The 127457-nt window shown below is 38.2% G+C and overlaps 6 protein-coding genes and 2 long non-coding RNA genes across 28 annotated transcripts in view; 3 read left to right on the plus strand and 5 right to left on the minus strand.

Moving 5' to 3' along the window:
* Positions 1-7587: 7587 nt before the first annotated feature.
* On the minus strand, positions 7588-19578 carry LOC120284236. The gene is made up of 3 exons (XR_005543445.2): positions 19171-19578; positions 18880-19095; positions 7588-8056 (listed from the first exon to the last, which is right to left on the minus strand). It is a non-coding gene; the product is annotated as an uncharacterized LOC120284236 (long non-coding RNA).
* Positions 7763-31806, plus strand: LOC6733087 (adenylate cyclase type 3). Of its 6 annotated transcripts, none has more exons than XM_039291074.2 (17): positions 7763-8051; positions 8759-8948; positions 9070-9379; positions 9436-9554; positions 9958-10069; positions 13907-14034; positions 14211-14369; positions 14486-14624; positions 15860-16122; positions 16212-16575; positions 16973-17258; positions 17318-17390; positions 17479-17554; positions 17609-17834; positions 18979-19061; positions 19568-20023; positions 21351-31806. In XM_039291074.2, exons 1-17 carry the CDS (start codon positions 7763-7765, stop codon positions 21579-21581), a joined length of 3504 nt encoding a protein of 1167 aa, XP_039147008.1. In that variant the 3' UTR covers positions 21582-31806. The 6 variants fall into 6 exon arrangements, 5 of the variants coding, with proteins under 5 accessions (XP_039147008.1, XP_039147012.1, XP_039147014.1 ...); XM_039291078.2 differs by having other exon boundaries at positions 9184-9379; XM_039291080.2 differs by lacking the exons at positions 9958-10069; positions 13907-14034.
* Positions 31807-51997: 20191 nt separating this feature from the next.
* LOC123327039 lies at positions 51998-53338 on the minus strand. The gene is made up of 3 exons (XR_006541486.1): positions 53173-53338; positions 53025-53109; positions 51998-52969 (listed from the first exon to the last, which is right to left on the minus strand). It is a non-coding gene; the product is annotated as an uncharacterized LOC123327039 (long non-coding RNA).
* A 247-nt stretch (positions 53339-53585) lies between these two features.
* On the plus strand, positions 53586-58068 carry LOC6733088 (cullin-2). Of its 2 annotated transcripts, none has more exons than XM_016180506.3 (9): positions 53586-53744; positions 53976-54153; positions 54702-54926; positions 54985-56062; positions 56218-56335; positions 56400-56506; positions 56938-57306; positions 57363-57476; positions 57535-58068. In XM_016180506.3, exons 2-9 carry the CDS (start codon positions 54035-54037, stop codon positions 57664-57666), a joined length of 2262 nt encoding a protein of 753 aa, XP_016025796.1. In that variant the 5' UTR covers positions 53586-53744; positions 53976-54034; the 3' UTR covers positions 57667-58068. The 2 variants fall into 2 exon arrangements, with proteins under 2 accessions (XP_016025796.1, XP_016025797.1); XM_016180507.3 differs by having other exon boundaries at positions 53614-53842.
* Positions 58069-59706: 1638 nt separating this feature from the next.
* On the minus strand, positions 59707-71923 carry LOC6733089. 5 transcript variants are annotated; one of them, XM_039291019.2, is made up of 11 exons: positions 71797-71923; positions 69985-70405; positions 69409-69588; positions 68383-68545; positions 67689-68294; positions 66506-67040; positions 65459-66404; positions 65272-65402; positions 60872-61186; positions 60727-60813; positions 59707-60187 (listed from the first exon to the last, which is right to left on the minus strand). In XM_039291019.2, exons 2-11 carry the CDS (start codon positions 70182-70184, stop codon positions 60054-60056), a joined length of 3297 nt encoding a protein of 1098 aa, XP_039146953.1. In that variant the 5' UTR covers positions 70185-70405; positions 71797-71923; the 3' UTR covers positions 59707-60053. The 5 variants fall into 5 exon arrangements, with proteins under 5 accessions (XP_039146953.1, XP_039146949.1, XP_039146950.1 ...); XM_039291015.2 differs by having other exon boundaries at positions 59707-60199; XM_039291016.2 differs by having other exon boundaries at positions 59707-60199; positions 71437-71919.
* A 493-nt stretch (positions 71924-72416) lies between these two features.
* LOC6733091 (eukaryotic translation elongation factor 2) lies at positions 72417-76405 on the minus strand. The gene is made up of 5 exons (XM_002080132.4): positions 76244-76405; positions 75515-75729; positions 74928-75455; positions 73738-74434; positions 72417-73665 (listed from the first exon to the last, which is right to left on the minus strand). Exons 1-5 carry the CDS (start codon positions 76244-76246, stop codon positions 72574-72576), a joined length of 2535 nt encoding a protein of 844 aa, XP_002080168.1. The 5' UTR covers positions 76247-76405; the 3' UTR covers positions 72417-72573.
* A 1869-nt stretch (positions 76406-78274) lies between these two features.
* LOC27206568 (protein madd-4) lies at positions 78275-119390 on the plus strand. 11 transcript variants are annotated; one of them, XM_039294893.2, is made up of 20 exons: positions 78275-78342; positions 78693-79114; positions 82259-82346; positions 88144-88254; positions 88326-88651; positions 89152-89326; positions 90052-90196; positions 102064-102193; positions 102575-102677; positions 102754-102849; positions 103807-104004; positions 104067-104347; positions 107707-108875; positions 108943-109054; positions 110667-110796; positions 111600-111722; positions 116020-116391; positions 116898-117254; positions 117315-117465; positions 118115-119390. In XM_039294893.2, the coding sequence occupies exons 3-20, from the start codon at positions 82281-82283 to the stop codon at positions 118258-118260; spliced, it is 4191 nt and encodes a 1396-aa protein (XP_039150827.1). In that variant the 5' UTR covers positions 78275-78342; positions 78693-79114; positions 82259-82280; the 3' UTR covers positions 118261-119390. The 11 variants fall into 11 exon arrangements, with proteins under 11 accessions (XP_039150827.1, XP_016025808.1, XP_016025806.1 ...); XM_016180515.3 differs by having other exon boundaries at positions 78311-78446; XM_039294914.2 differs by having other exon boundaries at positions 78315-78342; positions 78984-79114.
* A 4372-nt stretch (positions 119391-123762) lies between these two features.
* Positions 123763-127457, minus strand: part of LOC123327126 — a 19762-nt gene continuing 16067 nt past the window's right edge. The window contains exon 4 of the mRNA XM_044922622.1: positions 123763-123809. Coding sequence (XP_044778557.1) covers positions 123763-123809 — 47 coding nt within the window. The remainder of the gene's footprint in view (positions 123810-127457) is intronic.

The following is a 127457-nucleotide window of genomic DNA, read 5'->3' on the forward strand; positions in this document are numbered from 1 at the left end:
TCTGGGATATGCCGTTTGTAAGTGTTTTTGAATAGGTGTCTTTCACCATGACGTTCGAAATATATGTGTTGGCCAGTTCTATGGTCAAATTTTGGTGTAGTTTTAATGGATGTTAATTCCAGTTTTTTTATGAACGTAGGGCATTTGCGGTCAATTGGGCTGTGTTGATGGTCAAGTTCTGGGTTGTTTCGGCAATTTAAGCAGTTTTTTTTCGTTTGTGAATTTTTCTCCGTCGTTTGTGTGTTTTGTTTCTGAGCAATTGGTGCAAGTTTCTACAGTTTTGCATATGGGTGTTGGATGACCAAAGCGGAGGTATTTTTTGCATCGTAGTGGGAGTGGGATATAGTCTCGTACTCGGACTGTTTCGTAACCGATTCGTACTATCTCGGGCAGCTTATGCGACTCAAAGGTTATAATTATTAATCCAGTTTCACCTAAGGTGATGTTGTTGGGGTTTTGCCGTTTCATTATTTTTTTTAACTTCAGTTACTTTTTGTGGTTTTAGTTCTTGTAGAATTGTGTCTTCGTCGATAACGTCTAAGGTCGTTACAATAAATAACTCCCTTAGAGAAGTTTAATGTTTTATTTTCAGTTGCTGTTACATCCACATTTGCTATTTTTGTTAGTTTTAGGAGTTTTCTGGCTTGTAATTAGTTTTTCGTTTTTATTAGCAGGTTGCCGTCTCTTGTTCGTTGGCATCCCTCAACTTCTCCTCCACAGGCAAAGTCCATTTTTTCGAAAGAGTTGTTGTCTTACCTTTTTATAATAATAAATTTATTCGCCTAATTCGGATTGGTATGTTTTTGGGGTAATTTTGTAAATGTTTGGTGGTTGTTGTTTTTGTTGTTGAGTTTTTTATTTTCTCTTTGGGGTTGATATTTGTTTATCAAGATTGTACTGATAAGGGTTTTACGCGAATCGAGGCTTTAAACTGAGTGGCAAGAATTATCTCTTCGGAGGTTGAAGTGGTACTGATAATATAATAATTATTCTAGTGTCTTTGCTCCCAGGCAGTCAGATGAAAATTTACGTCCATCCTGCTGTGTTCACTACCTTCTCGCTGTCTTTTTACCGGTCTATTACTATTCACGTTATTTGATGTTGGGGATTGAGAATTGAGAGGGTTATTTTGTCTACTTTGAATTAAGTCCGTACTAAAACTATAGCAATTTCCACTTTGATTAACAGGTATAGGACGAGTCGAGCACTGATTTGGATTATTCGTAACTTAATTAGAATTTTGATTTGTTGCTAGATAATAAGTACCACAATTGTGATGTCTGTTAGTAAAGTATCTTAGATTATTATTTTGATTGATATTTCCCTTTTTCCTTTGCCTTGTTCCTTATTGACCCAATAGTAGATTCAAATACATCTCAGAAAGTTGTTCACTGCCACGTTATACATAAGTTTTGGTATGTTTATTATTATTATTTTATTTTGTTTTATTAAAGTTCACAGAATTATAAAATATTATTTCCGACCGCACGGGATTTTTTTGTTATAGAAATCTTCTTGCTCATAGATTCTTTTGCGGGTCAATTTTTACTAGAAACAACTGATTTTATTTTGCTGATCAGAATTGTAAAACATATCATTTATCAGTACCGTACTAAAGGTTTCTTGATGATCCTACCGACTGCGTCAATTACAAGTTTGCAATTTTCATAAATCAAAAAAAAAAATTTTACTTAACTGAATAATTACAAATCTTTATTTTGAAGAACAGCGACCGAGTTTAGGTCTCAAACTTAACTCAACTTATTGATCTAGATTGATTGACGTTCAAGTCTCGGTCTCGAGAATTTTGAATATGGACTTTGAAGTTAGTTCTCCTGGATTCAAGCGCATTCGCTCTTGGTACAAGCGCTCTTAGATTTTTATGATTTTATTTATTGAAATTCAAACTTCTGCTTTCGAGCTTGTGAGTCTGGGCTTGAAGCGCGGAAACATGCTGATTTGATAAAATTGGGCAACAGATGTTTTGTTTCATTTGTTGGTCTTCATTTGTGGTGTGTTTTTGATTTCATCCTCTGGACAATTTTGGGTTTATTCCATTTAGCATTGCTTTGGTTTTTAACCATTATGTGACAGTTTTTCTTATCTAGTAAGTAGGCGTGTGCATGTTCTTAAGTTTAAGGGACTATACGTATGCATACGTAATTTTCCTTTTCTGAAAATTGCCTAGAATATTTATTCTAATAATAAAAAAAGATTATAGATATGTACTTGTTTCTAAAATATAGATGGACGCGTTATTGCGTATCCAAAACTTCGCGTCGAACGCTCTTTTGACCAAAAATCACGTCTCTATCTTGGCGACGGATTTTGAGCCTTCGATCGCGTGGGGATTCACGCCGTACTTTGCAGACTCGAGCGCTGGGGCATTGGTCCAAAGCTTTACAACCTAATTAAAGCCTTCATGACCAATCGGTCCTTCAGGGTTCGAATAAACAATGTCACATCGAACTCCCACATTTTACACAATAGAATCCCGCAGGGTTCGCTACTTTCGCTGGTTTTATTTATGATAGCTATCGAAGATATAAATGACATTGTAACTCGGCATAAAGATATTTACATCTCACTCACTCTGGGGCCTCTCTTGCCATTGAAAAAAGCCAAATTTTACATATCTGTCGGAAACAACGTTGCAACCTTTCCGACATTGTGTTTAACAGCCGCACAAAAAAAGATGTAAACTTCTTAAAAATCTTGGGGATAACCTTCTACTCCAAACTACAACTGGAAACTAGATTTAACATTATTAAATTCTATGATCTAAATATTCTTACATACATATTAAGACTCTCATAGATATTACGCGCGCATTAATGCTATCTTAAATGAACTACGGACTGCCAATCTTCGGTTGGTGTGCTAAATCACACTTAAAAAAGCTATAAGCCCCATATCACGGAGCGGTCCGTAGCGCCATTCACGCATTTCCCACATCTCCAGTAGCGTGCACATTGGCAGATTCGGGTCTTCCGAGTATCCAATCACGCGTAGAAGAAACTACATTTATGCTTATCCCGAAGCTGTACACCACGTCCAACTGCCTGCTAACCAACGACTTCGGAGCCATATTTAAACAAAAACGGAAATTTAAGTGCATATCCACTCTAAGACGTTGCGCCAACTACATCGACCTTCCCCTCCCTAAGCCCAGGAGACCCTTCAAATCGCCAGCACTTTAGGGTTCCAAACAGCCTGACATAAACCTTTAAATAAACAATGCTGCCAAAAAGGATACAGGTCGCATAGAATACCAAAAACGTGTTATGAGCGCATAAGAAGATCTTGGTGTGAAAAACTGGATCTACACCGATGGTTCTAAAGTCACCGGCGCAACCAATTTTGCGGTTGTTGACTGTAACCGTAAAATCGTTGCAGGAGGTAGGCTTCCGTCATACAAGTCCATATTCACAGCCGAAGCTTTCGCCATTCTCAAAGCATGCCAATTCGCTTCCAAAAACGCTGGTAATTCTGTTATCTGCACAGACAGCCTCTCCTCTCTCTCCGCTATACGCAACTGGAACCATAAAAATGAACCACAACACAAGAAGTTAGGCTCATCCTAAGTTCTCATCCAACGAAAATTACCTTACTCTGGGTTCCCAGTCATCAAGGTATCCATGGGAATGAACTTGCTGACAAAGCCGCCCAAGAGATGAGGCTTACACCATCAATCCTTTTCACTCCGTTTAACTCCAAGGATTTCAAAAGTCGAATCAAGCTATACCTCAAAGAAAAGAAACTCTCCGAATGGGCACTCTTCATCCACAGGTACCAGTCTATTAATCCGAATTGCATCATGTTCAAGCCACCAACGAACGTACATATACGGGAATGCGCGACCTTCATCCGTCTACGGATCCGGCACACCCAATCCACACATCAACACTTACTGAAGAGTACGGCGCTACCAACATGCCAACTATGCGGGGACGAGCTCACCGTTGACCATATTCTCGATGCCTGCAGTCAATTGCACTCAATTAGATCTCAATTATTTGGTACACATAGTCTTTCGAATTGTTTAAGTAACCCATCCTGTGAAAATATCTCAAAAATTTACAAATTTGTTCAAAAAGCTAAGTTTATTATATAAAGCAATTAACCCATAAGTCTCGAGTCGAAGGCCCCCGTAGCTAGTACTCATTAAATTTAATTAGGTTTAGTATAATATATTATATTTAATTTTGTTAATAAAATAGTTGTAGGAACAAGGCATTTTTTTGGGACAAGCACAAAAAGCCATAAAGATGTCGACATTATTTATGGGGGGAACTACCTGCTACAAAAGTAAATATTTAAATTTAACAAATTTTTTAATGACGATACTGACGATGTCGTAATGATGCTGGCCACAATTTTAATCAGAAATCAACAATACAATATTTTTTTCTTAGAGGTTTTTATCGTAGATGACGATTACCCCCTCTCGAACAGGGGTACAGTACTGATGCTTTTCTTAAAAATGTAATATTATATTACATTAAAAAAATGGGAATCATTTATTTTCAAGTAATCATATTAAAAAATTTATAAATTCGCACCCATCTTAGGTTTTAGAATTTATCCATAATTTAAATAGGTCATAGCGTCGCGCCTACACCACTAATAGCACACCCTTTATATGAAGAGTAATAATTAAGCATTGTAATTAATATATAGACGAATTGCATCGAATTACAATCAATTAGCGCATTTTCGTTTTTCTTCTTTAAACACTGATGTCTTCAAATACATCGATGTTTGATTTTCACTATCGATGTTTTCTGAAAATATTTATGTGGCTCGATTCTTCTCCCTTTCTACACTTGCCAGAATCGGTACACACATAACGCATAAATTTAATGGCAAAATAAGTATATTTATATTAATGATATCGACTTAATTTTTTTTATATTATAAACACATTTATTATTCATTTTTTTCGTAGGCTTTATTTTAAAAAATAAAAAGGCACAAATTCATAGGATATGGAACAAGAAAAAGTACGCGTACATATATTATTAATTCTGCATTAAATTCTCACCAAATTATTATGTTCAGTGGACATCAATAAAAGCAACAGGAGTCTACTTTGGAAAATTTACATACTTTTTCTGGCCAAAACCTATTCTCTGAATGTCGGTCGATTAAAATAAAATTAAATGCATGCATTCATAATACTTACCTTAGATCTGCATATCAGAAATAAATAAAGATGGTGCCCCAGCAAAGTAATCAGCTGTTGAAAACAGTTTTTCTCCCTTGCAAAATTTGTAATATTTTTGTTTCGTTATTCCCATTATGTAAAAGCCACTTAATGAGTGCATTATGTGTAAGTGACTGGCAAAATAAAAAAATGTTCTATCCAAGACTTAATAAAAATATAAGTTGCCCAAACTTATATAAAGGCCAGCAGAGACCATCAATGAAACGTACCTCAGGCTGTATATTATTTACTTCTTGTTTAGATAATTGTAATTAGAAATTGCACTCTTTACTATTTTGGGAGGAATTTTAGTTCTTAGGAGCAATCTCATGCTGAGAGGGAGTTAAACAAAGCGGCTGCTGAATTGTTCTATTTTTTATACCCGTTACCCGTTATACCCGTTATACTCGTACCCGCAGGGTAAAAGGGTATATTAGATTCGTTGAAAAGTATTTAACAGGCAGTAGGAAGCGTTTCCGACTATATAAAGTGTATATATTCTTGATAAGGATCAACAGCCTAGTCGATCTGGCCGTGACCGGTTGAGATCTGTCTGGTTGAGATTCGGCATATAGATTCTAGAGACAAAATGCGCAAACTTGTTGACCAAAGTTGCCACGCCCACTCTAACGCCCACAACCCGCACATAACTGCCACGCCCACACTTTTGGTATATGTGTTGTTTATTTTTCACATTTTTATTAGTCTTGTAAATTTCTATCGATTTGCAAAAAAACTTTTTGCCACGCCCACTCTAACGCCCTGAAAGCGCCCAAAACTATAAATAAATTGATATGCAATCACTATCACGAAATCAGTTGTTTTCGCTTTGACTAGAACATACATACGAAATGAGAGAAATACATCTATACATCTATAAATAAATATAATATAAATAAATAAATATATATTATAAATATAAATAAATATAAGATTTTAAATAAATATAAATATAAGAGGCGGTGCCTCTCCCACAGTTTTTGAGATTCTCATAGATATGGTCTATGCAAAAATACGAAACTAAATATCTTTTTCCGTTCTGGAGTTATTAACTAAAAAAATATATGGGGCGGTGCCACGCCCACAATTTTTGGTATCATATAAGTCACATTATCCTAATATCTTTCTCCGTTCTGAAGTTATTAATTTTGGTCAGAAAAAGTGGTTAAATTTCCCATAGTGCAGTCCACCCCTACACACACACAGACGCTGTCAAACAGCAGCTGCACCTATTTTAAGGCCAGCTGCATTCATGGCGTTTTCTTCTTCGGTCGATGGTTGCCTATTGGTGAGAGACCTTACCGAGATCTAATTAACTTTATGCTCTTCCGGTAATATTCTGAATATGCTATTGTGCAAAGCGGGTCTCTTATCAGGATAGTCCAGCTGTACCGTTATCAGTGCATTGCTCCGACCGCATGCGCAGAGACGAGCTTTCAGCCGAAAAAGCTTGCTCTCGTTCGACCTCTGAGCGGTTAAACATGAAATAACGGAGGTCCTTGCTGCTGAGGCTGAAATCGACAATCAGTCAAGTTTATCGGGCGGCTTAGTTTAGTCGAAGGATATTGCTCGGTGTCTTGCGTAAAAATTTACAAGCAGAAAAAATTGAACACAACGAAAAAGGAAATAACCAGAAAAGCAAACGTATGTTAAAGAAGCAATAAAGGCGGACGGTTATCAAAAACTTACAAATATCTTGGACTTAAAGAAGGGTCTTATATGCTGGAGGTGAAAGTTACTGGGATTAAAATTTAAAGCAAACGAGGGTTTGTTGCCATAAGCAGAGGGTACACACGTTCGTTAGCTGCTATAAAAAAATACAATCAAATAGCATTTAAACAAGCCTAACTCACATAACGAGGAGAAACACATGTACGCGCACACCTAGGCAAGACACAGATTTTCCACAAGAAGAAGGACAAGAGGTGTGTTACTTAGTTTGTCAGTCGAATATTCCTCAATGCGGAAATGAAAAGGTAGTCATATACAGAGAAATAAAAAGATTCAGCGGTGGGGTAGAGAGGAGAGAGAGAGCGGACGAAATTCTCTTATTTCAGTTACCGTGGTCTAATGCTGCAAATGTGTCGAATGCTGCAAAAAAGGATCACGTGTTGTAACAAAAAAATTTCAATACGATAACCAACTTATCTATAGTGGTTAGGCAACACTTTATATTTATAATGTTTATGTTTTTTATTTTGTGATTTAATTGATTGTACGCCAATCAATGTCCGGTAGACCCATAGGCAGGTAAACACAAACTTTCTTGCTCTAACAGTTGTAAATATGCGAATACTCACCGCTCTCGCTCAAGGGCGCTTCCGCAGTGCATTTAATTTGAGTGGGCGGAGGATGCACCGATAAGTGTCAAGATTGCTTGCTTATACTTTGTCCCTGTATTTGGTTTTGGCTTGCAGTGCTTTTATTCAGACAATTGAACGATTTTAGGTTCTTGTTACATCATAAACAAATAAACCACGAACATGGCTTCGCATTATTAGTAAACCACAAATACCAAATAAGGTCGAACAACGAATAACATCATAGACAAACGTGATGGAAGCAAATTTGGAGAACGGTCAGATGACGAACGCCTCGACAAGCAAATCGCATTCGCAGCGTCAAACAACATCTCGTCGGCGGCAAAACGACAGCGATGTGGCCGGAGGCGTGGGAATCACCGGTGGCGGAGTCGTCATTTTGCCGCAGCACGTGCTTAACGAACTCTATCACAACTACTCCATCAAACAACGCCGCAGTGGATTGAAGTGGTTTGTCTTTGCGGCCGCGTTGTTTAACATATGGACCATCGGGATTCCCTGGGATCAGTCGGCCCCTACGAGAGGTGAGCTATGAATAGAGATAAATTGTTTAAAGAAATTAGTATCGTACTAAAGACATTGTCGGATGATTGTAGAAGAATCCTTATAGCCCTTATCTGAGAATGTACATATATGTATAGGAATAACTTTTTAAATGTTTACAGTACAGTCGTGTAAAATTTGCTTTTGGAATCAATTAAATTATTATAGTCATTTTATATATGTCCAAAAAATAAATTTTCTTCAGCTTCATTTATAAGCTTGGATGGGCAGAGTACTTATTTATGTATAAAATGAAAAATCGTCAATCTGCCAGCATTGATATACTTTTTTAATTTTAATTTAAATATTGTTTCCGCCCAGAATGTTACTGCATACTTTCTTGTCTTTAGATTAAATTTTGAGTCCGGTCAGATTATTACTTTTACAAGAATGTACACACATATATAAATATAAGGTTGGTATGAAGTCGAACACTGAAACTGTTATTATTTATTCGATGAAAAAAAAAATTAATATACACGATACCATAGAACGTAAACTAAGGTTTTAAGTAAAAGAAGTTTATTTTTTAAAAGGATTAATCGATTAAGTCAGTCTCTCCGTCCGTATGAACATAGGGATCTCGGTAAATATAAGAACTAACAAGTTGGAACTAAGCATTAAAGATTTTTTTTACAATAATTTCAATATTTTATATCAAATATTTTCATATTATTCCGTATTCTAGTGATCAATTGTTGTATGCTGGTAGCGTACTTGGCATTGACAGCGCTCCTTCACATTGGACGCCGTTCTGGTAAACCGGCACTGAGGCGCTTCCACCAAATACTCCTGATTATTGTGCCAAGGGCACTGTGGCTATTAAGCATTCTTCATTTTACCGTCTATGTTATTTTGCAGCCTAGTTTTTCCCCAAGGTAAGCTAAATATAATGATAAATACTGGAGGACTGTACTCCACAAAGTGTATTTTGCAATTATACAAAGAACAAGAAGCAATTCATATGTGCATTCAATTTCTTCATCGATCATCTTTTAGGGACCTACTTGGCTGGGCCATCCTTCTAAATTTCTTGGTCTATGTGACGCTGCCATTACAGCTGATTTTTCTTGGTCTGTCGATTGGATGTATCACATATTTTATTTGTCTTAGTCTGCCTGTTGGTTATTCTCGCTGGGACTCGCTGCTCTCGAACCAGTTAGCGGCCAATGCAGTTTTAATAGCCACGGCAGCGCTGATAGGCCTTTTGTACTACTTTATGGGTGAGGCCAAACAGAAAAGAGCATTTCTCGAGGCCAAAAAGAGCCTTGAAGTTAAAATGGTCATAGAGGAACAGTCGGCCGAACAGGTTTGCATTCTCTTTTACTAACCGTGGATACGAGATATAATGTTTGCAACTATTAGGAGCGTCTGCTTTTGTCTGTGCTGCCTAAGCACGTGGCTATCAAGATGCGGGAAGATTTGGGATCATCCAGTTCCGAAGCCTTTAAAAAAATCTACATGAGTCGGCACGAGAATGTAAGGTAAGCATTAAATCGATTGACTCTTCAAGCTGTAAACATTAAAAATTCTTGGTTATTCGTTTTAATTTTTCTGATATACATACATATGTACAAAAAACAGAATTTTCTTTATTTGATAAAAAACTATAAAAACTAAAAATGAACAGTTACTAATATAAAACAATAAAATATGTTCTTTTCCAAATTTAATTTTAATCAAAAAAATCACAATGTTTTTATATTCTCTCAAAGCTCTTTCATCGAAAGTATTTCAGCCTCCTAATATTTTCTAATGTACAGTAAGCTCTGTTATATATAACAGCGTATTTATAAGTGCTAGTATTTTATTTAATCTATATTTTTCTTACACTTCATCTGCAAATAAATTTCAAAATACTTTTCCTATTTCTTTTGTGCAAACAAGCATTCTATATGCGGATATCGTTGGCTTTACCGCCATTTCCTCCACATATAGTGCGCAAGATTTGGTAAAAATGCTTAACGAGCTCTTTGCGCGTTTCGACAGACTTGCTGAGGTAAATTTGCAAAAAATAAAAAATTTTTGTCTGTTAATGATTTTGATCATTTTAATACCTTTATCCTTTATTTTTTGTATAATGATAGTTATATTTAATTTTTATTTCTAAACCACTGAAAATGTTTTTTATTCCTTTTTAACAATTTGCAGTCGCTTACATTTATTAAAAAGGGAACATACATATTGTCAATTTATAAATGATAAAAAAACTTCCATTCATTTAAAACAAGACAGAATGCTATAGTCGTGTACCTGGACTTCAGATACCCGTTAAAAATTAAAAATTTTTTAATAAGAAATGAGGGGCGTGGCCGCAGTGTTTTTGGTGTACCTATAAAAATTGCCAAGACAAACAATAAAAAGAGAAAAATAGAAACATTTTTCAAAAGGGCGGGCGTGGCAGTTTTTGAGCGTAAAAGTGGGAGTGGAAAAAAGTATTTGGCAAATCGGTAGAAATTTTTATATTATTATTATAAAATATGTTATTATATAATAAAATTATGAAAAAATATGTGGGCGTTAGAGTGGACGTCGCGCCTATGTTTATGCAGTCTGCATACTGAATCTCAACTTTCAAGCCAAACAATAATTTTTTTATAGTTCCTGAGATCTCGACGGACGGACGGGCAGTGCCAGATCGACTGGCTATTGATCCTGTTCATGAATATATATACTTTATATGGTCGGAAATACCTTCTACCGGTTACATACTTTTGAAAGAATCTAGTATACCCTTTTACTCTACGAGTAACGAGTATAAAGAATATTAGAGTTAATCAATAATTGTATTTATGTTTTTTTAAACATGGAAGCTTACCGAAATGATTGAGTGAATATAAATTTATGTAAAAATGAATTTATTTATATATTTATTATGATAGATAGAATAGTTTACAAAACTAGACTAATTTCAATTGACTATCCGTCAATCTCTAAACCTCCTTGGTTTAATAAAGAGTTGACAAACCTAAGAAATGTAAAGTCCAGACTCTATATGAAATTTAAAAATACCGGTTCTCAGTCCATCCTTTGTAAATATTTAAGCGCTCGGTTAAACTTTACCGCGCTTAATGCTCAGTGCTACAAAAATTATTTAAACCGTTGTAAGTCCCAGTTTGCACAGGATCCGAAACAGTTTTATAATTTCGTTAGCACTAAGCGAAAAACAAGTTCTTACCCTTCCTCGCTATTTTTTGAAAACACTACGGTTACATCGGATCAGGCAAAAACCGATCTATTCGTATAGTTTTTTCAAACAACATATTCAACTTTACCTCATTCCGAACAGCCATACTCTTATGCCGTATCTAAGTCGAATCTAATATTCTGTCCCACTATAAACGAAAGCTCACTGCTTAACGATCTTCAGTGTGTTAAACCGGTCTACTCGCCAGGTCCCGATGGAATCCCTGGCTGTGTGCTCAGATTCTGTGCGGAAGCCTTGTGCAAGCCTCTACTGAAACTGTTTACCTTATCTCTGGAATCTTCACAATTCCCTCATATATGGAAGGAGTCCTTTGTGATTCCTCTTCACAAAAAAGGTAGCAAACTGGATGCAAAAAATTACAAAGGAATCTCTAAATTATCGGCTATCCCAAAACTTTTCGAAAATGTTATCACTCCTGATTTGCAGCACCTTTGTAGATCAATCATATCACCGTGTCAACACGGTTTTATGAAACGCAGATCTACAACCACTAACCTCTTGGACCTAACTTCTTTCGTAATACAGGGTTTTAAAAATAATCTTCAAACAGATGTCATCTACACCGACTTTAGTAAAGCATTTGACTCTGTTAATCATTACCTTCTAATAAGAAAACTTGATCTTATAGGTTTCCCTGTGGATCTTCTAAATTGGATTTCAAGCTATCTGAATGGCAGGACGCAAAAAGTCCTCTTTAAAAATTCTCTATCTTGTATTCTCCGTGTCACATCCGGTGTCCCATATAAAACATTCGCGTGTTCTTATGTACGCAGACGATGTTAAATTATGCCTTCAGTACAAGGACATTTAGCGCCATTTGGACTTACAATCCGATCTAGACAGCTTTCAAATATGGTGCCGTGATAACGTATTAAACTTCAAGGGCTCCAAGTGTAATGTTATGACCTTTTGTCGTGCCAACCCAATACGCACGACTTACACTCTAAGTGGGTGCTTTCTGGACAGAATAACACGAGTTGATGATCTTGGTGTTCTTCTGGACCCAAAACTAAAATTTTCTGACCATATTTCGACTATTGTCAATAAGGCCAGGGGTGTGCTTGGTTTTATAAAAAGGTGGTCTAAGGAATTTGATGGTCCTTACTTGACTAAAACCTTATTTATTTCGTTAGTCCGTCCGATTCTCGAGTACGGATCACCTGTTTGTAGTCCACAATACGCAGTCCACTCGGACCGCATTGAATCGGTCCAAAAAAAATTATTACTTTTTGCCTTGCGGCGTCTAAGTTGGGATGCAAACCGTATATTACCTCCTTATTCCAGTAGACTACTTTTAATTAATTCACCGTCCCTAGCTAACCGTAGAACTATGCTTGGAACAGTCTTTATTTGTAAGCTTATTCGTGGGGATGTTGAGAGTCCCGACTTGATTAGTAGGCTTAACTTCTCGGTTTCAAGTAGATTAACTAGAAACTTTAAATCCCTTATCTTAAATCATTGTAGATCTAATTATGAGTTGCATGACCCTTACAGAGTTTTATGTTCTGACTATAATAGACTTTATCCGTAATTATTATTATTATTATAATAAAGACTATTATCTGTAATCTTGACTCTCTGCCGCTATTAAATCAATCGATTTTATCTTTCCTATTACATAATTAGATCCTACTAACACTAATATTTAACATAGTTATTTCACATTATATTCATTTCCTCGTTCCTGTTCTTTTTTTTTATATCGCGTCTATATCTTCTCGCGAATCGAGCCGTACGATACACGGCAGCGCCCCTCGGTCGGTTGGGTGGGAGGTGTGGCCGTGGGACCCGTGCGATTAAAAAAAAAAAAAAAAAAAATTTAAATAGTATAGCATTGGCTACGGGGCCTACAGCTATATTGATTTAAAATGCTATTATATCTTAATCAAGTTAATATATAATTTACTAATTAATTGCTGGCTTGTACATTTGCCTGTTTTGTTTTTAGATTTTGTGGTATAATTTGTTTTTTTTTTTTTGAGGTAAAGAATGAAAATTAATTAATTAAATAAAAATAATTCATTTTCATATTCATATTCATTTTATTTAATTTAATATTTTTCCACCGAGACACGAAACTCCCAAGTGTTTAATGGGAAACCCATGAGTGTTTTGCCGCTCATCCCTTTTAAGGCACTTGCCTTTTTCTTATTGCTTGCCTTCCCTATCCTCCGTTATGAGTGGTAAGTGTGATCGGCACCCAAAACGCAGAGTGCGCGTACTCCCGCGTGCTTGCCTGCACATGCAGATTTTGACTGGGTGTTTGTAAGTACCCGCGTGAGTGGTGAGTGGCACCACCAGCACTCAAAATTGTTGAGTGTGAGTCAAGTGGAAAAAAATGGCACCCTTGCAGTTCTCTAATGTGCACTTTCTGAAATAGTTGCATTGTCGCTTGCATATTTTCATCTCGTTGGCAAAAAGTGCGAGTAGCGGGAATATGATAATCAAGGTATTCGACTATAGCCTTCTTTTTATATTGTACTTGTTGTCCTTATGTCTGAAACTGTTTAAATTTTATTTAAGAATTTTAATTTCACTAAATTACAACTGTATATTATATGAAAATTAGCCATATTGCTTGTTAAATTGTGATCGAACCTAAACTAAACCACAATTGCCTTACTCTAGAAATATCAACAATTGCGCATTAAGATTCTTGGCGATTGCTATTATTGCATTAGCGGTGCCCCTGATGAGCGTCCAGATCACGCCGTCATGTGCGTGCACATGGGACTCTCCATGGTGAAGGCCATTAAGTAAGTAGAGGTTGTAGATATTCCCTGGGGAAAGTGGGGACAACTTGACAGGCGAAAGGTGACGACGAATCCACGCTTGTTCAATTATTAATAATTGCAGTTAACCACGCTCGCTCATTTTGCTAGTTGGGGCTTCTAAGAATCAACCACTTATTACGCTCTCCGTGTGCTTGCAGGTATGTGCAGCAGAAGGCCAACTCACCTGTTGACATGCGAGTAGGAATTCACACTGGAGCCGTGCTCGCCGGCATTCTTGGCCAGCGACAGTGGCAGTTTGATGTTTACTCTAAGGACGTAGAGCTGGCCAATAAAATGGAATCGAGCGGGAAGGCTGGGTAAGTCAGGAATACTTTCATAATGCATATTTGATAAAAGCCATCGTTGTGGCTCATTTGTTCACACCTGCATATTAACGTATGCTTACAAACTTAAATCGCATTTACCTTCTTAGACGCGTTCACATTTCGGACAAAACGCTTGCCTTCCTGAACGGCGAATTCGAAGTAGAGGCTGCCTTTGGGGAGAAACGAGAAGAGTTGTTGCGTATTGCTGGGCTAAAGACGTATTTTATCACCAAAGTAGTTAAAGCGGTGAGTTTGAGAAAAATGATATAACCTTCAATGAAGCATAGGATTTTAAGACAAAACTTTACAAAAGTGTAGGCTCGCTTATGCATGATATACCAAAGATTTTCCCAAAGTCTTTAATCTATTTTATTTGGAAAAAATAGTTAGAATATCCAAAAAGCATTAGGAACATATAGCACAAAATATAGCACTTGCGTCGATATATTTTCAACATTTAAATGGTTTCATTACCCGAAATGGCGTTAGATACTCTGATACAAACCATAACCACAAATAAGTTCAACGACATATAGCACAACCACAATGTTCGGAATGATGAGATTTAATAAATGTAGGTATTTTTAGTTGTTTTTGTGCTAAATTAGCGTTGTTTTTTAAAAGTGATGGTTAAAGTTACAAATTTTTTACAAAATATTTATTAAAAGAAAAAAATGTTAAAGGGATTTATTAACGGACTTTAATAACGTTTCGTTACAGACAAACAAGCGAACCAAAAAAATTTAAATTTTAAAAGAAAATGTATCACATTTTTGATTTTAATATCTTTTAAACGGATCATCGAGCTTTAACAAATTAGATGTCAATGCTTATTTTGGATACTCATTTTTCAATAACCGTTCCATCCCTTTACGCTACCTTGTGGTAAACCATTCAAGGATTCATTGAAAAAAGACCCTAAATTTGAACAAATTACCATTTGATTTATTTTTGACATAACATGCAATTCTTAACGGAGATATTTGTATTTTAGCATCTATTTAGCCATATTCGCCTATTCGTCCGTTTGTCTGTCCGTATGAACGTTGAAAACTTCGAAATTGCTAGGAAATTAAGATTACCCGTGTAGATTCTTGTGACCCAGCTCGCAACGCTCAATTGCTTTAGAACGTTGCCACGCCAATAAACCTTCAAAAACTATATTTATCATTTATCTTGTCAGTTCCTAATACTTCGGGCATTCCCACTCTAACGACCGCGCACCCACAAGTTTAATGAACGTTTTGATTTTTTTCAAAAGCCTTATAAATGATCTTTGAGTAACGGATATCTGATAGTCGAGGAACACGATTATAGCATTCTCTCTTTGCTGACCGATTATCCATTCGCCTACTATTAACATTCAGAAAAGGCAAAATAATTTGAATTATCTGTGAAATTTTTATGTAATTAATTTATATATAACACAGTTTTATAAATCAATGAAAGCCTATTAAAATTTATAATAATAATAATTCCAGTTTGCATCGCCGTGTGCCAAAAAAATAAATGAAACCCAGTCTGAAATTGCACACCCCAATCCTAATGGATCGACGACCGATATTGTATCAGATGAAGATGACAACGATGCCACATTGGACGACGAAGGGCTCCTTGCGCAGAATTCTGTATCTAATGGACACCAAAAAGTGATTGCAGTGACTGCAGACGAAGAGGAGCAGGTGAAATTGGAGAACTTTAAACAACGACTGAAAGATGAGCTGGTAACTCGCGATGGACATGAGTAAGCAAATATTTGCTATATATATTATAGTATATGAGACTACAGCATAGCATACTTTAGCACATCATGAAATTTAACTTTTTTTCTAGAAACCTAACTAAGGACACTAACATATTCTTGCGCTTCAAAAACCCGCAGCTGGAGCAACTGTATGCCGTATATAGAGAGCCGTACAGTTCACTTCCACTTCTTGCCGCCCTTCTTGTGCAGTGCATTGATGTGCTGTACTCTTACATAGTTCTCCCGAGATCTACCCTCCACTTCATTAATATAGCTGCTCCGTTGGTACCAATCGCAATGCTGGTAGTGATCAGCCTTGCCGAAAGCTTTAGTGGCATGCTGCCAAAGTTTTTCGTAGATGTCAGCAAGCGGTTCAATGACATAACTTTTGTTCGCGAGCTGGCCGCCATAATTATTGCACTCACCATTGGCTTCAGTAACGTTATCGACATGGTTAGTTTGTGCTTTTATCAAATAGGGCTATGCACTCAAATATTGCAATGCAAATACTTTAAATGTGTCAATATAATTTTCCAAAGCGTGCAACGCAATAAACACGATGTTTCAACCCCACAATGTATATATGTATGTACATATATACATGCATATACATATATTCTTGATCAATATCGTCAGCGGAGTTGTGTGTTTTAGTTTTCTTATTTTTATCAACGTCTTTTATATTTCGGGATGCAGCATATTCGGGATAAATATTTTTAAAGAAAATCACTTTGAAAAAACTAAAAGTCAATTGAAAATGATTTGCCTTAATTTTTTTTGCAAATGTTTAATTTCAAAGAGTTTTTGCCAGGACGTGCTGTCCATAAATTGATTTCCATTTTCTTTATAGTTCTTTTTCGTCACCTTCGTGCGTACCGAGCATATTGTGAGTGAAAGCGAGTTCAATGTAACGGCTAGCCTAGATAGCGATATAAACTTGGAGGTGGAGGGGATGGTCACCGCAGAGCACCTACTTCCCGCATCGTTTGTGGAACAAATGCGCGAAGCTGTGCCCCCGGAACGAGTTTTGTATCCGTCCTACTTAAGTAACTTTGGAGTACTTATATTAATTGCGATTGCCGTGATTGCCCAACTTACTCATCTCACAAAGATTTTGCTACTATTGTCCATTGCAGGTAATTGTAATTAAAGCGCACCAATTTTACATCGTAATAAATTACTCTTTTCTTAAAAGCTTTGCATTGCTATTTCAATATATTCATAATGCAGGATCTGTATGCTCTAGAGGATGATTTGGAACATCAACCGTAAGTTAAGTAAAGATACTTTCTTAAAAAGATGATTAAAAATTACTTCTTTTTCTTGTTTTCTTTTAAATTTATTAAACATAATTAGTATTATATCTACGCGATATACCGCTTCAGGACTTCTGCTAGTGGCTGCTCTGGCGTTAAGCACTTTGGCAAGACACGTAAGTGTAATATAAAGTAAGGGGCCTGATATATGAAATTATTGCAACTTCTAGATGGACCATGAGGATAGGGTAATATTCAAGTGGAAAACCGAGGTGGCCGAGCAAAAGGAGACCGCAAACGATATGAGGCAGCGCAATGAGGCTTTGGTCTACAATGTCTTACCTGTTCATGTGGCAGAGCACTTCATGAAGAACACTAAACGCTCTCATGATGATCTTTATTCCCAGAGCTATGCTGAAGTGGGCGTATTATTCGCCAGCATGCCGAACTTTTCTGGTAAGATTAAACTAATAGTCTACATACATATAAACAATTACACTTCAGCGATTATCTATCAACTTCGAGAGTTAGAAACACACAATGTCAAAACTCTTGCACCGCATTTGAACTGAGACATATTGTGGCGCGCGAGTCTCACTGCCACACCTCCCGCATAACCGACAAAGCGCTACCCTGTACCGGACGGTTCGATTCGCGAGAAGATAGACGCGAAATAGAAAAGAGCACAGAAGAGAGGAAATAAATATAATATAAAATAATTATAATAAATATAAATATTAGTAAGATCTAATTATGTATTAAGAGTTAGAATTGATAGCTTTAAGAGCGGCTAAGAGTCAAGGTTACAGATTACACTCTATTATAGTCAGAACATAAAACTCTTAAGGGTCATGCACTACAATGATTTAAGATTAGTGGTTTCTAAAGAATCTACTTGGAACAGAGAAGTTTAGTGTAACTTTACACTTAAAAGCTACACCATATTTGAAAGCTATCTAGATCGGATTGTAAATCCAAATGGCAAGAAATATTCTTATGCTGTGGGGGGATAATTTAACATAGTCTGCGTAAATAAATACACGAAGTTTAGTTTTATTGCTAAGATCGTTAATTTAAAAGCTTAATAAAAGGACCAAGGTGGCTTCTTATGGGACATCGAGTGTGTCTTGGAGAACATAAGAAAGATAACTTTTAAAGAGAACCCGTTACGTCCTGCCATTCAGAATTGTTCGCATCTTCGTCGCGTCAAATTGACAAAAGTTAACATCTTAACTTTGTGACTATAAAATGCAATCAAAGACGTTAGAATTTATTCTTACTTGTTAGAAATTATTGTAATGTCTTTGATATACTAAAGTAAAGATCTTTGGACAAGAATAATTAATTTTGCCATTGGACAGGAATCCTTTTCTGTAAAACAATAAATCTAAAGCTATAGACGGGATAACACAAGATATATATTCAAATGTTTATTTTACCAATCCCAGGTCCTTTTTGTTTTTTGTTTTAAATTATATGACTGCAAAAACTCACGGCATACATATTTATAAACGCATTCTCTGAATCTGGCAACACAAGCTGTGTGCACAACCGGCAGTTAATGACGAGGAAAATCACTATCGGCGCTCTTCTTTTTCAGATTTCTATTCCGAAGAAACAGTAAACAACCAGGGCTTGGAATGTTTACGTTTTCTCAATGAGGTCATCTCAGATTTTGATGCAGTAAGTAAATGCTTTCGTATTATTTCTTATACCCCTGCAGAGAAATATTAGTCAGAAGTCGATATAGCTATGTTCGTCTGTCCGTCTATCTATTTCTACGCAAACCAACCTCTTAATTGTAAAGCTTTGGAATGAGACTTTTTCGAAGGGAAGTACATATGTATGTATATGTAAGTCGGAACGGGTGGGATCGGATTATTATTTCGGCTTTAATTTGAAAAGCATCGAACGATTATATCATATACATAGCTGCCGAAGGAACAGTCGGAAAACTAATTTAAAATAATAATAGAAAATGAATTAGAGTTTCGTGGTTTTAACTCGGTATATGACACTGTTTTGATCTTATATTTTTTCGGTTTCAATTTGATGGGCGAATATATCATATAGTTGCAATAGGAGCAGTCGAAAAATTATTTGCTGCAAGGGTATATGAGCATGCCGAAGCAAGCATCCTTTCTTGTTAAATATGAGATCAAGAAATTAAGGGAATTCTTATTTATTAGTTGTTGGAGCTGCCCCAATTCCAAGACATCATCAAAATAAAAACTATTGGTTCGACATATATGGCTGCCAGTGGGATAAATCTGCAGAGGACTCTTCGAAATGACGCCCCAATTACAGAACGGTGGTCTCACCTAGCGATTTTGGTGGAGTTCGCAATGGAACTGAAGCACGCATTGCAAAGCATCAACGAGCAGTCCTTTAACCACTTCGTCCTTAAGATGGGGATCAATCATGGACCTATCACGGCTGGCGTTATTGGCGCACGCAAACCGCATTATGACATCTGGGGTAATACGGTGAATGTGGCATCTCGAATGGAGAGCACAGGAAAGGCGGGTGCTATTCAGGTCACAGAAGAGACGTGCAATATTTTACAGCCCTTTGGTTACAAATTCCTTCAGCGTGGTCTGGTAGCGGTCAAGGGAAAAGGACAGTTGATGACATTTTATCTGCAGGTAAGGGTTATGTATTTTCTTAAAGCCAGATTCCTTAAGCTTAAAGAAGCTAGGTTTGAAAATATCGAATTTTATACCCGTTACTCGTAGAGTAAAAGTACTAGATTCGTTGAAAAGTATGTAGCAGCCAGAGGGAAGCGTTTCCGACCATATAAAGTATATATATGTATATATTTCCGAAAGTATATTCTTGATCGGGATCAATTAAGCTTACATTTTCCAGAGACATAGTTGCAGCGAATTTTTGTTGATTCATATTGCCATGCCCGAAACTGCCACGCCCATACTTCTGAAAAATTCTTTAAAATATTTTTATTAGTTTGGTAAATTTCTATCCATTTGCCAAAAACCTTTTTTCCACGCCCACTCGTGCACAAACCGCACAAAACTCAGACTTTGGCAAAATGTCCGACATGTTGCCACGCCGACACTTTTAAACAATTTTTAAATTTGTTCTCATTTACAAATATCTATCGATAGCTGAGTAACGGGTCTCTAGATAGTCGTGGAAGTCGACTATAGCATTATCTGTTGTTGAAATTTGAAAGCTGGAGTCGTTTGGCCACCAATTAGTTTTGCTTTGACCACGTTTAGTTTTGACATTTCACTTAACTTCAGAATATTTTAAAGGTAATTTTTAAAATTTGAAAAAAATATGACACATTAAAGATAATTTCTGTCATATCAGACTATACCAGTATAGTAAATCGTTTGCCTATCTTCTAATAGTACATATTAGAAAATAAAACGTTTGGGAAACCAATTGTTACTTGTTTTAATTGCGTGTATAATTGTTTCAAAATTCGTTCTTATAATTTGCCCTTAAAACTAAAAATGTTTAATAGAAAAAGGGTAGGCATTTTTACATAACTGCTATTCCACTATCGTGGTTAATATAACATTTTGATATGTTAGTAAATGACTAACAAATTATAAATAAAATACATAAAACTCTAATTAATTGATAAGAAGTAGTCATAAACTCAAAAAGTTTTGTAAAAATTCGAACTTTCTACGTATTTTTTATCGCTGTGGACAACAGTCCACATGTGCATACACGCATACCCAAACAAATGAAGACATTCTGCGGTTGTCCAACGGTAGCGCTATTTCTAAACCAGGCTCGTTTGTTTCTATACAATCTGCATGCTTAATCTTACCTATTTTTGTTTCCGCCTTCCCTTTTTTGAAATTTCTTTCTTGCACCTCCATAAGCTAAGAACAGGGTTATCTGATAGTCGAGAAATTCGACTTAAGCCTTCTCCCTTTTTTAAATTGCGCGTAATATAAGATAATCGTAATACAAAATATTCTATTGTTCTTCAAGGGTAAGTCCCAGTCGAGTGCTGAACCGGTATTATCCGGCGCAGTCGAGCTCAATGGCCAGGATTCATCTGCTCTAGAATCCACAAGCGAACTGGAGACCTCAGACATTAAGATGCCCTTGCTGAAGATGAATGCCCCAGAGCAATCGTTGGAAATCGACCAAGATCAGAGCTTAAAAAATGACAGTGCTGGCCAAGAGAGGGTGGGAGAATTTCAGTCGTTGCTAGAATAGTAAGCTTGTCATACTTATGATTTTAATTCTTTGTGAACGTGCAGACAGAGTGGATGTGTATACGTGTGTGTGGCCGTGTTAAAAAACAAGAGTTTACTATTTTGAAGAAATTATTTTTGCAATAAGTTAGCTTTTGCCTCAGTGTTCGTGTGATATTCCATGCCAGATGATTAATGAAATAAATAAGCAAAATTCGAAATTAGTTATTATAACAGATTTTTCTTTCTAAAAGTTTGTAAACTGTGTACCTAAAACAAGAAATATATCTATCTTCTAAGTATATTTTTGTATGCCTAAGTATTTTCAGTTATTCCAAACCATACTTCGTTTAAAAAAAAGTCAAATTTTCTAAGCTCTGTAATATTTATGTGATCCACTTCGCTTTGCAGCTAATTGATGTGTAGATTTGCATCTCAATGTGTAAAATATATATATCCGCATTATAGTTAAAACCAAAATTACGATATAAGTAATATTGTAGCTATAGAAATATAGAATATATTAGTTGAGAGTCCAAATCCCACCATATACAACTAAAACCCACGTGTCAGTCCAAATTGAGAACAAAACGTACTATAATTAATTAGTTAAAAAGTATTAAATATAAAAATGGAAATGAAATCAAGGAACAAAAATATAATGCTTAGAATGCGTTCTTGGGCGTCGTCAACCAACATTATTCCTTCATATATATATAAATATTTAAATTAAAACAAACTTATTAGCATTGCATGCTTGTTAAATGCAACGAATTAGCAAAGCAACAATAAACGAACTTAATTATCAAAAGTTGCAAAATAATCAAGGAACATGACCTAAAATCTTTTAAATGCGTTTGTCCATCAGGTTTTTGTACTGCATTATCTAAATTTTTCTTTGATGGCTTAAGGCATGACAATCAAGATGAATAAAAACTATACAAATGATTGCTTTAGCTCGAAATTCAACTGCACTATGAACTATTTTTACAACATACTTTTTATTAAATAATTTTAGAAGATTGTGACGTTTATGTTGGTTTTTTCATGAAACCTTAATGTGAAATAAGGTTTTACTTCATTAAAGATAAATTAACTAAAATATAAATTAATTAAAACCTACCAAATATAGCAAATTATAGAGAAATAAATAAAATTATTTTAGCCAAAGACTCATAGGTTTTTTAACCCCTTGTTCACATTTAATACACATATTAAATATTTTCCGGTGTATAAAAAGTTAGGTAATTGGTATATTGTTCCTCGAACATTATTCTAATGTCGTGGGACCAACGTGGGTCATACCTGCCGAGGTGCGATACAAATTTGAGATAAAGTATATTATAAACCGAACATAATTCTCTGTGAGGAGTAATGCAACACATAGTTAGATTACAAAGATTTAAAATTTGAGTTGGCTAGAGCCGATATGTTAATTGAGATTAACAATACTAAGGAGGTAATATATGGTTTGCATCCCCCTTAATGTTTCTTAAGATACATAGTAAATGTTTTGTTTTGAATTTATTTAATTCAAGTGAACTCATTTTGCGGACTCGAAGCAGGTGACTAGCGAAACGAATAAGGCTTTAGTTATGTAAGGATCATTAAATTTCTTTGACCACATCTTATAAAACCAAGCACACCCGTGGCTATATTAACTATGGACTAAATATCATTAAAAAGTTAAGTTTTTGGTCTAGAAGATAAGTACCCGCTTAGAGTGTGAGTCGCGTGTATTAAGTTGGAGCGACACTTGGAGTTTATTAAGTTATCACCATTTAAGTTTATTAAGTTATCACATCACCTTTTTTAAAAGCTGTCTTGTTCGGATTGTAAGTCCGAAGGGCTGATCGTAGATCATGTATCGTAATTGGATACAATTTTAAGTTCGACATATATGCAGCATAAGAATAAATTGGGTAGCCTTTTTAAGCGGTATGGATGGCGGACAAAGAATTAAAATACTTTGGAAATTAAAATAAGCAAATATATCGAGAAACGACAGTTTAAAGTAATGTGATAGAAGGTCAAAACTTTTGCATTTTGTAGAAAAGTAGCAAGATGTTAATTATTTCGAGAACGAGGTATCTTTTTTGAAAAATTATTTCTATTATTAAATCTTAGCTTTAAACTCTTTCACCACCATACTATTCTTCCAGAAATCTCCAGAATATATGCTTGAAAATGGTGTTCGGGACCTTGACATTGCAAGGTAAAAGTTCCCAAGCGTAAAATAAGTTAAGCTTTTCCACTTTACATTAGACCAGTAGAAGCCGTAAAACTTTGTTTCTCTAGTGGAACCACCTAAAGGATTTTTGGCGGTGTCTCTGTATGGATTTTTAGCAAGCTGTAATAATTAATTATATTCTTTTTTTATTTTTAGTTTTATTTTCGAAAGGTATACGGGGAATTCCAACTCCCCCTTTGTGACCTTGGCAGCTATTAATTCAGCCCATTTGGGCGCGCCGGCTAACTAAAGTTAGCTGTATCTAAATTTTTAAATAATAATAGCATAAAAGGGGACAATATCATATAATAAATTTTTTTCTCTATTATTTATTGAATCTTCCCTTTGTTAGTCTACCAATAAATATTCAAATCTGAAGCTAGCTTAGTTAACTTAAGTAATGCCCTAATAAGTTTATTGCTGGACTGGGAGGTCGTTGCGGTGCAGTGCAGCTCGTTTTGACTGCATACTAGGATTAGTTTTCTTGCGAGGGGATTTGGATGGGTGGTCAACTTATTTAGGTTTTTCATTTTCTTATCAGTTACTACTTCTATTGCTAATTTGATTTTTAGGTCTCTGTGTATGTATACGTTCCGAAGGTACCAGAGCGCTCCAGTGAGAGCTCTCCGAATTGTAGACTGTGTTCGCTCAATAAAGTCTATGTTACTTCTGGATGCGTTGCCCCACAGCTCGGAGCCATAAGTCCAGATAGGTTTTAAGGTGGAGTTGTATAGGAGATCTTTGAACTCCAGAATAAGTGGAGAGCGAGTATTTCTGAGCCAGTGCTCCTTGCTATAAGTCGCCTGTCCAGATGAACATTGCCTCGTCGGCTTGTGGGATGCATATGTGATTCAGGACCAGTGGTGGGCATGTTTGCTTGTTTAAGGTGAAGGTAACCTGTTTGCATTTTTTTAAATTTATTGAGATTCTCCAGCCGGCAAGCCATCGTTCTACAGATGTTAAGTGTCGGGATAGGAGTGCCTTGGCTTTTGTTGGGCATTTGGAGCGACTGAGTATCGCGGTATCATCAGCGAACGTAGAGGTTGTAGATTGTAGTATGTGGGGAAATCCGCCGTATACAGGGTGCTTGTTAGTGGACCCAGAACATTGCCTTGTGGCACTTCAGCTTCGATTGCGCAATCGCGCGAGGTGCTTGTATTGCATCTTATTGCAAACACACTGTTGTATAGATACGACTTCAGTAGCTTATGTGTGTTTTGGGGCAACAGCTAGCTTATTTTAAACAAAAGTCCACCCAGCCACACTCTGTCAAATGCCTGCGCGACGAATAGAAAAATGGCTGTGCAATATTCTCGAAGCTCAAAAGCAGTACGTATTTCTGACGGGATTCGATTGGCCTGTGAGGGTTCCATGTTTTTTCCTGAAGACAAAATGATGTGTTGGATGTGTGTTGTTTATTTTAAGATGAGGGCTAATTCGCATCAGTATCATTTTTTCAAACAACTTTAAAATACAAGTTAGCATTTTTGGAGTTAATAAGTCGAAGCCAGTCGATTTTCTTGACTTCAGTTGGTCTTTGATAACCTTTTTTAATTCACATGGTCGGAATTCATTGGGTTTCTGAGGTTCTAAATTTGCTTCTATTAAAGGATGGAGAATAAATGAGTTTGTATCGGGATTTGGTCGAAATACATTTTCTAAATGGTCAGCGAAAGGACTGGCTCTTTCCTCATCACTGCGAAACCAGATGACTGAAGCTATTGGAGTCTTTATGCCTTGTAGTTGGTGATCTATTGGACTGCCACTCCCTTCGTAGGCGTCGTTTTTCTAATACCAGCCGTCGATCAGGTCTTGGATTTTTTCTGGGTCTGCTGGCCAGTATGTAGGCCTACCCGGGGATACATAGTCTAGCTTGTTTTTTTTTTTTTTTTTTTTTTTTGGGCAGTAGACTGCGGCTAGAGTCATTGAACCATTGCACACTGGGCAAGATTCCCTATTTTTTGGTGTAAAGACAAACAATTTTGTAAATTGTATTTTGAATTTAACTATATATTATGATAGAGCATACATTACATGGAACATAAAGTTCATGGTATGATTAATATAGATATAACTTACTGATTTAGAATTATGTGTTCCATGTTTTAATTGTTGTTGTCTTTGTTTACGTCTTAGTTTAGGCAAAATCTAACCAGAAATGATTTGTGACAACTTGTATCAAAAACTAATAACTAATGTGTTTACACAAAACTGTAATTAAATTGATGTTAGTAACGCCTTTTGCCTAAATTTGCCTATGCTCTTTATATTTTGACAGAAAAATAGTTGTCACTTTTTCCCTCCATTTCACATTAAATGACGGAAAGGTGTTGAATATAATAACTGGAACGAAATCTTGCCAGGTGTGTCCTATCTGTGGAGCCAGTCCAGTTTGTACTTAAAATTTTATACAAACTTAAATTGGAAAAGTGGCAACAAGGGATAAAGAAGAAAGAGACATGATAACATGCAGTAAACAAGAGTTACAACAAATATTTTTGACTCAGATGGGATTACATGTCAATAACCCAAAACAAAACAGAAGTGGAAATACGAATGACTTAAACACCACAAGAAGAGCATTCAAAAGCACAAGGCAACTTTCATCAATATTAAGATTAAATTATGATATTTTGCACAGGTTTTATATAATATTAGTTGCTATATTTTGTAAATTTCGTAAAAATATTTATAGATTCAAACAATTCTGCCAACGAACTGTATCAATGTATATGGATCACTATAAATGGTATCCGATGTCAGCAACTGTCCGTCCACAAAGTTTTGATTCACAGTCCGCAGATAATAGCATCCTCGGTTTTACCTATCGGCTGCTTTGGAGAGAACGCATCTGAAGCACGTAATACATTTTACAAGCGTGATAGACGGTCATATTCGAGACAAAAGATCGTCTCAAAATAAAAAAATCGCTTTGCCCAAAGAAGTCATTAATCTTTTAGATGCACCAAATGTAGAACATATTAATAATGAACATTTTTCGAGAAGCGATGATAACGACTCGGATTTGTATCACGATGATCAATTTTCTATGCATTTGTACTTAGAAAATTTTTGTTAATATATGAATAATTATAGTATATTAATAGTATAAATATGTGTAGATTAAATAGATACATAAAAAATATTCAGCTTAAATTTATTGTTAAAAATATAAAAGTCACACTTATGCAAGTGTATGTGGAGAGTGATGAAATTAAGAGGATCATGTAAGAGAGAACGCGCTCTATTATTGTTCTCTTTGTACTCTGTCATTGTTGCCTCTCGCATGCATGTTAGAGGGTAATCGTGCTATTTGCTTGCAGACAACGAGAGAGTGAAGTTCTATCGGTTGCTTAAGTAAAATTATTATTGAATAGTTAGAACAATGAAAGTATTTCACTATTTGGTTGATGGGCTGGCTTATAATATACATACTTAAACGTATTATATTTTATTAAATTCAATAGGTTATGGGCCCAGTCACATTTTCGGCCAAGTGGTGAAATATTTTAATTGTGCAAATAAGAATAATTAAAATAAATAAAAGTGAATTTTCTTATTTAAATATATGTATTTATTGAATACAAATACATATCGCAATACATTTGCGAAATACATACATATGTATGTACATATAACGATACACAAAAACGTTTGGTTGTATATACATAAGTGTAAAAGCAGTACAGCAACGAAAAGTGATTCTAAAAAGCGCAAGGCAAACGGAGAAACAAAGAAGAAAGAAGAAGAACAGTTAGTTTTATAATCGCAACGACGCGTGGTCAAAAGTCAAAAGAAAAAAAGACATGGATAAAGGAAAGAGGAATATAAAGCCGTTCAACGGTGAAAAATATTCAATTTGGAAGTTCCGAGTAAGGGCACTGTTAGATGAAAACGATTTGTTAAATGTAATTGAGAAAGAACAAACAGAAGTAAGCGAAGAAGTAAAACGGGCAGAAAGAAATGCAAAGGGGATCATAATAGAATATTTGAGTGATTCTTTTTTATGTTTTGCCAACAGTGGAAATTCGGCAAAGCAGGTTTTTGAAAAATTGGATACTATTTATGAGCGTAAACGCTTGGCATCTCAACTGTCACTACGCAAGCAATTATTCTCTTTAAAACTAAAAGGTGATACTCTGCTAGTAAACCATTTTCATTTATTTGAAGATTTGATAACTGAGTTAGTTGCGGCTGGAGCCAAGTTGGACGAAATGGACTCAAATTGCTCACCTACTTAATACACTTTCGACTAACTATGAAGTAGTAATAACAGCTATAGAAACTCTTACTGAGAGCAATTTGACATGACTCGATCATGAAATAAAGTTAAAAGGAATTAACAAAGACACAAGTGCTAAAGTGCTGCAAGCTATAGGCAATCGAGAGTCTAGGGACAATACATACAAAAACAAAGCTATGAAATTTATAAAGAAACCTTTTAAGAATAAGTCCAAACTAAAATGTTTTCATTGCAAGAAATTGGGTCATATAAAGAAAGATTGCTTTCTATTAAAAAAGCAGGCAAGAAACCAGAATGTTCCAGATGGAAATAATGTTAGAGAGAGACAGGCTCAAATAGCGACAGAAACAAAGCCAGAACGTGCGTTTGCATTTCTGATGAATGCAGTAGTTAGAGAAAGACAGACTCAGAAGGTAGAAACGCAGCAAAAATGCGCATTTGCGTTTATGGTGAAATTAGTAAATTACACTGAAAAGCCAAACGAAGTAAATTTTATATTAGATTCGGAGGCATCAGATCACCTAGTGAATAATATTAATTTATTTTCTGAGTATGAAAATTTAAATTTAACGTGTCTATTGAGATTGCAAAGCGTGGAGAATTTGTTTATGCTACTGAAAAAGGACAAGTTAAACTTAACTATTCTGGAAGCAACATTACATTACACAACGTGTTGTATTGTAAGGAAATCCCGCACAATTTGCTATCCGTAAAGAAGATGATAGATGATGGAATGTCCGTCGAGTTTAATAAGGATGGCATTAAAGTAATCAAGAACGGTAACTTGGTATTTGAAGGAGTATGTGACTATAATGTACCGACTGTTAAATTTACTTTAAATAGTAAAGTATATACATCTGCAATATCAAATGATGCAGAGTATCGCTTGTGGCATGAGATGTTGGACATATAAGTGTTGGAAAATTCTTAGAAATTAAACGAGATGGCTTGTTTGAAGATAGTGAACTTTCGTGTATTGACGGAAAGCAATCAAGACTAAAATTTGAAAAACACAAAAATAAAGAAAATATTGAACGCTCACTATTTGTAATTCATTCGGATTTATGCGGTCCGATTACACTCTCAACTATTGATAATAAAAACTACTATGTAGTATTTATTGATCAATATACACATTATTGTGACGTGTTCTTTGTATTTAAAGATTTTGTAGCAAAGAGTGAGGCTCATTTCTATTTAAAAATGGTTAATCTATATATCGATAATGGAAGAGAATATCTCTCTAATGAAATGCGTGAATTTTCTGTCGAAAAAGGTATCAGCTATCATTTAACGGTTCCTCATACCCCACAACTAAATGGTGTTGCAGAGCGGATGATTAGAACAATCACTGAAAAAGCTCGCTCTATGATTAGCTGTACTAAACTAAATAAAAGTTTTTGGGGTGAAGCTGTTTTGACAGCAACATATTTAATTAACAGGTCCCCAAGTAGAGCTTTAAGAAATATAAGAAAAACACCATTTGATATGTGGCATAAAAAGAAGCCAGTAATATCTAAAGATATTTGGCTCGACAGTATAAGCACTAAATAAAGTGCGAAAGCGAAAATTTGACGAGAAATCGATCAAAACTATACTTGTCGGATATGATCCAAATGGCTATAAGTTGTGGAATGAGAACCTGAGAAAATTTATGAAAATGGATGAAATAAACATGAAATCGGTGACTTCAAATGAAAATGACTCTATGGAAAAAAAATTATGTTTTTGATCAATACAGTGATTCTCTAATTGAAGAGAATGAAGAGTCGAATTTTCCATTGCAGGAAAATTGTGAATCTACGGATTCGAAGTCTGATGAAAATCCAAATTAAAATTCCACTTGTCTCGAGAATACCGATCCAGTGGCCGAAACTGGTGATAAAATAAAAGAAAATAAATATCAAGAACAAATTAGACGCAGTGAGAGAATTAAAGATAAACCAAAGTTATCATATAGATTTTTAGAAAAGTGTCTGATGAATACCCAAATGTGTTTAAATGATATACCCAATACATATGAAGAGATTAAAACTCGTGAAGACAGAACCTTGTGGGAGAATGCCATTAAAAACGAACTAAATTCTCATTTTGTAAATAATACATGGTGCTTAGTGCAAATGCCTAAGGATAAAAACATAGTAGATTGCAAGTGGGTTTTTAGTATAAAACAAGACGAAAATGGTAATTTACTTAAATATAAGGCAAGATTGGTAGCCATGGGATTCACCCAAGAATATATGATGGATTATGATGAGACTTTTGCACCAGTTGCACGAATTTCTAGTTTTAGATATCTTTTAGCTTTTTCGAATCAATATAATATATTGATCCATCAGATGGATGCCAAAACAGCTTAAATGGAGCACTAAAAGATGAAATTTATATGAAGATTCCAAAAGGTTTAATCATGATCATCATGATGAAAATAAAGTATGTAAACTTAATAAAGCCATTTATGGTCTAAAACAAGCTGCAAGATGCTGGTTTGAGATGTTTGAAACAGCACTACAAAATTTTGGATTTCGGAGTCCAGAAGTAGACAGATGTATAAATATTCTAGATGAAGGAGATATACATAAAAATATATGTATTCTTATATGTTGACGATATAATAATTTCTGATTCCGAAAGAATGTCTAAATTTAAAACATATCTCTTGAATAAATTTCAAATGACCGATCTAAATGAAATACTATATTTTAATGGCATAAAAATTTAAAGAAAAAATGATCAAATTTGTCTCAGTCAATCATATATTAAAAATGTTTTAAAAAAATTCAATATGGAAGATTGTAATCCAGTTGGGACTCCTCTTCCAAGCAAAATAAATTATGAGGCTTTGCAAGTAGAAGAGTCATATGAAGCACCATGTAGGAATTTGATTGGTTGTTTAATGTACGTTATGTTATGTACACGACCGGATTTAAATACATCGATAAGTATCTTATGTCGATATACTAACTACAATAATAGAGAATTATGGCAATGTCTTAAAAGAATTTTAAGATATCTAAAGGAAACTGTCAATTTAAAGTTATCATTTAAAAGGAATTTGAAAGTAAATAAAATTCTAATGGGGTATGTTGATTCTGATTGGGTCGGAAATGAGACTGACAGAAGAAGTACTACAGGGTATATATTTAAAATGTTTGAAAATTGTCCAATTTGCTGGAGTACTATGAAACAAAAATCTGTTGCTGCTTAATCTACCAAAGCTGAATATATAGTTAAATATATGGCCTTATTCGAAGGAGTAAGGGAAGCATTATGGCTAGAATCATTAACAAATGAAATGAAATTAGAATTAAATGGTCAAATAGTTATTTTCGAGGATAACCAAGGTTGTATAAGTATAGCCAATAATCCCACTTGCCACAAGAGAACTAAGCACATAGATATCAAATATCATTTTACCAGAGAACAAATTGAAAACAAACTAATTTGTGTTAAGTATCTTTCCACAGATTTACAATTGGCTGATATTTTGACAAAGCCACTACCAACTGCCAGGTACAGCACTACGAGACCAACTGGGGCTAACCGAATCTGAATGAGTAAAATGAATTTTTATCTGAAGTTTGAATCTTTTATATATATATAGTTAAATAGTTTTTTAATTGAGCCGAACAAATGATCCGTATTTAAACTAAGATCAACGCTGAAAGTTAAATAGTTTTTATTTTCCAAGTCGAACAAATGATCCGTATTTAAACTAGGATCAACTCCGAAATAAATGAAACACTGAATAAATTCGTTTTTGGGTTTATTGAATATCGGTTTAAGACTTATTGAACTTTACTGTATAACTTTCAACTTAAGACTGATTTCGAATGTGAGTGAGATTGAGGAGGGGCCTCTTTGGGTTACCGAAATAAAGAATAGGAAAAACGGAATATCTCTCAAGGTTGTGAAGTGAAGTAATAGACGATCGACACGTAGATAACGCAGAAAATAGCTTTAAACGGTAGATCAGCAACTGATAAAATCATGTTATGTTAGTTTAATCTTGGGAGATGTTCTTGGATGTTTACGTTGAGGAGAGCCTCAGAGAGAGCAGACGAAACTGCTAGGTCAGGTTTGGGAATCTGTTTACAAGAGCGACCCAGTTTGGGTGGCGCGAATATTCAATTAACTGAGCTGGCCAGCCTGCGTGGCATATATGTTTATCGTGATGAGTTGGCGTGAATACGTCACTATATAACCATAATCAAACCAAAACAATTACTAGTCTAACTATTACTATGTTTATTTAAGTGAATCTTGTTAAATTTTTATTTGATTGCACTAATTGGGTTTTACTGGGTTTCCCCAAAGACACTAGAATAACAAGATGCGTAACGGCCATACAAATTTTTGGCACGCGATTTTTTGGCCGTGGCTCTAGAGGTGGCTCCAGGCTCTCTTGAGTTTTTGTTCGAGAGAGAAAGAGCGGAGAGCGCTACAGCAAACAGCTCTTTTCTACGCATACAGTGATAGCATACAACTGTATGTGTGCACACTTATGCTCATGTATTGTAAATTTGACAAAATATGCCCTTCACCTTAGAAGTTCGTTGACTTTAAATCTATATTATTTTTTATCAATTGGCACCATGCGAAAAATTCTTGTTTTGCATTGCCTCAACGTTATTATTATTTAAATAAAGCTTAGAAATAGTAATAGACGAATCTGTGTACATCACAAAATAAATTTCGAAAATGACTTTATATTAGAATACTTGTCATTAGGGTATTCAGCTTGCGGCGTGAGAAAAATTAATAAGGCAATGATTGTTGAGTGCTTGTGTCCGCACTTCGTGCCTGACGATATGACTTTTGCAACGAACTATTTTCATATTTGTATTTATTTTATTAATTTTTATTTTCTACTACGTATTTTTATATATATTTATGAATTATTATTACGAAATATTATTTTTATTATTTATGAATAAAATTAATATTTTTTTATGAAATTAAAAAATAATTATTATTTTAATGAAATATTTATTTCATATAAATATAAATATGTAAACGGTAGCTAATTCGAGCGGCGATTTTAACAAACGAATTTAAAAACTTTAAAATTATAATAGTCAGGGAATTTTTATTTTATTTCATCATATTGCTACGAAATTGGCCACAACTCTAAATATGTAAATTCGTTTCTTCGATCAGAAATGATTTCGGCCCGAAAATCGTCTTCTAGCACAACACACACAAGCAAGCAAATTCTATTATTAGATTTCTTACGCTCTCAGCGTGAGCGAGCGGAAAGAGAGCAAATTTGGCCTTCACCAAAAAAGTGGCTGCATAGTGCCAAACGAATGTATGGCCGTTACGCATCTTGTTATTCTAGTGTCTTTGGTTTCCCCAATTCTTTGCAGCAAGTGCTGGTTCAATAAAAGTAGCCCCAGAGAGAGAAAAAAAAGAAAAGAATAAGAATACAACCATTAGAAAACACGCGCACTCGTCTGAAAGTAATTTTTAATTTAATTGGATTTTTAATCAATTTGTATCAGTGTGATTTTGAGGTGGCGTGTTGAAAATACAAAAGACACACTTATGCAAAGTTGCGTGTATGTGGAGAGTGATGAAATTAAGGGGATCATGTAAGAGAGAACGCGCTCTATTATTGTTATCTTTGTACTCTGTCATTGTAGCCTCTCACATGCATGTTAGAGGGTAATCGTGCTATTTGCTTGCAGACAACGAGAGAGTGAAGTTCTATCGGTTGCTTAAATAAAATTATTATTGAATAGTTAAAACAATGAAAGTGTTTCACTATTTGATTGATGGGCTGGCTTATAGTATACATACTTAAACGTATTATATTATATTAAATTCAATATTTATTATATTAATTAATAAAAAGAAATAATCATGCCAAATGTACTCCTTAACTTTATATCCAAATATGGGCGGTATGGGTGGGCGTGGTCCGATTTACTTGAAATTTCACGTACGTATTTTAAATGTCAAATGTACCAATTCCACAAAAATGCTCTCTAGCTTTATTATTTGACTTTATGCGAAAAAAAAGGAAATCTGGCCCAGTGTGCATTGTTGAGTTTTAAGACTATAGACGTAAATTGTAAGTGCTTTTTGTCAAAATTGTTTAAGTGGTGGTGTTTTATGCGATTTCTGATGAGTATTCCAGTGCCTCCATGAGCTTTACCATCTGGATGACTTGTAGCATAGAACAAGTATCCTGGTATGTGAAAATTGTATTTATTTGTGAGGTGCGTTTCTGATAGTAGCATTACGTCGACGTTTTTTTTTTTTTCGTTGAACTGTGTGAGTTCTTTGCGTTCCAAAGAGATATCCGTAAGGGATTTTGAAGATACAAGTAGCTGTATCAGGATATTTTGGTTTTTCATGAGCCCTTGCAAAGTATTTTGCATGAACGTCATGAAGTCTTTCATTCTTTGCTAGGAATAGCATCATAGCTTCGATGCCACTTTGTTGAGTCTGTTGGATATTTAGGGGTGGGGCGGGGACTTCTAGTCCGGATTTTAAGGCGAAGGAAATTCCAGGAGTGTGCTTGGGACAGATAATGGTGGTTGAAACATCGGTTGCGGAGGGAAGAAATTGAGTTTTTTGTATGTATGTGCTGTGCCTCTACGTTTGTTTAGGCGGCTCTTTAATTCTTTGTAAACCATTCAGCCTCTTTAGTTTGCAGTATGTTTTTTCCCGCAGTTACTGCATTTCTTCACAAACTTAACTTTCTTATTTTTGGGGCAGTTAGTGGTAGTATGAGGTTCTCTACACACAACACATACGAACTTAAGGGTGCAGTATGACGTGTTGTGTCCGTATTCTTCACAATTAGTACATTGAACTGGATTGATACGTTTTTGCGACTTCTCCACGGTGATCCTCCGATGAAGCAAGTACTATAGATTGTATATTGAATGCACTTCGTTTTTCTTTAGTGCCTGAACCTCTGGTTCGAGTTATATTTTAAATAATGGCTGCGGAACTTTGTCCTTGTTTAAAATATTAATAACTGTTTTTGCAGAACAGTTTTTGACCTTAAGAGCATCAATTATTTCGGCACTGCTGCTTCAATGCCCTTAAGTACTACCTGTAGACCTTTGCAACTTTTTAATTGGTGGTGGTGGTCTGCTACTGTTTAAATCTGTAGTTTTGTTTCATGAATATTTCCTTTTTTAAGCAAGATAATGTGGAATTTGCTGTGACTAACCAATGCAACGAGTTTATTTATGAGTGCTTTTGTACTCTGTTCTCGTATTAATGTAGGTATAGAGATCTGGTCCTTTTTGGTTCCCCAACCGTTGTTTCGTTGGATGGTTCGGTCGCAGAATCCGCCTAGATCCGCCAAGCATATCGGTTTGAATTGTTTACTGCAGAGTTTTAATTAGCGTTGTTGGCTCGCCCTATTGTTTAGCGGGCTGAGTTTTCTCTTCGCTCCACGACTGGTGTGCAGAAGCAGGCAGAGAGAGAGAGAGAGAGAAAGAACGCGGTCTGTTGTTCGCAGAGAGCAAAAGTTAATTTTTCGAGTTACTTGATGGTGAGGGTGCTTGATCATCGATTTGCGGAGAGACCAAAGCAAAGTATGCATTGTTGCGTTGTAAAGAGAGCCGGTGCTGGTCTTGTTCACATTGCCGCTGAGTGCGTGTGCCGTCTTGATTCATTGCTTTAAGTCCAAAGATAACAAGTGCCAGAACAATATGGAACAATTATTTATTTTAGTAAATAATTACTATAGCCAATAATTGTTAGTTGTGCGAACTGCACTTTGCACTTTGTGTTCAACTTTCACTACATCAGTAGTTTTAGAAATTGCTATTCGTAGCTAAAAAAGAAACGCGTTTGCACTCGCCGACGGGCTCTACTATGACATACATATGACATTATGACATACATGTATAATAAATGTCACATATCTGCATATAATAAATGACATATAATGGAATCAGTGTCTTCTGACTCTCCTCAAAGGGGTCGAAGAATGAGGTCCCTCTGTTGTCTTCTGTTAAGCCTCATTGGTGGGCGAGTATTGCTCAGGTCGTTTGCCAGCCGACCTTCCTTTGGCACCTAAGCCTCTCATGGTAGCGTGGGAAGTTAAAAATGCTTGTGCAGGGTGGTGTTTCTCACATAACACTTGCAACCAGTGACCAATTTCGTAGTCCTTTTCTGGATAACCTGGATCCTATTGATTTGGCTGTCACAAGCCAAGCCCCAGATTTGGCACTCCCCGCACTCCCTCCAAATAGAAGCTATAATAGTCACCAATTTAGTCACCTTATTTAATAGTGACAATTTACTGCGCGACCGGAGTAGCCAATAGTGCTTCGCCAACTTAGCACGTATTCGTGTTTTTAAGTCCGTAATATGTTTGGCAAATGTGAGTCTGCGAAAACAGGCATTAGGCCTGCTTTTTTTTCAAAAATTAATAACTCCTAAACTACGGGAGATATTTGGATGATTTTTTTTTATGTGTTACACATCCCTTCAGTGGGCGTGCCCCCAGCTGCGCCCCACTTTTTTTTTTTTATATTTTATATCTAAAGTTTATTTTTAATTTCAGTATTGTATGTGTCTAACAATACGCACCTGCAAAAGTGGATTAAGTGAAATTAGTTTTCGCGGTAATAAACTTATGGACAAGTCCAGAATACTGGCGCACATAGCAAATAGTGACCCCCCAAGTCACTAACAGTGAAATAATAGTGAAACGAAAACATTTTCATTCAAAAATACAAAGTTAAGTTACTCGAACTGGGGCTCCGCTGCCCAGCTGCCACGCGATCGCACAAACAGCTGTTTGCGAGCTTAAAGCTTTCTATCCCAGGGTTCAAGTTTTGGCTAGAACCCTGGTGATTTGGTGCACACTTCAATATGAACTCTTTAAATGAAACCGCTGCGGCTGATGAATCGTTGGATACTGCGTTTCTCTCGAGCCCCCAATGTGCTGCCCCGCAGCGCTTTCAAAAAATAAAGCGAAAGTCTCGTGCTTCTCCGGAGACTGAAAGGAAAAAACCCAAATCAAGCATCGGCAAGCAAGGGGAAAACCCTTCGGCTACAGAACCTAGATATGGCGGCAATTCAAACCGATTTGGTTTAGTTGCGCATCTCACAGCCGACAAACAAGTAGGCAATGAAATTGGCGATCTGTATGACCAGCCCAGTACCAGTCATCAAGCTGCAATTGCTGCCGCTAAGCGTGATGCAGCCTCCGCTGGTACTACTAGCTCAGTCAAAAAGGCGCAGTCCAAACCACCTCCTATAGTAATGGAGGGAGTGGACGACGTATGCCTGATGATGCAGAGCATCGAAAATATAGTGGACCTAGAAAAGGTTGAGGCTAGGGAGTCAATGAGCGGTGTCCTAAGGCTTTACGCGGCTGACGCTAATACATTTCGCACCATAGTGAACTGTCTCGAGATCGAAGAGTATTAGTTCCACTGCTACGAGCTTAAAGAGGACAGGCCTTACAGGGTATGCGTGAAAGGTCTGCACCACAGTACGCTACATCACCAAATCAAAGATGAGCGGGAAAAGATCGGGCACAAGGTTCTCGATATTCACACACCGCTTAGGCGAAACGAACCGGGTACCTCAAAAGCGTCGCCAGTCAATATGTTCTTCCTAAATATTGCTGCTGCGGCAAACAATAAGGAGATCCTGGCGGTAAAGGCACTATGTCATATGAGAGTAGTTATTGAGCCTCTCCGCAAGCGTAACGCTATTGTCCAGTGCCATCGTTGTCAGCAGTTTGGCCACACAGCCAAATACTGCCGTAAGTGAATTTTGTGAAATGTGCCGGCGAACACCCAGCCAAGGACTGTACCAGGCCACGCATCGAGCTGTGCACTTGCTACAACTGTGGCGGTCAGCATCCTGCAAACTTTAAAGGTTGCAGCAAGCTACAAGCGTTCCTGCAGCGATCCAGACCCAGAAGTGGAGTGGCTGGAAGAACAGAAGTAAGCGAGCGACCAACTCCACGGGGCTTAGCTGGAGGTTAGGAGATCCCCTCTTCTCGAGGCGGAATATCTTATGCAGATGTGGCTAGAGGGTCCATTCACCACAAGCAACCAATGAGCCTGACGCACCAACAACAGAAGCAACAGGAACAGCCCTATTATGGAAGCCCCAGTCGTCAAAGGAGCCGCAGCCGGACAAGGGCGTCTAGGGGTACACTTCAGCGCTCGACGGATGCTAGCAGCAGCATTAAGCCATCCTGCAGACGCTTAATGAAAACATTAATTCTTTGCGCTCGATTCAAGAGAAGCAAATGGAATTAATGATGATGATGATGAAGCAACAGCAACAACAGTCACAGCAGCAGGGGTAGATTATCAATCTGCTCACTGCTCTCCAAGCGCGTCAAGCGCCATAATGATGCCGCTTCGCATCCTAGTGTGGAACGCCGACGGCGTATCCACGAAGTTGCCTGAAGTAGAGTGCTTCGTGCGACGTCACGAAATCGATGTATTACTGCTCAGCGAGACACACTGCAAGGGGGCAGAGACGCCTAAGCTATTCGGATTTGTAGCCTACACTGCCAATGATCCGAGTGGTGGCAACGCCAAAGGCGGAGCAGCTATCTTAATCAAATCTAGCCTTGCCCACTTTCCGCTAACACCAATAGCCGCTGCCAAGGTGCAACTTGCGCCGGCGGTTATTGAAACTACACTTGGTCCTATAAGCTTTGGAGCGGTCTACTGCCCACCGAGATTTGCATGGACTACGGACGAGTTTAAGGACATTTTGGAAGAGTTCCAGACGAAGTTCATTGTTGCAGGCGATTGGAACGCGTCCCACTGGCTCTGGGGTGCGGAAAGGAGCAACCAAAGAGGCATTGCATTAGCGAATCTCGTCCTAAATTCGGAGGTGGACTCGCTAGCAACAGGAGGACCAACAAGATACCCGTACGGCAGTAGAGGCTCACCAGGGTACATCGATTTTGCACTGACAAAGGGTGTGCTGGGCATCCACGCTAACATAAGTGCGGTTGTTGAGCTTAGCTCCGACCACCTGCTTCTGGTAATTACGCTGGATGCGGGGGCAATATCCTACCCTAAGATGGAGCGGCTTATCACTAGGCGTACTAACCTGGAGGTATTCCAATCGCAACTGGAGTCCACACTGCCCCTCAACACTGCCTTAAACTCTGGACAGGACGTTGATGATGCTATCGAACTGCTCACCAACAATATCAAGTCAGCAGCTAGATTGGCAACTCGCAGAATATCTCGGCAGCCCGCGGCAGATCGAATCCCAATACCCAGGGAGATCCTGCTGCTTATAGCTGAGAAGAGGCGCTTACGCACTAGGTGGATGAGGTCTCGGCACCCGTTGGACAAAACGGAATGGAATCGAGCGCTGAGTAGGCTCCGATGCGCGTTGGTGCTGCACAAAGCCGCATGGTTCGACGAAAGGCTTGCCAATACTGGAGTCGAAAGCGAAGCGACGCATTCGCTGTGGAAGGCCACGCGCGCAATCAAAAGGCGTTGCACGAGGAAGGTGCCTCTAGTAGATAGCAACGGGACATGGTGTCGGACCGACTTGGGACAAGGTATTCGCTGCGCACCTCGCCGAGCGATTTCAACCATTCAAGCTTTCCAGCCTGCAACAGGTTGAAGAAACTCAGGACCAGCTGAACCAAGCGCTTCAAATGGATATGCCAATCACGCCGTTTGAACCATGCGAGGTAGCCGAAGTCATTGTGCGCCAGAGTAACAACAAAGCCCCTGGACATGACGTCATCTGCAACGCCACATTGAAGGCCCTGCCCAGATTAGCGATCCTCTACATAACGTTGGTTTTCAACGCTATTGTGAGGTTGCAATACTTCCCTTATCAGTGGAAGCTCGGGATAATCTCCATGATCCACAAACCTGGCAAGCCGGAAAGGGAGCCCGCCTCCTACCGGCCGATCAGTCTCCTCCCTTCAATTTCGAAGGTGTTTGAGAGACTGATTGCTGTCCGGATTTTAAGGATTATGGAAGCCCAGGGGATTACCCCTGAGCACCAGTTCGGTTTCCGTGCTGGCCACTGTACTGTCGAGCAGCTCCATCGAGTCGTCGAGCAAATTCTGACTGCCTACGACAGTAAGGAATATTGTAACAGCCTCTTCTTGGACATTCGAGAAGCGTTTGATCGAGTGTGGTACATTGGACTCCAACTGAAAATCAAGCAGACGCTGCCTGCTCCATATTTTGGGTTGCTAAAATCGTACCTGGAAGGAAGGAGGTTCGCTGTACGCTTTCATTCAGCAATTTCCCCCGAGCACAACGTCGCAGCTGGTGTTCCACAAGGTAGTGTCTTCGGCCCCCTGCTCTACTGCCTGTATAGCCACGACATGCCGCAGCCAGATGTAAGCCTTTACGGGAAATCTATGTTGGCCACATTTGCCGATTACGTGTGCGTCACCTACAGGTCCCGATGCGAGCACGACGCAGCCGATGGTATCCAGGACTTTGCATACCGGTTCTCGGAATGGGCAAGACGTTGGAACATTGGCATCAATAGCAGTAAATCCAACAACGTCTGCTTTACTTTAAAGCGGAGAACGCCACCGCCCGTCTACATCGAGGAAGCCCCCGTACCACAGCCGAACGCAGCAAAGTACCTTGGAGTGCTTCTGGATCGCAGACTCACATTTTCCAAGCATGTGACCGACATCAGAACGCGCCTACGTGCTAAGGTGGCCAGCACTACTGGCTAATTTCTTCGCGCAGTAAATTGTCGCTATCCAACAAGCTGACAATTTACAAACAGATCTTAGCACCAAACTGGAAGTATGGGTGCCAAATCTGGGGCTTAGCATGCGACAGCCACATCAAAAGGATCCAGGCTATTCAAAATAAGGTAGCAAGACTCATCACCGGCTGCGAGTGGTTTGTTCGAAACACCACCCTGCACAGAGACCTGAAACTCGCAACGGTATTTGACGAAATAAACCAGCACTCGAGCAGATACCATGACAGGCTGGAGCGCCACAGAAATCGGCTGGCCAGCGCTCTAAACAGATCTCGCCCACCAAGGAGGCTCAATAGAAGGCAACCGAGGGATCTCATTACCCGATCTCCTTTGACAAGGGTCCACAGAAGCTGACGCTTATCTTAAATCCTAAAACCTATTTGTTATATGTGATTGTTATGTAATTGTAGTTAAATTACTGTAAATTTGAAAAAGCTAACTATAGTTAGCCGGCGAGCCCAAATGGGCTGAATTAATAGATAAGAAGGACACAAAGGGGCTTCAAGACTTCCCCGTATGCCTTAATAAATAAATTAATAAAAAAAAAAAAAAGTATTGTATAAAAATTCATAATCGCCTTCCTCTTCACAATCATCAGAGTCTGAAGAATCGATATCAGGTTCAAATTCGCAAGCTAAAATTTGAATGACTTCTGGTGGAAGAGATAGTCGCTTATGTTTTCGAACGCGCCTCTTTAAATTTATTGATGGTATTATGGGATACTATTTATATTTGCCTTGGCTGGGTTCAACAAAAGAATTTTAAGTATGGCTGCAAGATCCAGCGGGCCGCGCTTCCGTGCAGCTAGCATTGCAGCTTGACCCAAAAGGCGTTCGTTGTGATTCTGCGCCCATACGAGTTCATCTGCTTGCTGTCTTTGGCCACTCAAACTTTTGAAATAATATTACGTTTTCGGGCATCCAGCTAATTTCCTTTCCTTTTTATTTTTCTCTTTTACCTTCAGGACTAGGTGTTCTTCTAACCACTTTGAAAAAACTTTCGAAAATTTATATATTTTTCGATTGCATTTTCTCCAATTTTCTCCAAAGATTGACTGAGAACATTCGTTATTATTACTATTCGTTAATCGTTCATTAAAGTCTAGCTTGCTATCAGAAAAATGCCCACTAATAAAAGTGCAAAAAGAATTTTCCTTTTGACGAACACCCTTTTGCTTGCGCCACACTTCCAGCAGGGCAGCATTGGCAATCGAGATGTTGTTCCTTAAAAAATCAAATTTCTCGAAAACCCACAAAAACGCACATAGAGACTACCTGATATGAGTTAGGAATTGAACACACTACAAAATGGACACATACTGTTGTAGCTCTATTCAAAGTTGAAATTTGTTTTAAACAAATACATGTTGACACCACTTGCTAAATGTACAAAATAGCAAAACATAATAAAAGCCTAAGGATTGATTATCCATTTCAAATTATACTCTTCTTCGTCTTCTTTTTAAATTTTAACACTTTGAAAGTTAAACTAAATTATGCACGCAATGCAGCCACGTGGTATATGTTCGCAACAGCCGAATTTAACAGCTGTTAATATAACAGTGCACTGTTAAATTAACTTTTGCCGGCTATAACATAATATTTTAACGTATTTCCAATGTAAAAATAAAATACTTCAAATTTGCATACTTGTAAAAAACACATTATTGTAAATGTTTAGCTATTGAGCTTTTTCAATAGCTGTTGCGAAAAATAAAGAAAACCGAAGAAAGTTTGTTTATATTACGACACTGTTTATTTTGCGAATTGTTTAAGGCAGCTAAGGCCTAAGCTAAGTCTTTTCCGAAACACGACGAATTGGCAATTGGCGGGGCAGACAGCCGAAATGCAGCGCCCAAGCTTAACGTAGGTAGATACAAAAAGAACAAGGAATGAGCGCCGTACAGATAAATGCGTGCGAGAACAGCGGTTTGCACTATGGGCATCGTAACTGCTACCACAAACTAATTCGGCTTACAATATTAAAGAATATAATTTAGTCTACTGCACAGTTTTTTTCGGCTGCATGACCCAACATCCTCCCCCCGTTGGAAGCTTGGCTTCCAACAGAGTCCTCAAGGGGAAGCAGACACAGCTTGTTCACTGCCCGCCTTATAACTCCAGACGCGGTCCTCAATTCTGCAACTCGAGCGACGCCGTCTCTGCCACGAATCAACTGCATGACTCTCGCCAAGGGCCATCTCATTGGGGGTAGATTCTCGTCCTTAACAAGAACGACGTTGTCCACGGCTACGCCAGGTTTTAAGGTGCGCCACTTGGAGCGCTGCTGGAGCAACGTCAAGTATTCTTCCTTCCATCGCGACCAAAATATTTGCTGAAGAAAGGAGATGCGCTGCCAAGAGTCAAGCCGATTATAGTTTAGGCCCGTTATATCTGGCTCGTCAAACGACGAAGGCGGACCACCATTGAGAAAATGCGCCGGAGTGAGGACGTCCAGATCGGCAGGGTTCTCTGAAATGGGAACCACAGCGCGGTAGAAATGATGCTTGGCCGTTTTCACCGCTGCTTCCCAAAGTCCACCGAAATGGGGCGACCGTGGAGCGATGAACCGCCAGGAAATCGTCTCCGAAAGGCAAAAGTTCTGAACGGAGCCTTGATGCTCGCTGCTGAGAAGTAACCTTCGAAGTTCCAGAAGTTCATTTTTGGCGCCGACAAAGTTGGTGGCGTTGTCTGACCCAATTTGCTTCGGCTTTCGCAAGGTGCATATGAACCTCTTGAGTCTGCACAGAAAAGCAACTGTCGAGAGATCCTTGATCAGCTCCAGGTGCAGTGCCTTGGTTGCAAAGCATATAAATACGCGGACGTAGCATTTAACCGCGGGCTTGTTGAAAGTATCCGACTTGTGAAAGAAGGGTCCACAGAAGGGTATACCAGTAATCTCAACAGTGTGAGATCCTTCCAAGCGCTCCTTGGGAAGGTCCGCCATTATGTGCTCTATCAGCCGCGGCTTAATCCGAAAACATCTGATGCACCTGTTCACGGCCTTGGTAGCCGTCTTCCTCCCCCCAATAGGCCAATATTGGGATCGACTTGCACCCAGAAGAGCTCGAGGTCCAACATGAAGATCGCTTTAATGGTAATGCGAAATAATTGTTTTGTCAGGACAAACAGCTGTTGGCCAATCTCTTTCAGGCTCCGTAAGATAGGCGGGTCCATGCGCCCAGAGTGACGATTCGCTAGGCTCAGACGGCAGGGATCCTCTGGATAAGATGTCAGCCGGATTTAAAGCTGTTGGAACATAACGCCAAGCCGTGACATCTGTCAGCTCCTGAATGACAGCAACCCTATTTGCCACAAATATGTTTTCCTTGCTTGCTGAAGAAGGAACGCGTAAAGCTATTAAGGCGCTACCGCAAGGGCGCGCGCAGCCTCCAGACACAACCCAGCCCAGACGAGTTTTTTGAAGCAGGGGCAGTCCTGGCAACAACTTTATCTGATCTACGCACAGCAGCTCATAAAACAGGCTAGCTCCTATTAACATGTCAACACGCTGAGCTTTATGAAATTCCGGGTCGGCGAGCTGCAGGTTTTCTGGAATCTTCCAGTCCCCAATGTCCACATTAGAACTTGGCTGGCGATCCGTGATATTGGGAGCGATAACTGCTGTTATGCTCGTTGAGAAGTCCGAAGTGACAGACCGAATCGCAATTCCTACCGAGAATCCATCAGTCGCGAAATTGGAATCCCCGATTCCAGTGACGGAGCCGGACGACCTCGACCTCTTAAGTTGCAGTTGATTTGCAAACCGAGAGGTGACCAAGTGCAGTTGAGAGCCAGAATCTAACAAGGCCCTGCAGGGAACGAACAGTCCCGATCGATTCTGCACTAGAACGGTTGCAGTGGCTAGCAGCACGAGGTCACTACCGAGATCCTGGGCAATTAGAGTAGAAGAATTCGAAAGCGGGGCAGAAGGCTCAGTGTGGGAGCTTGAAGACACCGGAACACGTGGCTGCGAGGAAGGCCGACCATCCAGATGGAGCAGCGTATGATGCCTGATTCCACAGGTGCGGCAACGGCTCGAGCTGCATTGCCGTAGCTGATGACCTGCCTTTAGGCAATTTAGGCATAGTGCTGGTCTCTTTGCCTCGCGCAGACGATCTACTGGCGCTAAGTCTCTAAATTGCTGGCAATAATATTGGCATGCTCTGCACTATGGCAAAGCATGCAACCAAGAGAATTTTGGGTGGTAGCAACTAACGTCGAACGATTTCTGCCCACCTGAACGCCTGGCGCATAGGTTGCCATGGCGCAACCCACGGCCTCCAAGGTCCTACATCGCTGTTCCAGGAATGCAGCCATCGATTCCCACGACGGAATAAGGTTGGCAAAGACCGGATCCTCCAAGCGCTCCTCCCACTTATTTGGCTCGCCGCATCCAGCTTTTGCAGCAGCACTTGCACTATGATGCAGCCAGCGATTTGCTCAGTGGTGCCCAAACCCTTCAACGCACGAATGTGAGCGTTAAACTTGTCCGACAATTCCCGAAGCGATGCCACTGAATCATTCCGTACTACCTTTAAACCCAGAATCTCGGTAATGTGCGACTGAAAAACGAGACGCCGAATATCAAACCTTTTTGAAGCAACTCTAAAGCCGCTTCGTAATTGCTGTTTGAAATCTCCAATGATCGGATAGTTTCCAGCGCTGAATCCCTCAAACATGACCGTAGATGTTGAAATTTCTCAATGTTGGAGAGGTCCGGATGGCTGTCGATTATGCTCGTGAACACGGAGTAAAAGTCAGCCCAGTTTGCGTAGCCTCCGCCAAACGTTGGCAGCTGCACAGGCGGCAACGGCATCGGCCTCGGCCGCGGCTGCGTGTGAGGACCACTCACTGGTGGGGCACAACACCTTCCGCAAGCGTTGAGTGCGGCGCGAAATGCACATTGCGTTTGGCTATTTCCGCGCGCACACTAGCCTTGAATTTAACGATGAATTCATCGAAAGACTCGCTCATTTCACTGCCAATTTCGTCGAAGTCTAATTCCTCCAGTTCTGTATGCAGAACATTGAAGGCACTTTGCAGCTCCAAGCACCAGCCTCACCGTAAGAGTGGGTTCGTCGTATCCGCTTAGCGTCTCATTAGACAGCGACGTTTGTAGCCTCTGCAACCTGCTGAACAGCGCATTGGCTTTGCGCTTTAAAAAGGTCACCCTGCTTTTGTCACCTTCAGCGGGCATAGCAACAAATTGCCTTTAATTCGGTTCAGCGGGAAGATAAGCACAAAATAGATGCCGAAAATGCAAGCGGGGTCAATGCACTTAACGATATATGTAGCAATGTATGTATATATGCAATGCTAGCTCGCTTAAACACAGCCACTATCACCGAAATCTCCACTCACTTGTCCAACCGATTGCGATTTAATGTATTTATATTTATTTATAAACGGGATAAGTGCATTAATTAATGCATGCAAATTAACACTATCACGTCGGGGTCAGCAATGTTTAGCTATTGAGCTTTTTCAATAGCTGTTGCGAAAAATAAAGAAAACCGAAGAAAGTTTGTTTATATTACGACACTGTTTATTTTCGAATTGTTTAAGGCAGCTAAGGCCTAAGCTAAGTCTTTTCCGAAACACGACGAATTGGCAATTGGCGGGGCAGACAGCCGAAATGCAGCGCCCAAGCTTAACGTAGGTAGATACAAAAAGAACAAGGAATGAGCGCCGTACAGATAAATGCGTGCGAGAACAGCGGTTTGCACTATGGGCATCGTAACTGCTACCACTAACTAATTCGGCTTACAATATTAAAGAATATAATTTAGTCTACTGCACAGTTTTTTCGGCTGCATGACCCAACAGTAAAAAAAAAACAGGCCAAATGCCTCATAATGCAATGACCGATAGGAAAGGATACGGATGTGTCAAAGCCGTTGGAGAAACCCTTTTGTGTTAGCTGATAAAATGCTAAATAAGCTGCCATATGACAGAAGTATAATTGCTTCACAATTTTCTCACGAAATACACAAAAATGAAACGAATTCCGGTTTACCTCAAATGAGATACATTTCTTAAAACCTAAGAAAACAAATTTCAGATCAGATTGGGAATATGTATATTTTTTTATTTAAACTATGAATGGTGTTCACACTATAAACTTGTGCGTACACTTAATGAGTTCAATTCGGGTGTTTGAATCTAATTGACTCACTGCTGCGAGGGCTTCGCCTTTTATTCATTCTTACATAGGTTCTTATCATCTAATTATATAATGCAGCGCTTGTAAGACGCCGCAGTCTGCGTTGGTAAATGCAGCTGAGTTTTATTCTTAAATCTATGTTTGAGCGATAATCATCTCCCGCGTGGTCATATCTCTGGACACTTCGGCAATAGGCCACTGCAATCGTACTTATCTGTAGTTGCCACTTATGTTGTCCAGTAACATGTTTATTGCAGCCCATAAATAGAACATATTTATAGTTTGCCTACTTATCATATCTAAACACATATTTAGACACGGCTGGTATAGCTAAAAGGCATTGTATTAATGTAGTTAAGGCCTTAAAACATTTCATTTCCCAATTTGGTATTCCTAAAAAGCTAATCTATGATCAGGGAGCAGAATTCGCTAGCGATATGTTCAACAAGTTCTGCACTCAATTTAACATTGACCTGCACGTAACATCCTTTCAAGAATCTTCTAGTAATTCCCCTGTTGAACGGCTCCACTCGACACTAACTGAAATTTATAAAATAATACTTGAATTGTTTCTGCTAAGACGTTATCCTCTTGGCAAAAGCGATCTGCCAACTCTCGTAGAAATCGGACTGCTAAGAAAGGTGCTGCCGATGTGCCATAAGTCACGGTTGTTAACTTAAACTCACTGATCGGCAATTTTGGATCATCTCTCCATAGGATATATTGGTATTCTTGGTCTTTCTCAGCAACCTTTATGTGGCGATACATTTTTTCAATGTCAGCTACATATTGCCACTTGAGCCATTTAATTAGAATATCGAATACATCCTTTTGAATCTTAGGACCAGCTATAATAACGTCATTTAGGCTTAGTCCATTTGTCGTCTTTGCGGATGCGTCAAAAACTACTCGTAGCTTCGTAGTTAAGCTTCCAGGCCTGATGATTCCTTGATGGGGTAAATAGTATTTACCTTGGCCCGTTGTCTTTACAGATTCCATATGTCCCATCTTAAGGTATTCTTTCTTTGGGTTTTTTTTTTAAACTTATTTTCCATTTGCATAAGCCTTGCCATTGCCTGTTTGCGAGAGTCTCCCAGCTTTGCCTCTTTGTGGAATGGAATTGAAACCACAAATCTGCCTTCCCCGTTGATGACAGTTGTTTCTTGGAATTTTCTTTCGCATTCTGCATTGTCTGTAATCGTATCATCGGCTTCATCTTCCAATTCCCAAATCCAGGTCCTTTAGATTTATTGTTGTAGTGGCACTTATAATTTTTTGCTTTGCTGCTCAAGTTATATTTTCGGACACAATCCATCCAAATCTGGTTTTTTGTCCCAAGATTCCATTCACGGTTTTTATTTTCTCCATCATAATCAGGGGAAATAGACCCACACCTATCACCATGTCAATTCTGCTTGGCTCGTTGAATCGTAGATCTGCTAGCCTGTAGCCCTTCCACTCTTTGTTGATATCAATATCAAACTTTTTGCTGGGAAGGGCTCTATGGAGTGTTGGTAAAACCAATGCTTCCGTTGATGTTTTAAAGTTGCTTGGAATTTTGGGTTTGATCGTCAGGTGGACGCTATTTTTGGATAATTGAGTAGTCTGGGAGATACCTTCGACCTCTATAGTACTTCTTATTCTGGGAATCCTTAATATTTGTGCTGCTTCCTCTGAAGTCTGGGATCCACCGTCAATAAGCGCCCTCAACTCGTTGTAACCTCCAGCTTTGTTTTTCGCTGAAACAACAGCTGTAGCCAATAGTGTGTCTTGGCCTTGCTTGAGGCTATTGCTGTTGATACTGCGTTTTGTGTCTTCATGAAGAAGGCTGTTGTGTCCTTTGGAGCATCGATTGCATGTAATTTCCTTTCTGCAGTCGATAGCATTATGCTTTCCAAAGCTTCTAAAGCACATGCTCTTCTTTTGAACGAATTCTTTTCTTTTTTCACTTGATTGTGCTCTGAATTTGAGACACTTTATCATATCGTGGCCATCCTTAGAGCAAAAGGCACACGATCGTACTTGCACTTTTCTTGTAGCAAGCTGAGCGGTATTTTTGGTAATGACATTTACTGAGTTGTATTGTCGCTCAATAAACTCCAGTACGTCTTGCAAGGACTGTATAGCTCTTGCCTTTTTTACATGATGTTCATACAGCTGTAAGGCTTCTGGCGAAAATTTCCACAGTAGAATTTCTGCTAAAATTACGTTTTCCTTTATGATGAATATGCTCTCAGTCGCAGTATCCAAAAACTTCCTTTAATTTTTCTCATCATGGCAGCAAGCACTCCAGTTCCATTAATTTGTTGAAGTGTTGGGAGAATATTTTTTTGCTATTCTCATAGCGTTTGCAGATAAGCTCCCACGCTGCTGTATAGCTAGCCGCTGATCCCGTTATCAAATGGCTAACCACCATTTGAGCTTCTCCTTTTAAGCAGGCTCTTAAATATCCCAGCTTCCTTGTGTTGCTGAGATCCTTCCTGCTGTCTCAGCTCAGAGAACAGCTCGTAAAATGTTGGCCATTCCTTCGCATTTCCATTGAACGTTGGAAGGTCCACTTTTGGGAGTTCTGGCACGTCGTAGTTGGAACTTTTGAACTGTTCCAACTTCATTTGAAGTACCATCTCTAGTGCGGCAACTTCAGATTGCAGAATGTCTGCCTCATCTTGATCAAAGGCAGTTCTGTCATACTTGTTTTCAAGCAGTTTCAGTGTGTCCGTCACGTTGGACCAATGACTTTTCATCATTGCCAGCTGCTTGACTAGTTCAATCTCACTTGAACTATCTAGGGTTTCGTAGATTAGGCTCATCTGTTGCCTCACCCTGTCCGCTCTTCTACCCACCAGTTGAACCAGATTATCAACTGGACTGGAGCTCCGAGCTGATGCGGTATCATATAATTTTGATCCGCTTGGAATATTTATTTCTTCAAGTGTCTCTACCTTTAATAGTGACTCCTTGTAGGCCTTGATAGCATCCATAATTTTCATAAATATTTTATCATTAAAATATTGATGATCGCCAACTCCCAATATTACCAGCGCATTGTTGTTAGTAGTAAATCGGACTACCAATACATCTATTGCTGATATAATTGCCTTTTCCTTGATGGCTTGCAGTATTTTGTTCTGCAGCTCTCCTTGTCTTGGATCAATTTCACAGATTTTTCCGGTAACATCTTGGGAAAACAATCACTGTGACTTTTTTGTGCTTTCTGCTTGTATATTTTGGCGTGATCCGTTGGAGGATTTTTTGATTGGTCGCCCAGTTGACCTAGCTGTGCCTCGACTCACAGCTGATTGATCAGCCAAGGAAAAGCAAGAACACAATGTTTCACCTGATAGTCCTAGTACTTTAAGGCTTGGTCTTTTATTCTGTGTTTCTTACCATTGGTGGGGGAAACAACAGAATCACTCGAATAACCTTGCTCGTTTCACTTTGAAGTGCTGGTTTTTTCTTCTGTGTTTCTTACCACTGGTGGGGGAAAACAACAGAATCCGGCTCGAAGGACCAAAATGTTCACACTATAAACTTGTGCGTACACTTAATGAGTTCAATTCGGGTGTTTGAATCTAACTGACTCGCTGCTGCGAGGGCTTCGCCTTTTATTCATTCTTACATAGGTTCTTGTCATCTAATTATATAATGCAGCGCTTGTAAGACGCCGCAGTCTGCGTTGGTAAATGCAGCTGAGTTTTATTCTTAAATCTATGTTTGAGCGATAATCATCTCCCGCGTGGTCATATCTCTGGACACTTCGGCAATAGGCCGCTGTAATCATACATATCTGTAGTTGCCACTTATGCTGTCCCGTGATATGTTTATTGCAGCCCATAAATAGAACATATTTATAGTTTGCCTACTTATCATGTCATATTTAGACAAATGGAATAGATTTGTTATTTATTATACAACCATCGTGTTCTAAACTGTGCTAGACAACAGCCAAGATACAAACTGTGGAAAAATTGTAACCCAACTTTTTGCATAAATAAATAATACAATTACAAAAGCTTTAAGGTTCCGTGCAACATGGAACAGGTTTTGGAGCGAAGTAATTAATATTTGTAGATATCGTCAGAATATTGTATACATGTATCTATGTTGGCTCAAAGACACTTTAATAATAATATAATAATAATAATAATAATAATAATAATAATAATAATAATAATAATAATAATAATAATAATAATAATAATAATAATAATAATAATAATAATAATAATAATAATAATAATAATAATAATAATAATAATAATAATAATAATAATAATAATAATAATAATAATAATAATAATAATAATAATAATAATAATAATAATAATAATAATAATAATAATAATAATAATAATAATAATAATAATAAATAATAATAATAATAATAATAATAATAATAATAATAATAATAATAATAATAATAATAATAATAAAAAATAATAATAATAATAATAATATAATAATAATAATAATAATAATAATAATAATAATAATAATAATAATAATAATAATAATAATAATAATAATAATAATAATAATAATAATAATAATAATAATAATAATAATAATAATAATAATAATAATAATAATAATAATAATAATAATAATAATAATAATAAAATAATAATAATAATAATAATAATAATAATAATAATAATAATAATAATAATAATAATAATAATAATAATAATAATAATAATAATAATAATAATAATAATAATAATAATAATAATAATAATAATAATAATAATAATAATAATAATAATAATAATAATAATAATAATAATAATAATAATAATAATAATAACAATAATAATAACAATAATAATAATAATAATAATAATAATAATAATAATAATAACAATAATAATAATAATAATATAATATAGATTTTAAGTCTAGGAACTTCTATGGTGAAGGGTCATATTTTGTCAAATTTACAATGCATGGACATACGTGTGTACGCTGTCAGTTGTCTACTATCACTGTATGCGTAGAAAAGAGCTGTTTGCTGTAGCGCTCTCCGCTCTTTCTCTCTCGAACAAAACCTCGAGAGAGCCGGGAGCCACCTCTAGAGCCACGGCGAAAAAATCGTGTGCCGAAAATTCGTATGGCGTTACGCATCTTGTTACTCTAGTGTCTTCGGTTGGGTGTTGTCTAGCACAGTTTCGAAAACGATGGATGAAAACCGCGTGTAGTCACAGAAAAGTGACATCTCCTCGAAAACTGTGGATTAAATTGTAGTCAAACTTTTTGTGTAAATAATTTATAAAATTACAACACTGTAAGCGGAGTAATTAATATGTAAAGTTATCGCAGAAATCTTATTTTTAATAAGGTTCATGAAATGGATCTGCTGCGGTACTTGTACTATAGATGAATTTTCAAATACCATTAAACTCCTTCCACTGTTAGGCGATTTTCGGAAAAACTGTGAATAATTTTTTGATTAGTTTTTTCAAGATCATTGCTTAATTCATTATTCCGGAACACGCTCTGTGAGCGACCACAATATACAATTAATTTCAAAGTCTCCTTTATGAATGGAGCTGGTTAATAGCTTGACCTACTGTTATGCTATTATCTCGAAAACTGTAGATACTTTTTTTAACTTTCCTGATCTTTAGGAAATGTCACTTAATGTGAACACGGGAACACGCTCTGCGAGTAGTGATATTTCAAATATCATCCAATTTTTCAATTGTATAGTTGAATTACTTTCTTGGCCCTATAACATTAAGTCGTACAAACATAGTTAGATCTTACTTTTCTTAACCATTTTTAATTTTTGGAATTCACCTCCATATAACGATTTTCCCCAGGAAATTGCCACAGCTCTAAACACTTAAGTCGATAACCCCCGACGTCTCACAACACTGAAAATGTAAGCAATGTTAAAGCGAGCACAATGACGATGTGGCTCCAATTTGATCTTGCCTTCGTCAAAAGAATATGCGGTTTGGATCAATTCCTACTGAATTGGATAAAAAAGTTCCAATCAACTGTCAGCCAACAGACAACTAAGAATGCAGCGCTCCACGATCATAGCCATTTTGAGCTATAAATTTTGTAAATTTATGTTACTTTATGGTTTTTTTGTTTGTTTTTCTTACCTATTATATATTTTCTTTGTAATTAAACGTGTAGTTATTTTGTATCTATAATTCTGTTTGCCTTTTCGAAAGCTGCATATAGGCACTAAAAAGGTACAAAATGGATAATTTTTCTCGATCAAACACTTGCCTTTAAAGCATAACTCACCCAAAAGCTGTTCTCTTATGGAATCTTTTGGAAATGTATATTCTTTTGAACAAAAAGGATTGCACTTGAGTGCAGTAGCTTAAGCACCGTTGCACGTTTTTCTGGACTATTAGTAGTCGAAAGGGAGGCTATCGAATCTGTAATCGGTTTTGAGCCGAAGAACGCAATACTTATAAGCAATCGAGAAAAAACGACAATCAAGAAGAATAAATATGCCCACCAAAAATCCCTGCCAATTAGCTAACACTATTACAGCCCACAAATGAAATCAATTTACGTTTGTGCACTCACATTTTTTTAAGAAAATGGCTTTGGCTAGTTTTTAGACAATAAGGTCAAAAATTTGTGCAGTGGATCGGCGTTGACGGTAACTCAAGATCAAAACAAAAGCAAACGTTTTGTAGTGGAGACACGACATTCGTCGACATCGAATTTTTTGTCGAGTTCAAATATCGATACATTATATCGATATCGTCTTCGTCTGACAAACCATTTCACGATACCAAAAAAAAACGCAAAAATAACTAAATTCTCGGCGTAATTATTTAGTAAATAGCGTAGTTAAGCAGAAGGTGAGTAGGAAGCAAGCTGGCCCTTCCACGATTCATCATGCGGTAACTGGCCTGCTGTGCAATTGCTCGAGGACAAGGCCATTGGCCCCCACGCAAAAGTAAGCAATTATGCCAAAAAGCAAAGCAGAAGTGGTCTCTGCCAACGCATGAGGGTCGCTCGGTCGTTCATTGTTATAATCGCAAAGGCAGAATCAGTCGGCGTTCTAATTAGCCTGCACTCTGTCCCATCAGAAAACACTTCCAAATCCATATCCAGACGGACCAAGGATTAGGACTGAGACCCATTTGACATGTCGCTCAAGCCCAAAATAGTGGAGTTTGTCGATGTTTGGCCGCGCCTGCGCTGCATCGCAGAGTCGGTGATAACGCTCACCAAAGTGGAGCGCTCGGTGTGGAACACAAGCTTCAGGTAAGTCTTGGACTACCACGGCAACGGTCGGAGTATTTAACAGCCTGTAGAGAGATATTGTGATAGGTTACTAAAGGCTACAAAGTTACCCAACTCAGAAGAAACACTAAAAACCTATTGTATTTGCTTATTTGAAAGAAAAGAAACTTTAAAATTAATGCAGTATAAGTAATTGTTTCAATCACATTATTTTGCATTTGAGTTGGTAAAATTTGAATGTACTAGTACCTAGCGGCAACAACAATATTCACAAATATAGCTGCTAGCGAGGCGACTGATTTGGTAAATGTCGTAGTGTAGAGAACCTCGATTAATGCACTCATAGTTTTGATAATAAATGCCGGTTTTCTAGCTTGAATTAAAATATTTTGACCGCTTAAAGGTTAAACTAAGTTCACATAAAAATCGAAACGGTGTAACGCAGGCTGCTTTTATTCTGACCGCAACTGTTCGTATATGTGTGTGAAGCGTGAGTTGCCAAAATAAAATTTCTAAAATAACGGGCACTAACACATCTGTCTGTCCAATCACATTCCTTTAACATATAGCGACGTTTACACACTGTGCGTGGCGCAGCCAGAACCGATGGCTGATCGTCTCTATGGCGAAACGAAGCACTTTCTCGAGCAGCACGTCCAGGAGATGCTGGCCAAAAAGGTGCTGATCGAGGGAGAATGCTGCCATTCCAATGGTGGCCCAGACCTTCTCCAGCGTTACTACACCACCTGGATGGAATATAGTCAGGGTATCAAGTATCTGCACCAATTATACATGTAAGAATGCATCTAAATCTATAATAACTCAATAATCGTTGGAATTTATTTCCTTTAGCTACCTGAATCAGCAACACATAAAGAAACAAAAGATTACCGATACGGAATCGTTCTACGGTAATCTGTCAAGCGATGCTGCGGAGCAGATGGAGATTGGCGAGCTAGGTCTGGACATTTGGCGGCTGTATATGATTGAGTACTTGTTTAGAGAACTGGTACGTCACATACTCGAGGGCATTGCCGCAGACAGAGCCAGCAATGGCACCTTGGATCACCATCGCGTGCAAATTATCAACGGAGTGATACACAGCTTCGTGGAGGTACAGGACTATAAGAAAACAGGCTCGCTTAAGCTCTACCAGGAACTCTTCGAAGGCCCCATGCTGGAGGCCAGTGGCGCCTACTACACAGACGAGGCTAACAAACTGCTTCATCGGTGCTCAGTGTCGGAGTACATGCAGGAGGTTATCCGAATACTGGAATATGAAAGCCGGAGAGCCCAAAAGTTTTTACACGTCAGTTCCCTGCCAAAACTCCGTAAAGAGTGCGAGGAGAAGTTTATTAACGATCGTTTGGGGTTCATCTACTCGGAGTGCCGCGAAATGGTTTCAGAGGAGCGACGCCAAGACTTACGCAACATGTACGTCGTACTAAAGCCCATACCCGATAATCTCAAGTCTGAGCTCATTACCACCTTCCTCGATCATATCAAAAGTGAAGGTCTGCAGACCGTATCTGCGCTCAAGGGCGAAAACATCCATATTGCTTTCGTAGAGAATATGTTAAAGGTACATCACAAGTACCAAGAGCTGATCGCAGATGTTTTCGAAAATGATTCTCTATTCCTGAGCGCATTAGACAAGGCGTGCGCCAGCGTTATCAATCGCCGGCCCACCGAGCGGCAGCCTTGCCGTAGTGCCGAGTATGTGGCGAAATACTGTGATACGCTACTGAAAAAGTCTAAAACCTGCGAAGCAGAGATCGATCAAAAGCTTACTAACAACATAACCATCTTTAAATATATCGAGGACAAAGATGTATATCAAAAGTTTTATAGCCGACTGTTAGCCAAGCGCCTAATCCACGAGCAAAGTCAGAGCATGGATGCGGAGGAGGGAATGATCAATCGTTTGAAGGTGCGTGGTCTACTAGTCTAAAATGTAGTAAATAACTGCAAAAATGTGAATTATATATTTTTAAGGCTGTTGTAATTTTTTATGACCCTTTTACAAAACTACTTTAGCTTAAATAAATCTTGTTTGTGCCTTTAATCCTTAATTAATACTTACAGCAAGCGTGCGGTTATGAATTTACCAATAAACTTCACCGCATGTTTACGGATATTTCGGTATCTACTGATCTGAACAACAAGTTTAATACTCACCTTAAGGATAGCAATGTGGACTTAGGTGAGATGAAAAATGTATATTCATTAAAGGTATTTTATTTTTATGCATGTGTATTTCTATGCAGGCATCAACCTTGCCATTAAGGTACTGCAGGCGGGCGCTTGGCCCTTGGGATCTACTCAAGTTATACCATTTGCAGTGCCACAGGAATTTGAAAAATCTATTAAAATGGTACGTTTTTCGTAAATATATATATTTTATTTTAAAACGAGATAGAAGCTGCCTTTGACAAACCAAAGTTTAAAAAAAATTTTTGCATACTTTTTTATATAAAAATCGCAAAAGATGTTTTTACTAACTTCACTGCTTTATTTTGTTAAACTTTTAAAGAGAAAAAAAAAAAAAATATTTTAAGCAGCAATATTTCAAGATAAATACAGAAAGAACTTCATGTAAAAAACTCCTTAAAATCGACTACGTCGTAATGTATCTCTTGAAATATGTGACATATAACAAGTTCAAGTATATTTATTTAAATACATCTTAAATCCAGTGAATTTGTCCAAATACATCTTAAATCGTGTGACTTTGTTAAAGGTACTTCAGAAATTTTAAATGTATACGTCTTAATCCTGTACCGAACCTTTGTTATGATTTTTTAGTTCGAGGATTATTATCATAAATTATTTAGTGGCCGGAAGTTGACTTGGCTACATCACATGTGTCATGGAGAATTAAAATTGAGCCATTTGAAAAAATCCTACATCGTGACTATGCAAACATACCAGATGGCGATAATTCTGCTGTTCGAGACTTGTGATAGTCTGAGTTGTCGGGAGATCCAGAACACCTTACAGCTAAACGACGAAACGTTTCAAAAGCACATGCAGCCTATTATCGAGTCAAAGCTTTTAAATGCCAGCTCAGAGAATCTCGCCGGTGAGACTCGAATAGAATTAAATTTGGATTACACAAATAAACGTACAAAGTTTAAAATAAGTTCGGCTTTGCAAAAAGAAACGCCACAGGAGGTAAGTCTTTTAGATTTCATCTGGTACCTGGTTACCTAACGACGTTATTTATGTAGGTTGAGCACACAATTAACTCGGTAGATGAGGACCGAAAACTCTTTCTACAAGCCGCCATTGTTAGAATTATGAAAGCGCGTAAAGTCTTAAAGCACAATGCGTTAATACAAGAGGTAATACCTAAAACATCTGACTGTGAATTAAAATTAAATGATGTATTGTTTTCTCTAGGTTCTCTCTTTATCGAAGGTTAGCTTTACTCCCAACATAGCAATGATCAAGAAATGCGTGGAGTCATTAATTGACAAACAATATATTGAGCGAACGGCGAACTCGGGCGATGAATATAGCTACATGGCATAAACTGCGGTACAGATTTTTTATTCTTAAGCAAGAACCTTCCCAGACTACAACCTCCCATACACAGAAGAGAGACGCTAACCAAGCGGCTTATTTTGTCTAAAAACAACTACCTACAATGTTAGAAAAAGAAATCAAAAGGTCAAACAATTTGAGTTTTGTTATTTTTATGATCATAGCATATTGGTATGAAAGGTGTGTGGAGATCGAACGATGTTATTGATACTTTTAATTTAGTATAGTTAGTTGCGCCATTTTGATTTAATGCGTGTGTCCTATTCAATTGTAGATATATTATATTGCTTTTATGTATTGTATATTTATCTGGTTTTATTAACACACGCACAAACCAGAATAATGTGCTGGAAAATGTATAATAAATCCCAAAAAAAATTTCTAAAAAAAGTGTCTTTCAAAGTATTTCGTGTCCTGTGCGTTAACGCTTCCGGGTCCGTAAACATATAATACCACTGCACAATTCTATTTTGATTTTCTAGTGCTTTCTATTGACGAATCCGTATTTTAAGCTTTGAGTTACAAGTCAAAATGTCAAAGGAAGTGTACAAGCAAAAATGTCGCAAAACTTTCCAGATTGCTAGGATTCCTACATTCTTTTGTTTTAAGAAAGTTTTTAAAGACTTCCCATCTTTTTGTTTTTGCTGACAAATTGTATTGGGCCTTTGTTTAAAATATAGGATTCCCTTCAATTCTTTTACTAATCTTAGAATATTGATTTTATTAATTTAGTTATTAATATACAATACTTGTATGTTCAGTAACCATTTAAATTTCGCTTTTGCCAAGAAATAAAATATTTGTATATATTAAATAAACAAGGGCCGTGGATTATGTTGGTTTTTAGTCATTTTTATTTCTCTGTGCTACTTTTCTAAAAAATATATATCATAATGTTAAATGAATTAATTATACAAATATGTATATGTAATTAACTTCCTATATCAAATAACACTAGTTCATTGAACGAAATAAATAAAAAAATGCTTCTAAGCCGTTGATAACATTCATTTCATTTGATAAAGTCAGTAGAACATCATTGTAAATTTGTTTCGCGATAAAAAAAGATGTCCCATTAAAATATTTTTGACGCTTCTGAATCCCATGGCCATACCCTGAAAACAACTGCCTTCAACGGCTTAATAGCATTTTGGATGTAATGGCTGTAACTGTAAAACAATTCGTTAATAATACTTTTATCTTGTTTGGGTGCCACACAGCTCCCGCTGATAAAATAATTTCAATATTTATGTTTTTGGCATCCACTGTGTTATTAAAAAATATGTAATCTTTCATATACATGTTTTGTGGTTCATTTTTTATATTTAATGACTAGTAAACGTTTACATATTGCAATTTTCCTTTCCAACTACTCAACTTCATTTATGTTCAAAATTTGAGAAAAGCTTTCTCTGGTAAAATCGTCTTGAGCATTTTATACGTTTAAAGTTTTTCCGGATTACTTTCGATCGTTTTTATTATCAAACATTCGTTAAAATGTGGAGGGCTTAACTTCATTCTGTTTCAGTTTTTGGAAATTCTATACGTATCATCAGTTTCAAGATTTTTTTTTATCATTTCAACTTGATTTCTCTGGGGCCTGGCAGAGCATCAGATGTTCGATTAGTATACATGAGATAAAAAACCATATCTCATTTCATTGTCCACATTGCCCGTCTCTAGCTCATTTAAATACGTTGCACAACTTTAAATTGATGTAAGCAATATAGTGTTGTTGCCAAAAACCCTAAACGGTTTAGTTGTAGTCCAAACTAAATATATATATATATCGCTCTTACATATACGAGTATGTATATAGGTTTAAATTAATGCAGTGCTTTTAAATTTCTTGTTGCGTCACAATGCTGCGTGTATTCGGTTAGATTTTGGTTGTTCGATCATTGGCCATATAACTACAGTAATTGCTTTAATAGTATTTTAAAAGTTGAGTGTTGACCGCACATTCACTTTACACTGTGTTTTCTTTAACTTGTAGGAGTGAAATCTTGTTTGTATTTGTTAGGTTCATTTATTTACTTTCACATATTTTAAATTTAATTTAATCTTTCTTAGCGCTTTTTTCATTGTCAGTCTTTACGATTCACGGTTTTTGTGCATTTGAATTTTTCAATTGTCTTAATACTGTATGAGCAATTACGATATTTTGTGTATGTTTTCAAGGCGAACGAACACAAGCGTTTTGCTAATCGAATGAGCAGATGAGTGAGTGGGTGAGTGCAAAGATAAACTGGCAGCTTTCGACCCGATAAAAGTTAATGTAAGTGCAGGGTTATTATAATTTTCGATGCTACTATACACAAATGTATGTGTATATAAAACAAGGGGCAGTGTTTAAGCTTCTAAGAGGGGATATTTTACTGATCTAAGGAGACAGTTTTGGAGCGCTTCCAAAGAGATTTAAAAAGCCCCTTTTTTTTAGGTTTGTTATTCGTGGTCGCCCCCGAGTCTCCATTGTCATTGCGATTGGTATCCTTCCCCGTGGTGGATCCTAGAAAAAAGACTTTGGTATCAACATTAAGGTCTTTTGAAGTTTTTCAAATATATGTAAATGCTACCGCTTAATTCAAACTTAACTCAGTGGTCTAACTATCAAGAACCTGCTAGGGAGAGGGAGTTTTTAAATTGCACACGAACCTTACCTACGAGTATCCGCTAATTATTGTAGCACTTATAGGCAAAATTTTCATTTAAATTTAAACACAATATTTAATTATAATCTAGTGTTAGGGACGACAAGTAAGCGTGACAATATTTTGAAGCAAACAATTTAATGCATAGACGTTATAAACAAGCTCTTGAGTCCATGGGATCTCGACGTTCCTACAAACAGAAAAAACGTATGTGGATTGGTTGGACCCTGGACCTTGTACAAAACCTTTAATAATCTAGAATAATCTACTTTTTAAGTAACGTTTTCAAAAAAAATCTATAAATTATTTTATGCAATTTGCTTCTAATTTGAAAACCCTTTCGTTTCGTCACTTCAATGACATGTGTACTTTTCAGAAATGTGTTTTGAACTCTTACCCGATTCAAATTCATAGACATGCTTGCTGTTGTTATCATCCATAAGCTGATCGCAGTATGTCTTATGTTTTCGATCCTTGCTGCTTTCTAAAAGATACAAGAATATCACTTTATTATTTAATCCGCTCACTTCAGACGTACTCACTTTTTTTGGTTATCAGCAAACTAGTAACACGCCGTAGAGCCTCGCGGGGTGATTTATTCAAGAAGGAAGGTGTAAGATTTGGTGGCAGTGTTAATGGCTTACGAGATTGTCCGGTGCCCGACATGCCCGTCGAATTGTCCCACACCCGCATGGAAGCCAGTCGATCTATGTTCTCGGTGGAGACTGGTCGCATTCCCCGTTGCTTGGGATACCATCCTCGAGCCGGGGCCCCGGTCATGCGAAGCATTTCATTAGAGGCCAAGGCATGATTTATTGAGCGCTGACGGCAAATTTGGGCTGTACCATAGTTACCACCTATGGATAGGGTATGAAATATAATAACACTGTTGTTATAGATATTTTAATGCTGCTTTCATTTTTTGATTCCTAAGTAATAAGATAGCATAAAAATAATTTTAGAACATTTTTACGAGTTATCGTTTATTTTTGGAGCGCTTTCAAAGTCAGCTGATTCAGAGGTGCTTTGAATTGTGAAAATTGGCGGAAAAAGTTTAACATATTGCAGCGCAAAAATTGTCTTCATATTTTTAATTATGGAAAAAACAAGTAAGAGTATGTAAATTAATCGTAAATGCGTGTTTTCCGATAATTGTGAGTTTTTGCTGAATTGTCCAATGTATTGCTTGTAAGTATTTTCCATTGTTTACTAACAAACGGTCTAGTGTTCTGTGGAATATTACTTTACAACGAAGCACCAAAGTTAAAGTTGTATGTTTTTAATATATATTTATATATATTTCAGATATATATATATGTGAAATCAAAAAATTAATGTTTTTTGCCCCAAACACGATGCAGACGCTGTTAACAGTTATATTTTGGAAAATATAGAAGATAACTTTGTGACTAAAAGAAAATTAGCATATAACCTGGCTGCAGAACAAGGGCATTCAACACCACTTTTCGTACATGCTGCTTTAATTTCCGCAAAGAAAACGAAGCAGGCAGAAACGGCCTTTGTATTAAAAAAAAAAAGCATAAGCAGTGAAAACATACATGATATAAAAAAGAAAATTGAGACAAATCATCCTATTAAAATAAGAGCTGATAATGCTTTAGCTTTCTTAATTGAAAATTGATTTACAAAGCAGCAATATAATAATATAAAAGCGCTCAATGAGCAGCAAGGGTGCGATATTTTCCCTCCTTATTCAAAAGAAGCAGAAGCAAAATTGAAATACAGGCCATCCGAACTTAAAATTTCTGAAACAATGGCAGAAGTATCGTTGCAAGACTTGCTAGATTAAACAGCTGGCCGCATACTTGTAATGCAAGAGGAAGTTTTAGACGTTTGCTCAGACACAACGAATTGTTCATTAATTGTGAAGTAATCGACAATCTTCAAAATCCGAATGCAGAACTTTATAAATCAAGTTATCATTCTAATAATGAAAAAGAAGAAGTGGAAGTGGAAGACGAATTCAATTGCCTTAATATATTTTTAGAGGAGGAAGTTGAAGAAAAGCAATAAAAAAAAATATTGACTTTTATCTCATAATAGTGGTTTTGGCATCTTGTGTCCTTACTTCGCTCCCACGCCAATCCCCCAGGGAAGACACCTCCGGATCCACCGGTTGAACCACAGACATATTAATATCCACACCTCCTTCGCCCCCATCCATCTCCCTTTAAAACCGCTTTCATTTGTATATAAATACATTTTTCAAGGATTTTTTTTGTGGGCGGAGATGAAGATCAGATCAAATAATAAACAAAAACCGAAATTCTATTTAAATCCTAATTATAAATATAAAAAAATCAAGACGCTATCTTTAAAATTGTAATTAATACCAAAATTTCCGGCTTTTTACCCATAGTGCACTGTGTAAAATGAAAAAATTAAATTTAAATTGAAGCCAAAGTGGTCTGAAGCTGACGGTGGTCAAAGTTGGTTAAATCAATTTTTCACATTTTTAACGCCAATGCGGTAAATGAAAACCTATAATATGTGTTACATTTAAAATTGATGCTTTTAAAATCTACCACTATTTATATAAAGCAAATGAATAAATATATATATAAAGTTTTAGTAATGTGAGTTACAATCATCCATCCAAGGCCTCCAACTTATAAAACTCATAAGCATCTTACTGTAGAATGACTAAGAAGAAATTTTAAATTTTTATAGCATATAAATAGAAATATTGGCAGGAAAATAGTAAAATCCAAAAAATCTAAATATTTTGTAAAGTTGCAGTGTTTGGCATATCAATTTAAACAATAACTATTAAAATTAAAAAAAAAAAAACGGAAACCGTTGTTTTTTTGTGAGAGCGGTACCTTTAGGCGTTTTGAGTAGAGGAAATATCATGCGGTGACCTGACTTTTTGGGCGGTTTGTTGGCGTTAGACGGAGTGTGGCAAACAAAATAAAATTTTGTAATACCGATAGAAATTAGCAAGACAATCAATAACATTAAAATATATCGGAACACTTTCAAAAAGTGTGGTTCTGGCAGTTTTGGAAGTGTTATGGATTGTAGAGTGGGCGTAGCATAATGAACAAGAAAACTTGCGCTGTGTTAACGTCTCTGGAATCTGCGTGATTCATATCAACTTTCTAGCTGTTTTAATTCCTGAGATCTCAGGCTATTGATCCTGATCAAGAATATATATACTTTATATGGTCGGAATCGCTTTCATTTACATATTACATACTTTTCAACGAATCTAGTATACCCTATTTAGTCTACGAGCAACGGTTATAACAATTGACAAAAGCAGCATCAACATGCAAAACTTCCTGATACCAACTATTTTTAGATTAAAGGCCAGTTGCATTTTTTGAATGAACATATTTTTATTTGTGAATAAAATGTTGTTAGCAGATGTAGGATGTTGTGCTCTTATCAGCTTACGGTGGCGTTGTAGGGGCTGGGATGTATTTTTTGACAGTTTTCCTGTTATGAAATCTCTTTTCTATTCTACAGAATTTATGTTTGAGAATGGCGTATGTAAAAAAGGATCCTCTTTATCAATTTTTGACATGGTAAGGGTTTTTGCGTTATATAGTCGAGTTCTGAGAATTTTCAACATTTTTCAGGAATACCGATATTCCATTGAGGGCAATAGAATTTAGAGTAATGCTCAAAGGTGTGTGCGGGATAGAATTGGGCGGTTTTTAGGGGTCAGAGTGGGAGTGGAAAAAATGTTTTCGGCATATCGATAGATCTTGGCTAGACAACCAACCCAATCCAATTAATCCAAAAAAATAAATAACTTTCAAAAGAGTGTCGTTGCAGTTTTGGGTGTGTCTAAATGGGTCAACAAACTTGCGCTGCTTCTATGTCTTTTAGCTTTTTTAGTTCCTGAGATCTCGACGTTCATATGGACAGACAGACGGACATGCCCAGTTCGACTTGGCTATCAATTCCGATTAAGAATACATATACTTTATATGTTCCGAAACGCTTCCTTCTTCTTGTTACATACTTTTCAACGATTGTAGTCAACTAGCCTTTACTCCACGTGTATCGAGTATAACTAGTCTACCAGTTTTAAAGCTATGTGCTTAAAACTTTACCAAAAGTCTTTTCCTGGTAGGAGTACGAATTTGCATCTTTAAGAAACTATATGGTTCTAGGTGTTGTCCAATCAGCAATAACCCAGCCATTCATATGATTTTTTAAAAGCAGCTCACGTTGTGAACTAGTGACGTGATGTGCCTGAGTAGAGTAAAATAGTGTTTTTGTTGGTTCTGCTTGTTACAAACTTCTTGCGACTGGCTCAGTAGACCTTTTGCTTTCATTTGACCAAATTTACATATATGTAAAGTGTTCGCACAGAAAGCAATTATAGAAAATTCAATTTAATGAACCCGCAATGACCTGATTCTTGCGCTGCATCACAGCTTAAAATAAGGGGTACGTTTTACTCCTGATTAAATGTATGGTTTTCGTTTACATAAAGTGGTAAGAGTAGTTTTAGATTTGTAGGAAAAAGCTTATAGGTATTGGCAGGAAATTTGGTGTCTAAAGTACAATTTTGTGTGGCCTGATGTTCTACTTTTGTAATTTGGCATAATTGTTAAGGAAATCGTAATATTAATTGGATGTATATATACTAGAAAGCTTGAAGGTGGCGCAGAAAAAGAACAATTGTTTTTCCTTTTTGCTAAACCTTTGCTATTTTGGCCCTTTTATGTAATTTAATTTTGTATTAAAAAAATAAATTGATTTTCCTTGACACTTCAAAACATTTTTTAACCTTAAATAACATAAGAAGTATGCTCATAAATGGTCGATTTATTTATGAACCTTTTAAAATATGTGTGAGTTATATAATGTCGCTAATTGTTACTCTTTTTAAGAATTCTTTAATTTGGGCGTTAGTTAATCGATCATTTATGAGCATACTTCTAAAATCTACCATATTACTTGCCTCCAATACCCAAAATTGAAGCGCCCATGCTGATGCTGTTCGATGTGCTCGATCTGGGCGCTGTGCGGGAGCCGCTGACCACAGGCAGGGGCTCATTTTGGCGTCGATATGGGGTACGAGGTATGTCACAGCTGCCGGTACATTGTTATTATTTTATGTCTTATTTAACTTGTATGTAACTACTTACCCTCTGGCAAAAATGGGCGTTTCAGGAAGACTGCATGAGGTTTGCAGGCGATGCTCTTCGCGCGGCGACTGCTTTAGGTTCCGCTTGGTGCCGTAGTTAATATAACGACGATGGTAGGACCCAGATCCACCTGCCATTCCGTCGAAATGCGGAGGTGGCAGTGGAGGAATCGGTCCCAGACCAGTGGGTGTGGTTATCCCACTGCCACCGCTGCTATAGTGGCCAAATAGTTTTGGCGATTTCTTGCGGTATTGCGAGTCGATACTCCAGGATTTCATTGTATTCGCCGAATGACCTCCAGTCCCTCGATGTGGGGGGACCATAGGAGGTCCGCCGTTGCCCTCTAATAAGATGGCCGATTGGTGGGATAGCGCTGGGGGCGGTGGCAGCTCGTCGGTAAAGTGACGCGCAGAGGCGATATTGTCCCGACTTCGGCGAGTGTTGCTGTTGCTACTGTTCACCGCCGTACCAGAGGCGGTGGCATGCACCTCCACTACGGTAGTGCCCCGATTCGCGGAAGGGGCATTCGGCACTACCGGGAGCTCTAGCTGCTTTCGCGGCTCCACTGGTGACGGTGGAAGAGGAGCATCGTAGTCAAATAAATCCGGGTTGGAACTCGGCGGCGATGGTGGCAGTGGGCCCAAACTGGGCATCTGTGACAGCAGCATCTCCTTGGCGCTTTCAGACTTGTGAACGCCGTGTCGAAATTCCAGCACCCGCTTTGCATGCAGCTCGGCAGCTGTCGTTGCGGCACCAGTAAGTCCTCCTCCTTTGTTCTCAGCCGGTTGCCCGATAATTGGAATGTCTCCACGCAACAAAGCACTGATGTTATGCTCTATTTGCATCAGTGGAGCACACCCATAGCTTAAATCTGAAAGTTCTTCGTCCTCCTCCAGAGTTGGGGCCAAATCTGTATGCGGAGTGGTTGCGTTGGAAGCTCGCTGATCTACATTGAAAAAAGTGTGTGTAAAAGTGAGCAATTTCGATAGAATTTAATTTTGATATTATTAATGAAGAGAACAAAATAATGATTTTTCTTTTACTCACCGTTGTACCCATACAACTCGTAGCTGCCGCTTCCGTTCAGACGCGCCTCGTCAAACTCTTCGCTGCTGGATGTGTTGTCCGGCATGGACTCGGCACTCAGGCGCTTTTCCGTTAGCATCGCCGTCTTGCTCTTCGCAGGCTTACAATAGCGAAGTTGTTCTGGTGACTCGATATCAAGAGATAAGATAGCTCGGTGTGCGGCGACCATCTCCAATCCCCGGCGTGTATGCTCCGCATTAGCCTCAGACTCCTTGTACACGAAGTTTATCTCAGATGAAGCTGGTGGCAGCGGTAGTGGTAGGGGAGTGGCATCGCTTTGCTCGCTATCGCTTGTGTAGAACTCATTACTGATCGCCCCGGCTCCCACTTTGGTCTCGACTCCCTCGGCCAACGAGGAACGTGGTGGCTTTGGCATACAAAATACATCTGTGACACGAGGCGGATTTTTGGCTGTGGAGCGACGGATAATAAAAGTCCCTTTGCCCAGCATGCTTCTTTCGTTGTAAATGGAACTGCCGTCTAAATTGTGGGTTTTCTGTTTATATAAATGTTAAAATGGTAAATTAGTTAACTGATAGGAACTCGTATTTAAATCAAGACAGAACGTTATAGTCGAGATCTTCGAATATCAGATACCCGCTGCACCGGTAAAGCGGCGGAGATATGCAAGTAGAAAAGCGAATGTTTTTCTTAGATTGGCCTCGAACGCCACCATGAAGGGCTTACATCATTTGCCAAAGTAAATGATTTTAGCAAGCCGACGGAAATCTAATTGAGAACTAATGAAGTACAATAAAATAAATTTTTAAAAGTGTAGTCATGACAGTTTCGGACGGTTTGTGACCAAAAGAGTATATCTTGAAGCAAGCATTTACCAATTAGACGCAATAAAATATGCACGCTTTTTATAAACATTCGCCGTTCATATGGGCAGACTAACAGACGGATTTGCGTGGATAGATCGACTGCAATGCAGTCTGCAATTCCTGAAGACGTCCATTTTGCAAACATTTTATAACGCGCTTTTGAAAGCATAAACTTTTACGTTCGGAATAGCTTTAACAAGGGATACGGTATTTTTGCCTAACCAAAAATACTTTAACGATGTTAAAAACTATTAACGATCGCACCTGCAACATACAAAAGTCCTGATATGAACTTTGGTAAAAATTATTTGTTATACCGTTTTAGAAGCAGACGTATTTTTAAGGCCACTGGATTTCTTCTTGTTGCTTTTAAAGTGAATCTCCCAGGCAACTCCGTTCTGTTTAACGGGTGTAAGTTCAGTAGAGATGGTTGACTCCTCCAGCGAATCTTCGGAATATTCCTCATCCCTGGCAGCAGCTTTTGATGTCGCGACATTGACGTGAGACGCAGCAGGCGAAGCCTCCCCGGACGAAGAGTTTGACCCGCTGGATAGTGGATTCAACATGTGGCACACCTCTTTGTGCTTTTCGACAGAGCTGAGTAGCCGCTTGCAGCGAGCTCCCTCCCCCATGGCTGCCTTGGAAGAGGGACCTGGGTAAATCGTCACTGGATGTTCGTTGACGAATGGTTCCGGCAGCTTCGCCAAATTACCACGGAGAACAGCGTTATGCACAGCGCTAATGTCGATGCCCAGTGCGTTGCGACCCTCGTTGCAGCTGCCTGGGTGCCTAATGGCTGACAATCGACTTGAGGAATTGGCAGTAGAAGCTCCACCCAAATTTGAAGCCCTGGCACCACAGCACGGTAAACTGGAGTAGTTTGAGTTTACGGCAGGAGTCGAGCTAGATCCCCGAGCCTTTGGCTGGAGTAATGGTAGCAAAAGGTTTAGCGGTGAGTTAATTGGTATCCAATTCGCTGCGTTGCAAGCAGCGGAGCTTTCTTAGACTCACCAGCGTTGTCTGAATGAGAGGCGATGTAGTTTCCTGTTCGTGTACAACCTCAGATAATTTAGTTAGATTCTCAGCCGTGCCATCCACTTCATTGAAACTTCCCTCGGGCACAGTGTCTGTGCTGGGTGTTTGGGGTACATCTTCGGAATCCTTTTTGGACATGCTGTTATGTCAAAGTTAAGAATTTTTTAGAAAACGCAATAAGTGGTAAATTACTTAAATAACCAAAAAAATAATATTTTTGGAAAAAAAATATACGGTGCCACAGACTAGTGATTTTTATCATTAAAATAGGCACAACAGATTTTATTAACACGATCACAGCATTTCAAAATTCGCTCTCTTCTACATGCCGAGATCTCAGCGACGGACAGACTGACGGACAAGGCTATAAAACAAAAAAAAACAAAAGATAACGCTATAGTCGATCGGCTATTGATCCTGATCAAGAATATATGTATATATATGTATATATATTATATATATACATATATTATATATATACATATATTATATATATACATATATTATATATATACATATATTATATATATACATATATTATATATATACATATATTATATATATACATATATTATATATATACATATATTATATATATACATATATTATATATATACATATATTATATATATACATATATTATATATATACATATATTGGAAACGGTTTTTTTCTACCTGTTGCATATGTACTTTTTAACGAATCTATTATACCCTTTTATCGATAATAAAATTAATTAATTAATAATCATCACTATGATGATTATGAGCTGTGCTAAGTCGTGTCCGTTTTATTTTACTTCAGCACAGATCTAAGATTTAAAAGGTACATTTTTCCGGAACCCACTTGAGATTTTTAAATAAGTGGCATTGAATGGTATTTATAGTTGTTATAATATTTACTAAAATATAAACCTATTCCAGAAAACCGACATTTCTAATTTGACACTACAAAATTAAATGTGTTTTTATGTTGGCACTAATGAACTACTCTGTTACTTACTTTTTGCGACTTAGGCTCATGTAGCCATCGTCCTCAGACTGATTCTCGCCACTATTGCAGTTCAAGGCCACTGGTTTCGTTGCTGCCTCCTCAAATTCCGAAATAATCTCATCGAGGACTTTTATTGGCTCAGGTATGTCATCCAAGGAAATGGGTTCCAACGACTGCAGTTGATTATCGCTGCATAGAAATAGTTATTTAATTTCACGCTTATAACGGCTTTATTGTTTAATTGACACTGACTTGTGGGCCTTTGGGTGAGTATAGACAATGTTTCAAAACTAATGCTGTTCACCCATTACAAGAAAATGCATGCTAGTACTAGCTGTGTAGCTTTAATAGTTCACAAAATCTGACACGGACATACGGACTTGGGTAAATTCAGTAGGTTGTGGCGCCTCTGGCGGAAAGCTTTTAGGTTACTCAGGTTAAAAGCAAGAACATTAAGCCTTATCAATTGCATTTCATTGGTTTACAGCATACAACTCGGATTTCTTCATAAACTAGCTCTCTTCATTGATCAAGTTTTAAAATCATAATTGCTCAGCAAGATCGTATAAAATTTGTTTCACATACTTTTGTCCTTTTTGGTTAGCTTCAACAGCAGCATCTAATTCTAGGGCTACCTCCGCTCCCGTCTCCAATTCCAGGGAATGGAATGCGCGATGAGATTCTGCCATTGTATCATAGGATTGCCCTGCCTCCAGATGAAACGTCCGCTCAGTCTCGACGTTGGTCGAATCGCGTGCTTTAGTCGATTCATGTGCCGCTGCCATTATGAGATGCTCATTGAACCATCGACGGTAGACCTACTCGGCAGTGGCTTCTTTGTTAATGTCGGATATTTTGATGACTAGAATTTCCCAGTTAGCGACGCTGCTTTATTAGCGGCAATTTTAATGTTCATCTATGCAATGAGTGAAAGTGATTGGAGGTTTTGCTCTACCTTCTCGCTGTTTTAATTCTATGTCCTTAAATTCTTCATTTTTAGGTTTGCCTGCAAGGATTAAACAATGTCTGATTAAACAATGATTTTTTTTACGAATGCCGCTATTACTTGTTTAGTTATTTAAATATGTATGTCCATGTAAGGGTTAGAAGGTTATAGATATATTTTTGCACATAATCTGCCAAGGTTAAATTGTATAGTCACGATGAGCATAAAATGTATAATTTTAACAGGAAGGTTTTTGAGAACATAAGTACCCTACCATAAATCATTCTACATATGTAAATATCTCAGTGGGTTGCTTGAAAATGCATGTATGCATAAAAATAGAATTTTCCTGTGCCCAATCTAGTTTTTATATCAAAATTGTTCCAATATATTTTTTTGCAATTTTAGCACCAGACGTACATATGAATGTGTAAATATAAAAGTAAGTACATTGTCATTGTATGCCGCACATTTAAACATTTTTCATCCTTTCACAAAAATTATTATCTTATTTACAAATGTATATGGAATTTACAACAAAAAGGTAAACACACGCGCAACTCCGGTCAATTAAAAACTGTTCACCGAGACGTTTTTATGCATTGATTTTTCACGAAGAATGATTTTGAGAATGAAGTGCTGCGAGGAGAACGGGATAACATCAACTCGGGAGAGAAGAGTGTAGAAGCTCACTATTCGCACTCTGCCTTATCTTCATTCATATTTTCTATACACTTTGGGGTATAGGCGAAAAGTTTGAGTGTGGGTCCAAGTCAGGCGCACTCACAACGCATTCTCGTCAACCTCCACCCACACACACACCTTGTACGCTTGGCTACATGTATACATACATACATATGTACATGTAAAAACACGTTTGTTCGCCTTGGTCAATTGAAAACCATTTGCAACAGCAACTCAAAAGTCATACTCGACGTACACAGTATGCGCTTGTATACAAATTTGCGTCAATAGTGTATAATGGGAAAAATTCATTTCCTGTGTTATCAGTTAATGTCTAACGCTTACAGTAACTATACATCCATATACGCACACAAGCGCGGGCCGCACCGTCTAGCAGTAATACTTACTGCTGTCGGCTTTCATCTTCTCACTTCTTTTCGTTTTCAATGAAGTTTCTGCAGTCTGGCATCGATTTTTTCGAATGCAGGCACATGCACTAACAGCCGAACCGACTTTTTTGACTGCCCGGGGTTGTTCGTAAGCTTCTGCTGTCGGCTCACAAGGAGTCTTTCGAAGCGAAAAGCTGCTAGAATAGATTACTTAAAGCGTAGGGGGCAGGGAGGCCACAAATGGTAGATGCCGCGGCGACCCTCAACGCAACGACACCATCGGCTTTGGACGGTTATGTCTGGGAGTATTCGTATTTTGCAATGGGATTTTTCTCAAACACATATGAAAATGCCCATGCTAGAGACCAGGGAACCTACTTATCTCTGACTTTCCGACAACACGAAAGCAAACTTTTGTTTATAACAGAGAAACGTTCGCAAATCTAGGGATATCAGAAATGTACCAAAATGTTGTATCGATATCTTTCGACACGTGCAGCATAAATCGTTGACTTTTTTTTTAAGAATTGTTTCTTTCAACAGAAGTGTTTCTATAAGCAAAAATATAGCAAATAAATAGATAGATCAGCGCAGAAAAAAACTTAAAAACTAAATTTCTAGAACTTGACTTTCTGCAAATGTGTTGGGCTATCGGATATCGATTTCATAATCATTTTACTTCGACGGCGATATTGCTTAGCAAGGACTCCAACCCAAACCGGTGCGGTAGGAACGGCTGACGGCGTTATTTTCACAAATGGAGGACATATTAAGTAATAAAAATTAAAATATGAGTCTTTTATTCATATATTCCAGTGTATATGGTATGGTCACTGACAAATCACTTTAATGTATGGAAAGGACACAATCGAGCAGAATTCAACCAAAATCTATTCTCATTTCAGTCACACAGCGGCCCTCTGGTTTATGTAAACCAGATTTAATCATTTACTTGATTTATTCTTGATTTAATGTTATACAATTAATAATCATCGAAATTTGTATTGTTATTGTTTTTATTTTATTAAAACACTGGCCGAAGGCGATGTTTCAAGTGCCTTGTCGAATAAAGATGTTCGGTCACTCCATATTTTTCTATATTTTCCGCTCAGCCAGCCAGCACATGGATGTTGTAGGGGATCAAGTGGTGGTGCTTTACAACTTGTCCAAGTACTGGGATAGATCGGGCAGTCCTTCCTTAAGACCCTTGCGCTTACGAGTATCCTGGACGATGGCATAGGGTTTGCTTGAGGGCTCGCTCGGATCGCCAGGCAACACCTGCCAATGATCGAAAACACACTGAGGGAAGGCCTGTCCTCCGGTATTAGAGCGCAGATCGGCGGTGAAACCGAATGATTCGTTGACGGGCAGGTATGCCTTCACAACGAACATGGGAGTACCCACAACCTGGTTTTCCTCGAAAACATGGCCACGTCGCCTGTTGAGCACACCGTATATTCCTCCTACAGCAACCTCGGGGCACTGGATCTCGCACAGGTAGACAGGCTCCATCAGGCGCGGCTTGGCGGTTATTGCGGCGGCGTACAGACAACGACGAGTGGTTGGAATGATCTGGCCACCACCACGATGGATGGCATCAGCGTGAAGCGTCACATCGTAGATGTTGAAACGTACTCCGCGCAAGTTTTCGTCGGCTAAAATACCCTCCTTTGAGGCCCATTGGAATCCAGCGACAACAGAGTCCTTGATTTCGTTAAGGTACTGCACGGACTTGGTACAGTCGAGGATGAAGTTCGGGCCGGTTCCGTCGGGGCCGAAGCACCAGATCTTACGGGCCTCAGTCACATCGTAGTCGTACTTCTCAGACAGATAACGGGCACGAGCCTTGAACTCATCCTTGGAACTCACATCGCCGTTATCAATGTCCTCGGGAAGACCGTCGGGCATAGGTAGGGCTTTCATCAGCAGACGGTTGTGCTTGTTGGGCGACTTGGACAGACACATCTGGTCGGACTCCTCCGACACAGTCTCACGGTAGGAGACGACTGGATCAGACTTCTTCAATGGGATACAAGCGTGGTCTTCCTCTAGATCCTTAAGGCAGATCTCCAAATGCAGCTCACCGGCACCGGCAATGATATGCTCGCCGGACTCCTCGATGATACACTGCACCATAGGATCGGACTTAGCCAAACGCTTCAAGCCCTCCACTAGCTTAGGCAAGTCGGCGGGGTTCTTTGGCTCCACAGCCACTCGCACCACAGGGGACACGGAGAACTTCATGACCTAAAAACGAAAAAAATTTAAAAATCAATAAAGTTGTATGCTACCTAAAAAAGAAGAAAAAACGCTGCAAACCTTCATGTTGTGGGCGTCCTTGAAGGTGGTAATGGTACCGGTCTTAACCAAGAACTGATCAACACCGACCAGACCACAAATGTTGCCAGAGGGAACATCCTCGATGGCCTCGACGTAACGACCCATCATGAGAATTGTGCGCTGAATTGCCTTCTCATATAAGTCCTCCTTCTTGCCAGGGGTATAGTTGGGGCCCATGATGCGGCACTTTTGCCCAGTGGCCACCTTACCGGCGAACACACGACCGAAAGCATAGAAGCGACCCTTGTCAGAGGTGGGTACCATTTTAGAAATGTACATCATTAGAGGACCATCAGGATCGCAAGACTTAACGGCGAGAGCGGCCTCATCGTCATGGGGACCTTCGTACAGCATCTCCATGCGGTACTTCTGGGCAACCACTGGCGACGGCAAATGAATAGCAATCATCTGAAGTAAAGCCTCGCCGGCTGGCAGCCAGGTGCGCATCACAGTCTTCAGCAGAGCTTTGCCATCTTTGTCCTTGTCTTCATGCTTCAGGGTCACACCGATTTTCTCGAGCAAGGTACCTATTTCCTCCTTTTTGTAATTCATGATCGCATCGAACACCTTGTAGATGGGGTCCAGGATGTACATGCAGAACGAGCGTTTGTTGTCAGCCTCCTTCTGTTTCTGCCATTTCTTGGTCTTGGCGTTAAAGAAGTTTTCACCCCACAATCTGTGAAAAAGAAGTTTAACGATTAATTGTACCTTCGGATGTTTCATATTAAGTACTATTATTAACTACTTAAAGAAATGCTTATGCTTTGTTGCATAATTAATTTATAAATTTTGAAGTTAAGCAAAAATGACGTCCAAATATATCGATGTTGTATAATATGAGGCCAAACAACAATTGATTTCAAATATATAAGGAAATGATGAGAAAAATAAAAGATTCTGTTTACAAATTAAAAACAATTAGTGTAAGGTAACTGCCTTAACATGACTCGTTAGAACATTAGGAAAGCGGTCCCAAGTCAGCGTTTAAACAGCATCCAAAAGTTTAATCTTCTTCTATTTATGGTCCACTTGTGGCGCCCTCAGCACGAGAGACTCTTAAAGGACTTTCCTTGCGGAGATGTCTTTCAAGAAGCCGACCGCTCAGCGCCACACGTTTTGTGGTAGAAGTTTGAATACATTTAAAAAAAAAACTTTGAAATATAACTCACCGGTTCATTAGCTTGACAACATCAATCTTAAACTTCTCGGAGTACATCTCAGAGAACTGCTTGAGGGTGAACGCCCATCCGTGAAGCCCAGAACCGAAGCCCACTGATCCCTTAGAGGGATCCACGCGAACCTCACCCATCGGGCCTCCATCATCGTTATAGGTGGCAATAATAACGTTCACGTTCTCGACGATGCGCTGGAAGGTCTGGTACAGCTCCTCAGCATCTAGTTGCAGCTCAAGCAGAGCGCGGTCCATTTTGTTCATGAATAGGATGGGCTTAATACGCTCAGCGATGGCCTGACGCAGCACGGTTTCGGTCTGAACACACACTCCGGAAACGCAGTCTACCACAACGAGGGCACCGTCGGTTACACGAAGGGCGGCAGTCACCTCCGAGGAGAAGTCAACGTGACCGGGCGAGTCGATCAAGTTGATCAGGAAACCCTTGCACTCCTTCTCGCGCTGATCGGGGTGAGTAATGAACACCAGATCCTTTTCCTCCACCTCAAAGTACATGGAAATGGCACTGCAATATGGAAAGGCGGATTAAAAAAGGCAAGGGTGCTGGAACGTCACTGGTCTTACGTCGACTTGATGGTAATGCAGCGCTCCTGCTCATCCTTGCGGGTGTCGGTGAAACGAGTCTCACCAGCCTTGGCTCCGGCAATGATACCAGCCTTTGACACAAGGGAATCGGTCAGGGTGGACTTGCCGTGGTCTACGTGGGCAATCACAGACATATTGCGGATGTTCCGCTTCTTGTCCATAAGGCCACGGATTTCGTCGACGGTGAAGTTGACCTATAAAATAAATAAGGCATCGTTATGTACATATTATAACGAGTTTCCACTTGATCTATACACATGTGCTGATTTGAAAATGGCGTCCATACCGAGACTAAGGCTTTACAGTCGTGGAAAGGTCTTTGAGGTTAGATAAGAACAAATACCCACAAATCACTCCCTCGCGAGCTACAGCATCGATAATATTTATAATAGTAGCAATAATAGATAGATAATAGCAATGTACGGCTTTCTTAGGTATTTCACAACATGCACCAAGCTGGATCACATCCTAGCCAAATTTCAAAAGAAAATTGCATACGTCATTCCTAGTCTTTGTCTTGCATTTCACCACCAAGCACACACACACACACACAACAAGCAAACGTGAAAATATGTGGACACATAATTTCACCAAGTAATGGTCGACACGTCTGCACTTTTTGCACTGGGCATTAAAGATATTAGTGCAGGTCGCCTCTAGGCCTTTACTGTTAATATGGGGTTATTATTACGGACATTGGGCACCTACCATTTTGGATGTTTGGAGATTTTCTCGCGGACCAAAAAAACACTACGCCTTTCAACGGCGTTTCGACAGGAAAGAGCGAGGTGCTGCAGCGACCCTAGAGCTGGGACAATTCTCGATATTTTTGATAGTCGGAACCAGTTGATCGATAGTAGTTCACGTGACGATTCATCAGAAAGTAATTTTCCATGTTTACTTTATAGTTTTTAAACTTGTATTTTACAAATTGACTTTTTCATAATTTCCTCGATTCGACAAAGCACATTTTTGAGAAAAAGTACGAGTTTCTAATATACATAAAATTCAGTTTTCCACTATCCTTCATGATCTTGAAAGATATACTAGATATATAAGAGCTAGTGGGATTCTCTAGGAAAATATTTTAAAATTTTGTTGGCGTTGCGGTAGAAATTAAAAACAGTCGTGGGCTTGAAAACTTATTAAGGTTTGTAGGTGTAAGAGTGGGCGTGAGACATATCGACAGAAATTGGGCAGACAATAATAAAACGAAGAAAACAAGAGATCCGAAAGTCTAAAAAATTGTTTTAAAGTGTGAGCATGGCAGTTATTGACGGCTTGAAGGCGGTAGAAGGGTAATTTAAGTGTTTTTGGTATTCATTACTCGTAGAGTAAAAGGGTATAGTTTGTTCGTTGAAAAATATTTAACAGGCAGAAGAAAGCGTTTCCAATCAATATATATATTCTTGATCAGGATCAATACCGAGTCAAGCTAGCCATGTCCGTATGAACGTCGAGATATCAGAAACTATAAAAGCTAGAAAGTTGAGATTATGTATACAGATTCTAGAGACAAAGACACATGTTGCCACGCCCACTCTAACGTCCACAAACCGCACAAAACTGACACGCCCACACTTTTGAAACATTTTTAGAAATTTTTTCATATATTTTGTAAATTTAAATTTTTATATACTATTGTAAATTTATATCGATTAGCGAAAAGAAATTTTACAACGCCCGCTCTAACGCCCTAAAGCCAACGAACCTGTCACGCCCACACTTTAGAAAATTTTTTAAATTTGTTCTCATTTTATTCCCCAATATCTATCGATATCCCAGAAAAATGATGAAATTTCGCGTTCGCATTCACACTAGCTGAGTAACGGGTATCTGATAGTCGGGGAACTCGACTATAGCTTTCTCTCTGGTTTCATCTCAAAGCGTCTTGTTGCTCTGACGTCACTTGAAACTTGCGAATTAGACGGCCTCACGACATCTCTGAGTTGAGGGTCGGATTACAGAAAATCAGCCTTGGAAACTCTACTCTACTCTACCAAAGACACTAGAATTCTAGTGTCTTTGACTCTACCTTATTATCCATTTGTGGTCCCGCTTATATCAGATATTTATTTTTTTGCTCTGGAATCACCTAAAGAGCGTGGAAAGACGAACCAGGCACTAGAGGTATTGGTCAAGGAGGACAACAGTTGAAACTTTTTAACCCGGGACAATGCTGGACCAGAACGCCTAATTCGTATATTATAAATAAAACTTTTTAATCAAACCATAGCCAAACACCATTCCGCCTAACATAAGTTAATATTTGTTCACATAAATGTACCATGTTGCCACACTTTTGACAAATGTTTTATTTATTTTATATTTATTGATTTTTGTGTTAGATTTGTAAATTTCCATAAATTTTTAAAAATTAAATCACGTTCACAATTGCCCACCGGTACCACTCATCAAATATGAAAATGGTTCGTGAAGTTGCTTAAAACTGTCAAATAGCTTTTATGCTGCATTGAACAGCTGAAACATTGTCGGAAGAAGAGAGCTTTACCTTGTTCTCCTTGTTTACGTGGAATTCTGCATTCCGCATTCAAAAAATCACTCAACCAATACCCCTCAGCACCTAGAACTCAACTCACTTACCCCTCATTACCTAGAACTCACCTCACTCGAATTCAAAAGCTTGCTCGTTCTAATGTTGCTGCAGCATTGTTGCTGACATTTTGACTCAAACACGTTCTAATGTTGCGGCAGCATTGTTGCTGCGCGAAGACGGCCGGCAAATGAAAATGATGACGGGCGAACAGTTTTCAAGTGATTTTCGGAGCTCGCGGGCTGTGCTAACGGTAAAGGACAATTTTGTGATTTGGGACTTTCACGTTGCACAATTAATGTATTGCTTTGTGCGCGACGGTGTTGTTGTAGTGCGAAAGCAACAAATATTCAAAAGGTTTCAGTTACATTACGTGACCTTACCTTTACCTTTCATTTGTCTCAAAAATGTAAAGTTAAACGTTTACCGACCAATTTAAGCCGGAATATTTAAATTATACTTTATGTTGTGTTATTGACAAAGTGAAAAATCATAATTAGAAACTTAGAAAATATAGATATATACGCTCAATAATATAATTTCATTAACAAAGAATTAACATTTGCTGACAAAAATTATGTTTTATTTTTTTTCTTTACTTAGAACATACAGTACTCAATTAAATGTAACATTTATTATAAGACCAAAACTAATATAAACAAAGCTCTATAGAAAACGACAGGCAAAGACTCTATTATATAAATCATAATAAGAAACTACGACGCAGAAACAGGAGCAATAAGCCTAAAATACTCTTAAGCCGTCAAATGCATAATTTTGGAAAAGCATGTTCTATCGTTTTGGTGCTCTTCAGTGTCGAAAAGTGCACGAAAAGTTAAAACGATAGTTTTTGTGCAACGAGTGGCAAGTGCGGCAATTTAAATTTTAATTTAGTTTGAGTGTATAACAATCAGCTGGAAGAGGTGATAATTGTGGAGTATAGAGTGGAAATTTCCGATAAACTTAAAAATGGATCTTGGATTTTTATTAGATGAGCGAGTCAAGCCATTTAATTTCTGATTGCCGTAAGTCTTACAACTTTACTTTACTTGCAAAAATCCTGCTAAACTTCCGTTTTAATTCAGTTTTCTTATAAATTGCATGGTTTGTGAAGCATAGGTCGGTAGACCCAGTTAATTCCTCTTCTTCAAACAGTCGAATGAAGTGCTTTTAAAAATTCCATATTTCTTTTGGGACCTAAAGACTGAAATTAAGTGTTATCAGAAGCAAGAATCGTTTTGCTAGATTTTACGTGAATATCCCAACAACCATCAGTAATTGAACTCGATCCATGTGAGAAGTCGGAAGTTGGATTTGATTGTATATTAAACTCTACATGTGTACCGACGCAGAGTGCATATTTTAGGTTTAGGTCGAAATCTAATTTGATGACCCCAATAAAGATTTAATAAGAATACGAAATGACCGATCCCAATGAATTTTTGTAAAGCACACAATGAGGCACAAAAGCTTAATAGGCCCAATCCGAACTCGGCACACGGGGACCAAGCAATGTACATAAGTGTGCACATATGTCGGCAGCTCTTTAATAAACGGCAAATGCATAAAAAGGTTCCGACGACTCACACATTGTCGTTGTGCTTTTTAAGTAAATTGTGAAACATTCAAAAATAATTTTTGTTGAGCGTGGGGTGTTAAAACAAGTGTGAATAAGGTAATGCGGCAAAAGTTGGAAAAAAGTCAACGACAGTGTCAAGAACCGACCAGACAAACTGGCGGTTGTATGGCGGGGAGGCATGAAGAGTCAAGTTATGAATGAAAATTCAGGCAATGTGGAGAACGTCTGGACAGGGTATGTACAGACATATGATTCTGCCGTCAAGTCCTGCCCGTTAGAATGCGTTAGAGTGGGCGTGGCAAGAAGTTGTTTTGCAAATCGATAAAAATGTACAAAAGTAATAGAAATGTGAAACATATCAACACATTTTTTAAAAGTGTGGCATGGCAGTTTTGTTCGGCTTGTGGGTGTATAGTGGACAACATGGGTAAACAAACTTGCGCTGCGTTTTTGTCCTTAGAATCTGTATGATTAAATTAAACCTTCTAGCTTTTATAGTTCCTGAGATTTCGACATTCATACGGACAGACATTCTCCCTTGTTTATATTTTTTTGGTAAATTCTTGCTTCCACACATATAATTTACCATTTACGATGACAATTACCTGCATGTCAGCTCCATTTAGAAGGCAGGAGGTATTATAACCCAAATGAAGACATTTTGTACGCTGGTCCATCTTCGGCGCTACCATCGCAAAACAATCTTGCTGCTGAAGATATAATTGTTGAAGCTTTTTTCGATCATGATTCTTAATTTTTTGTTGCTGGACATAATATGCTGGTCTTGCAACATCTGCTGTCTTGGGTGTTGGTCCATCGCGATTGGAAAGTGCCTGTGCAGTGACGTAAGGAGCGAGGAGATGAAAAAGACTGGACACGGTTATGTTCCAGATATCGACGACTGTGAATTGATCCATTCTTTGGTAGTCGATCTAGCTTTTACTTAGAAAATTTGTTTTAAATACAAATAAAATTGTATCGCTTGATTTTAGAATTATAGAAGTCTGGCTTAATGAAACTTTAAAGGCGATTCAAAGATTATCAGGCTAATTGTTTTGGACTTATGGGTCAAATGATAAACTACTGTGTACAAATTGACCTTTGAAATTATGTTCGAGTGCCTTTGTTTTAAATAAGAAATAACTTTAAAGATCACAAAACATGTAATAGCAAGTAATAATTTATAGCGAAACCCATGCATCAGATAGTAGAATTCATCTTCCAACACTGGAAACTCTTAGTGAAAGCACCTAGCAAACAACTTATGTTTGGGAAGCAGATCGATAAAAGTGGAGGCAGATTGACTATGAGAATAATAGAATTAGAATTGAATAATGAGAATAAGAACAGAACATAGTGTAAGTTACGTTATAAGCAGCTAATTATGAAATTTCTTGAACATTCCTTTAAGGTCCAGGGGGGATCTTTTCCGCTTCATGATCTTCCTTTCATTCATTCTTACAATGATCAATGATCTTCCAATCATTATCAAATGTCGAGACGATCTAGTCATATTTGTAAATCCGTATGAATGTCAAAGTTTCGGAAATTATAAAGGCTAAAAAGTCGAAATTAGAGTTAGCGCAAGTTTGTTTCAGGTCGTTGCCACCCCCATTCCCATTCTTGTGCCCACCAACCACCCAAAACTGCATTTACCCACTTTTTCTGGCCAGGCCACATTTTCTGAATGTCGGTCAATTAATTAAATGCATTCATAATTGAAAAATGTTTAGTTCTGCATACCAGAAATAAATATAGATGGCGCCACAACAAAGATATCAGCTGTTGCGCGCAGAAAAGCATATGTCTGGTGCGCAAAGTTTTTCCTCCTTACAAAAGTTTTAATATCTTTGTAACCAAAGCGTCAATTTTAATTTAATTTTAAGAGTATGCAAGCGATAAAATTTTTTTAACAGGCTTAATTATTTATATGTGACGGGCATACGAAATTATTTTTTTTAGGGCGGGCAAACGATAAAAACAAATAATAACGGCAAACGTTTTTAAATGATAATATTTACTTTTAAGAGATGGGCAGAGAATAAACCTCTGAGTTAACCGAGATTGTCTTTAATTTCTTATATTTCTAAATTGTAGCTTATTTCGAAATTTTAAAGGGTGCGAGAGCAAACGATGCAATGTTGATTTTTGATTTTAAATTTCGAAAACTGGATGTGGGCAAGAAAACTAAGTGGAGGGCATACATGGACAAACGATGGGCAGATTGCAGGTGTCAAATTTCAAATCCAAATTTCGGAACCCAGCTTCATTGAGCTTTTTAAAGGAAGAGTTTGTGGGCATAATCTGCATTTTTTACTAGGTCGATATGAATATTATTATATTTGTCAAGGGCCAAATGGTTGACAAAATTGTGTAAACGATGGTATCCTTTTAATAATTCAATAATTGATGTTCAAACAAGAATTTTTTCGTCACTGAGATATCTTAGATAATTACTTGATAATTATTTACGTCCAATTTTGGGATAAGGCTTGGGATTATGCTAAAAAATTTTACCACCAATAAATTGGTATTTAGTGTTGTACATGTCTATATTTTGAAATCATTGTACTTATTTACTTTGTTGCAGAAGAAAACATGATTCTAAGAAGATGCAGACAAAAATGTCGATGAACATGAACTGGACGTCTTCAAAAATATGGGCACCTTTGTTTTTGGTAAGAACAAGTTGTAAAATTAATTTAAAAATGTAAGGACTGAAGACTTAGTGGAATATGTACTTTTAAATCTGTTACTCAGAAAAAGAGCCTTTTCGACCCCATAAAGAATATATACATTCTCGATCGGGATCAAAATGTTGTCTTGCCATTTTCAATTAGATTGCCAAAATAAAAATTTTGGCACCGGCCACAAAATGTCTTAAACTCGGCAGTCTTTCGTTTTTTCTTCGATTTTTGCTAGTCCTGACACATTTTGTAATAGATTTCGTGAAGTCAAAGCATCAACCAATTCGGTGACGTATATGTATCATTTATAAATATTTCATGTTAAGCTTTATTCTTAGTGTAAAAGTAACACTAGAATTGTTGAAAAGTATGTAACAGGCAGAAGGAAGTGTTTCCGACCATATTTTTGATCAGGATCAAAAGCAGAGTCGATCTAGCCATGTCCGTCTGTCCGTATGAACGTAGAGATCTCAGGAAGTTATAAAAAGCTAGAAAAAAATTATAAATGAAATACCCAAAGATAAAACGAATAGATATATAAATACACATAAATTATTTTCCATTATAAAAAGAGCTTGAATAGATCCGTGTGTTGTTCGCCGACTAATACATTAACCAGCTATATTTAATCAAACCACATTAAATTGAATTAACTAAATGTCAACGTGCGTGTCAAGTGCAAAAAGCTAAATCCTTCGTCCTGTTGTTGTGGCTGTCGTCTCCTGAAACTTTAAACGAAAGTATGTAAAAAAAATGTATCTCTTATCAGGCAGCTTCGTTTATGCGAGGAACTTTAATGGCAAACAGGCAGCGTACAGATTCCAAAGACGCACCGCCAGTTTGTTGTCCCATGTTGCCCGCCCACACTTTTGAAAAATGTGTTGATATTTTTTCACATTTTTATTAGTCTTGTAAATTTCTTTCGATTTGCAAAAAAAAATTTTTACCACGCCCACTCTAACGCCCTAAAGCCGCCGATTAGGTCACGCCGGATTGTTCCGGTTGGAACAATTGTTAAATTTTTAGCATTTTATTCCCCAATATCTATCGATATCCCAGAAAAATTATGAAATTTTACGTTCGCATTCACACTAGCTGAGTAACGGGTATTTGATGGTCGGGAAACTTGACTATAGCATTCTCTCTTGTAATGCATAGGTCTGCTTACCTAGGGGTAGCGAATATATGAATTTTCTGCTATAAGGGCTATAACTATAAAGCTTTTACCAAAAAGCCAAAGCCATTCCCTTCGTCCAAATATAGATGTGAATTACTAATCAATATGGGTAAAGTATTGGCAAGGGAAAGGCAATCAATTGAATTGGGACCAAGGGCGTCGCCAAGGTAGGGCAGGGGGGGAGGTCAGCTTCATTATGCGCCCTTTAGATGGCAACAAAGTCAAATACCACTTTCATGTGCACGCTGCTGGAAAGAAAAAATCAGACTCCTTTGGAAATTTTTTGGAATTGTAATTGGAATTAAGGTAACAAGAGTGAACGAAATAGTCGACTCCCTTACTCAGCTATTCCAAAATGGACCGACAATTGAAAACATTTTTTAAGGAATATCGGTTGAAATTGGGGTAAGAATTAATTTTAATGCTCTAAGGTGTGGGCGGGATAGATTTGGGTCTAGATTTGGGATAGAGTGGGCGTGGACAGAATGATTTAAGCATATCGATAAAAATTGGAAAGATTCAAGCCAAAAAATTCAATTATTTTTTAAAAGTGTGAGTGTGTCAGTCGGCGTGTCAAAAAAAAAAAAAACTTTAAAATTATAATAGTCAAGGCGTGATTTATTAATTTTATTTTTTTTCACCATATTGCCAAAATTCAAAATATGTAAATTCGTTTCTTCGATCAGAATTGATTTCGGACCGAAAATCGTGTTCTAGCACAACACGCACAAATATACGCGTTCTCGTCTCTTGTTTTTACTCACACAAGCAAGCAAATTCTATTTTTAGATTTCTTCTCTCAGCGTAAGCGAGCGGAACAAAAATTTGGCAAATTTGGCCTTCACCAAAAAAGTGGCTGCATAGTGTCAAACCAATGTATGGCCGTTACGCATCTTGTTATTTTAAAGTCTTTGCTTTTACTCTACGAGTAACGGATATAAATATTAAGTACAATTGTAGAGCCAGAAGCCCCCCCAATTATTTTCATACATCCTATTGTGATATTTACGTCATGTCTCTTATTTCCTGTGTATTGAAACGTAAAGTAAAATCCACTTAAAAAACAAAATATGCTATACGTAATGCTATAGTCAAGTTCCCCGACTATTAGATACCCGTTACACAGTTGATGGAAATGTGAACGCGAAATTTCATCTAAAAGAAAGAGATCATGTAATTTGGTTTCCCCATTTCTCGTAGGGCAAATCAGATGGTATTGTTCTGATTTATTCCGTCAAGACCGAATCTTTGAATCAGTTTGTCGAAGTTTGTGTATGAAAGGGAAACTGCGAATAAGTTTCTTCGTTGGATTTGACTTCAAAAGCCTTATTGTTGTAATGAGGAATGGGTGCAAATTTAACTCCCATTTCTGCCGCCTATTATTTTATGGTCTTTGTGCAGGCTTTTTCAGTTGCTATCCCGTCTTTTAAAGTGGAATTATTTTAACGAGTAGTGCGGTTTTTTATTTTTGCTCTTCTAAATGCTTTATACATATTTTCATTGTGGCTTATTTTTTCTTGTGGTTTATATGATTAAAATTTGACTTCGGTTTCAGGTCTTTAGCCTTTGCGTGCGCCGTTAGTCCGTTCTGCTTTTCCACTATTTGTCTGAATGTTTTCCCGGGAGATATTTGTTTGCCAGTTGTTTGCGTGTTTTTTCTCGTTGTGTTAATGGTCTAGGCGTAGCTGACAAGTTTTTGTGGTAAGTGTTTCCTAAGAGTACTTGAAGAAGTTGGAGAGTTGAAGTCTGAGCTGTACCATTTGCACAGATGATTAATGGTATTGGCGAGTGGTCGCGTGGTAAGAGCTTTTAGGTTGGGCGGGCTCAAACATGGATACATACATACATATTTATATACATATACATATGTAGGAGTTCTAATGATATATATATATATATATTTTATATAAATATAAATAGAATATAAATAGAATATACATGCTATAAGGAAAAAATAAATTAAAATACTTCATAAAGTTGGTTAGATGAAGAATGAGCCCATTATATGAGGAATGACCTTTCCATTCGTGAAGCGTACAAGCCCCGGTATATGTACATATGTATGTAAGTTCTGCTCCGAAGTTTCATTTTCGCACTGATTTTTTTTTTTTAAATTTACCTTCACCCTATATAGGGTGATTTTTAGTAAGCTCTTTAACATACCCATATTTAATGATTTATGAGTCGGTTTGACCTGCGTGTAGTTCAATTGCAATTTAATACTGTTTTCTTGTAAATGACTTTTTGACATGCAAAGGACCCAAATAATAGTTTGTCCTACAAAACAAAGCCTTTAAACTGTTTTACTGTCCATAAATTCATCGAAGATATTTATTGTCAAAGTTTTTTTGCACATATCAAAATTCACATTTTTGTTTATCTACATTGATAATTATCCCCATTTTTATTTTGACTTTGCATCTGTTTTTAACATGTTTAGTTTTTATAACGGTTATTCGTAGAATAAAAGGGTATAGCAGATTCATTAAAAAGTATGTAACTGGTAAACGGAACTATAAAAGCAAGAAAGTTGAGAATAAGCATACAGATTCCAAAGAAATAAACGCAGGGCAAGTTTGTTGACCCATGTTGCCACTCTTACGCCCACAAGCCGCCCAGAACTGCCACGCCCTCACTTTTGGAAATCTGTGGATATTTTTTATTTTTGTATTAGTCTTGTAAATTTCTATCGGTATGCCAACAAACTTTTTGCCCCGCCCACTCTAACGCCCACAAACTGCCCAAGCCTGTCACTATTACACTTTTAAACTTTTATTTTGTTCCCAATTTCTACCGATAATCCAATAAGTAAAAAATAAAATTTCTCGTTCACACTTTCATCTTGGTAACGGGTATCTGATAGTCGGGGAATTCGACTAAAGTTACTAGTCTTGTAAATTTCTAACGATTTGTCAAAAACTTTTTGCCACGTTCACTCCAACGCCCACAAACCCCCACATTTTTGGCTTTTCCAAACCAAACGGTCACTCCCACACTTTTAAGCAATCTTTAAATTTCTTCTTATTTTATTCCCCATATATATTGATATCCTAGAAAAATTATAAAATTTCATGTTCGCATTTCCATTAGCCATAGTCGGGGAACTCGACTATAGAATTTTCTTTTGTTCATTTTATTATTTTTCTTGTAAATTTCTATCGGTATATCAAAAACCTTGTGCAACGCACTTTCTAACGTCCACAAGCCGACCAAACCTGTCACGCCCACATTTGTGAATAATTTTTAATATTCTTGTTGTTTTTATTTTTTCTCAATTTCAATCAATATTCCAGAACAATGTTGAATTTTCTAGTTCGCACTATCCACTAGCTGAATAGCGGATAGTGTGATAGTGTGGCATGTGCGGGCGTCAGTTTACTATAGAATCCGGTAATCGCATTACCGCAAGGGTAGATTTGTAGCATAACGCTTATACTCCATTTCAAGTCAACCCAAACGTCTGCAACGGCCAGCTTAAAGTTCGAGGTCAAAGCGAAGCCTTATGAATTCTTTCGTCGAGACAGTCTCCATATAAGGCCGGAAACAGTTAACAAAGGCTTAGTCCTTGGCCACTTAAAGTCGTTAAACGGTATTAGAAAAAAATACATTCAAAAAGACAGACAGACGCAATGCGTAAGTTTCGCTTTTTACCTAAGCTTAATGTTTTTTATTTTTTAAGGGATGTGGGCTATGACAATTGACCTTTGCCATATGCGTTAAGTGTTGCAGTCTCAAATGAATGGCAGAGTAACGTCAGTCAAATGGATAGACAAGCCGAGACAATCGGACAGGTTGGACAGGGCTCAAAGTCAAAAAACAGATCGCAGGGGCACAATGCCATAGCAGAACCATCAATTTTGAAACCCAAAATCCCAGAACTCAGTTCATCCATCTATCCCTTGTCAAGTCATCGTTTTGGAGGCACTGTGACTGCTGTGGCTATAGCGACACCGGCTCGACATCGCCCCCCTAGCCATTGTATAAGCCAAACAACCCTGAACGGACGTACCTTGAATCATCCTTATGTTTGTGGCGCCAGCCTTTGCAACTTCGCACACGAAAGGTTTAGATCATTGACGTTTTGCGCCGCCGGTCTCTGTCGCTTTGAATAAATAACTGGCGTGACGGTATATACACACGTACTAACGACTTTCTTACTTAACTACAATATAATCAACCGACGGAATGGCTTACGCCCGAACAAGGCCCCTGTCATCTTTGACATTATAACCGTCTGTTGGATTGTCCCTGTTCAACCCCGACCTTACTAACCATGACCAAGTATTATGCAAAATTTGCTTGACTCCCACGTTCCTCTCCGTAATATTGTACCTCTGACTGCTGTTGGAAATAGAAAAGGCAGTCTATTCTGGTTTGAAAACTACCTGGCATGGTGTGTAATATAACAAAACGGAATTAAGCGTCTCGACTATCTGATACTCACCATTTCTTTGATAATATATGGATAGTTCAATTTTCTAAAATTAATATTTAATGATGGTGTGGTTCATCATCCGTTCGAGACCTAGAGTAATTCAAGTTGCATTAAAATATACCCTTTACTGTGTGCTAATTACTAATCTCCTACTTCCCCCATTTTCTCAATTTCAGACCACCCTATGCCTATTGGATATACAGGCCGCCTGGGCAAAAAAGCTTAATGCAAGTCAAGCTTTTGACGACACGTGGAACACAGCAGCCGATTTAGAAAATGAACTGGAAGTAAGTAGTTTTGCCTTTTCTGATAACACTACCAGGATAGTAAGACCACAAATGCAACTGCTCATTTTCAGCAACAAAAGCGATCGAAGGGCCAAAGTGCAGGGGGAGGAGGTGGCGCGGGCGGTGGACCTGCCCAGTGGTCGTCCTGGTCAGATTGGTCAACCTGTTCGCGCACCTGCGACGGAGGCATCATGCATCAAATGCGTAGGTGCGGCAGCCCTGGCATTTGTCGCGGGGACAGCACCCGCTACCGCATTTGCAACATGCAGCCGTGTCCGGAGCAGCAGGACTTCCGCTCCAGCCAATGCTCCGCCTACAACGATGTTCCATACGATGGCACCCTGTACAAGTGGACTCCGCATTATGATTACGTCGAGCCCTGCGCGCTTACATGCAGGTGGGTGTGCGTTGCTTATATGGAGTTCTAAAATCTTTAGTCAGTTCAAACGCTTTGCCCATTAAGCTGAAGTCTCCAATGATTCAAACAGGCATGTTAGTTATGGATAAACTAACTTTAAACTATTTGCTTGCATTCAAATGAATAAACCTATAGTTTGCAATTAAAATGAATGGGAGAATTAACAAAACTAGGGTATTGTCTCTTCCAATCGACAAAGTTGATTCGGTTCTACCGCCTTTTTACATTGCTATATTAACTGACTATTTTATTGACTGAGCAAACCTTTTTTCAAAAATTATATATATCATTTTAAAAGTATTTAAATAATTACGAATGATTTTAGCACAACTGTTTTGCTATTGGTGGGGGGCATGCCAGAAACTAGTATAGAGAGTACAAAACTTTAAAAAAGCAAATAAACTTTATTGAAAATTCCAACGGATTATTATTCCATCCAATATGTGAATAATCATAATGCAAATATTTTCCATTCGTAGAGGACATCCTGCACATCTTGTCGAAGACATTTCGCGGGAGACTGGAGACGGCAATGCAGAGGCGGCGGAGCACTACGATGAGCAGAGCGTCATTGTGCAATTGTCGTCGAGGGTGCAAGATGGGACCCGTTGTCGTTCCGGCAGCCTGGATATGTGTATCCAAGGAAAATGTCAGGTGAGACCTATTTGGGTACAGTTTATTGAAAACAAAAGTCGGCCTGCCAAACCCTCCTTCCCCTTCAAATGCTGCCCATCGCCGTAGTGCTATGTGATAAATTAGGTATACGGTGTTGTGTTGTAGGTCCTAAAATATGGTATATTGGCGTTATATCGAAGATGCTACTGACTCTTGCAAGGCCTAAACGTTGGGAAGGCCTTTGCGTATTTGTGTACGTGCATGCAGGTAGCACAAGCACCTTTGTATCATTATGCTCCGGCGTATACATATGTAAATCATATGGAGAGAAAAAAAGAAGAGTGGGTAGGGTACTGCTTGTTTTGCTGCTGCCCTCAAATTTCAACTATTTAAATGCCAATAAAGCGGAGCAGGACAACGCTGAGTAGAGTGGCAGCCAAAACTGCACCCTGTGGAACGTTGAAAAATGTTGACTAGCTGTTGGTGAAGTCGATATTGTTTTGATTTATAATTTAATGAGCTCAGACTTGCACGTTCATAAAGAGATATTTACTTAAATGCCAAATCAAGAGAAAGCGATCAGAAAAAGGCTATATTCTTTCCAAGCTATGCATTGATTTCCATTTTTAGTAACGACTGCCGCAGAGTTGGTGAGTTAAGCCATTGACGCCGCTTAGCGGCTTACACGTTTTTGACATGTCGGTCTAACGTTTCCGTTTCTGCCTATCCCGCTCTAACGTCAGCTGTTTGACATCTCTTTTTAGCGTGTTGGCTGCGATTTAAAAATCGGATCTACAAAAAAAATCGACGGTTGTGGAGTGTGCGGCGGAGATGGAAATTCCTGCTCTCAACCGCTTTTTAATTGGGAGATGGCACCGATGTCGCAGTGCTCTGTCACCTGTGGAAGCGGTAAGTTCAGTGCTCAGGTTTCGGCCACCCTCCTCGCTGATGAAATTAATCTTAAAAATGTATCTTAAAAGTTGCTCTGGAAAACAAATTTATAATTTTAAAATACCATTTCATTTATCTTTTGCGACAAACTTAAAACAAAAAACAAACTTAAACATTAAATTTTAAACTTTGCTAAATTAAGTTTAATTTTTGTCTATGTGATTAGACTTGTTTAAAGTTTTAGGTTAATTTTATTCTAGTGTTTTTATTATACTTTATATATTATTGTTATTCTAGTGTCTTTGATGGATCTATGTCTAAAAAAGATTTCGATACATTTAACCGGTCGAAAAACTTAATACTATTTGATGTAATGAAATCAGATAATTTTTTTTAAACAAATGTTGACAAATCGCGTACTTTTAAGTTAATGCTCTTAACGAAATGTTCATCCTTATATGTATCATTTGTGCCATTTCTCGTTTTTCTGCGACAGTAACGTTATCATCGAATAGGGCCTATGTGATATTTTCGTCTGTCAGTTCCCATAAATGATTACATGTCTTTTTGAGCACTGCCATTGAAATCCTCTCGTCCACTTCTCTGTAGTTGTACATAGCCCGAATAAATAGAAAGTCTCTATTAGGAGTTTCAAAGGCCAACGGGGATCCAAACCACAATTGTACATAAAATTTCACGATAAAAACAGACACACCACGCAAATACTTTTCTTCGTGTTTAGTTAAACGGAAGACTTCACGAAAAAGGTATAGCTTCAGTGTATAAATTGCCTTAGACATCCAGCGAGCATGATGCATAGGGCCATAGTTCGCGGTAGTTATTACATGCATGATCTTTTTTCAATTGACATCGACAGAAATCAATGATCTGATTCTTCTCTTTGTTTATACGTGTGGCGACATAATCATTTAGTATACAAAATTTAAAGAGTTTTTGGTCAATTTTGGCCCATGCTATTTGAAATCGTTCAAATAGAGGGACAATAACGCTTAAAGATCCAGCACTTGATTCAAAAGCAGCTCGTAAATATAATTCACATATATGATGCCTGCATGGAAGATAAAGCAAACTGCGTTCCAATAACTGATCTAACAAAACTGCCGAACCATTAAATCTTCCGGAATTGGATGCAGTTGTATCAAAACATGCAGCAACGATTTTATCCGAAATTCCCCACTCTGTTAGCATGTTGAAGGTTGGACAAGATATTTATATAATATTTATATATATATAATATTATATATGTGGGAAATGAACCAGATCAGGGAACTAAAATGAACGATGAAACAGAGAGCAAGAGAGTAACGCGCAGTGGCAACGCTTATTAACGAAAAAACCAAAAGTGGGACTTCGAGTAGAATGGTGAACGAGAGCAGTCGCAAGTTTTTCAATCGCGCTATATACTTTTGCAACTAGAGATAAACAATTGTCATCAAACAATTAAATAATAATAAGCAAGAACTATTGTCATTAAACAATATAAAGTGTACTATAAACAATTGTCATTAAACAATAACGTAACACAGTATGAAGTAGCACACAAAAAGCACAACGGCGGTGACCAAAAGTTGACGGCCACGCCGTAGAAATTGCAAGCAGACAATTGAAGAAGAACGGCAAAACGACGGTTACGGCAAAGACACTAGAATAACAAGATGCGTAACGCCATACAAATTTTTGGCACGCGATTTTTTGACCGTGGCTCTAGAGGTGGCTCCAGGCTCTCTCGAGTTTTTGTTCGACAGAGAAAGAGCGGAGAGCGCTACAACAAACAGCTCTTTTCTACGCATACAGTGATAGCAGACAACTGTATGTGGCACACGTATGCTCATGCATTGTAAATTTGACAAAATATGTCCTTCACCTTAGAAGTTCGTTGACTTTAAATCTATATTATTTTTTGGCACCATGCGAAAAATTCTTTTTTTGCATTGCCTTAACGTTATTATTATTTAAATAAAGCTTAGAAATAGTAATAGACGAATCTATGTACATCACAAAATAATTTCGAAAATGACTTTATATTAGAATACTTGTCATTAGGGTATTCAGCTTGCGACGTGAGAAAAATTAATAAGGCAGTGATTGTTGAGTGCTTGTGTCCGCACTTCGTGCCTCCAGATATGACTTTTGCAATAAACAGTTTTCATATTTTTATTTATTTTATTAATTTTTATTACTTAAATTTGTAATATTTCGGAAAACTAAGGGCACCATCTGATCTTTTTATTAATATTTGTAGTAGTATTTGTCAGGGCGTGAATTTTTATTTTATTTCATCATATTGCTACGAAATTGGCCAAAACTTCAAATATGTAAATTTGTTTCTTCGATCAGAATTGATTTCGGCCCGAAAATGGTCTTCTAGCACAACACGCACACATATACGCGTTCTCGTCTCTTGTTTTTACTCACACAAGCAAGCAAATTCTATTTTTAGATTTCTTACGCTCTCAGCGTGAGCGAGCGGAAAGAGAGCAAATTTGGCCTTCACCAAAAAAGTGGCTGCATAGTGCCAAACGAATGTATGGCCGTTACGCATCTTGTTATTCTAGTGTCTTTGGTTACGACGTAGCAGAAGAAGAAGAACGGTGAAGCAATCAGAAAAACGAAAGTCGCTTCAGTGGCAGAAGAAGCAGAAGAAGAATAATGGCGGAATGAAATACGCCGCCACATATACGAAGGCGATCGAGCGGCAACAGCGACGAGAGAGGCGAAGTAACAGAGAAAGAGGCGAGGCAGTAGGAACGAAAGAGGCGAGGACAACGAAGAGGCGAAAACGACGCTGCAAGTTGTGTATAGTTTGCTGTTAACATAGATTAAACAGAGTTGGCTAAGTAGTGTTAAACTTTAAAGAGAGGGTATGTTTTGTATTACTTTTGCAGCTTGACGCAAAGAATATACAGTTAATTTTATTTCGTATTGAGGATTTTGTACTGATAAATTTTATATTATTTAGAATGGATCGGATTGAAATTCTTGCGCTGCGCGTTGATGACCTACGAAATAAGCTGTCTGAGCTAAATTTGCAGACAAGTGGTACTAAAAGCATGCTGCAGCAGCGGCTCCTTGCTCACTACAGATTAAACAATGAAGAACAAAACATTTCGGACGATGAGTCAGTAGCAACTGCACCAATGACAAATGAAAATAATAGGTCATGGTTTACTCTAAAAGACGTCGAAGGTAGTATTTCTGAATTCTCAGGTACTATAGGTAGTGTTGATGTAGATCAGTGGATAAATGAGGTAGAAGAATGTGGAAGTACAGTTCAGTGGAATCAATTACAAATGTTTGCCTATGCGAAGCAGCTTTTACGAGGTGCTGCTAGATCGTTTGTCAAAAAGAAAAAGCTTTAAGTCTAATTGGAGATTATAAGATTATTGTTCGACACCAGTGAAGATTAAAATACTGTTAACCGATGATTTACCAGTATTCCAACAACCAAGACGTTAGGCAGAGTGTGAACAAAAGATTGTGGATGATCAAGTTCAGGAATGGTTGCGAGACAAGATTATAAAGCCGAGTGTGTCGGAACACGCATCACCAGTGGTGCTTGTTTCGAAAAAGAATGGGAAAAAATGATTGTGTTGTGACTATCGGAAATTAAATGAAAAGATAATTCGTGATCACTTTTATATTATTATTATTTATTATTATTATTATTTAAATAAAGCTTAGAAATAGTAATAGACGAATCTATGTACATCACAAAATAATTTCGAAAATGACTTTATATTAGAATACTTGTCATTAGGGTATTCAGCTTGCGACGTGAGAAAAATTAATAAGGCAGTGATTGTTGAGTGCTTGTGTCCGCACTTCGTGCCTCCAGATATGACTTTTGCAATAAACAGTTTTCATATTTTTATTTATTTTATTAATTTTTATTACTTAAATTTGTAATATTTCGGAAAACTAAGGGCACCATCTGATCTTTTTATTAATATTTGTAGTAGTATTTGTCAGGGCGTGAATTTTTATTTTATTTCATCATATTGCTACGAAATTGGCCAAAACTTCAAATATGTAAATTTGTTTCTTCGATCAGAATTGATTTCGGCCCGAAAATGGTCTTCTAGCACAACACGCACACATATACGCGTTCTCGTCTCTTGTTTTTACTCACACAAGCAAGCAAATTCTATTTTTAGATTTCTTACGCTCTCAGCGTGAGCGAGCGGAAAGAGAGCAAATTTGGCCTTCACCAAAAAAGTGGCTGCATAGTGCCAAACGAATGTATGGCCGTTACGCATCTTGTTATTCTAGTGTCTTTGGTTACGACGTAGCAGAAGAAGAAGAACGGTGAAGCAATCAGAAAAACGAAAGTCGCTTCAGTGGCAGAAGAAGCAGAAGAAGAATAATGGCGGAATGAAATACGCCGCCACATATACGAAGGCGATCGAGCGGCAACAGCGACGAGAGAGGCGAAGTAACAGAGAAAGAGGCGAGGCAGTAGGAACGAAAGAGGCGAGGACAACGAAGAGGCGAAAACGACGCTGCAAGTTGTGTATAGTTTGCTGTTAACATAGATTAAACAGAGTTGGCTAAGTAGTGTTAAACTTTAAAGAGAGGGTATGTTTTGTATTACTTTTGCAGCTTGACGCAAAGAATATACAGTTAATTTTATTTCGTATTGAGGATTTTGTACTGATAAATTTTATATTATTTAGAATGGATCGGATTGAAATTCTTGCGCTGCGCGTTGATGACCTACGAAATAAGCTGTCTGAGCTAAATTTGCAGACAAGTGGTACTAAAAGCATGCTGCAGCAGCGGCTCCTTGCTCACTACAGATTAAACAATGAAGAACAAAACATTTCGGACGATGAGTCAGTAGCAACTGCACCAATGACAAATGAAAATAATAGGTCATGGTTTACTCTAAAAGACGTCGAAGGTAGTATTTCTGAATTCTCAGGTACTATAGGTAGTGTTGATGTAGATCAGTGGATAAATGAGGTAGAAGAATGTGGAAGTACAGTTCAGTGGAATCAATTACAAATGTTTGCCTATGCGAAGCAGCTTTTACGAGGTGCTGCTAGATCGTTTGTCAAAAAGAAAAAGCTTTAAGTCTAATTGGAGATTATAAGATTATTGTTCGACACCAGTGAAGATTAAAATACTGTTAACCGATGATTTACCAGTATTCCAACAACCAAGACGTTAGGCAGAGTGTGAACAAAAGATTGTGGATGATCAAGTTCAGGAATGGTTGCGAGACAAGATTATAAAGCCGAGTGTGTCGGAACACGCATCACCAGTGGTGCTTGTTTCGAAAAAGAATGGGAAAAAATGATTGTGTTGTGACTATCGGAAATTAAATGAAAAGATAATTCGTGATCACTTTCTAATGCCGCAAGTTGACATTGTTATCGAAAAGCTCAGAGTGCTTTGGCGTATACGACTTTGGATTTAACTAACGGGTTCTTTCATGTGCCCGTTGAGTTGGAATCCCAGAAATATACCTCTTTTGTAACACAAAAGGGACAGTACGAATTTCTGTATGTGCCCTTTGGCTCACCTGCAGTTTTTACTCGATTCATAATGGCAGTCTTAAGGGAACTAATCAACAGTGGAGATGTAATTATACATGGACGATTGGATTGTGCCCAGTAAAAATGTGTGTGAAGGATTGGTAAAACTGGAGAAGGTGTTAGGTGTTGCCAGTCAAAATGGATTAAAAATAAATTGTTCGAAATGTCAGGTGTTGCAAAAGAAAGTTAACTTTTTGGGGTATATAGTCGAGTGTGGTACTATTAAGCCTTCTGGAGAGAAGACAAGTGCTATCGTTAATTTTCCGTTGCCAAATGTTAAAAAAGGTGTTCAAAGATTCTTAGGATTGACGTCGTATTTTCGTAGATTTGTCAAAGACTTTGCAGTGACTGCTAAGCCTTTGTCGGACCTGTTAAGGCAAAATACTAAGTTTACATTTAATGTGCTGCAGAAGGTAGCGTTTGAACAGTTGAAAGTAGCACTAACTTCGAATCCCGTATTGAAATTGTACAATCCTAAATTAGGAACGGAAATCCATACAGACGCTTCAAAATATGGTTTCGGTGGTGTATTATTACAAAAAGACCCAGAAGATTGTTTGTTTCATTCGGTTCAATGCATGAGTCGTAAGACTAACCAATGCGAAGAAAAGTATCATTCTTATGAGCTTGAGGTTCTTGCAGTTATCAGTGCATTATTGAAGTGGCGTGTGTATGTGTTAGGTTTGAAATTTAAGATTGTGACTGACTGCAACGCGTTCACTATGACGATAAAGAAGAAGGACGTTCCTTTGAGAGTAGCTAGGTGGGCATTATACCTTCAAGACTTTGATTATCAAATAGAACATCGCTCAGGGACGAGAATGAGACATGTTGATGCGTTGAGTAGAGTATCATGTTTTATGCTGAGCGATACTGTTGTACATCGCTTGAAACAAGCACAATTACTCGATGAATGGACGAAAGTAGTGAGAAGCCTTGTAGAAAATAAAGGGTATGAAGATTTTTATATAGAAAACCAAATACTTTGTAAAGATCCTAACCGCGAGCTTATTGTTGTACCGTCGCAGATGGAAAATTAAATAATCACAATTGCTCATAAGCAAGGACATTTTGCTGCGAAGAAAACGCAAGATTTAGTTGAGAAATCTTACTTCATACCAAAACTTAAAGAAAAGGTTGTTCGTGTTGTGGACAGTTGTGTGGAGTGTATTGTATTTAATTCGAAAGCTGGGAAGAAAGAAAGCGCTACCACCACATTTCAGCTGTAGTTGACGGTATTTCTAAATTTGTATGGTTGTATCCCACCCGTAGCACAGCAGCAGAGGAAGTTGTAAGTTGTCTAGAGAGTCAGGCTACTAATTTTGGAAATCTTTTACGGATTATCTCTGATAGGGGAACTGCGTTCACTGCACAGACATTTAAGTTGTATTGTGAGGAGCAGAAAATGAAGCATCTAGTGATTACAACAGGTGTACCACGTGGAAATGGTCAGGTTGAGAGAATTTATAAGACAGTAGTGTTGATGCTGTTGAAGTTAAGTCATGGGAGTTAGCAGACAGAAAATAAAAAGGTTTTCGATTTAAAGGTGAAAAAATTTATAAAATAGATGATTTAGTAGCTATTAAGCGTACTCAGTACGGAACTGGGTTAAAGTTGAAAGGAAAATTTCTAGGACCTTACAAAGTTGTTAAGATAAACAAGCACGGCAGGTATGACGTAGAAAAACTTGGAGACGGCGATGGACCTTTTAAGACATCGACAGTCGCAGAATATATGAAGCCGTGGGGAAATTCATTCGGGTCGAATGATGTATCAGTGGGGCCGATTGTGGGAAATGAACCAGATCAGGGAACTAAAATGAACGATGATACAGAGAGCAAGAGAGTAACGCGCAGTGGCAACGCTTATTAACGAAAAACCCAAAAGAGGGACTTCGAGTAGAATGGTGAACGAGAGCAGTCGCAAGACTTAAAGCTTATTCTTTTTGACAAACGATCTAGCAGCACCTCGTAAAAGCTGCTTCGCATAGACAAACATTTGTAATTGGTTCCACTGAACTGTACTTCCACATTCTTCTACCTCATTTATCCACTGATCTACATCAACACTACCTATAGTACCTGAGAATTCAGAAATACTACCTTCGACGTCTTTTAGAGTAAACCATGACCTATTATTTTCATTTGTAATCATTGGTGCAGTTGCTACTGACTCATCGTCCGAAATGGTTTGTTCTTCATTGTTTAATCTGTAGTGAGCAAGGAGCCGCTGGTGCAGCATGCTTTTAGTACCACTTGTCTGCAAATTTAACTCAGACAGCTTATTTCGTAGGCCATCAACGCGCAGCGCAAGAAATACGCAACGGCGTATTTCGTTGCGCCGTTATTCTTCTTCTTCTGCCACTGAAGCGACTGTCGTTTTTCTGATTGCTTCACCGTTCTTCTTCTTCTTCTGCTACACCGTAACCGTCGTTTTGCCGTTCTTCTTAAATTATCTGCTTGCAATGTCTACGGCGTGGCCTTCAACTTTTGGGCACCGCCGTTGTGCTTTTGAATAAACACAGCGTCTCCAACACCATTTGGATGCCGCCGTTTTTCTTCGAGCACTAGATACGGAATCTCCAATACCTTTCGGCCTCCGTCTTCTAAAGTCTTCCAATGAACACTGCGTCACAAACACCTTTTGCTCGTCGTCGTCGATTGACTTCTAATTGCTTCAGCCTCACCGCGACTCTTTTTTGCGTCGTTGTCGTTTTTCTTTTAATCGATGCGGCGTCAGGTTCTGTCTCGCTCGCACTCATTAAACTCGCACTTATGCATACACAACTTGGGCCATCCCGGTTGAGCCCCCAAAATTGTAGTAAGTTTACTTCATACTGTGTTACGTTATTGTTTAATGACAATTGTTTATAGTACACTTTAAATTGTTTAATGACAATAGTTCTTGCTTATTATTATTTAATTGTTTGATAACAATTGTTTAGCTCTAGTTGCATAAGTATACAGCGCGATTAAAAAACTTGCGACTGCTCTCGTTCACCATTCTACTCGAAGTCCCTCTTTTGGTTTTTTCGTTAATAAGCGTTGCCACTGCGCGGTACTCTCTTGCTCTCTGTTTCATCGTTCATTTTAGTTCCCTGATCTGGTTCATTTCCCACATATATTCGTAAAGTGAATGAGCAACAATATCCAACGTATAAAGATGCATGTCTTGCCATGCATGGCTTGCTAAAATACGTCAACCAGTGGAAATGCATGCTTGCTGAAACTGCTTTGAACTGTACAGCAATACAAATTCGTCTACTAATCGCTATAGTGTTGACTACATGTTTCCCACCCCGAGTACAGATATTATGGAAAAATCACAAAGATTCAATGACTGATGATACATTGCATCAACATCGTATACGGTGCCACGATGTAACCATAACATTCAGCGACAAAATGTACAATGAAGCATTGATTGCAATTGAGGATCTTTGCATTGTCATTGGCAACTTATCACTTACTAATTTCGGTATGAATTCGCCAAATCGATCTGCATCTGATTTAATGAATACTGAAATGAATCGAAATGAAAATGAACTATGCAAAACATTCGTTATTTCGCTAATTCTTGCTGAAATACGATCAAATAATGGCGTCGCATTGGCCGTTGCATCATCGGGCATTGCAGCAACTTTATTGGATGGAGGTAGAACAGCTAATTCAGTATTTAAGCTAACGGTGTTCACTTGAGGCGTTGAACAGGACATTGAAAGATATTTAAAACAGTGATAAACTATTTTGCGGAACTTTGTTGGTCCTTTTAGGTGATTTCAGACCAGCTTCAGACAAACTTTCAGTCATTCCACGTTCAACATACAATGATGAGATCAACGCTTGCTTAAAATCATCTCCATTGTGGCGTAATGTTGAAAAATTACAGCTAAGAATAAATATGCGCGTTCAAATGCTTCAAGGTTCATCCGCTGACACATTTTCAAAAGAACTCTTTGATATCGGTGATGTAAAAGTTCCTATAGATGAAACTGGATACGTAAAGTTACCGACTAATTTCTAGACAATCGCTGATTCGCAAGATACTCTCATCGAACAAATATTTCCCGATGTACATACACAGTACATAAATCATGAGTTACTTGCAGAAAGGGCGATTTTAGCGGCAAAAAATGTAGACGTTGACAATTTAAATCTGAAAATACAAATGTTGTTGAAAGGAAACTTGATATCATATAAATCTGTTGATACAGTTTGCGACGACAGCGAATCACTCAATTTTCCCACAGAGTTTTTGAACTCACTGGAATTGCCAGGCAATTATCTTGCTTCATAATTTGAAACCACTCCGGCTGTGCAACAGTTAGATTGGCATTTGCAATGACTATCAACAAATCCCAAGGGCAAACAATGTCTGTTTGTGGATTATATTTGAGATCACCATGTTTTTCACACGGAAAATTATACGTGGCTCTCGAGTTGGCACTAGAAATTACTAGGAAATTGTTTATATGGCAAGACCCGGGTCAGTCCGTTTGTCTATCCGTCCGTATGAACGAACGTCGAGATCTCAGGAACTATAAAAGCTAGAAGGTTAATATTAAGCACACATATTCGACATAGAGACAGCGCCAACTTGTTGACCCATGTTGCCACGCCAAGTCTAACGGTCACAAACCGCCCAAAACTGCCACGTCCACACTTTGGAAAAATGTTTTGATATTTTTTCATATTTTTATTAATCTTGTAAATTTCTATCGATTGGCAAAAAAGTTTTTGTCCCAAAACTGCCACATTTTCAACATTTTTTTTTATATTTTTTATAATTTTATTAGTCTTGTAAATTTCTATCGATTTGCCAAAAAACTTTTTGCCACTCTAACTCCCTCAATCTTCCCAAAATTCCCACGACCACTCTTTTGAAAAATGTTTAGATTTATCTTATAGTGTTTGTCTTGCCAAATTATTTAATTTATCGGTATACTAAAAACACAAAATCCACGCCTAACGCCTTCAAACCCCCCAAAACTGGCATACCGGCACCTTTAAACAATTTGTAAATTGTAATTGTAATTGTAATTTGTAAATTTGTAAATGTAATTTGTAATTTCTCATTTTATTATTCAATATCTATCGATGTGCCACTAAAATGATAAAATTTCTCGTTCGCATTCCGACAAGCTGAGTAACGGGTTCTGAAAGTCTGGGAAATAGTCCTAGCTTTCTCTATTGTTTTATTTCTAGTGTCGCTCCGGGTGGTTAACTCCAGAGACCTAGTCAATGATGACTCCGACCTGCTGTAATTACGATGTGTAGTTACTTTATTTTGGTTTGTAGATGTCACTTAAATGTTAACTGCAGTGCAGTGTTGAGCATATGGAGTCCTCAGGGGATTTCCAGCGCTTGGTCCACCCTTTAATAAAGGGTCACAGGTCGTCCAACTCAGGCTAAAAGGGAGGAGTTCCTAAGAACATCGAAATGCTTTTACTCATGTTTGGCGCCGTGTACCCCCTCCTGCACATTTAATGAATTTAATTGTCCTTAATTATCCATTTTCGTTTGGTAGTTTTGCTGCTGGACAACTGCAATAATTTTTTTATTCTATTTTTTTATTTTGTACGTGACAGGTTTCCAAATGTCCAAATGTCTACTACTTTATTTCATTCTTTCCGAAGTATTTCACTGTTCCCGCTTCTAACTAGTGAGTTTTTAAGCTTGAATATCTTTAATCTTATTGCCAACTGTGAGTTTTCATCATTTAGGAGTGATAAATTACGCCAGTCTTTTAGATATATACACACATATATAGAGTAGACGTGACAAAAAGTTTTTTGGCAAATCGATAGAAATGTGCAAGACAAATAAAAATATGAAAAAAGTATGAACATGTCGCAGCGTTGGCATTTTCTTGCGCCTGATCTTCCATGTTGACAAATAAACTTTTTGAGGGAAGCGAATTCCAACCGGCGTGCGCGATCGTCTGTATGCAACTGATCGTATTTTCTACGCATCGATCTATCCTTTACACACGCTAGCTGGACTACACTTGGCGACAGCGCGACAACGCCGTCGCCTCACGCGTAACGGTACTTTGGCGCCAGTCATATTCTACGTTGTAGTCAAATTCTAAGAATGACCTCACAATATACCAAACTCATTGCGCAGCTGCGTCTTGCAAGACGCAGTGGTCTAACCATGTTAATAATGTGACAGACACGTACAGTGGTCGAAATACATTCGTAATGCGACAAACACATTTTTCGAAAGAAATAATGTGAGTTTCAATTTTGCCATTCACTAACAAATTTTCTCTTTTCTCTTCTCGTCTTTTCGGTCTCCACGGTTTTTTTTTCATTCTATGCCAAAGGCTACAAAATGTCCCGTCCAATATGCAGGAATCGTCTAACCAACGCCGATGTCGATGATACGCTCTGCAGCCTTACTAATCGTCCGGAGGCGTCTGTGGAACAATGTAATAAACACAGTTGTCCTCCCCGGTAAGTAGTATAGTACCTGGTTATAAATATATGCACAAGGACCATATTAAAAATTTTTAAAACAACACTGAGTTCCTTGGGCAGAATTGTCCGATTTTAATATCAGATTTGAATTTAGATATGTCATACGATACCGTTTATACCCGTTAAGCATAGAGTAAATTCGTTGAAAAGTATGTAACAGCCAGGTGGAAGCGTTTCCGACCGAATAAAGATTATTTATTCTTGATTAGGATCAATAGCCGAGTCGATCAAGCCATGTCCGTCTGTCCAAACCATTTATTTACCCCACCCTATCGTTGTTGACTGTTTTTGACCACTATTCATTTATTTTCTGTGCAGCTAGTTCGCCAATTGTACTTAACGTCTTTAAATTCTCAGGTGGATAGCAGACGATTGGAGCACTTGCAGCCGCCTTTGTGGTCACGGCTACCGTGAGCGGATGGTTGTCTGTGCCGAGGAGTCGAACGCCATCAAGACGAGGGTGAGTCTCAGGAATAGCTTCCATAAATTTTTCTATTGCCGTGTTATTTTACTCGAGCCTCTGTCTTCTCCAACAGGTGGCCGATATCATGTGCCGCACACCCAAGCCACTAACACAAGAGACCTGCATTATCGAAGAGTGCCCGCACTGGGAGGTCGAAGACTGGACCGGTGTAAGTAATTTGGAGCTCAGTCTACTTCCCACCAAGTTGTCTAACAACCAAACGCCTTGAGCGCTGCACAAGAAACTGTAGGAGCCAAACCTAGGAGCAGGGCCGGAGGATTATACTTTGAACTTTGACTATGTCAGAATTGGCGTACAGAGATCTCTCATTTTATGCACCGGAAATATGTATGTCTATGATTGCAAGGCGTTTTTTGCAAGCTGAGCTAGCAGATAGTCCAATTACACCCGTTACTCGTAGAGTAAAAGGGTATACTAGATTCGTTGAAAAGTATGTAACAGGAAGGAAGCGTTTCCGACAATATAAAGTATATATATTCTTGATAAGGATCAATAGCCGTCGAGCTGGTCATGTCCGTCTGTCCTTATGTCCATATAAACGTGAGATCTCAGATCTGTGAGATCTGAGTATGAAACTGCTGCAGTTTCGTTGCCACCGGGTGTCTGCTTTAGTTTGTTCCTTAGTTCCCATTCTCACCTCACGTGCTTCCCTTTCCTATCACCATGCATTTTTTATGTTAAGTTTTTACGTTGCTTAATTGATTTGTTTCAAGATTTTGTCGGAATGTTATTTAACGCTTTGTTCAAGGGCATGATACTATTAGATTTCTCTTTTCAATGAAGCTTCGGATGCATCGCTGCGGATGCATACGCCCCGTGGCACGACGCAACGCATACAATATGGGAATTCGCATTTGTACGCTTGTAATAGGCACGTGGCACTGCGATGTGGTTAAATGACTGTGTGTGAAGAAGGGGAATGGAGAGGGTTTCGAGGACTTTAGTTGGAATTGCCTTTTGGTTTGTTAGTCACGTCACTGGAAACATTTGCTAAGAGAAAGCGAATTTTGTCATGTTGCTGCTCATCCTTTGTGATGGCGAAATTATGCGTTTTGAAATAATTTATAATGCTCACGGAAGCTACACCCCCTCTTTTAAATCACAGTGCTCGGTTTCCTGCGGACAGGGTATACAAATGCGAGGCGTCGAGTGCAAATCTACAGACGGCAGCCTGAGCGCCAAGTGTGATCCACTTACAAAGCCGGGTAGCATGCAGCAGTGCTCCACCGGAATTCATTGCGACGGATCGGTGAACAAAGTTGGTGGCACCATCATCTTGGGCAGCAGCCGGTCGCTTAACGAAGTAAGTCCGTCAGAAAGCTTTGCGCCTCTTCTTTTCAATCGGATGCTCAAACTCCATCCTAGCGATCAGAGCGACAGTTGGACAGCTCGGATGCAGATGAAGACAACGAGGACGAGGATGATGAGGGCGATGATGTGGACGACCTGGAATCGGGACAGGATACGGATGATGGCGAAGGCTTGTCCTATGCTGATCAACCTTTGCGTTACGCTCATCGCACACAGAGTCGACTGAATCAGGAAGCCCCAGATGAGCCGCGCACCATGCATCTAACGAACGGAAATTCAAACAATAATTTCAATCGGGGAGGGGACGAGTCAGAGGGACCATCACTAGATCCCACGTGAGTATGGGGTAATTTATTATTTTATGGTTTGAAGTTTCTTTACAAATTTTTGTAATTTTAGCCGATTTTTTTGAGTACCAAGAGTGCTAGTAAGATTTTTCCCATTTTTGTTGGCGTAGCGATAGATATTGGAAATATTTTGTTTAAACTTGCCGAAGTTACATTTTTCTAATACACAACTAAAAAAGCTGTGATCTTTAGTACCATCTCTTCAAATCAGTAGAGCTTGTCGTACAATATAATTATTACAATAATTATAATTATTGTACACCCTTAACTGATGGCACGCCTTGGTGGGCCTGCATGTGTCCTTTGGGATATGATACTTTACCTACTTGGGGTTTTGAATTGGACATTATACTGAAGGCAGCACTTGACATATTCCAACTGTAATGTGTGTCCACGCGTATTATTCAACCACCGCCCACTTCGCTACTACTCGTCATAGAGCATTTGGCCAAAACATCAGGATATGTGTCAATAAGTCCCTGAGCATTATCGACACCTTAAATTAAGTTTAAAGAGTTCTGACTTAGAACTGGAGTAGATTGTACATAAGGAAAGTACATATTGTATACATAGTATAAATATAATTATATAGCAAAACAAAGGAAATCATTTGTATTAAATGGCCAAAGTCAAGTGCTTTTATTCGATATTTGCTGAGTGCAGATTACTTAGGCGAAGTAATAAATTACAACTCATATTATAGATCCCTGTTATACCACTTGATTACGTGCCAAAGTAAAAAAAACTTGGTCCATGAAAATTGCGTGGGCGATTTCAAGTGTTGAATCTTGCCTTGATTATTGCCTTGATTACTATTGCTCGTATTTATGTAGATTTTAATATCTTAAAAAAGAAAAAAAAACAAAATAAAAATTTCCCAAGGCAGCGAGTTTAATCGATTTGTTTCTATTTACTTCGCAAATTAGTAGTATTATTATGACCTAATGGTTTACCAAAGAACATCGAAAATTCCTTGTACTTATAGTTTTACAAAATTTCTTTTCGATAATTTCGTGCTGCTGTAACCGCTTAGCTTAAACTGTTCGAGTCTAGCGCCGCCAAAAAGGCGCGACATTGTGCCGCCACCAAAACCTTGGCCTCCAATGCCGGTTTTGCAAAAAAAAGCCGTAAACAGCTTAGAGATGGCAGCGCGCCAGTTGCCAAACAAAGAAAAAGTAAAAATACAACCAAACAATATCCTACCCTACGCGCCACGACGATTAGAACGATAAGAAATAAAGATATCTAAGTAAATCTAATAAAAAAATCAATTTTGATTTTAAGTAGCACGGTCTATAATAACAAAAATGTCATAAATGTAACAGGCGCTAGGAATTGAGTAACGTTTTTTTGTACACACTCTTTTGTAGAACAAGCGAGAACGCTACAGTCGCGTTTCTCGGCTATCAGATACCCTATACCAAAGACACCGAATCTAGTATGCCCTGTACCGACGATGGCCATTCTTAGTATTAATTTTTGTTGGCGACGCATCACCATCTGCAATCTGTTTCTACAGATCAATACGGTGTAAAATGGATTCTGTCCATCGGATTTGTTAGCCCTTGGTCCCATTTCCTTGGACAATGTCCGCTAACTACAATGACTGTTACTATACACTAGCAATGCAAGCAATTGAAGTGCGTAGCGTATTTTTTAAAAGCACGCGTAGTCCTTTTAAACAATATATACATTTGCGTGTGTCTGACTCAAATGAATTGCAGTGATCAACATGGCATTCATTGTCACACAATAAGAGTATTGTATTAGTTCCGAAAAAAAGGATGGCAAGGCGATTAATGACCGTATTGTGTAACGATTAGTGCGGTGGAACCAAATGGAAGCTTTTCCGACCATAAATGTATATTTCTGATCAAGATCAACCGCTGAGTCAAACTCGATCACGGGAACTATTAAAGCTAGAGATTTGAGATTAGATATGGAGATTCCAGAGGCATAGACGCAGCGCAAGCTTGTTCTACCCGTTACTCGTAGAGTAAAAGGATATTCTAGATTCGTTGAAAAGTATGTAACAGGCTGAAGGAAGCGCTTCCGACCGTATATATCTTCTTGATCAGGATCAATAGCCGAGTCGATCTAGCATTCTAGCATTGTTCGTCTGTCCGTATGAACGACGAGATTTCAGGAACTATAAAATCCAGAAGGTTGAGATACTAGAGACAAAGACGCAGCGCAAGTTTGTTGACCCATGTTGCCATACCCACTCTAACGCCAATCTCTAACGCCCACAAAAAACGGCCACAAAATTAAAACTTTTGAAATATGTGTTAATGTTTTTTCACATTTTTGTGAGTATTGTAAATTTTTATCGATTTGCCAAAAAACTTTTTGCCACGCCCACTCTAACGGCCTAAGATCGACCAAAACTGCCACGCCCACACTATTGAAAAGTTTTCGATATTTTTTCATAATTTTATTAGTCGTGTAAATTTTTATCGATTTGCCAAACCAAAACTGCCACGGCCACATTTGTGAACAATTTTTAATTTTTTTTTCTCATTTTCCCGATGATATCCAGTTGCCCATTTTCGATATCTCATAAAAATTAAGAAATTTCGCTTTAGCATTCAGACTAGCTGAGTAACGGGTATCTGATAGTCGGGGAACTCGAATATAGCATTCTCTCTTTTTTTTTAATTTTATTCCCCAGTATCTATCGATATCCCAGAAAAATTATGAAATTTCGCGTTCGCATTGACACTAGCTGAGTAACTTTTATCTGATAGTTGGGGAACTCGACTTCTCTGTTGTTTCTAAATGTTGTCACGCCTACTCTAACGCCAACAAACCGACCAAAACTCACACGCACACAGTTTTGAAAAATGTTTTAATTTTTGTCCGATATATTGCTTGTCTTGCCAATTTCTATCGGTATACCAAAAACACTAAAGCCACGCCTAACGCCTTCAAGCCGCCCAACACTGGCATACCCAAACCTTTGAACAACTTGTAAATTATTTCTCATTTTATTATTCAATATCTATCGATGTGTCACAAAAATGATACAAATTTCTCGTTCGCATTCCAACAACCTGAGTAACGGATATCTGATATTTGGGGAACTTGACGTAGCCTTCTCTCTTGTTTTTATTGGACTTGTAAATTTATATCGACTTGCCAAAAAAAAATTTTGCCAAGCCCACTCTAACGTCCACTAGATACAGTTTTTTGATAGTCGACAATAGCGCACTCCCTTGTTTAAAAATGTACCATTGGAATATTTTATTTATTTGATAATTAACGGGTATCTCATCCTTCTCAGCGGCATTCTTTTTCGATGGTATAATGTGAAATTAATTAAATATTTTTTGGTTTTTATAACACAGCTACATCAAGGACAATGAGTGGTCCCCATGTAGCGTTACATGTGGGGAAGGAATCCGCCGGCGCACCTACAACTGCAAGATTTTTCTTGAATACTCTAGAACGGTGGCCACTGTTAATGATTCGTTGTGCGAGGGAAAAAGGCCACATGACGAAGTAGAGCGGTGTGTGGAGGATCCGTGCATGCTACCCTCCCACGGCTTCGACGACCAGTTCCCCCGTGATTCCATTAAAGTGGGTGTGTCGGAACCGGGTAAGACGTACGTCTGGCGGGAACAGGGATACACCTCATGCAGTGCCTCCTGTCTCGGCGGTGTCGAGGAACTGATCATCAACTGCGTTAGAGAAGATAATGGTAGGGTGGTGTCGCCCTTCCTTTGTTCCCCGGAAACCAAGCCGGAGGCCAGAGTTCGTACCTGCAACGACCGTCCCTGTCCACCCAGATGGAATTACTCAGACTACACACCCTGCTCCAAGAGCTGTGGAATTGGCATCAAGACCCGCGAGGTGCAGTGCATACACGAGGTTACGCGCGGAGGGGACAACACAATGGTAGTGCCGAACAGTATGTGCCCACAGCCACCACCAGCAGATCGGCAGTACTGCAACGTTCTCGATTGCCCCGTACGTTGGGAAGTCGGTGAGTGGAGCAAGTGCTCTCATACTTGTGGCTATGGGTTTAAGGATCGCAAGGTGGAGTGCAAGCAGATAATGGCACAAGAGCACAAGATCGAACGACCCGAATCAATGTGCCCGAGTGCTAAGCCGGCAGACAAAAAGCCCTGCAATGTTAAGCCCTGCCCGCCGGAAGATCCCAAACCAGTCATCCAGATCAACAACTCAACACACATCCAGCACGACCCCAAGAAGACGAAGATCACTCTTAAAGTGGGTGGTGCTGGAGTTGTTTTCTTCGGCACCCAGGTAAAGATCAAGTGTCCCGTGAAGCGGTACAACCGCACCAAGATCAAGTGGAGCAAGGATCACAAGCCGCTGCAGCGTTCGCGAAAGTACAAAGTCTCGAAGAAGGGTGCCCTGCGTATACTTGATATTACGTTCCGCGATGCAGGGGTGTACTCCTGCCACGCCGGTCTCAGCTCCGCAGAAATAAGCATCGAAGTTAAGGCCAAGCCAGGACAACAGATTGAGGAGCTGGAACAACAGGAAACTGGTTAGTTATCTTATCTGTTTGAGTATACTCCTCAGTCTTTAGTAACGCGTTTATATCGCATTTTCAGAACGATTGGTGCGTGAGAAAAGTGGAACAGAGGCTCTCACCTCTGCAGATATGAAGTCCGCTGATGGAACTGGGACTTCCGCTTCGGTCGGAACTAATAGCCACGTTAACGGGTAAGCAAGCGATCTGTCAAAGCTTTATTGATAATTATGTCATGTCCCTCAGCCTATCTATCACAGGAGCTATGAAAGCTAGACTGGGCATGCAGATTCCAGATTGGTTGGTTGGTTTTACCAAATTTATCGATATGTCTGAATATTTCTCGTTCGTACTTCCACTAGCTAAGTAATGGATATCTAATAGTCGGGAAACTCAACGAGAACATGCTGTGTTTGGTGATAGCGCAATAAATGAAAGGATTGCATACGGGCATATTTCCTGATCATTGATATGTCACACATTAAACAATTTGTCATTCAAAGTGGCCTCGTTAAAAAGAACACATTTTTATAAAGGGTTCAGCTAGTGGAAATGTGAACGCGAAATTTTTTGGCGTTTTGTAGGTTTAAGGAGGGGCCTGGCCAAATTGTTTTTATTATAACGATAGAAATTCAAACAATATAACGGAAAAAAATGAAAACACTTTTCAAAAGTGTGGGCGTGGCAGTTTTGGTCTGTTTGTGGGCGTGAAATTTACAAGAATAATAAAAATATGAAAAAAATTTTCAAAACATTGGGAGTGGCAGTATTCCTTATTAAGAATAAATATACTTTATATGGTCGGAAACGTAACATACTTTTAAATATAGTAAATAATTCTACGAGTAAAGGATATAGCTAGGGAAAAAAGATTTTTGGGTGGATTTCCCGTATCAAGTATTTATTTGTAGACAGTAAAAATTCATTTTTCGTTACATCAAAACTTTTTTGATATCATTTTGATTTTTACTTAGTCAAAAGTATCACTATTTAGGGTCGGCGGAAACGCTTGATTCTACCTATTATACATACTTTTTAAAAACTTTTAACCACAAAAAAGTGGTTACATACAAACAGATTTTTGAGAAAATATGGTTACTTAAATGGTTAGGTCAGGGCCACAAGAAAAGTTGGCTTGTCGTCTAGGTTCACGTTGCTAAATGAATGCATCAGGACATTTTAACATTCAGGACATTTTAATAACCTTTTAAAAATGTTGTTTGTAAATTTAAATAAGTGTGGATAATTGGCCTTGACGTATTTCTCACTGTTTTATATGCGTCAAATGTGTGTAAATTTGGCAAAACATTTGAAACAGGTAAAAGTAAATCTTTCCACCATTTGCCAATTTGCTTGCGGGTCTAAGTTCAGCCTAAATGCATTTAAAAGCCTTACGCCTTGGAGAGTTTAAACATATTGGTTATAGTTATTTTACATACCATTAATGAATCTAAGTAGTAAGGCAATCAATCTTATTGTCGAGGCAGTCATTTACTTTTTAATCCGGTTTTGTTTGTTTTCTATAAAGAAACTACTACCCTTTTAAATTAATATCAATCTATTTAATATGTTGGCTTATGCAGTTCAAATTATTCCTTGTTTTACCTGTCAAGCTGTATTGCTTTTAATAAACCTTCTATCCTCGAGAGCTATAGTTCAGAACTATTTTAAATATTGCGATCTCGCACATACCAACTTGGCTTTGTGGGTTGGGCACGGAAATCCGCATTTGACATCTTTTACGTCAAAGACCGAGCTGTAGCTAATAGCGTAAATCTAAAGCCGCTTTCCTCCACATTTTTCCAGCTCGACGCAACAGCATGGTTCGCGTCGCAGGCAGCAGCAGTCGGAGCGATTGCAGAACGGGAGGGAACGGAGCCGGAGACCCAAGTCGGATGGAGTTCAACATGCGGATAGCAGCATTATGGAGGACGATGTGAGTATTGGAAACGTTATGATTATCCCACTCGATCAAAGTCATTGCCGCGCATTCTTTTTAAATATGTTTCGGAAACACGTTGGAACGCTGCCCCCTTAATGTTTGCACAATTTCGTTGTGTATGGACATAAGTCGGTTTCTTTTGTCTCGTGTCCACATCTTGTAATTTGATAGTTTTCCTCATATTAACGAAAGAATTATCTTTGCCAACTGTCAGACTTTTATGTGGCTGCCTCTGTATCTTATGCGACTATATAGAGATAACGTATGCACAATGCACAGCTAAGCCGAGACAGAGAAAGCGTAAACTAAACCTATGTATGGCTAGACTACAACAAAATCTAAGGTATTGATTGGCAAAACTTTCTTGCTGTGTCCTTGATTAGGAGGGCTTTATTATTCGGCTTTTGTCAACTCCACCTCGTCAAATCTCTGTTTGTCTGCTGTACTACTTCCTTCATACTCGTATAGTGTTGTACAAATATTAAAGTTATTTATGCAGACGTTTATGTAAATATATCTGTAATACATTTGTTTCCGAAATTACTGCATTCGCTTTCAGGTTGAACCGTTTTAACAGCTCCACAGTATTCTCCCGTTCCCTTTAAAAAACCTGACTTCATCTCGCCTAGCACAATCTCCCATAATATATTACGCTCATATCCATATCCGCATATTAAAACCATATTGCTAATAAATAACGCCGCACTTAATAACTCTTCTCGCCATATTTCTTTCTTAACCCAACCCAATCCCCGTCCAATACATATATATCTACCTGTGAGGCCGTGTCTCTGCAGCTTTCACAATTAGTGCAATCCGAAGACAGAATACCACAGCCGGCGAGCGCCAGTAGCGGCGGTAGTCGCACCAAGACTCTGCTGGCTATGCCATATTTCCAGGCTCTGCTTAGCAATCTCCAGGTGAGACGCATCCCTTTGCATCCGGCAGCACTCTGTGAGCCCTATTTCGTTTTTGTTTGACCTCAATCTCACATTTCGATGGCAACTGTTTATATTTAGGGTCATTTCGATCTTTCGATGCTTTCGGTACATTTGGTTTGTTTGCTTTAATTGAATGAATTCTGCGAACAGTGCACACACATTTTGGTATCTGTAAATAAAATGGAATACATCCTGTGTAAGCCCACTGCAAAAAAAATTATAGCACATCAAATTTTAAATACACCCTTCAATGCACTTAGTTGTACATTATTTAAATAAAGCTTTATTGAACAAATAGGTACATATTCATTTTCTTTAAAGAAATTATCGGATGTTAGGTGCTAAATAATTAAAATAGTCTTACGTACGAAATATAATTTTTTAATTCTTTTATATACGTAAATATAGTTAAATAAAAACAAAACCGCTATCGAATTTTTTTGAATTTTTGATTCGACAGATGTAGCGACTGTTTAATAAAAATTAATTTATTTGGATAAAATCTAACGTTCAGCAATGAAAAAACAGTGAATGCTTCTAACGAAACAAAACAAATTCAAATTTTACGGGGTTACAAGAGAGTTAATCCCCAATTCGACCAAATACAATTATTAACCCACAAGTGATATATATTATATAAAAGATTTTTTTTATCATATGCTTGGCATGCTTTCAAATTATTTTTACGATTTGTTCTATGATTTTTAGTGATGTTATTATGTTTTCTACTCTCAAAAATAACTTACCAACTTTGTCTTTGTATTTTACAAATCGTAACATAAATATATTTCGGTTTATTCGGGGCCCTGTGAAAATATTTTACAACACATCCAACATCTAAAAATAACACTACGGGAACCATTTTCGAATTTACCGTAAACATGACAAAAAACGTAGGTAAACTTTATACAATTACCACTACAATGCCCGATTCCACTCGAAAAACAGCTTTTTACTAAACTCCCCGCGCGTAAACAGTTTATCTGAAACTTAAAATTTTCTCAGCCTTGAGGAATTTAATTGGTACCAAATAATTTTAATTACTCATTTTTTATAATAATTTTCTCCTTTTATCTGAAAAGAGAGAACTTTTTGCGCGCTTGTCATGTTTATTGTTTATTGCATTTTGCATATATAGTGTTCTCGGTCATAAACTCTTGTTTATATCCCCCTTTCGTTATTATATATACTTAATTCCACTACTCAATTTCAGTAATTAATGATTGTAGAATTTGTGTATAAAGAAGATCCTTATCGATTTATGTCAAAACATATGTTTTAATTCTTTGTATTTGTAATTTATAAACAAGCAACACACAACCTTTAAAAATTGTAATTCTGTTTAAAGCTCGATCAGAATATATATTATTTATCAAATATTAAGCCAAATCATGAAAAACATCATACCCAGCTTTAGTCTTAAGAATAATTAATATTTTTTATCGGATAGTCTGTTTCGGTTTTTCATTCGTGCACGATATAAATGCATAATTCAACATAAATATATTGATATAGATATATATATATATATATTTACACATATATAATTTACAAAAACAATTTTAAAAAAAAAAACTTATATTTATACCCGAGCTGATCGTTGGCTTGCTATAGTTTCATATGCTGGCAACGTACGTTAGTGTAATCGGCAACTGCCCGTAAATGTTTCTGAGCTGGGTGGAGGGGAGGTTGGCCCAAACGCTCTTTTGTTGGTAAAGCCCCATCATTCTGCAACATTTTTCGTAACCTTTTTCAACACAGCATCACAACCAACAACGCTTTATGGGTCTGAATGCCAATTACAATATTATTTTTCATATATTCTCACATTATGTTTAGTAGCGCCTTGGTAATTGTGCAATTGTAATAGGTGACTTAAAAATCACGACAAAATATTGCCACATACCGAATTATGATCGCTTAAAAAGTCAAAATGGTGACAACCCTAATGAAAATCAAGAGAGAAAGCTATATTCGAGTTCCCCGACTCTCAGACACCCAGTACTCAGAGACTGCAAGTGCAAATGAACAAAAATAAAACAAAAAATATATGTGCAATGACAGCATTGGTAAACCGATAGAAATTGGCATAAAAAATAATAAGCCGGAAAAAATCAAGGGATCAAGGGATCACCTAAAAGAGTCACATTACCTTGTAATTAGTGTGCCATTGTTCTAGGTGTGACAAACGGAATATACTAAGTCCATTATTTACAAACTGATGGCGCCATTAAAACCAATTTGCCAGCATATTTATGAGAGTTTTCGCGGCGAACCACCAACCGTACACCACAAAAAATTTGCACTCATTGCTTCACATATGCCAGCTAATGGGTGACAATAAATTAATTTGCGTGCGTTTTGCGGACTAGTTAATTGTAATATTTATGAGCTTATATCTTGAAAAGTGTAATTCTTGGTTATTTGCACTTTTACATGGTCTAGCGAAAAAAATAATTGTGAACGACAGTCCACGTAGTGGCGAAGCGCACCTGGTTGGTGCACTTATATAGCGTGCCTATTAAGTAAACTTGTTTGTGGTTTGTTGAGGTTTTTTATCGAATAGAGCGCAAAGAAATTAGTATAAAAAAACACAAAATAATATGAAAAAATCGGACAGATAAGATATTTTCGATTGTGTTATTCGAATTGTTATCCATGGCATCCGTGGTCCCCCTGTTACAACAACTATGAATGCAAATTCTATGCAGAACTCATTCTGTGACCAATAAAGCAGGCATTGGTTTCCATGGAAACGTGAAACATGGCACTTGCTGATTTCCCTGATTAACTTTTACAATTTATTGCCTGAGCAAGATATTGAATTTTCGTTCTATTCATTATTAAGCCGGGACTGTTGGTGCGGCTAGGAATGCTCAACGACTTCCTAATTAACTAAGTAACTGCATTCTGGCCCTTTCTATTACCAGACCCCTTTAGATGACTTATTTCGTGTATGGCGACAGCCCTTGCATACCAGGCGTAAGAATTTAAATTTGACAATGTGCGCAGTCCAATGCTATCTTTTCACAGTGGACTAATAAGTCCTATTGCCTATTCCTGTGACCGAATAGGCAATGCAGTACATTTTTAGTATATTACTATATATTATTAATATATATATAAATATCCAAATTCAGAGCTCATACTTGTTGCACCGATTACATACCCAACTCGCGATCCTGATGCGACATTCCGGGCCGAGAGAACTTTCATTTATCCAGGCAACAAATTTGGCAATACATTCTGACTACTTCATTGTGGAATACCAAGGCAGGAACTGTGTGCTAATTACAGTGATCAGGCGAAATGAATTGCAGCGGGGGGATTTAGATTGCTTAGCAAGCCCCTTGTAATGCCAAAAATTTGTATGGTAATCCCACAGGCTGTAGTATTGGCAAGATCCAAACACCAGCAGCAGGAATAACACCAACAATTCCTATTGCTGTAACAACAATAAACGGCAACTGGGACTTCGGTGAGGGCCTACTTCTTTGGGGCAGCAAATGGTGAAGTAGTGCAGCAAGTTTAAGCGCTGTATATGCAGACATCAATGCAGCAACGACAGAAGTAATGTAAGGTGCTTTTTTCGGTTGCAGTCCAGCAAAACTCTTTAATTCCCACCCAACTCTGCTGCGACACCGAGTCCGGGCAGCTGAAAGTGCAAACGGCCAGAGATATGACATGTTGTTTGACAAATGTTTCATGGGGAACTGCAAAGGAGAATTTTTGGGTTTAAAATGTGGAGAGCCACAAAATGATGAGGAATTAAATGGAATTTACGATACCTTTCAATAGTTCAATGGTTTTCCAGTTCGATAATTAACAAAATTTGTCAAGTGGGCAAACTCTTATCGAGAAAATTTTAGAGGAGTCACAGACATCAGGTCTAGCTGAGTTGACATGGCGGCAAAGTAATTACAGAAGGGGGTAATCAGAGAGGAGGTATAAGATAGGCCGACTTTGTTCGCAAGCTCAGTGACTAATCGGACTTTGCAAATCAGTGAACGTGAAGCAATTGATGATGGTAATTCAAGTGAGCATGGAGCATGGAACACCATACCCATCCGCCCCGAACCCCAAAACCATTAAAGCATTTACGTAGCTCGTGTATGCATAGCGCTGCAGTAGATTTAGTAAACCGGAAACGGAAACGCGGTGGCTGTCGAGCACTAAAGTTTAGCCTGCCATATGGAACAAATGAAATACGATTCGCTTGAGCCAGAGGACCACAATACGTTTTCCAATGGCAAAACTAATGATATTTCGCCCACAGTTGCTATGGCCGCTGCAGCGCTTCAAAGACTCTCGTGGTCAGCACTTGCTTCAAGGAGAGGCGCTCAAGTTCGGCATTGATTTAAACGGCAAAGACTTTGATCGGGACGAGTCGGAGCGTGTTCCGGCAAAGCAGCTTCCACCAGAAGTATCGCATTCGCCCTCGGACCCAGAGTACAATGCGCAGTCGAAGTTCGGTGCGGAAGCGGAGGACATTCCGCCACACATGCCACACGCTCGATGGGAAACGGGAGCTTCAGCTTCGACTACGGCGGTGCCAAGCCTTCCGAGCGGCGGTTTCGTCTACAGATGGATGTTGGGCGAATGGTCCCAGTGTTCGCAAGTGTGTGGTGCTGCCGGCAGTGGTTTGCAGGTAAGTGAATTGGACCCAGTGGTTGTCAGGACTGTTTAGTACCCTTGCAACTACTCAGCCAGCAACATAGCTATGCATGAAACTTTCCCTAAAGTTTCTCGCTTTTACAGGTGGGAATATAGGTCGGAGATGGCCGAATCAGACCAATAAATAATATAGCTCTTAAAAGAATAATCGAAAAATAATTAGAGAGAATGCTATAGTCGAGTTCCCCGACTATCAGATATCCGTTAAGTATATGTATTTGTATGCGAACGCGCAATTTCATCATTTTTCTGGGGTATCAATAGAAAATGGGAAATAAAATGATCAAAAATTTTAAAACTATTTAAAAGTGTTAAAATTTCTTAAAAGTGTGAAAAGATGCGTGACAAATCGATATAAATTTACAGGGTAGAGAAGGACAAAATTATTTACAGCATAAGTCACAAGACCCCATGCTTTTTATTTCATTGTCGGGAGGAAACAATAAAGATATACAAGTCATTCTTCCTTTACTCCCCAAGCGGCGCACGGTGAGCTGCCAGAGAGCTGCAAAAGCCACGAGCTACGACAGTACTAGCGACACGGAGAACATTGTCGTCGGTAATTCAGAATGCTCCGCGCACGGCCTGGAGCTGCCCGATTTTTTTCAGAGCTGCGGCAACGAGGCATGCCCGCAGTGGAGCAAGGGCGACTGGACTCCCTGCCAGCGATCCCACTGCCACGGAACGAATACTGCCATGCAGCGCCGCGAAGTGACGTGCCGCTACCCCAACGGTACGGAGGGAAGCGTCTGCGACGAGTACGAGAAACCTGCGATGCGGCAGGAATGCTACAATGAGCGGTGCAAGGGAGTGTGGCGCGTGGAGCCTTGGTCCGAGGTGGGTCCTGGATCACCTATTAGCCGTGTTAAATATTAATGCCCCCTTTACTCCCACCAGTGCAATGCTCCGTGCGGCCGTCAGGGCATCAAGTACCGCATCCTGCAGTGCGTCTGGTACGGAAGTCGCCGCCCAGCAGGAAATGTGTGCAAGCACCAGGCACGCCCGCCGGTTATGAAGGTGTGCAAAAGTCCGGCATGCCAGGCGCAGTGTGAGTATCGAAATAACGGTAAAAATGGTAGAATTACTAGTAGAATTAAGGTTTTAAAGTAAAAGAGCATACTAGATTCGTTGGAATGTACATATGTAACAGGTAGAAGAAATCGTTTCCGACCCTATAAAGTATAAACATATATATATTTTTGAACACTAGAATAATTATTCTATTGTCTTTGCTAATACCCACAAACCGCCACATCCACACATTGGAAAAATGTTTTTTTCTTTTCGTCTTACTATTTGTCTGACCCATTGTATAAATGTAGTGTATTTTTGGTTTCAATTTTATAATTTGTCTTGCGAATATCTATCGATATGCTCTCCCCCGAGCTGAGAAACGGGTATCTGATAGTTGGGGAACTCGACTATAGCTTTCTCTCTGGTTTTTGTTATACTTGCCCGACGTACTAAACTTACAAATTGTTGTGCATCTAAAGAAACAATCTAATAAACAATACAATACAATAATAATACAATAATAATGGCATCGCATGTAAATCCGTGTGAATGAAAAACGAATGTACTGACAATGTACAATGGCTACTTTACACCACTATGATGTGACCTGATACGCCGCTTTTCTGTTCATACGTTTCACAATGTTTTGAAAATCAGCTGACGCTTCCTTTTCTCATCCGCAGTGTCGTCCTCGTCCTCTCAGTTATGTCGGGATTCCTCACGCTATTGCCGTAATGCCAGCGCCATGGGCTTGTGTCGACTTCATCGCTACAAGCAGAAATGCTGCGGGTCCTGCCAGCAGCACCATAATCAACCTCTTATTCTCTAACTCTGCTGCTACCTACCAATATAGCAAGGGTATTTTAAGAACTCAGCAAGCAATTACCCTAGGTACCGTAATTAGCGTCTATAGCGTATATAACTTATCCATGTGTATGCCACGTCCGCACTTGCATGAATATAGCTTAATATAGTGTGAATGTTCTTATGCACGAACGTATTATTTATAAAACATTCAATGCAAAAAACCCGATTTAACACATGAATCTGAAATAAGCTTAAAGAAGCTTAAGCTTGAATAAGATCTGCTGTGACCTGTTTTTAAAGGGTCATCGATTACACATTATGCACTGCAAGTTTTAGCAGCATGTGACAAGTTCAATTTAAACCTCCCAATTCGTAAGTGTATGTATGTCAAGCAATCATAAACAATTGAATCGCGAAAAATATTCGGAACAAGAATAATTACTAGTTTAGGGTAACTAAGCTATTATTAGCTAGCTAAAAATGAATGCAAGAGTTTGGGAAAAAGATTAATAAGTACACAAAATGTTCGACTAGCAGCAAATTTAAAGTAAACAGCAGAAATCACTAGAGACACGTAATAAAAGAGAAATCCGCACTATTACCTGGTGCAATTGAAACCGAATATAAATGTGTAAATATAGAGAAGGACAAATGACATCCATTGTCGGTTCATAGCACTGAAATTAGTTTCGATAACTACTAAGAATTTTGTAAATAAATCGGATTTCTTTCTAAATCAACACTTTATTTAAAGGCAAGTCAGGTAATAAGTGAACGTCGAACTATTTGGATTACTTATATATACGCCTAATTGTAATTAGTTTTATATGGAAATATTGTTTTTATATTTACAACTTATAAACACTAGATAAACTCTAAATAGTACTGCAGCATACTATAGCTAACTATAGCCGAATATATCGCAATTGTTGAAGCGTAACTAAATATATAAGCTGTTAAGGGAAAGTTATTATTAATAAGCCCACGAGTAAATGAAACAGTAACCAATATCATACGCCTAGAGACCCAAGCAAAACTAAACGCTATCGCAGCTCAAAAAATCGCATAGCTCAGCAAGGATTTAACAAATTTGCGATGGATTGTACAAAAATTGGAACAAGTTGGAATAAATATTTAATAAATACCAATAAATTAAATGTATTTTTGTACTTGGTTGACTTGCCAGATAAACAATTCCCTAAATATTATATTTTTTGTGGAGTTTTATAACAAAAACAAGAGAGAATGCTATATTCAGGTTCCCCGAATATCAGATACCCGTTACTCAGCTAGTGTGAATGCGAACGCGAAATTTCATAATTTTTCTGAGATATCGATAAGATATTGTTTAATAAAATGAGAAAAAATTTTAAGAATTTTAAAAATTTTGGGCGTGGCAGTTTTGCGAGGTTATAGGCCGTTAGAGTGGGGCAGGGGATTTTTTTTGTCAAATCGATACAAATTTACAAGATTAATAAAAATATCCATCAATTTTTTAAAAATGTTGGCGTGGCAGCTTGGGGCGGTTTAACGGCGTAGGAGTGGGCGTGGCAACATGGGTCAACAAACTTGCGCTGCGTCTTTGTCTCTAGAATCTCAACCTTCTAGCTTTAAAAGTTCCTGAGATATCGACGTTCATACGGACAGACGGACATGGCTAGATCGACTCGGATATTGATTCTGATCAAAAATATATATACTTTATATAGTCGCAAACGCTTCCTTCTGCTTGTTACATACTTTTCAACGAATCTACTCGTAGAGTAAACGGGTATAACAAACATACATATTTACGAATTCAAACCGAGAGCCTAATAAAAAAAAGAACACAGTTGGGTTTTTTATTATTATTAAACGTTTTTATTAATTCCAATAAAGAAAGAACTAGAGCCTTTGGATTATCACTAGGTTGGATAATGGACTTCGAATTTGAAGTGGGCTTAGCAGTGTTATCGCGATTGATAACGTACTCAGAACTGAACTAGTATATGGGGACATGTTTGGTCTTATATAGGCAGATTGGGATAGCTTAAGAGCGAAGTTTAAGAGAATAAAGTTATAAAGAAAGGAGACGATTGTATGGGCGGAAGTTTTTGTTATTTCAGTTGGCTCCCCAATGATCGAATGTTTAGGGGACGTGGGCTCGCTACAGAGTCTAGACTTTGGAACATGATGCTGTCCGTAAATGACAGCTAAGCTTAATCGAAGGGCTCTCGATCTTTGATTACATTGTTACATTGATTACATTGTTTACATATTGAAAACAATAGTGTGTGTGGTTGGGGAGTTGTGGGTGTAGAATGGATATGTTACTATATAGTAAAATAGTTTTTAATTTGAGTCGAATAAATGATCCGTATTTGAACTAAGATCAACGCCGAAATAAATAAAATTGCTGTGAGAAAATCTTAGATGTACTGGGTTAGTGGGTTGTTTACTTGATCTGCGCGAGAGCGCTTTTTGCTTATGCTTATGTACGTACATATGAAAAAGAATTCTTATGTGCTACGTGACTATGTGCCTGCCTAGTGGCTGGGTTCTGATTTCGGCTTAAGTGGATGCGCAATATCAAGAAATGTTTGTTTATTTAACAAGGAATCGATGCGGTGGACCACCGCGGTCGGTCTTTTGTATAAGTGAATTATATAGAAGGCATAATTACGTTACTATATATATATAGTAACGTATTTGCGTCACCCAAACCGGTCAATTCATCATTTTAATAATTCACCTAATTGATTTCCATACTGTATGTTCACGTGGCTGCGACACTTGCTACACCAGGAAGCAGAATTTCTCCTACCCAGAGTAGACGCAGTATACTTCCACAAAACGCTTCAGTTCTCATACATCAAATGATGAGCTAGACGAGAATTTTCCAGAACAGGAGACGCACGCGCCCACAACATTTACAAAAGGTTATCAAATCGTCTTAACAAAGTTCTGGTGAAAAACAAACAAGACCACTTTGACCAAATGCTGGAAAATGCAAGTCCTGATGCATCGACTAACTACTCGCTGTGGAAACTCACTAATAAGGCTCCCATCAGAAATCCGGCTGGTGGTTGGTGCGACTCCAGTCAGGAGAAGGCCGATATCTTTGCAAGCAGCTTAGAGGATAGATTTAAGCCATTGAATCTTACTCCGGCAGAACACCGGCACCAACAGGGTGCAAACACTCTTGGACCAACCTTTTCAAATGGCCCTTCCCACAAACCCTGTTACTTTGGAAGAGGTAGTAACGCAGACCAAAAAGCTCAAACCTAAAAAATCGCCTGGTGAGGACCTCCTAGATAACAGGATGCTCAAACTCCTTCCCATCAAAGCTGTACTTTTCTTAGTCCTATTGTTCAATAGCGCTCTAAGGCTGGGACACTTTCCAAGCAAATGGAAATCAGCAATCATAACCATGATTCCTGGAAAGCAACCCACTGAAGTAGATGCATATAGGCCCATTAGTCTTCTACCCGCGCTAGGGAAAATGTTAGAAAGGGTAATACTAGAACGCATCCTCAAACTTCCAAGCGTGAGTCAAGCTATTCCAATGTGGCAGTTCGGTTTCCGAAAAAGTCATGGCACTCCAGAACAGCTACACCGATTGACAAACTTTGCTCTGGAGGCAATGGAGGACAAGATGTATACAACAGCTGTATTCATGGATATACAACAAGCCTTTGATAGAGTTTGGCATGATGGTCTTCTAAGTAAGCTTAAGACCATTTTGACGCCACAGCTATTTCTTCTTATCAAAAGCTTTCTATCGAACAGACAGTTCAGTGTGGTTTTCGATGGCGACAAATCGTCTACGCGTACAATCTCAGCAGGCGTACCCCAAGGCAGTGTTTTAGGCCCGACTCTTTATTCGCTGTATACTTCTGATATGCCGGATTCCTGGTGCTGTACAGAAGTTGAAAACGAAAACGTTCTTATTGCAACCTACGCGGATGCAACCAGGGGCCTACAGGAATATGTGACGGCCTTCGAGAAGTGGGCAACGGAATGGAATCTGCATTAATTGCAGCAAATGTGCTTGCGTCACATTTACAAACTGCTCTGGAATTTCAATGCTCGGCTCCACACTTCGACACGAGACCTTCTACAAATACCTCGGGGTGATTTTGGACAGAGGACTAACGTTTCAAAGGCATACGACTATGATCAAGCAAGCAGTACTTTCAAAGGCTGCAAAAATGTCGTGACTCTTATCGCCGAGAAACAAACTCTCATTGGCAAATAAAGTTCGCCTGTATAAATCCATCTTGACCCCAATTTGGAAGTATGCGTTGCAAATATACGGAATTACGGCCAGAACTAATCTGAATAAAATAAGAGTTGCCCAAAGTAATGTAGTTAAATCACTATGTAACTCCCCCTGGTACATGAGAACCACAATATACAAAAAGATCTTAAAATTCCAAAGATAGGCGATGTATTGAGGACCCACCCCAACACCCTGGCGAGAAGGCTTATCCATCCCCCGAGAAAAAGAAGGTTGAAAAGATTCCACCCACATGATCTCCCATCGAGATTATTATAATTATTTGTTCATGGAAAGGAAATAAATTAAACATTGTTAGAATAACTTAATTTGTAAAGTAATGTATAAGTAATGTATATATTGGTATGCCTATGCTGTAAAATTTTATGTAAAACCTGGTAAAGCTGCCACATAGGTAGCAGTAACTTGTTTAATTCCAATTAATACAATTTACAAAAAAAAAAAAAAAAAAAAAAACAGTGGAAATAAAAAAAGAAAATTAAACAATCCAATAAGTCCAATAACATTTAAACGATACAAACATAAGTGAATAAATATTTGAAATAAGAACTATAATAAGTGAAATAAGTTAAAATGGACAATACAAACAGAAGTGAATTATTATTCGAAATAAAAACAACAAGAAGTTAAAACAAGTTAAAATAAAATAAAACTAGAACAAAACACAATTTTTGCAATTTGCAAAATTTTAAATATTAGTTTTGAAATTTAAAGAGATTATACCCTAAAAACTCTTGGTACACTCTGAAAACCTGTAGCGTTCAACATCGCCTGAAAGGATTTCAGGATGCCACTCGGTATGCTGCATGTAGAGGTCGTGCACTTCTAGCGATGCTCTGCGCTATGCTGATGGCGTGGGATTTTTCTACCTTAGCTATACCCTAACATTAATAAGGAAAATATTTCATACGTTACAAGTTGACTTCATTCTTTCCGATTTATTTCTCTAATTAACTTAGCTTTAATTTCTTCAATTTTTTTTACTTTAAATTTAATAGTGAATTTAATTAACAGCTACGTTCTTAGATCAAATAGAATAATATCAAAATATGAAAATATAAGCTTATTCAAAGAAAACTATTTGTTCATTTCAAATTTTATCAAAATAAAAGCAATTCAAAACCAAACCGAAAATACGCTCGACAGTTATCGCGTCGATACTCGATGTGTTTTAGCACTCAAAAATTCACTTCTACATCATATCATTCACAATGTTAACTCAGGTTAATCCTTTAATTAAGATGTTTATCCATCGTTGCGTTCGTTGGACCCATCGAAGCAGTTCTTGGTTCCTTTAGGATGAAATTAAGACAGTTCGTACGAGGTATGAAGGTATATGGTGCTATAACATATCTGATACGACGATATTCTTTGTCACGAGATAGGGTATTCACCTATCGAGACGTATTTTCAGCATTAGTGAGGCAACTTTAATTTCTTCAATTTTTTTGACTTTAAATTTAATAGTGAATTTATTGTTATATATATATAATAATTAACAATAAAAAAAATATGAAAATCTAAATTAATACTACAATTACTGAACTGCAATTATTTGTGGCTGCCAATCGCAGTCATCTCAGCTCAAAATTCCAGTGGATCCGCCTGTCAACTTAACCTGTTTCGCGGGTGGCAATGACGTCTCTCGTACTCCTCACAGCTCTCTAATTCGCATACCCTATGCTTTGCGAGGCAGGTGGATCGCTTGGGCTTCATTAAGCTAGGTTTAGGGCATCTCACCCGCGTGCAAAAAGGGTTGTTGCAGGTTCACTAGATCGATTCTCTTGGAAGATGTTGAGAGTCCCGACTTGATTAGTCGGCTTAACTTCACCGTTCCAAGTAGATTCACTAGAAACTATATATCCCATATCCTAAATCATTGTAGATCTATCTATGAGTTGCATGACCCTTACAGAGTATTATGTTCTGACTATTATAGACTATCCTATCTGTAATTCTATCCTATTATCTGTAATCTATCTATCTATTATCTATTACCTATCTGTAATCTTGACTCTCTGCCGCTCCTAAAGCAATCAATTTTAACTTTTTTAGTACATAATTAGATCCTACTAACACAATATTTATTTATTATTTAACATTATGTTCATTTCCTCGTCTCTGTTCTATTTTCTATAACGCGACTATCTTCTCACGAATCGAGCCGTACGATACACGGTCGCGGTCCCGGTCGGTTTGGCGGGAGGTGTGGCCGTGGGACCCGTGTGAAAAAAAAGAACGATTTCTCTTCACGCGCCGTTGGATCCGTTTGGCCAGGCCCAACGCAGCCCAGGCCACGGACAGCTTGCGTTCCGGACGACTCCTTTAGATCAACTTGGCGCTAATGTAATCCGTCGTGGCTGTGAGCGGTAGTGGGCGTAGTTACAGCCGCCATCAGGGGCGTGGTAGTCCGTCACAAGAAGCACGTGGTTGCCTCATACACATCGACGATTTCCAAGGTTATATCACTAGCGCTGCTCTTATACCTTTTTATTTGTTGAGTTACACGTTGTAATACTTTTTACTTTACAATACACGTACATCTGTCTGATCGCTGAGGCGGGCGAAAATCAAGTGAGCCAGCGCCGTTTGTAAATTGCCTGCGTGGCTATGCTCGCTTCCAGGAATTTACGTGGGAAGTGCAAGGACAAAAAGTAACGGGGATATGGTATGATAACTTCGTTTCCTCGCGGTTAACATTGACTTTCGTTCGACTTTTTGGTCCCGACTGAACAACTTGTGTGAACGAGAGGGTAGATGAGCGACGAAGAGATGAGCTCTATGGGTAATATTTGCGAACATGCATAAGATATGAGCTAGATGTTACCCTTTACGCTTTCAAATATTAATTGTACCCTACAATCCTTTATAAACAAAAACAAACAAAAAATATAATAAATAAATAGAAAATTAGAATGGCACCAATTATTCCCGCACCCCAAATTGTTACGCTAAGCGACAACACCCTCTCTGAAGGCCGTCGGCAGCTAAAAGACATCATGTCCTTCAAGGGTGATCCAGAAACCCTCCACACCTTCGTCAGCAAAGTAGACTACGTAATTTCACTCTACCAAACCAATGATGGGCGACAACAGAGGATTCAACTTGTAGCCGTCGAAAGGAACTTGGACGGACAAGTAACACGATCTTTGGGACTCCCGAACATCGAAGATTGGCCAACCCTCAAATCCAGACTAATCTCAGAATTTAAGCCCCAAACACCGAACTGCAAACTACTGGAGAACTTCAGGAAGACACCTTATAAATTAAATCTAACAGCTTTCTGCAAATAACCGGAAAGACGACGTCAATTTTTGGTTACGAAATTACACCTGGAAGGTAACCAACCGGATTTTCTTTTTATATTCACTCTAAAGATTCTACTAAAATTCTGATTAGAAAACTACATTTAAAATTATTTACTATTTTAGCTCATCATGATATTACAGACTTAAGATCTATAATTACTGTTGCACAAAATTAGGAAATTTATGAAGAACATATTAATTTTGAATTAAATAAAAATCCAGAAAAGCGTAATAAAACCTTAAGTCTTAATCAGAACATCGAACAAGTTACCCACAATATTCTCAACCCTTCCAACCTAATTTTTATGCAACCTATACACTGCAGATGCAGATAATTATTTTAGACCCAACCAATACATGGAACCCACAACCAATTATTCAAGAAATTGGTACCAAAGACACTAGAATATTATTCTTATACAAACTATGTGTTTGTTATTTTGAATTGTTGAATTTCTCGTGGTTGTCTCTGTAGTTGAGTGTTGTAAATAGGTGTATTAGCTGAAGGTGTATTAGTTGAAACAAAAACTAATGTAAAACTAGAGATTTAAACATGATCTTCACCTATCTTCACCATAATATATACACTAGTGGGCATAAGTATTTAGACACCATAAGCTTGCAACTGCCGGTGTACACACTATACACTTGTGCGTACACTTATTGAGTTCAATTCGGGTGTTTGAATCTAACTGACTCGCTGCTGCGAGGGCAGCCTTTTATTCATTCTTACATAGGTTCTTATCATCTAATTATATAATGCAGCGCTTGTAAGACGCCGCAGTCTGCTGCAATCGTACTTATCTGTAGTTTTTCCACTTATGCTGCCCCGTGACATGTTTATTGCAGCCCATAAATAGACCATATGTATAGTTTGCCTACTTATGTCTAAACACATATTTAGACAGCCGGGCTATGTTTTTCGTAGTACAGTGAAATTAATAAGTAAACTATTGATGATAAAACAAAGAGTGTCATTACAGTTACACGCGAGAGGTATGTTTTGCTTTTTACGTTTTTAATTTTCCTTCTGCTGATAAAAAAGCTAGACAGACAACGATTTGGGCGGTGGCAAAAGTATTTAGACATCACATTTAATTAGTTCACATTGATCTGTTGTTCGAAGAATATCAAATTTTTGACTTTTTTAGATCATTTGAACATTTGTTCTTGATAACGTGTTACTACCTTTTTTATTTTTTTTTTTATTTTATTTTTATTTTATTCATAAATTTGTTAAACATGGGTAAAACAAAGGAACTGAGCGAATTTATAAAAAATGTAATAATAATTAAGTATAACTCTGGTATTTCGGTACAAAACATCATTGATTTATACAAAATTCCACGGCCAAAGGTGTATTACCAAATAAAAAAATAAAAAAAAATCACAAAACCAAAAACGTTGCGCGTAGTGGCCGACCACGTAAAACAACTCAAAAGGACGATGAGTATATTTTACTGATGTTTAAGCAGTATGTTCTAAAAACTCCCCGATCGGTTGCCCAAGAACTAAAAGAAGGAGCAGAAATCGATATCAGTGAAAAAAAAGTTCGCAGACTTCTTATGGAAGCCGATTTTGGAACATATTTTAGCAAAGTTATACCACTAATAACTCCAGGAAATGAGTTAA

Source organism: Drosophila simulans, chromosome 2L (assembly GCF_016746395.2).
Source record: "Drosophila simulans strain w501 chromosome 2L, Prin_Dsim_3.1, whole genome shotgun sequence".
NCBI lineage: Eukaryota > Metazoa > Arthropoda > Insecta > Diptera > Drosophilidae > Drosophila > Drosophila simulans.

Bases quoted from the DNA above. Each gene is read 5' to 3' on its own strand.
- LOC6733091 (XM_002080132.4), bottom strand. The intron at 75,456-75,514 runs GTAAGACCAGTG...TCCATATTGCAG, and splicing joins TGCATTACCATCAAGTCGAC to TGCCATTTCCATGTACTTTG. The intron at 73,666-73,737 runs GTTTGCAGCGTT...TTTCGTTTTTAG, and splicing joins AGGACGCCCACAACATGAAG to GTCATGAAGTTCTCCGTGTC.
- LOC27206568 (XM_039294893.2), top strand. From the start codon at position 82,281: ATGCAGACAAAAATGTCGATGAACATGAACTGGACGTCTTCAAAAATA. The intron at 90,197-102,063 runs GTAAGTTCAGTG...TCTATGCCAAAG, and splicing joins CTCTGTCACCTGTGGAAGCG to GCTACAAAATGTCCCGTCCA. The intron at 102,194-102,574 runs GTAAGTAGTATA...TTAAATTCTCAG, and splicing joins AAACACAGTTGTCCTCCCCG to GTGGATAGCAGACGATTGGA.
- LOC6733089 (XM_039291015.2), bottom strand. From the start codon at position 70,184: ATGGCAGCGGCACATGAATCGACTAAAGCACGCGATTCGACCAACGTC. The intron at 68,546-69,408 runs GTAAGTAACAGA...TTGACATAACAG, and splicing joins ATGAGCCTAAGTCGCAAAAA to CATGTCCAAAAAGGATTCCG. The intron at 60,200-60,726 runs GTAAGAGTTCAA...TTGATACCAAAG, and splicing joins TGTCTATGAATTTGAATCGG to TCTTTTTTCTAGGATCCACC.
- LOC6733087 (XM_039291074.2), top strand. From the start codon at position 7,763: ATGGAAGCAAATTTGGAGAACGGTCAGATGACGAACGCCTCGACAAGC. The intron at 14,625-15,859 runs GTGAGTTTGAGA...TAATAATTCCAG, and splicing joins TCACCAAAGTAGTTAAAGCG to TTTGCATCGCCGTGTGCCAA. The intron at 20,024-21,350 runs GTAAGGGTTATG...TTGTTCTTCAAG, and splicing joins TGATGACATTTTATCTGCAG to GGTAAGTCCCAGTCGAGTGC.
- LOC6733088 (XM_016180506.3), top strand. From the start codon at position 54,035: ATGTCGCTCAAGCCCAAAATAGTGGAGTTTGTCGATGTTTGGCCGCGC. The intron at 54,927-54,984 runs GTAAGAATGCAT...TATTTCCTTTAG, and splicing joins TATCTGCACCAATTATACAT to CTACCTGAATCAGCAACACA. The intron at 57,307-57,362 runs GTAAGTCTTTTA...TTATTTATGTAG, and splicing joins AAAAAGAAACGCCACAGGAG to GTTGAGCACACAATTAACTC.